The sequence below is a fragment of the Pseudophryne corroboree genome, chromosome 1 (assembly GCF_028390025.1).
Source record: "Pseudophryne corroboree isolate aPseCor3 chromosome 1, aPseCor3.hap2, whole genome shotgun sequence".
In the NCBI taxonomy this organism is placed as follows: domain Eukaryota; kingdom Metazoa; phylum Chordata; class Amphibia; order Anura; family Myobatrachidae; genus Pseudophryne; species Pseudophryne corroboree.
The window spans coordinates 40146883-40291061 of record NC_086444.1 but is presented as its reverse complement, the minus strand read 5'-3'; the positions used below and the strand labels follow the sequence as shown (position 1 = coordinate 40291061).

Here is a 144179-nt window from a genome sequence, read left to right as displayed (position 1 = left end):
ATGGTTCCCTAATGCACACTGAGTGAATAATATTCCTACATAATAGTCAGATAATACGGAGATCTTGGTTGCGTATATCTGCAGATATAGGGTTAAGCCCCCAAGCCGATCGACAAGGCCTCTCCGTCACTGGGGGTCCCTAATATTAGGTATGGGTCCGGGGTGGAATTCAACCCTCTATATGCTTTAGAGCACAGGTTTTCAAACTCGGTCCTCGGGACTCCACACGGTTCATGTTTTGCAGATCATCTGTAGATTTTTAAAATGTGACAGTTGGTGATACACAGTGCACCTGCTGGGTGACATGGAAAACGTGAACCGTGTGGGGTCCTGAGGACCGAGTTTGAGAACCACTGCTTTAGAGGATGGAGCAGCAGCAAAAGGCCACTCAAGCCTATACATCTGCCTACGATATAGGCAAAGGAGGGGGAATGCACCTGACTCAAGCGCAGTGGAGAATGATTTCCATGTTGTGCAAGGTTTTCCAACCCTTTAAACTTGCCACATGTGAAGTCAGTTCAGACACTGCCAGCCTAAGTCAGGTCATTCCCCTCATCAGGCTTTTGCAGAAGCAGCTGGAGAGATTGAAGGAGGAGCTAAAACGGAGCAATTCCGCTAGGCATGTGGGACTTGTGGCTGGAGCCCTTCATTCGCTTAACCAGGATTCACGGGTGGTCAATCTGTTGAAATCAGAGCACTACATTTTGGCCACCGTGCTCGATCCTAAGTTTAAAGCCTACATCGTATCTCTCTTTCCGGCAGACACAAGTCTGCAGATGTTCAAAGACCTGCTGGTGAGACAATTGTCAAGTCAAGCAGAACATGACCCGCCAGTAGCTCCTCCTTCATTTTCTACCGCCACTGGAGCTGCCAGGAAAAGGATAACATTTCCAAAACCACCCACTGGCAGGGCAGTCAGGAGCAAGTGCTGCATCTGGTCCGGACTGAAGGACCTGCCAATGATTACTGACATGTCTACTGTCACTGCATATACTTCTGTCACCATTGAAACAATGGTGGAGGATTATATGAGTGACAGCATCCAAGTAGGCATGTCAGACAGTCCGTACATATACTGGCAGGAAAAATAGGCAATTTGGAGGCCCTTGCACAAACTGGCTTTATTTTACCTAAGTTGCCCCCCCCCCCCCCCCCCCTCCAGTGTGTACTCAGAAAGAGTGTTTAGTTCAGCCGGTCACCTTGTCAGCGATCAGCGTAGGAGGTTACTTCCAGAAAATTTGGAGAAGATGATGTTCATCAAAATTAATTATAATAAATTCCTCCGAGGAGACATTTACCAGCAATTGCCTCCAGAAAGTACACAGGGACCTGTGATGGTGGATTCCAGTGGGGACGAATTAATACTCTGTGAGGAGGAGGATGTACACAGTGAAATGGGTGAGGAATCGGAGGATGAGGTGGACATCTTGCCTCTGTAGAGCCAGTTTGTGCAAGGAGAGATTGATTGCTTCTTTTTTGGTGGGGGCCCAAACCAACCAGTCATTTCAGCCACAGTCGTATGGCAGACCCTGTCGCTGAAATGATTGGTTTGTTAAAGTGTGCATGTCCTGTTTATACAACATAAGGGTGGGTGGAAGGGCCCAAGGACAATTCCATCTTGCACCTCTTTTTTTTAATTTATCTTTGCATCATGTGTTTGGGGACTATTTTTGGATGTGCCATCCTGTCTGACACTGCAGTGCCATTCCTAGATGAGCCAGGTGTTTGTGCCGCCCACTTGGGTCGCTTAGCTTAGTCATCCAGCGACCTCGGTGCAAATTTTAGGACTAAAAATAATATTGTGAGGTGTGAGGTGTTCAGAATAGACTGGAAATGAGTGGAAATTATGGTTATTGAGGTTAATAATACTATAGGATCAAAATGACCCCCAAATTCTATGATTTTAGCTGTTTTTGAGTTTTTTTTTTTAAATCACCCGAATCCAAAACCCGAAAGGGTGGTTTTGCCAAAACGTGTCCGAATCCAAAACACGACCGCGGACCCAAATCCAAAACCAAAACACAAAACACGAAAAATGCCCACTGCACATCTCTAAATTGGAAATACAGCCATTAGGAGATGCAAGACAGAAGACAACACAAAAGTATTAAAACAAAATATTGCGGAGGGGCGTGGCCTGGCTGCTGGATGTAGACGCTGTGACTTGCCTGAGCTCCTACCTGACGCCTGCTTAAACTATATATTCAGGGTCGCTGCTGCCACAGATACGACCTTATTGGACCCATACAACACGTCTGCCACGGGTGGAGCGGTCTGCGGAGCCGGCGGGGGCCTCCTGCTCCCGCGCGGGTTGCTGCCCACTCCATCCTCCAGAAGCCGGGGCCTTGAGTTTGTGTCAGATCCGGACTGGAAGCGGGGTGCTCGGCGCTTGCGGGCGCTACAGAGGCCATCACCCTCCCCCGGCTGCATCTCCGCTCATCCCCCTGCCTGACTGCAGCCTTCAGTGGGCTCCCCCGCGGCTGCGCTACCTGGAGCGGGAGACCGCTGTTCGGAGCGGACGCGTCTGCGGCGCCCCAGTGACCTGTGACCGGGAGGCCGGAAGCCGCGCGGCGGGTCCTCTTCTCCTTCACGGACGTGCGCTGGGATAGCGCCCGCAGCACGGCTCCGCCACTGCCACCAACGCTTGGATCCGCTCGGCTGGCCCCAGACATCACGGGCACCGAGGCCCTGCTACTGAAGGTGGCGGCGCCATCTTGGATAGGGGCTGCACGCCCACACTACAGAAACCAGGGCTGGGAGAACACAGAGCCATTATCCCTCACACTCCTCATGTGATTAGGGACCTGCATTGGACCTCTGGATACCCCACACTAAACAGGGCTCCTCATAGAGGCCTGCAACCTCCAGGTACACTCTAGAGACTCTCTGCCTACCTACATAGTGGCGGCCATTTCATTTTGCAATCTGTTGAGTACATGCTGTGCACAGAAAGCTGAAAGTACACACAGCTGCCTGGCTTGTGCTCTCTCACCCCAGCGTATTCACTGCACTTCCAGGGCTGCTGTAATACTTAGCTGCATTATTCTTGCTACTCCCTGTAGTGATTGCTGTTTATGTGCACCCTCTGATTGATATCACAGTCTACTTTGACCTCCCCACTGCAGCATTAATGCCTTGAATCTTGCCCTTGCTCCATGCCATGAACCCCTGATTCACCCGTACACAATGGGGATTGGTGGCTGATGACATAGCCCGGGACACTCGTAATGCAGCGGGGACTCAGCAAGCCAGATATAGAATGCTTTTGATCTAATTATGTGCCCTTCCCCTGTTTCACTGTATATTACTATGTTTCACGTATGCTGATGGGGAAAACTAAGAAAGGAGTGCAATCATCTGCGGCTAAGAAATCCGGTGACAAGTCCCTACAACCCAACTTGTTTCGCTACCTTCAACTGGACATAGAGAGTGAAGACACTCGTTTATCATCCTCTGTTTCGGGCACTCCTGCCGACACAGGAGAGATGGCGGGAGCTGACTCTTCTCCATTGGATAAGGGCCCTGAAGCTTCTATGGCCAATGTTCTGGCCTATTTGCGTGCACTTCCTACCCAAAAAGATCTGCCTACTAAACGAGACTTTTTAGATCAGGAACAAAAGATACATGACACGGTTAAATCTGAGATCTCCGTCCTACAGGCAGATATTTCCCAAATATCTCATCGAGTCTCAGATGTGGAAGACCATGTCGATGAAGTCTCTTCGTTCCAATGGAAACTCTGTGATACAGTTGCTCTTCAGGCTCAGGAACTGAAGGCACTGTGGCGCCGACAGGATGACCTTGACAATAGAGGCCGGAGAAATAACTTACGCATCAGGGCAGTGGATCCAGTAGCGGATCTTGCCACGGGCAAGCAGGACTTTTGCCCGAGGTGCCGCCTTCCAGAGTGCGCAGGGCGCCATCCGGAGGGCGCCGCACCAGGGCAAGATCCGCTGCTGCTGTGTGCCCCCCGCTGCCCGCTGCCCCCCTGCTGCCGCTGGCCGCTGCCCCCCGCTGCCGCTGTGAAGGGAAACTAGGCGCGTACGCGTCTAGTTTCCCTTCGTGGAGAGGACCTTTGCTGTGCGTTGCGCGATGACATCATCGTGCACCGCACATCAGTTCAGTCTGTACAGGGGGCGTAAATGACCACGCCCCCTGTATGAAGCCCCACCCCCTATTGCTGCCCGGGGCGCACAGAGCGCCAGAACCGGCCCTGAGTGGATCCCAAACTTTCTGGAATCACAGCGCCCTAGAGTATCAGCATTTTTTTCAAGGCACCCCAATTAAGTAGATTATGACTACCTGTCCTCCTTAGGGTCAGTTATGTGATTGTGTACAGTGGTGCTTTGATTGTCCACATGCTTTATGATTGGCAGCCACTAGCATTGGTTTTGCCTGTCACTTTGACCATAAATAATTTGATATGGTCCTGGACCACAAATCAAGAGGCACCCCTGCAAAAGCCTTGTGGCACCCCAGGGAGCCTAGGCACACAGTTTGGGAACCACTGCATCAGGGGCTTGACGGAAGATGTACAAGGTCCAGGTATAATGGACGCCCTCACTAAGATATTCAATGAGATCATGTATGCGACACCGGACAATACCATAATGTTTAATATGGCCCACAGAGCACTGCGGCCGAAAGGTCTTTCTTCTGAAGCTCCCAGAGACGTGATATGTCGGCTTCACTATTATCACATAAAGGAGGAGATACTTAGTAAAGCCCGCAAATTGGATTGTTTGGAGTTCAACAATAATGTGATCCAGATCTTCCCGGACCTGTCATGGTATACGCTCCAGCAACGTAAATCTCTCAAACCCCTGACAGAGGCTCTTAAAGAGAAGGGTATACGGTTCCGGTGGTGCTTCCCCTTCAATATTCAAGCCACCTTTGAGGGACGACAGGTTATCTTGCACACACCAGACGACTTGGACAATTTTTGCTCATCATTGTCTATACCTAAACCAGCCTTTAAAGGACTGGGTTCAATCTTATCATCGTTTTGACCCACCGACGCCTCTGGTCCCACGGCCAACCTGGACCCTGGCCAACAACAGAAAAAGGGGATCGACCCGGTCACCTCCGAACCATGGAGAAACCGGGACCTGATTCATGATATTTTATTTTTCTCCGACATGGACTTGCCAGATGAAGTCTAACACTGATCGGCACTGCTTGGTTCTTAGATGTCTGGTTGAGCCGATCCTGGAGTTCACTGCTAGGTCATTGCTCCTCCTATACTCCAGAGATTTTGCTTAATGATATTGCCTTTTCATGCTTGCACCCCTCCCCCCCTTTGATAATCTTGATGTTTGGGATTATTGCATTCCATGGCTTTCTATAAATTTATTATCATTTGTTCATATAGAGATATTTTTCCCCGCTGCGTATATTATAGTAAGGGGAGACTGTTTTCTATATACAGCTACAGTCAGATGATTTTTTTCTTGAGTCTCCTTAGTTAAGCACTGTTTTGTTGCTGTCCTGGGTTGTGTCATTACTACTGCTCCCCAGTTGGGTCAGGCTGCCTGCCTGTTTTGGCTCTTAAGTCGTGGGTATACCATCCCTACGGCTTAACGGCGGTGACATTGCCATTTTACAGGACGTATTATTGTTGTTATATGGTTATATGTTTTCTGTGTTGCTTTTTTTCCACATGTTCTTCTTTTTCTCGTTCTCTTTCCTTTCCTTTCTTCTCTTGGTTTCTCCGCTCATCATCATTGCGGCTTGACACACCCATTGCGGATGGACACTGTGCCCTCCCCGCATCCTCGGTAAGTCTGCGTTACCTTGCTTACTCTTTCTGGCAATCAAATTCAGCCTTTTGAATGCCCTCTGACCTTAGGCTATGTTCCTTCAACGTGAAGGGACTTAATATCCCCGAAAAGAGGTCCACTTTGCTACGGGAGTTGTGGGCAGAGCGCATAGACATTGCTTTCCTTCAAGAGATCCATTTTAAAAGCCAAGCCTCCCCTAAATTAGGTAATTATTATTAACCGCAGGTTTTTTGTAATAGTAACTCCGTCAATAAATCTTTAGGGGTCGCGATCCTATTGTCACGTCGGGTCCCGATTTCAGATATGTCCCACCTAATTCTGGAAGAAGGTCGATGCCAGATTGTTAAATGCACAATATATAACCAGGTTTATACTCTTGTGAATGTATATGTTCCCAATCAACGCCAGAGACAGTTCTTTACTAAAATACTGCAACAAATAGAACCCATTAAAGAAGGGCGTCTAATTATGGGGGGCGACTAATTGGTCCTTGGACCCTGGTGTAGACTGTTTTCCTCCCTTGACTAGACGGTCGACACGTGATCACCATCATGTGTGCCGCCTTCTTTGTGAGTTTCAGATGATGGATTTATGGAGAACTCAGCATCTGACGGGGAAAGACTACACTTTCTTTTCTTCTCACACCATGTATTCATGCCCTGACTACTTCTTAGTTGAGCATAGATCTCTACACTTGTTTCCCTCGAGCACTATCGGGCACATTACAAGGTCGGATCACGCTCCGGTGTACATCTCTGTTGCGCCTTCACCCCCCTCCCCACATCATGGTCATGGAGGTTTAACAGTTCATTGACCCAAGATCCTTGTTTGAAGGACATACTCACCTCCGCCTTCTCGGATTATATTGCGACAAATGACACCCCGGATGTTAGTGCAGTCACGATTTGGGAAGCACACAAATGTGTAATTCGGGGTAGATGTATACAGCTTGGCTCTCAACTTAAGAAGGAGCGAACGGCACGGAGGCTACAGCTCATTGAACGAATAGCGACTTTAGAGGCCTCGCACCAGTCCTCCCTTGATGAAGGGGTTTTTCTGGAGCTAACTGAAGCCCGTCAAGCCCTTAATACATTTCTATGGGATAAAACAAAACTGGGAATGACTAAGTGTCGACATAAATGTTATTTGTGGGGGAACAAACCGGGTACTATGCTCGCTAGGGCGTTAAGGGCCCAAAGGCTGCAGTCTTATGTTCACTCTATCAAGGAGCCGGGAGGCCGCGCTGCATATACATTGCCTCAGATTGCTCATTCCTTTCAAAATTATTATGAAGTTCTCTATAATCTTAGAAAGGATCAAACTCCTCAGGCCGCCTCTGATTTGAAGGTACTGATATAGGGGTATCTAGCGGAGGTTGATTTCCCAAGATTACATGCACCAGATCTCGATGCGTTGGATCAGCCCTTCACCATGTAAGAGCTGGAAACAGCCCTGGCGGCTACACCGGCTGGACGACTTCCCAGTCGGATATTATAAAACCTTTAAACAGTCCCTATTACCTCTTTTCTTGAAGGCATGCAATTCCATCTCTGCCGAGAAAGGCTTTTCTCCGTAGACCCTGGAAGCACATATAACTGTGATTCCAAAGGAGGGTAAGGACCACACCCAGTGCTCGAGCTACCGACCTATCTTCCTCCTGAATTGCGACATAAAACTTTTTGCTAAACTGCTTGCGGGTCGCTTGGGCCGCCTTCTCCCATCGGTGGTTCATGGGGACCAGGTGGGATTTATATTGGGATGTGAGGCTAAGGATAATACTTCCAAAGTTATAGATCTTATCCACTTTGTTCAAAGCGGGTCCTCTCATTTGGTCCTCTTGTCCACTGACGCGGAGAATGCCTTTGACAGGATAGATTGGCAGTTCATGGTGGGTTTGCTTGAGCACATGGGTCTGGGTCCGACCTGTCTTAGTCGTATATTGGCTCTTTATAAGTTACCATCAGCTAGGGTTCGTGTGAATGGTGCCCTCTCTGCCCCCTTTCTGATACGAAACGGAACGCAGCAAGGTTGCCGCCTGTCCCCGCTCATATTTGTTCTCTGCACGGAGGCACTCGCGAGAGTGATCCGGGCTAATCCGAACATTCATGGTGTATGGGCTGGAAAGCGGGAGCACAAACTGGCACTGTATGCGGTTGACCTTTTGGCTACTCTGACAGACCCAGTGACCTCCCTCCCAGCTCTTATGCAAGAATTCAATAGGTTTAACTTGCTTTCCAATTTCAAGGTGAATTACACTAAGTCTGTGGCCTTGAACATTTCAACGCCCTCGCGAGTACTTGAGGGAATTTGAGGTTCGTTCCCGTTTCAGTGGCATCCTACTCAGCTAAAGTATTTGGGAGTTCTCTTGACTAAAGACATTACTGATTTATATTGGGTAAATTTTCTTCCTTTACTCCATAAGACTACTGTGGATCTTCATAAATGGTCTGCACTTCGACTTACTTGGCTGAGGAGGATTAACACGGTGAAGATGACAATTCTCCCTAAAGTCTTGTACCTTCTGCAAACGTTGCCCATAACAGTGCCTACTTCCTTTTTCAATACTTTGCAGTCATCCAGGGCCGTAACTAGGTGTGTGCGAGGGGGGCCTCGCACACAGCGCAAAGCCCTGGGGAGCGCAGTCACGGCCCTGTATTAACGCTGTACGGAGCTCTGTGTACGGAGCATCAGAGCTCCGTACAGCTCTATTGGCGAGCCTCAGCTCCACTGTACAGAGCATCGGAGCGGGGAGGCAGAAGAGGCCAGGTCTGCTGCTGCTGCTGAAGGGGACATTAATCCCCCTTTGCAGCGGTGCTGAAGCTACGGCGAGCGGGCGGCGCAGCATGACAGGTCACATGCGCACCACTTCCTGGTTCATGAGAGCCGCGGCCGCAACCACGCCAGGCAGGATGCTCCCAGGACGCAGGAAGAGGAGCACTACGGGGCACGGGCAGCGGTGGGGTGATCTGGCGACATGCTGACAGGGAGGAGGACAGCACTCCGCAGCAGAGGACGAGGAGCCAGAAAAGTTTGGCAGCAATAGCATGTGCATCGCGCTATTAACTCCCCAAGCGCCCAACGCACCTGTCACCCCCAACGTGTCTGAGGAAAAGCCCCACAAGTAGCAGCACAGTCCTCCTGCTCTGTGGTAAGTGGGGGTCAGGGGCACCGCCACTTGCGAAATTCACCTCATTGTGCCCTCATGTGTGTGTGGATTTATTGTAGCTGAGTGCCAGACGTTTTTTCTCTGTGTGTGACTGTATATGTGTATGTATGTATGTATGTATATATATATATATATATATATATATATATATATAAAATCCGTAACGTGTAAAAAGGGGACGCAGTCTGCCGTAATGTGTAAAAAGGGGACGCAGTCTGCCGTAAAGTGTAAAAAGGGGACGCAGTCTGCCGTAATGTGTAAAAAGGGGACGCAGTCTGCCGTAATGTGTAAAAAGGGGACGCAGTCTGCCGTAATGTGTAAAAAGGGGACGCAGTCTGCCGTAATGTGTAAAAAGGGGACGCTTTCTGCCGTAATGCCTAGTTAGGGGACGCTGTCTGCCGTAATGCCTAGTTAGGGGACGCTGTCTGCCGTAATGTGTAAAAAGGGGACGCTGTCTGCTGTAATGTGTAAAAAGGGGACGCTTTCTGCCGTAATGCCTAGTTAGGGGACGCTGTCTGCCGTAATGTGTAAAAAGGGGACGCTGTCTGCCGTAATGTGTAAAAAGGGGACGCTGTCTGCTGTAATGTGTAAAAAGGGCACGCTCTCTGCCGTAATGTGTAAAAAGGGGCTCTGCGCTACTGTGCGGTGTAATTTGAATAATGGAGACTACTGTGCACCGTAGTATGAATTGGTATAATTTTGTGGCCACACCCTTTCCCCATGACGCCATGCCCCTAATTTTTTTGCGCGCGCCTACGGCGCGCACTGCCCATATTTTACATAAAGTGTGTGTGGGGGGGGGGGGCGCCAATGCCATTTCTTGCACACAGCGCTAAAATGCCTAGTTACGGCACTGCAGTCATCTGTTGGCCGTTTTATTTGGGGGCAGAGAGGGCACCGACTCCCAATTCACACTGACACGTACTCGTAAGGAAGGTGGCCTACAATTACCTCACTTATTAGTTACTATTATGCTGTGCACCTGTCCAGAGTCCTGGATATGTCTAGATCCCCCTATATTAAGCAGTGGCCGCTGATAGGTGAAACGTCCGTGGGGACTCCTTCACTTATTCTTCCCTGGCTTAAAAAAATTCCACGCATAAAACACCCCACCCTAGACCCGACCCTTAAGATATGGAAGAAATTTAGGTACTTAGATTCTTTCAGCCCGAGCCCCTCCTTACCGACGCCTTTATTGTTCAATCCAGACCTACCCGCGAATCCTCTCTCTCTGTCTCCGACATCAGTATGGGCTAAAGCTGGCATCTCTCGGTTGAGTCACCTGATCGGTCCGTCGGAATTCCATCCCTTCGCAGACTTGCAATGATCTTGTAGTCTACCGTCTAATTCTTTCTGGGCTTATCTACAAATTCGACATTATGTTGCTGCAACACCAGCTTGCGCGGTGGGATGGAGGCCGACGGTTTTCAAATCCTTGTGTCTCTCTGAAAATCTGCCGCGACACGTAATATCTTTGTTGTACAGACATTGCCTCGCGCGCACTCCCACTCGACCCCTGGCATTTGTAACAGCGTGGCATGAGGACTTGGGTAGGGAGTTGACCTCTGACCAATGGTCCCGCATTTTTCAGTTCACCTTTGCCAGTTCGCCTTCACTTCAAGTATTGGAGACTCAATACAAAGTGGAATTGAGATAGTATAGGTGCCCAGACCGAGTCCACCACATGTTTCCGAGTGTTCCGGATGTCTGCTGGAGGTGTGTGTGGCCGGTCTCGCGGCACTCCTTGCCATATTTGGTGGCGGTGCCCGGGACTGGCTTCATTCTGGCAACAGGTCCACTGTATTACCAGGCGTATCACGGGGTCCCTATACCAGAGACGCCTCAGTTTTGGCTACTTAACTTAATTGACATTCCTCTATCCCAGTTTAAAAATTCTCAATTACGACACTTAATGAATGCCGCCAGGGCGACCATTGAGTGCTTCTAGAGATCCCAGACACCAGAGGCGGAACTACAGCCAGTGCAATCAGTGCGTTGCACTGGGGCCCGCCACTGTCCAGGGGCCCAAAGCATGTAATGAGTCAAACTGACTCATTACATGCCGCTGTGTGCTGCAGGCAACCGCTGCCCGCAGCACACAGCTGCCCGGAGAGGAGAGTAGCGCAGTGGACACGGGGGGAAGGAGGAGGAGGGAGGTGGAGGAGGGAGCCACAGCAGCGCTTTGTTACTGGTGGAGGCGCTGCTGCTGCTGTCCCTCTGCTTCACTATCCCAGCATTCACAGCGGCGGAGAACAGCTTATGTGAAGGACTGGGACAGCAGCAGCAGTGCCTCCACCAATAACACAGCGCTGCTGCGGCTCCCTCCTCCACCTCCCTCCTCCTCCTTCTCTCCTGCCCGGGATCTCTGCCAGAAGAAGCTGCACCGAGGAGCGTGACTGCCAGCGGAGACAGTAAGTATAATTCTTTCTTTCTTTCTTTCTTTGCAAAAAGGGGGACTGTCTGCCGTAATGTGTAAAAAGGGGACGCTGTCCGCCGTAATGTGTAACGAGGGCATGCTGTCTGCCGTAATGTGTAAAAAGGGCACGCTGTCTGCCGTAATGTGTAACAAGGGCACGCTGTCTGCCGTTATGTGTAAAAAGGGGACGCTGTCTGCAGTTATGTGTAAAAAGGGGACGCTGTCTGCAGTTATTTGTAAAAAGTGCATGCTGTCTGCCGTAATGTGTAAAAAGTGCACACTGTCTGCCGCTATGTGTAAAAAGGGCATGCTGTCTGCCGTTATGTGTAAAAAGGGGACGCTGTCTGCCGTTATGTGTAAAAAGTGCACACTGTCTACCGCTATGTGTAACAAGGGCACGCTGTCTGCCGTTATGTGTAAAAATGGCACGCTGTCTGCCGCTATGTGTAAAAAGGGCATGCTGTCTGCCGTTTTGTGTAAAAAGGGGACGCTGTCTGCCGTTATGTGTAAAAAGTGCACGCTGTCTGCCGCTATGTGTAACAAGAGCACGCTGTCTGCCGTTATGTGTAAAAAGGGCACGCTGTCTGCCGTTATGTGTAAAAAGTGCATGCTGTCTGCCCAGAGCCGGCCCTAACCAATATGATGCCCTAGGCAAGATTTTGGCTGGTGCCCCCTAGCACCATCGCTAGTTCCGCCTCTGACCTTATTTTTCTACCCCCTGTAATTTAAATAAGAATAGTGTGCACACATTCGGCGCACAGCCCAAAAAGGTATGTGTTTTTGCTGGCAAGGGGCATGGCCACACAATAGTACCCCCAATTCAAATTATGCCTCACAGTACTGCAACTTTATTCACAATTTATAATGCGATAGTGTCCCTTCTTCAAATTACATCACACAGTAGTACCACTTTACCTTATATACGTTACTCCTCACAGTAGTGCCCCTCATTCACATAACATCATACTGAATTGCTCCTTATTCACATTACACCACACCATATTGCTCTTTATTCACATTAGACCACACAGTAGGGCCCTTTCTATACGTTATGCCACACAGTAGAGCACCTTATACACATAATGCCACACATTGGTAATGCATTTATACACATAATACCACACAGTAATGCCCCTTACACATATGACACACATTATTAATGTCCTTATAAACATAATGCACTTTACACATTATGCCAACCCTTATTAATGCCCTTATACACATAATTTCCCTTACACATATGCCACACACTGTTAATGCCCTTATACACATAATGACACACATAATGTCCCTTACACATATGCCGCACATTATTAATGCCCTTATACACATAATGTCCCTTACACATATGGTGTGAGTCATCTGGCAGCTCTGCTAACGTCGGGTGCCTATTTCTCTTACATCCTAGAGGATGCTGGAGTCCATATTAGTACCATGGGGTATAGACGGGTCCAATATGAGCCATTGGCACTTTAAGAGTTTAATCGTGTGGGCTGGCTCCTCCCTCTATGCCCCTCCTACCAGACTCAGTTTAGAAAATGTGCCCGGAGGAACCGGTCACAGGTAGGGGAGCTCTACAGAGCTTCTTTAGAAAAAGTTTAATTTTTTCTTTTCAGAGTTTTTTGTTTTACAGGGAGGCTGCTGGCGACAGCCTCCCTGCAGAGTGGGACTGAGGGGGGGGGGGGGGGGGAGCAGCGTCCGCCCTGCGGGGTCTTGAGCCACTGCTCCCGCTGACTGAACATTTGGCTTCAGATGGGTCTGATCGCGCCCCGCCGCAGGGGAACGTTCGCCCCGGCAGCCGGCCGCCACCCCCTCGGGAGCTTAAGAGGTGGCGAGTGAGTCACTGTCCCCCCTTGCAAGCAGGGGGACAGTGTGAAGCAGGCGGCCTAAGGGTAAGGAGCGCAGCGGTACTGCGGTGTGGCGCTGGGAGGGGCGCCCTGGGCCAGTGCCAAATCCTACACTGTCCACTGCAAGTCTGTCGGGGTCTGCGGATCCAGGCCAGCGCAACTCCTCCAGCCAGTATAATCTATCAGTGAGCGGTAAGACAGCGCCATTGAGGGGGCGGAGCTACTCAGAGCGGACCCTGCAGCGTTCAGCGCCATTTTCTCCTGCCTGCACTTTAATACAAGTGGAACCAGATCCCTCCAGAGCAATCTCCAGCTGTCTTTACGGTACACAAGGGGGTTGTAGAAGGGGGGGGGGGGGAGGCTTTGTACAGGCTGTGTCACCTATTAAGGGACACAGCCAGCGCTGGTAAGGGACTCCCTATACCTTTGATAGCGCTGTGTGTGGGTTAGCTCCAATCTCTACGTCTCTCTGCCATTCTTGGGGGGAAACTCTGTCTTCATAAAACCCTGTGTGTCTGTGGGGTGTTTGAGTGTGTGTGCAACATGTCTAGGGACACTGTTTCATATGCTGCAGAGGATTTGTCTTCCCAGGAAGACTCCATTCCATGTCATCAGAATTGCACTGTTTTAGCACAGATCCCAGCTAGAGAGCCAGAATGGTTAGTCTCTCTGAGGGGGACTATTTCTCGGATTTCTGATAGAATTGCTAGGACTGAGCATGCCACTCAAGTCCTCCAGTCCTCTATGGTTGTATGGTCTGATACTGCCTCCTCGGGGTCCCCTGCAGTACATTCTCACAAACGTGCACTTGCAATTATGCAGGATGACACGGATGCCTACTCTGATGCTGCAGACGGTGACTGGGATGTGTCTAGGGGTACAGCATCACTTGCTAAGGGGGTGCAGTTGATGATTGAGGCTGTTAGGGATGTTTTACACATTTCGGACACAGCTCCGGAACAGGTGGAGGAGGCCTTCTTCACAGATAAGAAGAAGCCCCCCCCCCCCCCTTTCCCGGCATCCAAAGAATTGAATGCTATCTTTGAAAAGGCATGGGAAACTCCGGAAAAGAAATTCCAGATTCCCAAGAGGGTCTTGGTGGCTTTTCCTTTCCCAGAGGAAGATAGGAAGAGATGGGAGTCCCCGCCGATAGTCAACGCCTCTGTCTCCAGGCTGTATAAACAGGTGGTATTACCGTTCCCAGGACCCGGCAGATCGCTACGCTAAAATCCATTTACACGGCTTCAGGGGCTATATTGCGGCCTACTATAGCCTGTGCTTGGATTGCTAAAGCTATTGCCAGGTGGTCAGTCACTCTGCAGGAGGAATCAACTACGCTGGACAAAGGTGACAATTTATTTTTACGTAATATTCAGGATTCTGCAGGGTTCCCAGTGGATTCCATGAAGGACTTGGGCTCCATGCCTGTGGGGATCTCCTCCATGTCCGTCTCGGCTCGCAGAGGTCTCTGGCTGCGCAACTGGTCTATGAATGCGGAATCCAGGAAGTGTGTGGAAGGCCTACCATACAAAGGTCAGGCTCTCTTTGGGTAGGCGCTGGATGCGTGCGGGTAAGTCTCCTTTTCTCCCCTCTGCTGCACCGGCTACAACGAAGCCCTTTTCATCTACCACGTCACAGTCCCTTAGGCCCGCGAGGCCTAGAAAGAATAAGCCTTCGAACACCTTCTTCAGAGGTGGTCGTGCCAAGGGAAAGAAACCCGCTCCCGCAGGTTCCCAGACCCAGAAGCCCGCTTCTGATACCCTTAAGTCCTCCGCATGGCGGTGGACAGCTAGGACTGGAGGAAGGTCAGGTGGGGGCAAGACTCCGGCAGTTCAGCCACGTCTGGGTGTCGTCGGGTCTGGACAACTGGGTTCTGGATATAGTGTCCAGAGGGTACAGACTGGTGTTTCAAGATCCCCCGCCTCACAATTTCTTCAAGTCAGGCTTGCCAGCGCTGCTGGCAGACAGGACAATTCTTCTGGAGGCCATCAGAAACTTGGTGGTGTCAGAGGTCATTGTTCCGGTCCCACTTCAGCAGCGGAACAAGGGTTATTATTCGAACCTTTTTGTGGTACCAAAACCGAATGGTTCGGTACAGCCTATTCTAAACTTAAAATCTTTGAACCTTTATCTCAAGGAGATCAAATTCAAGATGGAATCTCTGAGAGCTGTCATCTCAGGAGTGTCGGAGGGGGAGTGCCTGGTGTCCCTAGACATCAAGGATGCTTACTTCCACATTCCCATTTGGGCGCCGCATCAAACATATCTTAGGTTTGCGCTGATGGACGATCACTATCAGTTCCAGGCGCTGCCGTTTGGCCTCTCCACACCACCGAGGATCTTCAGCAAGGTGATGGCGGAGATGATGGTTCTCCTCCGCAAACAGGGGATGAACATAATTCCATATCTGGACGATCTCCTGATCAGGGCGTCTTCCAGGGAGAGGTTGTTGCGTTCCATCGCGCTCACGACACGGCTGCTCAGGAGGCGTGGTTGGATCCTAAACCTTCCAAAGTCTCATCTGGAGCCGACAAGGTGGCTGTATTTCCTGGGAATGATCCTCGACACGGAAGTGCAGAGGGTATTTCTCCCGGTGGAGAATGCGTTGGTGATTCAAGCAATGGTCCGGGAGGTCCTAAAGCATACCCGGGTATCGGCTCCTCAATGCATACGCCTTCTGGGGAAGATGGTTGCTGCCTACGAGGCTCTGCAGTACGGCAGGTTTCATGCTCGACCCTTTCAGCTGGACCTGTTGGACCAGTGGTCTGGCTCTCACCTACACATGCGCAAGAGGATACGCCTGTCTCCGAAAGCCAGGATTTCGCTCCTCTGGTGGCTGCATCTTCTGCACCTTCTGGAAGGGAGAAGGTTCAGAATTCAAGACTGGATCCTTTTAACCACAGGTGCAAGTCTAAGAGGTTGGGGAGCGGTCGCTCTGGGCGGATTAAGAATCACTTCTCCCAATAAACATCCTGAACAGGATCGGGCTGTTCAGGTGCAGTCGAACAATGTGACCACGGTGGCCTACATAAACCGACAAGGTGGAACGAAGAGCAGGGCTGCCATGTCAGAGGTGTCAAAAATCCTCATCTGGGCAGAAAGGCACGCGGCGGCGATGTCGGCAATCTTCATTCCGGGCGTAGACAACTGGGAAGCAGACTTCTTTAGCAGACACGATCTCCATCCAGGGGAGTGGGGCCTCCATCCGGAGGTGTTCGAGGAGGTAACCGGTTGGTGGGGGGTTCCCCACATAGACATGATGGCTTCACGCCTCAACAAGAAGCTACGGAGGTACTGTTCCAGGTCAAGAGACCCACAGGCAGTGGCGGTGGACGCACTGGTAACACCGTGGGTGTTCAAGTCAGTGTATGTGTCCCCTCCACTTCCTCTGATTCCAAAGGTTCTTCAGCTCGTAAGAAGAACAAAGGTTCTGGCAATCCTCATTGCTCCGGACTGGCCAAGGAGGGCTTGGTACGCGGATCTGCTGGATCTTCTGCTGGAAGATCCACGGCCTTTACCTCTTCGGGAGGATCTGCTTCTGCAGGGACTGTTCGCTTATCAAGACTTACCGTGGCTACGTTTGACGGCATGGCAGTTGAACACCAGATCTTAGCTCGGAAAGGTATCCCGAGTGAGGTCATCCCTACCCTGATACAGGCCAGGATGGGGGTAACATCTAAACATTACCATCGCATTTGGAAGAAATATGTTTCTTGGTGTGAGGCCAAGAAGTTTCCGGCGGTGGAGTTTCAACTTGGATGTTTTCTCCTTTTCCTGCAAGCAGGGGTGGATATGGGACTGAGACTGGGCTCCATCAAGGTCCAGATCTCTGCTTTGTCCATCTTCTTCCAGAAACAATTGGCTTTTCTTCCTGAGGTTCAGACCTTTTTGAAAGGGGTTCTGCACATTCAGCCTCCCTTTGTGGCGCCTACGGCTCCATGGGATCTTGATGTGGTGTTGCAGTTCCAGCAATCTGCTTGGTTTGAGCCTCTCAGGACAGAAAAAGATTGTCTCTTTGTTGGCGCACTTTGAAGAAGAAATAAAGAATTTTTACGTATACTATAAGTGTGTTACATTAAAATATAACTTTTATTATTACTAGCTTAAAAGGTTGCAATTGAAAAACATAAGTGTGAAATAATGTGTACAATTCGTGTGAATGAATTTGGTGATATAAACTAATAAAAGCTGATTCACTGTGTCTAAATTTTCTGCTCAATTTATTATATCATAAATATACAGTTGAAAAGTGATGAATATTACACAATGACTGTATGTAGGGTTGAATAGCATATACTTCTCACATAGATGGCAAGGTTAGGTATCAGAAACAAATATCTATAGGTGATGTAAGGATAAGTTGATGAGACTAGAGCATGTTTAATTTCTATTTCATATGTTGAAGGGCACACTAGGATAATCCCACGACCTCATGCACTAAATTCTCATTACTTCTTGCAAGATCTACATGTAATAATGTGATTATCTGAACCAATTGCTGCTGACAAATGACCCTATTGCACCAATGTTTAATTATTCATAAGCAATGAGACCGTAATTGGCTATCCAAGTCTGCTTAGTATTGGTTCTTAGGTAATAAATTGTTCCAACTTTTATGTGTAAGTTGGGTCACGTTAATTATGCAGGTTGGTCCTATGAGTGCCCTTCACATATCAGGTCACTATTTGTGAATGCAGATGCTTTTATTATAGGCGGCTGCCGCTGTTCTCCGCATTCAGACTCCCCATGAATACTGTAGGGGTTATTATGTCCGAAATGTGATCAAAGATCACAGTGGCTTTATTGCTTGCCACTTGATATGATTAGCTACTATGTCCCATCAATTATTGATGTTAAATATTAAAGGGATATATTCCCACTACACTCCTCATTGTGATAATTTTAACCATATAGATATAGATAAAAGTTTGAATCCTAAACAATTATCCTATCTCATAGTCTAATGTATATACAGCATAGTTGTTAATTACCACTGCACTTGTATTAATTAGTGGGACCCTGATGTGTAGGTTCTAAGTGCGGTTTCCGCATCTAATTATGCTGTCGGCCAAACTCGTAATATCCACTGAGTCTGCAGCAACTATAAATAGATTCCAATGAAAACCTATTTATTTTGTGCAAAAAAGGCACACTAATTAGTTGGATAAATGCATCTTCAATATAACAAGTTACGCACACCTGACAGATTCCTATAATAATACTGTTCTATACGTGCCGTTATTTAAGAATCAAAGTATCCCGCACCCAATGTGTACAGTAAGTATTTGAATATAACATTGTCCGTATCAGTAAAGCTGTACCACAATGATATTAAAGAGCAAAGGCTGTATTGGGTAGATTCCTGTATGGCACGTGTCTCAGAGATATTAATAGACGCACAGCAGCCGTGCAGAGTATTCTGACTTGTATAATTAATTATAGTACATTTTCAATCACTTTAATATTGTTCAATGGGCAGGACAAATTGGTTCATGCCTCACTAACGTATTGAATTGCAAGTCCTAAAACTACTTATGGTCCGCTATTACCAAATACCACATCAGCCGTATTAAATTTACTGATCCTCATATCTGACTATATACTGTCTGTGCAGTGGCTACGCTATTCTAGCATTTTCACAGTCCCTACATAACATTTTTCTATTTCTTCTATCTCTAATCTATCCACATTCTATTGTATTAAATAATTCAAGCATGTTTTTTCACTGTGATCAGTACGAGTGGGCTTGTCAGCACCGCTCTGAAACGCTGACGTGCACGTTTCGCAATTGCTTTGACAAGGCGAACCCGATTGTCCAATCCTGAATACTTTTAACAGAGCCTTCCACCTATCCCAGACCCCGATCTCTATCACATGGTCTACTAGCCGTCTCGGACTCCAGTGAACCGCACCATTCATGTAATAGTGGTCCTGGTGGAACGTATGATTAATCGTCCCAAATCACGTGACGGTACTGAGCCAATCCCGAGCCGATAATCACATACCGCTCACATTCTCATGTGAGCGTAATGCTATTCCATATAGATTAATAAACATCTACTCACACAAGGATAACTTCTATTAGTATTTCATAAGATAATAGTAATGGTATGTTTATTGCCTTTTATCTATATAAGGAATGAGAGGGGACTCATTCTGCCATTCCCTCCATTACATATATTAGTAATATCCAGATATGTATGTGTATATGTATATATGTATGAATACATATATATCATATGGATTTAAATGATGTTGGTCATTCATATTCATAGAAAAAAATAAGATTTTAAACCTACCGGCAAATCTTTTTCTCCTAGTCCGTAGAGGATGCTGGGGACTCCGTAAGGACCATGGGGATAGACGGGCTCTGCAGGAGACATGGGCACTAAGAAAGAACTTTAGGTATGGGTGTGCACTGGCTCCTCCCTCTATGCCCCTCCTCCAGACCGCAGTTAGAGAAACTGTGCCCAGAGGAAACAGACAGTACGAGGAAAGGATTTTTGTTAATCCAAGGGCAAGATTCATACCAGCCCACACCATTCACACCATATAACTTGGGATATACGAACCAGTTAACAGTATGAAACAACACAGCATCAGTCCGAGACTGAGGAAAACTGTAACATAACCCTTAAGTAAGCAAAAACTATATACAAGTCTTGCAGAAGTAGTCCGCACTTGGGACGGGCGCCCAGCATCCTCTACGGACTAGGAGAAAAAGATTTACCGGTAGGTTTAAAATCTTATTTTCTCTTACGTCCTAGAGGATGCTGGGGACTCCGTAAGGACCATGGGGATTACACCAAAGCTCCCAAACGGGTGGGAGAGTGCGGATGACTCTGCAGCACCGATTGAGCAAACATGAGGTCCTCCTCAGCCAGGGTATCAAACTTGTAAAAATTTGCAAAGGTGTTTGAACCCGACCAAGTAGCAGCTCGGCACAGCTGTAATGCCGAGACCCCTCGGGCAGCCGCCCAAGAAGAGCCCACCTTCCTGGTGGAATGGGCCTTTATCGATTTTGGTAACGGCAATCCAGCCGTAGAATGAGCCTGCTGAATCGTGTTACAGATCCAACAAGCAATAGTCTGCTTGGAAGCATGAGTGCCAACCTTGTTGGCTGCATACAGGACAAACAGTGCTTCTATTTTCCTGACCCTAGCCGTTCTGGCCATGTAAATCTTCAAAGCCCTGACCACATCAAGGGACTCGGAATCCTCCAAGTCTCGCGTAGCCACAGGCACCACAATAGGTTGGTTCATATGAAAAGATGAAACCACCTTAGGCAAGAATTAAGGACAGGTCCGCAATTCCGCTCTATCCATATCGAAAGCTAGATAGGGGCTTTTATGAGTCAAAGCCACCAATTCCGACACTCGCCTAGCCGAAGCCAAGGCTAACAACATGACCACTTTCCAAGTGAGGTATTTTAATTTCACCGTTTGAAGTGGTTCAAACCAGTGCGACTTAAGGAAACTCAACACCACGTTAAGGTCCCAAGGCGCCACCGGAGGTACAAAAGGAGGCTGGATATGCAGCACTCCCTTCACAAAAGTCTGTACTTCTGGGAGAGAAGCCAATTCCCTCTGAAAGAAAATGGATAGGGCCGAAATCTGAACCTTAATGGAGTCTAATTTTAGGTCCAAATTCACTCCAGTCTGTAGGAAGTGAAGGAAAAGGCCCAGATGGAATTCTTCCGTAGAAGCATTCCTGGCCTCACACCAAGAAACATACTTTCGCCATATACGGTGATAATGTTTAGCTGTCACGTCCTTCCTAGCCTTTATCAGAGTAGGAATGACCTCATCCGGAATGCCCTTTTCCGCTAGGATCCGGCGTTCAACCGCCATGCCGTCAAACGCAGCCGCGGTAAGTCTTGGAACAGACAGGGCCCCTGTTGTAACAGGTCCTGTCTCAGAGGAAGAGGCCACGGATCTTCCGTGAGCATTTCCTGCAGATCCGGATACCAGGCCCTTCGTGGCCATCTGGAACAATGAGAATTGTCTGTACTCCTCTTTTTCTTATTATTCTCAACACCTTGGGGATGAGAGGAAGAGCAGGAAACACACAGACCGACTGGAACACCCACGGTGTCACGAGGGCATCCACTGCCACCGCCTGAGGGTCTCTTGACCTGGCGCAATACCTCTGTAGTTTTTTGTTGAGGCGGGATGCCATCATGTCTATCTGAGGCAGTCCCCACTGACTTGCAATCTGTGCGAAGACTTCCTGATGAAGTCCCCACTCTCCTGGATGTAGATCGTGTCTGCTGAGGAAGTCTGCTTCCCAGTTGTCCACTCCCGGAATGAACACTGCTGACAGTGCGCTTACATGATTTTCCGCCCACCGAAGAATCCGGGTGGCTTCCGCCATTGCCACTCTGCTCCTTGTGCCGCCTTGGCAGTTTACATAGGCCACTGCGGTGATGTTGTCTCACTGAATCAGAACCGGAAGGTCGCGAAGCAAAGTCTCCGCTTGACGAAGGGCGTTGTATATGGCCCTCAGCTCCAGGACGTTGATGTGAATACAAGTCTCCTGGCTTGACCAAAGACCTTGGAAGTTTCCTCCCTGTGTGACTGCTCCCCAACCTCGGAGGCTCGCGTCCGTGGTTACTAGAATCCAGTCCTGAATGGCGAACCTGCGACCCTCTAGAAGGTGAGCACTTTGCAGCCACCACAGGAGAGACACCCTGGCCCTGTGGGACAGGGTGATCAACTGATGACTCTGTAGATGTGACCCTGACCATTTGTCCAATAGGTCCCATTGGAAGGTCCTCGCATGGAACCTGCCGAAGGGAATGGCCTCGTAAGATGCCACCATCTTTCCCAGGACTCGAGTGCAGTGACGCACTGACACCTGTTTTGGCTTCAATAGGTCCCTGACCAGAGTCATGAGTTCCTGGGCCTTTTCCATCGGAAGATAAACCCTTTTCTGGTTAGTATCCAGAATCATGCCTAAGAAGGTCAAACGAGTCGTAGGAACCAACTGTGACTTCGGGATATTGAGAATCCAGCCGTGTTGTTGTAACACCTTCAGTGAAAGTGACACGCTGTTCAACAACTGCTCTCGTGATCTTGCTTTTATGAGGAGATCGTCCAAGTACGGGATAATTGTGACACCCTGCTTGCGCAGGAGCACCATCATTTCCGCCATTACCTTGGTGAAAATTCTCTGGGCCATGGAAAGCCCAAACGGCAACGTCTGAAATTGGTAATGACAATCCTGTACCGCAAATCTCAGGTATGCCTGATGAGGTGGATATATGGGAATATGAAGGTATGCATCCTTTATGTCCAGGGATACCATAAAATCCCCCCCTTTTAGGCTGGCGATGACCGCTCTGAGCGATTCCATCTTGAACTTGAACCTTTTCAAGTATAGGTTTAAGGATTTTAAATTTAAAATGGGTCTGACCGAACCGTCCGGTTTCGGGACTACAAACAGGGTTGAGTAATACCCCCTCCCTTGTTGAAGCAGGGGAACTTTGACCACCACCTGTTGATGACACAATTTGTAAATTGCACTTAAAACTATCTCCCTCTCTAGGGGAGAAGCTGGTAGGGCCAATTTGAAAAACCGGCGAGGAGGCACCTCTTCGAATTCCAGCTTGTAACCCTGGGAAACAATTTCTATTGCCCAGGGATCCATCTGTGAGTGAACCCAGATGTGGCTGAAAAGTCGAAGACGTGCCCCCACTGGGGCGGACTCCCTCAGCGGAGCCCCAGCATCATGCAGTGGATTTTGTAGAGGCCGGGGAGGACTTCTGCTCTTGGGAACTAGCCATGGTTTGCAGCTTTTTTCCTCTGCCCTTACCTCTGGCAAGAAAGGACGACCCTCGTACTCTCTTGTTTTTATTTGACCGAATGGACTGCATTTGATAATGTGGCGCTTTCTTAGGCTGTGAAGGAATATAAGGCAAAAAATTTGATTTACCTGCCATAGCTGTGGAGACCAGGTCCGAGAGACCTTCTCCAAACAATTCCTCACCCCTGTAAGGTAAAACCTCCATATGCCTCTTTGAGTCGGCATCACCTGTCCATTGCCAGGTCCATAGGACTCGTCTAGCCGAAATCGACATAGCGTTGACTCTAGAACCCAGTAGGCCAATGTCTCTTTGAGCATCCCTCATATATAAGACAGCATCTTTAATATGACCCAGGGTCAATAAAATGGTATCCTTATCCAGGGTATCCAATTCCACCGATAAGGTATCTGTCCACGCTGCTACAGCGCTACAAACCCAAGCCGACGCTATCGCTGGTCTGAGTAAGTGTTAGGGTCTCCTGCCCTGTGCTGCCACGTCGTCATGGCAACTGGGAGACAAGTGCTAGCAGAGTAACCTGAGCGCAGCTGATACTCCGGTTCGGGTCTTTTGCTGTGCAGTGGTTACAGGCTCTGTGCACGATAGGGGATCCGGTGCTGGTTTTTGTGCTCACAGTCTGTGAGGTCTGAGTGGGGCGTGGACAGCACCTGCTTTATAAGGCCTCTTCTTAGGGTAAGCAGATGCTGCTGAATCTTTGTTGGTTAGTCAGTTCCTGAAAGTTAGCCAGTACTGTGTAGCTTTGTATTTGTTTGTTGCTTACTGCAAATAGGCCTGGGGATTTGGTATTACACTCTGCCAATCCAGACCTAGCAGTAAGACTGGAGTCAGTCGTTTAGCTTGCTGGGGTTCTGTTACTACTCTGTGAACTTAGCAAGTTTGCGGCTGTATTCTAAGACTTGCCTGTCTAATCCTGTCTCACTGTGCTAGGTGTCAGGGGTCAGTTTAGTGGCAGTAAACTGAACCTGTGCACTGCAAGTGAGAATTAGGATTGTGGAGACTCTCCTTGTGTCTATCATTCCATCTCTGACCAAGGAGTTTACTGCCACACCCGTTGGTAACCCTTTAGGGTTTTGCTGTTGCCCTTAGCAACAGCATTTCGGGTTCTCTACGTATTAAAACACAACATCTTGCTTTTCTCATCTGAGCATTACTAATACAAGGGAGACACCCAGTTCCTTAGCCTCTGGGCTTCTCTGTTCACTTTGTGTGTATTTTGTTACCCTATCACCTTCTGTGTACGTTATGTCATATTCCCCAGTCTGTCTGTGAGTCCATTTGTTTTGCATAACAGTTCAAACACCAGTACATTCCTGCAGGCACTGGTGTGCATAACATATTCAGCAGCCTAATACTCCTGTTGAAATTTTGTGGGAATATGGAGCATACCCCTCAAAATACGTTGCAACAGGTGGTCGATCAGGTGCAGGTCCTGACTCGACAATTTAATGATTTGTCCATTAAAATGCACACCTCCCAGGCTGCTGGCGGAGCTCCCGCAGCAGCAGCACCTGCAGGGGTTAAGGAGCCGAAAGTAAATCTCCCGGATCGTTTTTCTGGAGATCGCTCGCAGTTCTTTTGTTTCAAGGAGAGCTGCAAGCTATACTTCCGGCTTAGGCCTCAGTCTTCTGGGTCGGAGATTCAGCGGGTGGGCATAGTGATTTCCTTGCTACAAGGAGACCCACAGGTCTGGGCATATGGGTTGCAGCCTGACTGTCCGTCGCTTAATAAAAGTGTTGATGCTTTTTTTACGGCACTGGGCATGTTGTATGATGACTCTGACAAGACGGCCTCAGCCGAGGCTCAGATTTCGATCCTTAAGCAAGGGCGAAGGCCAGTTGAGGTTTACTGTACGGAGTTTCGGAGGTTGGCCCATGATACCCAGTGGAATGACCCAGCCCTGAGACACCAGTACCGAAGAGGTCTTTCTAACCAGATAAAGGACCAACTGGTACAATATCCCTTGCCTGATAGCTTGGATCAGCTCATGCAGTTATCCATCCGGGTGGATAGACGGCTGAGAGAGCGTAGGCTTGAAAGGGAGACTGAGATTTCCTTCCTTCCCAAGGGAACCTCAGACTCTGAGGAATTTTCCGAGGAGCCTATGCAGATTGGGGCTACCCGCCTCTCCTCGCGTGAGAAGACGCGGAGGAGACAGCAGGGGTTGTGTTTGTACTGTGGGAATAAAGGTCATGTGGTAGTATCATGCCCAGAAAAGCTGGAAAACTTCAGGGCCTGAGGGTGATGGGAAATATCCTGTCAGGCCAGAAGTCAGAATTTCCCAAGAAGACTTTTATCATTCCGGTGACCTTGAAGATCCTCGGTCAAACTATCAAGACTGAGGCCTTTGTGGACAGTGGGGCCGACGGGGTTTTTATGGACCGCCAATTCGCCCTGAAACACTCTGTTCCCTTAGTACCCTTGGCATCGGAAATTGAGATTTGTGGGTTAAACGGGGAACCATTATCCCATTGTAAAATTACCTCTTGCACTAGCCAGATTTCTTTGTTTATTGGAGCCACACACTCTGAAAAATTGTCCTTTTATGTGACTGTCTGTACTTTTGCCCCATTGGTGTTGGGGTTACCCTGGTTAAGGGCCCACAATCCTCAATTTGACTGGGTCTCTGGGGAGATTCTTAGTTGGGGTACTGATTGTTTCAGGAGTTGCTTGAGCCTTCCAGTCAGGCTCTCGCAGCTAAGTTTGCCAGGATTGCCAGGGTGTTATGCAGATTTTGCGGACGTGTTCTCCAAAAAAGTTGCAGAGGTACTACCTCCCCATCGCCCCTATGACTGTGCCATTGATTTGTTGCCAAATGCTAAGCTTCCCAAGAGCAGGTTGTACTCCCTGTCACGTCCTGAGACTCAGGCTATGGCAGAGTACATTCAGGAGAACTTGGCTAAGGGATTTATCAGACCTTCACAGTCTCCAGTTGGGTCGGGGTTCTTCTTCGTGGGTAAAAAGGACGGTTCGTTGCGACCCTGCATCGACTTCAGGGAATTGAACCGTATCACGATTAAAAACTCATACCCACTGCCTCTCATTTCGGTCTTGTTTGACCAGCTTCGTACTGCCACCATTTTTTCTAAGATTGACCTACGCGGTGCGTACAATCTAATCCGAATAAGAGAGGGGGATGAATGGAAGACTGCCTTTAATACCCACTCAGGGCATTATGAATATTTGGTGATGCCTTTTGTGCTCTGTAATGCCCCGGCAGTCTTCCAGGATTTCATGAATGATGTGCTCAGGGAATATTTGGACAGATTCTTAGTTGTATACTTAGATGACATCCTAATCTTCTCCCATTCCCTGGAGGAACATTGGAAGCATGTACGCTTAGTCCTCCAGAAACTCAGAGACCACCGGCTTGGGGCGAAGCTGGAGAAGTGCGAATTTGAAGTTCAGCAAATCGCATTTCTAGGATATATTATCTCCCCAGAAGGTTTCCAAATGGAGGGTTCCAAGGTACAGGCAGTCCTGGATTGGGTGCAGCCCACTAGTTTGAAGGCGCTTCAGCGTTTCCTGGGCTTTGCGAATTTTTATAGACGATTTATCGCTGGATTTTCGTCTATAGTGGCGCCCTTGGTGGCACTCACTAAGAATGGGGCGGATGTTGCTCACTGGTCTTGTGAGGCTAAAGCGGCTTTTGCCCGTCTCAAAAGGGCATTTGTTTCGGCCAAGGTGCTGCGACACCCAGATCCAGAGCGTCCTTTTGTGGTGGAGGTGGATGCCTCTGAGATGGGTATTGGGGCAGTGCTTTCTCAGATGGGAGTGTCTGATAATCGCCTTCATCCCTGTGCTTACTTTTCCCGTAAATTTTCGCCTGCCGAGATGAATTATGACGTGGGTAACCGGGAATTGTTGGCTATTAAGGATGCACTCGAGGAGTGGAGACACTGGCTTGAGGGGGCTAAGTTTGTGGTCTCAATTCTCACTGACCATAAGAATCTGGCATATTTAGAGTCAGCGAAGCGTCTCAATGCCAGGCAGGCACGATGGGCTTTGTTTTTTGCTCGCTTTAATTTTTTGATAACATATCGCCCTGGGTCAAAAAACATCAAGGCTGATGCGCTCTCGCAGAGTTTTGCTCCAATCCAGGAGACCACCGAGGAGCTGTTGCCCATTGTTTCCCCATCATGTATTAAAGTGGGCATTACCCAGGACCTCTTATCATTAGTCCTTAGAGCACAGGAGCAGGCTCCTCCAGACCTTCCGGTAGGTCTTTTGTTTGTGCCTCCTAGGTTAAGACAGCGAGTGTTCCTGGAATTCCATGCCAAGAAGTCGGCAGGTCACCCGGGTATTGCCAGAACTCGGGAGTTGCTATCTAGGGCGGTGTGGTGGCCCTCGGTGGCTAAGGATGTGGATCAGTGGGTTCGGGCATGTGACATCTGTGCCCGAAATAAGACTCCTAGAGGGGTTCCTGTTGGCCCATTACATCCACTCTCTATCCCATCTAAGCCATGGACCCACATTTCAATGGATTTGGACTTGCCCAAATCCTCGGGGATGACAGCCATCTGGGTTGTCGTTGACAGGTTTTCGAAGATGGCGCACTTCGTTCCACTGGTTGGGCTGCCATCGGCCAGACGCCTGTCTGAATTATTTATGCTGCATGTTGTGCGTCTCCACGGGTTGCCACTTGATGTGGTCTCTGACCGCGGATCCCAGTTTGTGGCCAAATTCTGGAGGGCATTTTGTTCCGATCTCCAGATTTCTGTCAGCTTGTCGTCAGGCTACCATCCGCAGTCTAATGGGCAGACTGAAAGGGTGAACCAGTCCTTGGAGCAGTTCCTCAGGTGTTATGTCTCCAAGTGTCAGACTGACTGGGTTGCTCATCTGTCCATGGCGGAGTTTGCCTATAACAACGCGGCTCACTCTGCTACAGGGATCTCTCCCTTCCTTTGTGTGTATGGGCATCATCCTAAGGCCAATTCTTTTGACCCCCTGGACTCCACGCCTGGTGGTTTCTCTGTGGTTTCGGTCCTTAGAGGTATTTGGCGGAAAGTGAAGAAAGCCCTTGTGTCTGTGTCATTAGTGACCAAAAGGGTTTTTGATAAGCGGAAAAGACCCTGCAGCTTCAAATTAGGAGACTTCGTCTGGTTGTCTACCAAGAATTTGAAGTTGAGACAGCCATCTCATAAGTTAGGCCCCCGGTTCATCGGCCCTTATAAGATCACCAGGGTTATCAATCCGGTGGCATTTCAGTTAGATCTGCCCCGTTCTTTGGGTATCAATAAAACATTTCATTGTTCCCTTTTAAAACGGGCGATTAGTAATCCTTCTTCCAGTGGAAGACCTTCCCCTCTTCTGATACGTGGCCAGAGGGAGTTTGTTGTTGAAAGGATTCTTGACTCCAAGGTGGTTCGGGGTCGGCTGTCATTTTTGGTGCACTGGAAGGGGTATGGCCCGGAGGAGCGGTCGTGGGTGCGCAGTTGTGATCTTCATGCCCCCAGACTGATACGCTCTTTCTTCTCGCAGTTCCCCGATAAACCCGGTGGTAGGGGTTCTTTGACCCCTCGTCAGGGGGGGGGTACTGTTAGGGTCTCCTGCCCTGTGCTGCCACGTCGTCATGGCAACCGGGAGACAAGTGCTAGCAGAGTAACCTGAGCGCAGCTGATACTCCGGTTCGGGTCTTTTGCTGTGCAGTGGTTACAGGCTCTGTGCACGGTAGGGGATCCGGTGCTGGTTTTTGTGCTCACAGTCTGTGAGGTCTGAGTGGGGCGTGGACAGCACCTGCTTTATAAGGCCTCTTCTTAGGGTAAGCAGATGCTGCTGAATCTTTGTTGGTTAGTCAGTTCCTGAAAGTTAGCCAGTACTGTGTAGCTTTGTATTTGTTTGTTGCTTACTGCAAATAGGCCTGGGGATTTGGTATTACACTCTGCCAATCCAGACCTAGCAGTAAGACTGGAGTCAGTCGTTTAGCTTGCTGGGGTTCTGTTACTACTCTGTGAACTTAGCAAGTTTGCGGCTGTATTCTAAGACTTGCCTGTCTAATCCTGTCTCACTGTGCTAGGTGTCAGGGGTCAGTTTAGTGGCAGTAAGCTGAACCTGTGCACTGCAAGTGAGAATTAGGATTGTGGAGACTCTCCTTGTGTCTATCATTCCATCTCTGACCAAGGAGTTTACTGCCACACCCGTTGGTAACCCTTTAGGGTTTTGCTGTTGCCCTTAGCAACAGCATTTCGGGTTCTCTACGTATTAAAACACAACATCTTGCTTTTCTCATCTGAGCATTACTAATACAAGGGAGACACCCAGTTCCTTAGCCTCTGGGCTTCTCTGTTCACTTTGTGTGTATTTTGTTACCCTATCACCTTCTGTGTACGTTATGTCATATTCCCCAGTCTGTCTGTGAGTCCATTTGTTTTGCATAACAGTTCAAACACCAGTACATTCCTGCAGGCACTGGTGTGCATAACAGTAAGGTACCAGAGTGCGTGTAAATGGACTTTAAGGTAGCCTCCTGCTTGCGATCAGCAGGATCCTTGAGGGTAGCCATATCTTGGGATGGCAGTGCTACCTTTTTGGATAAGCGTGCCAACGCTTTGTCTACCCTTGGGGAGGATTCCCACCGTATCCTGTCCTTAGCCGGGAAAGGATACGCCATAAGAATCCTTTTGGGAATCTGCAGTTTCTTGTCTGGAGATTCCCAAGCCTTTTCAAATAACTCGTTCAGCTCATGAGAAGGGGTAAAGGTTACCTCAGGTTTCTTTTCTTTATACATGTGTACCCTCGTGTCAGGGACAGGGGGTTCCTCTGTGATATGCAAAACATCCTTTATTGCAATATTCATATATTGAATACTTTCAGCCAATTTTGGCTGTAACTTTGCATCATCGTAGTCGAGACTGGAGTCAGAATCCGTGTCGGTATTAGTGTCTACTATTTGGGATAGTGGGCACTTTTGAGACCCCGAGGGTCCCTGCGACATAGGGGCAGGCAGGGCCTGACTCTCTGCATAATTCCTGGACTCAGCTTTGTCCAAACTTTTGTGCAATAAATTCACATTAGCACTTAAAACATTCCACATATCCACCCAGTCAGGTGTCGGTGTTGCCGACGGAGACACCACAGTCATTTGCTCCACCTCCTCACCAGGAAAGCCTTCCGCCTCAGACATGCCGACACACGCGTGCCGACACACCACACACTCAGGGAATCCTCTTATCTGAAGACAGTTCCCCCACAAGGCCCTTTGGAGAGACAGAGAGAGAGTATGCCAGCACACACCCAGCGCCAATGACCCAGGAAAAAACACACAATATGTTTACCCAGATAGCGCTGTTATGTATTTTGCGCCACATTATGTGCCCCCCCTTCTTTAAAATCCTCTTTCACCACAGTAAGCAGGGGAGAGTCCGGGGAGCTTCCTCTCAGCGGTGTGCTGTGGAGAAAATGGCGCTGGTGAGTGCTGAGGAACAAGCTCCGCCCCCTGAGTGGCGGGCTTCGGTCCCGCTGAAAATTTTCAAAACTGGCGGAGGATCTCTTATACACAGTGCCCAGGCTGTATAATACTTTTATTTGCCAGACTGGAGGTCCATATTGCTGCCCAGGGCGCCCCCCCTGTGCCCTGCACCCTTACAGTGACTGCCGTTTGTGTGTGCTGTGTGGGAGCAATGGCGCACAGCGCTACCGCTGTGCGTTACCTCAGTGAAGATCTGAAGTCTTCTGCCGCCTTTGAAGTCTTCTTTCTTCACATACTCACCCGGCTTCTACCTTCCGGCTCTGTGAGGACGGCGGCGCTGCTCTGGGACGAACGGCGAGGGTGAGATCTGCGTTCCGTACCCTCTGGAGCTAATGGTGTCCAGTAGCCTAAGAAACAGAGCCTGACATTAAAGTAGGTCGGTTTCTCTCCCCTCAGTCCCACGATGCAGGGAGTCTGTTGCCAGCAGGCTCCCTGAAAATAAAAAAACCTAACAAAATACTTTCTTTTCAGGAAAACTCGGGAGAGCTCCCTGTAATGCACCCAGTCTCCTCTGGGCACAGTAATAAAACTTAGGTCTGGAGGAGGGGCATAGAGGGAGGAGCCAGTGCACACCTATACCTAAAGTTCTTTCTTAGTGCCCATGTCTCCTGTGGAGCCCGTCTATCCCCATGGTCCTTACGGAGTCCCCAGCATCCTCTAGGACGTAAGAGAAAATGAATATTTGGTGTGATTTAACTTGAATATACTGAAACCGATGATTATATATTAATGCAGAAATGAGTGTGTATATATATATTGTGTAGAGTTGAATGATTAAATTAAAAAAATAAAAAATATTGGAGAGTGTATGATAAAGTGAATAAGATAAGAAAAATAAATAATAATAAAAAATATTGCTGACGGAAAGTGAGACAATACAGTATAAATGGTGAATTAAATTGATCTATCTGGTGATGATTATGACAAATGGTGTAATGCTAGGGGAGTAGTTCCATTGGTAACATTCCCTTGTTATATTGGGTGAAACGTGAACCTCAATAAGAACTATGAAAATTAAAATTATATAATCGATAATAAATTGTGAATTGTGTAAATACTCAGTAATAAAATGTGTAAAATAATAAGAGATAGGATGTACCAAAACCAATGTGAATAAAACTAAGTGAAAAAAAAAACAATTTAATGTGTAAAACTCATAATGGTGATCAAAATGTGTAAAATAAACCACAACCTAACCTCACCACATAAATTACGTGTTAACTTAAATGACTATTCTCCTAAATTGCTATACCCAACATATAGAAGATTATATATCTCCTCCTTTAGTCATGCGGTCATGATTATAGTATCTATTTGGAAATGAGGAAACCTGCTTATGGGAAAACCTCTCCATCCTATTTCAGTTCTGCCTCTTGGTTCACTAATAGAAATAATTGTTACTAATCCTATTTCTAAAAATGTGAGTTACTCAAAATATAAATGAATATAAATAAATATGTATTCTAAATATGGTTGAAAGGGATTCAAGGAGAAAAAGAAAAAATAAGAATTTACTCACCGGTAATTCTATTTCTCGTAGTCCGTAGTGGATGCTGGGAACTCCGTAAGGACCATGGGGAATAGACGGGCTCCGCAGGAGACTGGGCACTCTTAAAAGAAAGATTAGGTACTATATCTGGTGTGCACTGGCTCCTCCCTCTATGCCCCTCCTCCAGACCTCAGTTAAGGAAACTGTGCCCGGAAGAGCTGACATTACCAGGAAAGGATTTGGAATCCAGGGTAAGACTCTTACCAGCCACACCAATCACACTGTACAACTCGTGATAACCATACCCAGGGCTGTCTTTTCGTACGGGCTCAATGGGCTCTTGCCCAAGGGCCCCAGGAGTATAAGGGCCCCAGGCTGATAGCTGAGGGTCCCCTCTTTCCATGGGTACCAGATTTTTGAAAATCGGCCCTGGGGAACCGGAGATATCTGACTTGAAAGCAGTGTTCCCCATCCAAGCCTGTTAATTGCTCTTCCCAGCCAGATATCTCAGGTTCTGTCTGACTTAGAGTTTTTATGAGGGTATGCTCCGAAAGCTGGGACTCTCCACTTTTGGTGGATATTGGCAGCTTGTCTCTACTATGCCCAGAACCAGAGATATCAGCCTTCAAGGAGCTGGACCGTGCTCCAGCTCCACATGCCTAAAATGCAGTTTTATATTTTCGTTGGTGAATTGCTCTGGCTCCTGAGGTCTGATCCCTAAGTCCCCAGAACCGTCTGAAAGATGGAACTCTCCAGTTCCTTATACCATTGAAAGCTAAGAAATCTATTTTCAGGAACTTGAGATATCTGCAGTCAAGCAAGCTGCCCTCCCAACCAGAAAATGATGAATATTAAGCCCACTCCACCCCTCCCCTGCGTATTAAACCCTGCCCTACCACCCTGGAAGTCATGTACCAGGGCTTCTTCATTCAGCCCAATGCAGTTTATCCACATCTGTGCAGTAAAGGAGTAATTAGCAGAAATGACTGCCCCAGGTCCTACATGCTGAGCGGAAGATAGAACACCCCCTACCGCCTGCGGGACATCAAAGCTGCCACTGATAACACCCCCCACCCCTACGGCTGTCGGATGGGTAAGGGCCCCAGTGCATTGCTGTGCCCAGGGGCCTACACTGCTGTTAAGACGGCCCTGACCATACCCAGTTAACAGTATGAATAAACAACTGAGCCTCAGTAACCGATGGCTCATAACAATAACCCTTTAGTTAAGCAATAACTATATACATGTATTGCAGAGAGTCCGCACTTGGGACGGGCGCCCAGCATCCACTACGGACTACGAGAAATAGAATTACCGGTGAGTAAATTCTTATTTTCTCTGACGTCCTAGTGGATGCTGGGAACTCCGTAAGGACCATGGGGATTATACCAAAGCTCCCAAACGGGCGGGAGAGTGCGGATGACTCTGCAGCACCGAATGAGCAAAGGCAAGGTCCTCCTCAGCCAGGGTATCAAACTTGTAGAACTTAGCAAATGTGTTTGAACACGACCAAGTAGCAGCTCGGCAAAGCTGTAAAGCCGAGACCCCTCGGGCAGCCGCCCAAGAAGAGCCCACCTTCCTTGTGCAATGGGCTTTTACTGATTTAGGATGCGGCAATCCCGCCGCAGAATGAGCTTGCTGAATCGTGCTACAGATCCAGCGCGCAATAGTTTGCTTTGAAGCAGGAGCACCCAGCTTGTTGGGCGCATGCAGGATAAACAGCGAGTCAGTTTTCCTGACTCCAGCCGTCCTGGCAACATAGATTTTCAAAGCCCTGACTACATCTAGTAACTTGGAGTCCTCCAAGTCCCTAGTAGCCGCAGGCACCACAATAGGTTGGTTCAAATGAAACGCTGATACCGCCTTAGGAAGAAATTGGGGACGAGTCCTCAATTCTGCCCTGTCCATATGGAAGATCAGATAAGGGCTTTTACACGACAAAGCCGCCAATTCTGACACACGCCTAGCCAAAGCTAAGGCCAATAGCATGACCACTTTCCACGTGAGATATTTTAGCTCCACGGTCTTAAGTGGCTCAAACCAGTGGGATTTCAGGAAATCCAACACAATGTTAAGATCCCAAGGTGCCACTGGAGGCACAAAAGGGGGCTGAATATGCAGCACTCCCTTAACAAACGTCTGAACTTCAGGCAGTGAAGCCAGTTCTTTTTGAAAGAAAATAGATAGGGCCGAAATCTGGACCTTTATGGTTCCTAATTTTAGGCCCATAGTCACTCCTGACTGTAGGAAGTGCAGGAATCGACCCAGCTGGAATTCCTCAGTAGGGGCCTTCCTGGCCTCACACCAAGCAACATATTTTCGCCATATACGGTGATAATGCTGTGCTGTCACGTCTTTCCTAGCCTTTATCAGCGTAGGAATCACTTCATCTGGAATGCCCTTTTCCGTTAGGATCCGGCATTCAACCACCATGCCGTCAAACGCAGCCGCGGTAAGTCTTGGAACAGACAGGGCCCCTGCTGTAACAGGTCCTGTCTGAGAGGCAGAGGCCATGGGTCCTCTGAGATCATTTCTTGTAGTTCTGGGTACCAAGATCTTCTTGGCCAATCCGGAACGATGAGTATAGTTCTTACTCCTCTCTTTCTTACAATCCTCAGTACCTTGGGTATGAGAGGAAGAGGAGGGAACACATAAACCGACTGGTACACCCACGGTGTCACTAGTGCGTCCACAGCTATCGCCTGAGGGTCCCTTGACCTGGCGCAATATTTTTTTAGCTTTTTGTTGAGACGGGACGCCATCATGTCTACCTGTGGCCGTTCCCAACGATTTACAATCAGCGTGAAGACTTCTGGATGAAGTCCCCACTCTCCCGGGTGGAGGTCGTGCCTGCTGAGGAAGTCTGCTTCCCAGTTGTCCACTCCCGGAATGAACACTGCTGACAGTGCTAGCACGTGATTCTCCGCCCATCGAAGAATCCTTGTGGCTTCTGACTCAGCGCGTTGTAAATGGCCCTTAGTTCCAGAATATTTATGTGAAGGGAAGTCTCCTGACTTGACCACTGTCCCTGGAAGTTCCTTCCCTGAGTGACTGCCCCCCAACCTCGTAGGCTTGCATCCGTGGTCACCAGGACCCAGTCCTGTATGCCGAATCTGCGGCCCTCGAGAAGATGAGCACTCTGCAGCCACCACAGCAGAGACACCCTGGCCCTCGGGGACAGGGTGATCAGCCGATGCATCTGAAGATGCGATCCGGACCACTTGTCTAACAGATCCCACTGAAAGATCCTTGCATGGAACCTGCCGAAGGGAATTTCTTCGTAAGAAGCTACCATCTTTCCCAGGACTCGCGTGCAGTGATGCACCGACACCTGTTTTGGTTTCAGGAGGTCCCTGACCAGAGATGACAATTCCTGGGCCTTCTCCACCAGGAGAAACACCTTCTTCTGTTCTGTGTCCAGAATCATGCCCAAGAACAGCAGACGCGTCGCAGGAATCAGCTGCGACTTTGGGATATTCAGAATCCAGCCGTGCTGTTGCAGCACTTCCCGAGATAGTGCTACGTTGACTAACAACTGCTCCTTGGACCTCGCCTTTATAAGGAGATCGTCCAAGTACGGGATAATTATAACTCCCTTCTTCCGAAGGAGTATCATAATTTCGGCCATTACCTTGGTAAATACCCTCGGTGCCGTGGACAGACCAAACGGCAACGTCTGGAATTGGTAATGACAGTCCTGTACCACAAACCTGAGGTACTCCTGGTGAGGTGGGTAAATGGGGACATGCAGATAAGCGTCCTTGATGTCCAGCGACACCATAAAATCCCCCTCTTCCAGGCTTGCAATAACCGCCCTGAGCGATTCCATTTTGAACTTGTACTTCCTTACATAAGTGTTCAAGGATTCTAAATTTAGAATGGGTCTCAACGAACCGTCTGGTTTCGGTACCACAAACATTGAGGAATAGTAACCCCGTCCCTGTTGAAGGAGGGGAACCTTGATTATCACCTGCTGAAGGTACAGCTTGTGAATAGCCGCCAGCACTACCTCCCTTTCCCTGGGAGCCGCTGGCAAGGCTGATTTGAGGTAACGGCGAGGGGGAGTCGCCTCGAACTCCAGCATGAATCCCTGAGATACCACTTGTAGAACCCAGAGATCCACCTGTGAGCGAACCCACTGGTCGCTGAAGTTCCGGAGACGCGCCCCCACCGCACCTGGCTTCACCTGTGGAGCCCCAGCGTCATGCGGTGGACTTAGTGGAAGCAGGGGAGGATTTTTGTTCCTGGGAACTGGCTGTCTGGTGCAGCTTTTTTCCTCTACCCCTGCCTCTGGGCAGAAAGTATGCGCCTCTGACCCGCTTGCCTTTCTGAGGCCGAAAGGACTGTACTTGATAATACGGTGCTTTCTTAGGCTGTGAGGAAACCTGAGGTAAAAAAGTCGACTTCCCAGCTGTTGCTGTGGATACGAGGTCCGAGAGACCGTCCCCAAACAATTACTTTCTTTTCTAGTGAGCTCAGGAGAGCCCACTAGGTGCATCCAGCTCTGGCCGGGCACAGATTCTAACTGAGGTCTGGAGGAGGGGCATAGAGGGAGGAGCCAGTGCACACCAGATATAGTACCTAATCTTTCTTTTAAGAGTGCCAAGTCTCCTGCGGAGCCCGTCTATTCCCCATGGTCCTTACGGAGTTCCCAGCATCCACTAGGACGTCAGAGAAAATTGGGCTGATTCTGAAAAAAAAAAAAATATATATATATATATATATATATATATATATATATATATTAATTGTGGACATAATGACATCAATTCAGACCCGGATCCAAAGAAGATTGAGGAAAACCGACAATCCGAGTACCCATAAAGATTACACACAGTTAAGTCTTCCAAATATAATGAATATATATTCACAATAAAACAAATGCAGGTATGAATGAATGAATGAGAGATCCACTAAAAGATAAATAAATAATAAATAAATAAATAAATAAATAAATAAAATACAGAGTAAATACACTTTAGGAAGGAAGAAGATGATAGATTCATCTAGGGTCAAAAAAAAACTTTGGACAAAATTAATAATCTTTACAGAGATTGCACACAGATAAACTGATTGGACATGGTAAGTATGAATTCTTGGACGCTTGGTATTTGTATAGATGTTAAACAGAATTAATAATATCTACAGGATTACACACAGATGAATTATCAGGGCATGCTAAACAAAGATTCTTAAGCGCTTTGTATTTATATAAATTTTGTTATCCCTTCTCAAAAGAGAGGAAATAGTGAACATCTCAATTCGGAGAAGATACACAAATTGATATAGAATGCGAACTCTTTATGGAAGGTGGAGGATATCCTATGTATTTTTTGCTGAATAAATTGCAATTGTAGAGGAACTTCAACCTGAATGGCCATAGCAAAATTGATGTTACCATATGTTTACATTGACCAGAATATTTAGATTTCATGGATGTTCATAAGGGTAGTTGATCAATCCTATATGTACTGAAAACTCACTTCCACCTGTTGGAATACATTATGCCTAAACTATTGGAAGATCTGTAATTTTCTTACCTCCCAATGGACTTTTGCATCATTTCTAAGAACCAGAAAGATATGTTATAAATTTAGAATAATAAATACAAATTTGTAGCATATTTAGTAATGTTTAGATCCACAAGCAGATCACAAAAATGGTAGATAGCTAGTGCCTTCATTTAAACCCTTTGGGTGCAGGCTATCCATCAGGAATATCATTTTGCACACAAATCTGAGCAATTCCCCATCGATGTCACCGCCTCGGATCCATGTTTCGAAATGTTTCATACCAAATGCTTGCAGATCTTTAGCGAGACCATCATGATACCTTAGAAAATGGCGAGCTTAGAGACTATTTCGCGGTTAATGTGGAAAGTGACTGCAGCATAGCCACTATTTGGGAAGCCCATAAGGCGGTCATCAGAGGGTCTATTATACAATTTGCATCCCACCGTAAGAGAAGTCAGGAAAACCAAATTGCTTTATTAACAAATAACATTGCAAAATTGGATCAGGAACACAAACGCACACGCTCTAAAAAAAACTCTAGCCGAACTTTCTAAGGCACGCGACGGCCTACAATTACTTTTGGCGGAGAACGTCGAGCGCTCACTTCGATGGACTAACCAAACGTTTTATGATAAAAGTAATAAAGCACACACCTTGTTGGCCAATCGCTTGCGCGCCAAAAAGGCTAACCAATGCATCCACTCTATAAAACAGCCCTCAGATAATACCACTTACGATCCCAAAAAAATTAACAGTGTCTTTTTTGATTATTATAAGACACTCTATAATCTTGATCCCCCGACCGACCCTTTAGCACAAGCCGATCAGACACAACAATACCTAGACGCATGCGCTCTCCCTCGGTTAGACGAGGAGACTAATACTGCTCTCAATGCCGACATATCTGCTGAGGAAATTGAGGCTGCATTAAAAACCCAGAAACCCTCCAAAGCACCTGGCCCGGATGGCTATCCGATGGTGTACTATAAAACTTTCGCCCCTCAACTTATTCCTCATATGGTTTCTCTGTTTAACAAAATACTCCAGGGCACACTATTTCACCCGGACTCCACGACATCCCGTATTATAGTGATCCCAAAACCCGGAAAGGATCCCTCGTATTGCTCAAACTACAGACCCATATCTTTGATAAACACCGATCTCAAACTTTTTGCCAAAATACTGGCTTCACGCCTAAACGCTGTGCTGCCGTCACTAATAGACCCTGATCAAGTAGGATTTGTTCCCGGCCGTCAGGCCTCGGACAACACCAGACGTATTGTTAACTTGATTCACCAAATAAACACGACAAAAATACCAGCGATTGCTCTGGCTCTAGACGCCGAAAAGGCATTTGATCGCATCTCGTGGCCCTTTTTGTTTTCTACCTTGTCCGCATTCGGCTTCCATGGACACTTTATCACAGCAATAGCGTCTCTCTATTCTAACCCCTCATCAACGGTCCTGACCAATGGCCTGAGCTCACGTCGAATCAACTTGAAGAATGGTACTAGGCAGGGATGCCCTCTCTCACCCCTACTTTTCGCCCTATGCATTGAACCTCTTGCAGCCCGAATCAGACTTAATACGGATATTGGGGGCGTTACAGTGGGTCAGAATCCGTATAAAATATCATTGTTTGCTGACGACGTATTCTTGACTCTCACTAACCCTTTGATATCCCTCCCTAACTTACAAAGAGAACTACTTTTATATGGTTCCCTCTCTGGCTACAAAATAAACCACACCAAATCCGAGGCTCTTACATTTAACGTTCCACCACATACCCATAGGATCTTAACGTCTTCTTTCCCCTTTATTTGGAGACCCTCGGCTATTAAATACCTTGGCATATTTATTACTAAATCCTACACCAGCCTTTTTCAAGCTAATTATGTTCCCATAATTAAAACTCTCACACAAGACCTAGATAAATGGAACCGTTTATTCACTTCATGGATCGGAAGGATCAATGCCCTAAAAATGAATCTCCTCCCCCGTCTTCTTTACCTGTTTCAGACCATCCCAATAATGGTGCCCCGAGTGACTCTGGCGTCCTTGCAATCACAGTGCAACAAATTTGTTTGGGCTCAGCGTAAATCTCGACTAAGACGAGCTATGTTGACAAAGAGTGCCACCTCAGGAGGTTTGGGATACCCTGACCTTCAGGCTTATTTTAACGCATGTCACCTTAACCATATAGTGTCCTGGCACTCCCCCATAGGGATCAGAAAATGGGTAGATATCGAAAATTCACTATATCAGGGTGTCCCCCTTGACTCTCTTACCTGGCTCCCCAGGTCCTGCAGACCAGCCTCGGCCTACTCAGTCCCCACGGTTAACTTCACACTCAGACTGTGGGATAAACTCCGCAGCACCCACAAACTATCTTCATACCCCTCACCCTTATCACCCATCTGGGGTCACCCCGCCTTTCCCCCAGGGTGCGTGCAAAGAATAGCGGCCCCATGGCAATCTCAGGGTATCACGAGATTCTTACATGTTAAAGGCCTCTCAGCACCGTCCACTTTTGGAGAAATTCAAGAACGCTTTGGTATTCCATCCTCGTGTCAATACCAATATATCCAAATTCTCAGCTTCCTCAAGTCTCAGCTTAAAACCACCCCACTAAAAACACCCACCTCCTATGAGCATATGTGCTTACGTTCAATCGGCAAAAAGGGGAATATCTCTACAATATACAACTCAATCTTGGCACCAGACCCCCCAATCCGAGAACCCCACGAAATGGCCTGGGAATCAGATCTCTCCCATCCGTTGGAAGACGATCAATGGGAGGAAATTAAAATGCATATAGCTAAGGCTTCTATCTGTGTAGCACTTAAGGAAACATGTTATAAGGTCTACACTAGGTGGTATCTGGTCCCCTCCAGGCTTCACGCCATTTTCCCCATAACATCAAATCTGTGCTGGAGACACTGTGGAGAGGAGGGAACTTTTTTTCACATATGGTGGACTTGCCCCTCTATCCGTCCCTTCTGGAACACGGTCGGAGCACTTATTGCTCAAACCTGCGGGCATACCTTTGACCTCTCTCCTGACATTGCTTTGCTCCACACCCCCATACCGTCAATACCCAAATCCCAAGACAAGCTAATCATGCAACTTTGCATGGCGGCTAAAGCACTGATAGCTAAATACTGGAAAGACCATAAGCCACCCTCCAAGGCTGTACTGATGAATAAGATTAATCACATAGCCAATATGGAATACATTACAAGCCTAAGGAATAACATTGTGGCACAGTTCCACAACACCTGGTCTCCTTGGTACCTCGCCCGCTCTCTAGTGATGCCCGGACTCTGCTAATTCTGCTAATCCTGTTAATTTTCCTAATACTGATAATACTGCTAATATTAATAATATAGCTAATACTGCTACTATCACTAGCATTACTTTCTCCTCTAGCCCACTGATTGTCCCTCCTTATGGTATCAAACCAGAAGAATATCCCCAATCTCTTGCTTTCTTATAGGGAACCTTCTTAATCTTCCTCCTTTAATACCGCCCACTCTCTTGCTTCTCTACTCCCTTCCCCCTCCTCCTCTTTCTTGCTTCTATCCTCTATAGAATTACACTCAGTCTAGATATAGAATTGATTCGATAAATAAAAAATAAAATTGAGAATTGTTTAGGCTTACGAATGGACTTTTATATGACACATTTTGATGATACCGATTTGTTTTTATCGCCATAGAAATGTCTCTATTTAGACGGTATGTTATGTACACAACCTGTAACCAAGTTTATGCCCTCAACCTGTACAACCTAACTATTGTTCATGTTATGGACACTGTTCATTCTCAATAAAAAAAAATTCTAACTTTAAAAAAGAAAATGGCTAGCAATTGGGGTAAGAGATTTGAATTTAGCTTTATCCTGCCTTGCGTTTCTTATAGTACCCACATGCTCGAGCAGTCTCACCTTAAGTTGTCTTATAGTTTTGCCTATGTATATCTTATTACAGGGGCATATTATTTGGTAAACTACCCCTGATGTGGTGCAGTCGATATAACTCTCTATATCCCACTTCCTGCCGTAGGCATCCTTGTAGTTAGTTCTGGTCGTCATGAATTGACACGCTTTGCATTGTCTGCAGCAGAAAGAGCCTTTCTTGCGATGTAATGGTCTTTTTAAAGATGGTAAATGGCTCCTCACTAAGATGTGTTTTATTGGTGGCCAGTGGGAACACTGTGCTATACTTGCCAAAGATGCGCTGCTCCTCTTGTTCCACGGCGCTGCGGGTGTGCTGCGGCTTCGCTCCTCTTCTCTGACGGCCGGGAGTGTTCCTCTGATGACGGCTGGGTGTGGTGGGTCGGAGGGTCGTCAGCATGGTTCATCGCTGATACATACACAATGAACAATGCCACCCATTGTATATGTCGGTATCGTTCAAATTGACTTGCATGTATCAGCGATGATAGACCAATGGTGAACGAGCGTGGGGCCGTTCATCGTTAATCGTTGGTATATACACACTGCACGATATGAACGAGTTCTCGTTCATTAATGAACGAGAACGTTCATATCGTGCAGTATTATCTTTCAGTGTGTAGGGCCCATTACTCTTCCATTGTTCTTCCCTCTTTCACACAACCTAGTTATGAGGCACCAAATGCCTGTAATTTATCCAAGTGGCGACTGTTATATTCCTAGTTATATAGATACACTTTCATTTAGACTGTTTGTACGCAGAATATTTTATAATTATGGTACATCATGTTATTTACATGAACATTGCTTGGTGCGGCTGGAGGGGGGTAGGGAAGGCAGGTTGGGATTGGAGGGGTGGAACTCCAGGAATCGATGAAGCATGAGGTGGCAACCCTACTCACGCTCCTTCAACATACCATCTGGCTGGCTGAATTTGTAGCAGTTTCTGTCCTCTTCAGCCTGGTCCTGTGTAGCTCCGCCCCTCGGCGCCACTGAATTCCCCCCCTTTTCGGCCAGAGCCCAGGACACTGACGGACACTGCAGGGGGGTAGGGGGAAGCTTTAAGATGCCGGCGACGCTGCCTGTCAAACGGCAGTGGGCCCAGGCGCAGCAGCGGGGATGCAGAGCAGAGAGAGCGCCTCTCCAGTCATGCGCCTACCTGCTTTGCATCCCTTTGCTGAGCGGGTAGCGCCGGGCCTGGGGGTGGCCGTGGCTATGTGCAGCGTCTGGAGGGAAGGCTCCTGGGCAGTTTCGGCCATGGCAGGAGATGGGATTGCAGCGCAACAGGAAATATAGAGAGGGATGAGAGGGGAATGACAGCACCATCGTGGGGGAGTAGGGACAGCTACTTTCTGTAAAGGGAATGCTTACACCTCTCCTATATATTTGGCCAGATCTGTTTGTATATGACTGTGACTCCGCCCAGCATTGTGACTCCGCCCAGCGTTATACACACAGTCACTCTGGGCTAATATATAGGAGATATCCCTGCAGTAGTCTTTGCCAGGTCTCCTTACACTTCCATCAAGCACACACACCATTCTTCCTGCCCGGGGAGGTGACACACGCTGCTGCCCATCTCACAGGGGGCACATGTCACACGGATCCACCATCCGGTGTACACTCATGTAGGCATTGTACGTGCTGTTTGACCCCGGCTCACCCACCCCTTCCCCGCGTACAGGCATTATTTTCACCTACAGCCGTTCACTGTCTGGGCTCCCCGCACCATTTCCTGCTATAGTGCCCAATCCCGCTTCCCAGCACCGTTCTTCAGTTACCCGGCGGCGGGTACAGCGGGGAAAGCACAGCTGTGCACACTCTCTGCCGTCAGCATCCAGAAGGGTGTGCGGGTGCGGAGAGGAGACACTTCTGGCAGCAGTGTCAGCAGCAGCACGCGGTCTCTCTCACTCAGTGCTGCTGCTCAGCCGCTGCAGCGGAATTACGGGAGTGGACCCGGCGCTGCCAGCGGTGGGCAGCTTCGCAAATGTGCGGGAGCAGGTATACGGGTGGCGATCGCCCTTTCCGCCCCCCTTTAAATCCACCAATGGGACATCCAAACAGAGATAGCAGAGAGACAGTTGGATACACGAGTAAGGAGAACAGGTGAGAGGTCAGGGGAGGAAATGTAGATTTGAGTGTCATCAGCATAGAGGTGATATTATAAGTCAAAAGAGGACGTATAGAGAGAGAAAAGGAGAGGACCAAGAACAGAGCCTTGGGGGACACCTACAGTTAGTGGAAGTGGGGGGAGGTGGAGTCATGAGAGGAGACGGAGAAGGAACGGTCAGAGAGGTAGGAGGACAACCAGGAGGGTCAGTATCACGCAGACCAATGGCATGAAGGATTTGCAGAAGGAGAGGGTGGTCCACAGTGTCAAAAGCAGCAGAGAGGTCAAGGAGAATAAGCAGAGAGTAGTGGCCTTTGGATTTGTCAGCATGGAGGCCATTGCAGACTTTCATGATGGCAGTTTCAGTAGAGTGGAGAGTAGGGAAGCCAAACTTTAATGAGTCAAGCAGGCAGTGGGAGTAAAGAAAGGCAGTAAGGTGATTGTAGACAATACGCTCAAGGAGTTTGGAGGCAAAAAGAGAGAGATGGGCCGATAGTTGGACATAGTGTTAGGATCGAGGGTAGGTGGATACTGTGTCATGCAGAGCCCTCCTGTGTCATGCAGAACCCTCCTGTGTCATGCAGAGCCCTCCTCATGTATCATGCAGAGACCTTTTATGTCATGCAGAGCCCTCCTCATGTCTCATGCAGAGACCTTTTATGTCATGCAGAGCCCTCCTGTGTCATGCAGAGCCCTCCTCATGTATCATGCAGAGACCTTTTATGTCATGCAGAGCCCTCCTGTGTCATGCAGAGCCCTCCTCATGTCTCATGCAGAGACCTTTTATGTAATGCAGAACCCTCCTGTGTCATGCAGAGCCCTCCTCATGTATCATGCAGAGACCTTTTATGTCATGAAGAGCCCTCATGTATCATGCAGATGCCTCCTGAATCATGCAGAGCCCTCCTGTGTCATGCAGAGCAGTTCTCCTGTGTCATGCAGAGCACTCCTCCTGTGTCATGAAGAGCCCTCCTCCTGTGTCATACAGAGCCTTCCTCCTGTATCATACAGAGCAGTCCTTCTGTATTATGCAGAGCTCTCCTCTGTCATGCAGGGCAGTTCTCCTGTGTCATGCAGAGTCCTCCTCCTGAGTTATACCGAGCAGTCCTTCTGTATCATGCACAGCGCTCCTGTGACATGTAAAGCCCTTCTCCTGTGTCATGCAGAGCAGTGCTGTGTCATGCAGAGCCCTCTTCCTGTGTCATGCAGAGACCTCCTGTGTCATGCAGAGCCCGCCTCCTGTAACATGCACAGCCATCCTTTATTATGCAGAGGAAACCTCCTGTGTCATGCAGAGCCCTCCTCCTTTGTCATGCAGAGCCCTCCTCCTGTGTCATGGAGAGCCTTCTTCCCGTGTCATGCAGAGCCCTCTTCCTGTGTCATGCAGAGTCCTCCTCCTGTGACATGCAGAGCCCTCCTGTGTCATGCAGAGCCCTCCTCCTGTGTCATGCAGAGCCCTCCTCCTGTGTCATGCAGAGCCCTCCTGTGTCATGCAGAGCCCTCCTCCTGTGTCATACAGAGCAGTCCTTCTGTATTATGCAGAGCGCTCCTGTGTCATGCAGGGCAGTTCTCCTGTGTCATGCAGAGCCCTCTGTGTCATGCAGAGTCCTCCTCCTGAGTTATACAGAACAGTCCTTCTAAAGTAGAAACTGAAAAACTAGTAGCAAAGGAAAGCAAAGCGAATCCCAAAAAATTCTTTAAATACATTAATAGCAAGAGATTAAAAAAGGAGAGTATAGGCCCTTTGAAAGACAAGTTGGGAGTCTTAAGCAAAAATGATAATGACATAGCGGACACACTAAATGAGTTTTTCTCAACAGTATTCACTAGAGAGGACCCAATTCAGGGACTGACACACAATCTCAATAATGACAATATCACACTGATAGGTACTTATTTAAGCGAGGAAGTAGTCTGTGACCGATTAAAACATTTAAAGATTAATAAATCACCAGGGCCCGATGGTATTCATCCAAGGGTTCTAATGGAGCTTCACTCTGAACTGGCAAAACCGCTATCTTTGATCTTTGAGGATTCAGTTATATCAGGTATGGTTCCCAAAGACTGGCGTATAGCGGAAGTAGTGCCTATATTCAAAAAGGGAAGTAAAGCAGAACCAGGTAATTATAGACCAGTTAGTCTTACATCTATAGTGGGGAAAGTATTGGAAGGTATTCTAAGAGATAGTATTCAGAAGTTCCTTGAAACCAATAAGGTCATTAAAAGGAATCAACATGGGTTTATGAAGGACAGATCCTGTCAAACCAACTTACTTGGCTTTTATGAAACAGTAAGCGCAAACCTAGATCAGGGTAAAGACGTGGATGTAATCTTTTTAGACTTTGCCAAAGCGTTCGATACTGTACCACACATGAGACTTATATACAAGCTACAAGAATCAGGGCTAGGAAGCACAATATGCACTTGGGTCAAAAACTGGTTAGATAATAGGAAGCAGCGCGTTGTGGTTAATGGATCTTTTTCAACTTGGACTGAAGTGCTAAGTGGTGTGCCGCAAGGCTCAGTATTAGGACCGCTATTGTTCAATATTTTCATTAACGACCTAACAGAAGGTCTAGAGAGCATGGTGTCAATTTTTGCAGATGATACCAAATTGTGTAAGGCTATAAATACAGAGGAGGATGCCGAGTCTCTTCAGAACGACTTAGTTAAATTAGAAGCATGGGCAGCCAAATGGAGAATGCGCTTCAACACAGACAAGTGTAAGGTAATGCACTGTGGTAACAAGAACAAAAATTACACCTACCTACTAAATGGGGTAAAATTAGGGGATTCTGTACTGGAAAAGGACTTAGGTGTCCTCATAGATAGCAAGCTAAGCAGTAGTACCCAAAGTAGGACTGCAGCAAAGAAGGCTAATAAGATATTAGCATGCATAAAACGGGGTATTGATGCTAGGGACGAGAGTATTATACTCCCGTTATATAAATCACTAGTGAGGCCACACCTTGAATACTGTGTACAGTTCTGGGCACCGTACTACAAAAAGGATATCCTGGAGCTTGAAAAGGTACAGAGGAGGGCGACCAAACTAATTAAGGGCATGGAGACGATGGAATACAAGGAAAGGCTTGAAAGACTAGGCATGTTTACATTGGAAAAGCGGAGACTAAGAGGGGATATGATCAACATCTACAAATATATAAGGGGACAATACACAGAGCTTGCTCGGGACCTGTTTTTGGTTAGATCAACACAGAGGACTCGTGGACACTCGCTCAGGTTAGAGGAAAGGAGATTCCGCACAATACGGCGTAAAGGCTTTTTCACGGTAAGGACAATACGTGTTTGGAATTCCCTGCCCGAGGGAGTTGTAATGGCGGAATCTGTCAACACCTTTAAGAATGGGTTAGATAAATTCCTATTGGATAAGGATATCCAGGGGTATGGTGCATAGTCATGCATTATAGTTACTATAAATAGGGATAAAATGCAACGGCTGACAGCAGCTTCAGTCAGAAATTTTAGTCAAATCATCATGCATAGGACACCACAAATAGGTTGAACTCGATGGACAATTGTCTTTTTTCAACCTCAGATACTATGTTACTATGTATGTTACTATGTATGTATTATGCACAGCGCTCCTGTGACATGCAGAGCCCTTCTCCTGAGTTATACAGAACAGTCCTTCTGCATCACACAAAGATCTCCTGTGACATGAAGAGCAGTTCTCTTGTGTCATGCAGAACCCTCCTGTATCATGCAGAGCCCCCCCTCCTGTGTCATGCAGAGCCCTCCTGTCATACAGAGCAGTCCTCCTTTGTTATGCAGAGCCCTATTCCTGTCATGCAGAGCCATCTTCCTGTGTCATGCAGAACACTCCTTCTGTGTCATGCAGAGCACTCCTCCGTTGACATGCAGAGCCCTCCTCCTGTGACATGCACAGCCCTCTTCCTGTGTCATGCAGAGCACTCCTGTCATGCAGAGCCCTCTTCCTGTGTCATGCAGAGCCCTCCTCTCCTGTGTCATGCAGAGCCCTCCTCCTGTGACATGCAGAGCACTGTTGTGTCATGCAAAGCCCTCTTCCTGTGTCATTCAGAACCCTCCTGTGTCATGCAGAGCACTCCTGCGTCATGCAGAGCCCTCTACCTGTGTCATGCAGAGCCCTCCTCCTGTGACATGCACAGCCCTCTTCCTGTGTCATGCAGAGCACTCCTGTCATGCAGAGCCCACTTCCTGTGTCATGCAGAGCCCTCCTCTCCTGTGTCATGCAGAGCCCTCCTCCTGTGACATGCAGAGCACTGTTGTGTCATGCAAAGCCCTCTTCCTGTGTCATTCAGAACCCTCCTGTGTCATGCAGAGCACTCCTGCGTCATGCAGAGCCCTCTACCTGTGTCATGCAGAGCCCTCCTCCTGTGACATGCACAGCCCTCTTCCTGTGTCATGCAGAGCACTCCTGTCATGCAGAGCCCTCTTCCTGTGTCATGCAGAGCCCTCCTCTCCTGTGTCATGCAGAGCCCTCCTCCTGTGACATGCAGAGCACTGTTGTGTCATGCAAAGCCCTCTTCCTGTGTCATTCAGAACCCTCCTGTGTCATGCAGAGCCCTCCTCCTGTAACATGCACAGCCATCCTGTGTCATGCAGAGCCCTCCTCCTGTGTCATACAGAGCCCTCATCCTGTTTCTGCATAGCACTGCTCCTGTATTATGCAGCATTAGATGATGCAGGGGATTGTGCAGAGCCCTCCTCTCCTGTGTCATGCAGAGCCCTCCTCCTGTGACATGCAGAGCTCTGCTGTGTTATGCAGAGCCCTCTTCCTGTGTCATTCAAAACCCTCCTGTGTCATGCAGAGCCCTCCTCCTGTAACATGCACAGCCATCCTGTGTCATGCAGAGCCCTCCTCCTGTTTCTGCAGAGCACTGCTCCTGTATCATGCAGCCAGGGCCGTAACTACGTGTGTGCCAAGTGGGCTTGGCACACAGCGCAGTTGCCCTTAGGGCGCACGGCCAGCGGCATGTAATGAGTCAAATTGACTCATTACATGCCGCCTCTGCTGTGTGCGCCGTGCGCCGCGCTGGAGGGAGAAGAGACCAGCGCCGGGCAGCGGACAAGGAGGAGGAGGGAGGGGGAGCAGGGAGCCGCAGCAGCGCTATTTCATTGGTAGTAAGCGCCGCTGCAGCATCCCCCTCTCCTTCTGTATTGGCTGCCCGGCGCTGCTATGGATGCTGGGATGCGGTTCCTTCATCCCAGCATCCATAGCAGCGCCGGGCAGCCAATACGGAAGGAGAGGGGGATGCTGCAGCGGCGCTTACTACCAATGAAATAGCGCTGCTGCGGCTCCCTGCTCCCCCTCCCTCCTCTTCCTTCTCACCTCACTGCCTGCACCGAGAGGGAGATGCCAGCACGAGGAGCCTGTCAGCAGGGAGAAGGTAAGTATATCCCTCTCTCTCTCTCTCAGGGGGACACCGTCTGCCGCAATGTGTAAAAAGGGGGCCTGGCTGCCGCAATGTGTAAAAAGGGGTCCTGGCTGCCGCAATGTGTAAAAAGGGGTCCTGGCTGCCGCAATGTGTAAAAAGGGGTCCTGGCTGCCGCAATGTGTAATAAGGGGTCCTGGCTGCCGCAATGTGTAAAAAGGGGGCCTGGCTGCCGCAATGTGTAAAAAGGGGGACTGGCTGCCGCAATGTGTAAAAAGGGGGCCTGGCTGCCGCAATGTGTAAAAAGGGGGACTGGCTGCCGCAATGTGTAAAAAGGGGTCCTGGCTGCCGCAATGTGTAAAAAGGGGGCCTGGCTGCCGCAATGTGTAAAATGGGGTCCTGTCTGCTGTAATGTGTAAAAAGGGGGACGCTGTCTGCTGTAATGTATAAAAGGGGCTCTACCTGGTGTAGTGGCGCTACTGTGCAGCGTAATTTGAATAATGTAGACTACTGTGCACCATAGTATGAATTGCTATTATTTTGTGGCCACGCCCCTTCCCCGTGAAGCCACGCCCCTATACATTTTTCACGCGCCTGCGGCGCGCACTGCCCCTATCTTACATGGAGGGGGGGGCGCAACTGTCGTTTCTTGCACACAGCGCTAAAATGCCTAGTTACGGCACTGCATGCAGCATTAGATGATGCTGGAGATTGTGCAGAGCCCTCCTCTCCTGTGTCATGGAGAGCCCTCCTCCTGTGACATGCAGAGCACTGCTGTGTCATGCAGAGCCCTCTTCCTGTGTCATTCAAAACCCTCCTGTGTCATGCAGAGCCCTCCTCCTGTAATATGCACAGCCATCCTGTGTCATGCAGAGCCCTCCTCCTGTGACATGCAGAGCACTGCTGTGTCATGCAGAGACCTCCTGTGTCATGCAGAGCCCGCCTCCTGTAACATGCAGAGCCCTCCTCCTGTTTCTGCAGAGCGCTGCTCCTGTATCATGCAGAGCCCTCCTCCTGTTTCTGCAGAGCGCTGCTCCTGTATCGTGCAGAGCCCTCCTCCTGTTTCTGCAGAGCGCTGCTCCTGTATCATGCAGATGATGCAGGGGATTGGTCCTCTCTGCCAGCATCAGGTTGTCATGGTTACAGAGCCGGCCACTCCCCCCATCTTCCCCAAGTACCACCACGTGACCCTGTCCTGTCACCCCGCAGTGACGTCACCCCTCCTCCGCTGTCAGTGAGGCGGCTCCTGCTCCGCTCTGCCCGGGGACCCCGGAGACATCGGCGGCCACCATGGTGAGTCCGCGGCCAGAGTACAGGGATAGGGCGCCTCCTCTCCTGGGTTATCCCATGCTACGGCCATGTTACCGGAGATCTGTCCGGGAGGAGCTGTGACCCCCGGGGCAGCCTCAATGTCACCACCGTGCGCTGTGCGGCACCTGCTCCGGCTGCTGCTGCGTCACCCCAGCTGTCACTCAGCCTGTGCCATGGGGATCACCCTGCTGCTGCCTGTGCCAGGCTGATACTACCACCACTGCTGCTGCCTGTGCCAGGCTGATACTACCACCACTGCTGCTGCCTGTGCCATGCTGATACCACCATTGCTGCTGCCTGTGCCATGCTGATACCACCATTGCTGCTGCCTGTGCCAGGCTGATACCACCACTGGTGCTGCCTGTGCCATGCTGATACCACACCACTGCTGCTGCCTGTGCCAGGCTGATACTACTGCTGCTGCCTGTGCCATGCTGATACCACACCACTGCTGCTGCTTGTGCCATGCTGATACCACACCACTGCTGCTGCCTGTACTATGCTGATACCACTGCTGCTGCTGCCTGTGCCATGCTGATACCACTGCTGCCTGTGCCATGCTGATACCACTGCTGCTGCTTGTGCCATGCTGATACCACTGCTGCCTGTGCCATGCTGATACCACTGCTGCTGCTGCCTGTGCCATGCTGATACCACTGCTGCCTGTGCCAGGCTGATACCACTGCTGCTGCTGTCTGTGCCATGCTGATACCACTGCTGATGCCTGTGCCATGGGGATAAGAGGGGGCACACTGCTGTCTGTGCCATAGGGATAGGAGGGGGCATATTGCTGTATGTACCATGTGGATAGGAGGGGAGCACACTGCTGTCTGTGCCATGGGGATAGGAGGAGGCCACAGTGCTGTCTATGCCATGGGGATAGGAGGGGAGCACACTGCTGTCTGTGCCATGGGGATAGGAGAGGGCCACAGTGCTGTCTATGCCCAGGGCCGGCAACAGAAATTTTGGGGCCCGGTACACCGATATCTCTGTGGGCCCCCTCCAGGCCACTACTGTCACTACCACTAATGTCACTACCATGTAGAGAAGTTCTATTCCAAGTGCAGATAGTGCTAGCCGTGTGCTCAGCAGTAGTGCAGTATATTTTTATTACACTGCATATTGTATAAAACAGATAATGGGGCAGATGTATTAACCTGGAGAAGGCATAAGGAAGTGATAAACCAGTGATATGTGCAAGGTGATAATGCACCAGCCAATCAGATCCTAACTGTTAATTTACATAATGGAGCTGATTGGCTGGTGCCTTTATCACCTTGCACATATCACTGGTTTATCACTTCCTTATGCCTTCTATAGGTTAATACATCTGCCCCTATATTTGCTATGCAATGTAATAAAAATATGCTGCACTACGACTGAGCACCCAGAACAGTGGGCCCAAAATCTGCACCTTTGTACACACAGGGATATCGAGACAGGTGACCTGGTGGCATGGGGCGGTGGGGGGTCCCCAAGGCCGTTTCTAGACAATATTGCTCGCAGTGAGAGCAATATAAATGCCCCCCGCAGAGTGAGGTCATGCTGCAAAAAGGGGGTGTGGATTAACTGCTAGGGGCATAGCCAAAAAAGTATTTGAGAATTACTTTAATGGAGGACAGTATGGGTGAACTGGGGGCACAGGTAATGTAGTTAGCAGAAATCCCTCTACTGTGTGCTAAAGAGCCACACAGCCCAACAAGGAGAATGCAATAGAATATAAATTTAACAAGTGGGCGCAAAGGACCTACATGAATAAAATCCTCAAGATAAGGGATATCAGACACAGTTCTTAAATCTTCAGAGCCACCGAATGATCAGTCAGATGGTATTCCTGAAGTGTCGCAGTCAGTGTTCTCAAATTCCCAATGCACCCCGTAAATCAATTGGATAATGATCTTTCTCTCAATAAAAAAGAAGAATGGATCATGGTGCAGATAGAATTTTTAGGGACAAACACGTTTAATAGACACAGGACACTCACAATTTTCATAAAATTAAAAGCATGTAACCAATCAAATGGTACAGTAGGAGATGTGGATCTCTGTCATCATCACGTTACCCTCCCAGAATGGTATTATGGATACCACTGGCGGTTCCGGATAGCACACCAGATGGAACAGGCTTTCGGTCAGAAGTCAGGGCCACATCCACAGCAACAAAGCTGCCCCGTGTTTGTCCCTAAAAATTCTATCTGCACCATGATCCATTCTTCTTTTTTATTGAGAGAAAGATCATTATCCAATTGATTTACGGGGTGCATTGGGAATTTGAGAACACTGACTGCGACACTTCAGGAATACCATCTGACTGATCATTCGGTGGCTCTGAAGATTTAAGAACTGTGTCTGATATCCCTTATCTTAAGGATTTTATTCATGTAGGTCCTTTGCGCCCACTTGTTAAATTTATATTCTATTGCATTGTTTCTGGAATTTAATGAGGATTCCTTTATTTATCAAGCAGGCGGCATTGTTAGGTAGCGCATCTGTTTAACACATTTGTTTCAACAAGGAGAATGGAAAGTAATGCCCAAATATAACAGGAGGTCTCACCCAGGGGTCACTGAGGCTGCAGTGTCCAGGTGATGTCTCCACTGCTGCTTTCCAGCTGGCCAAGGATGCTGAAAGGTCCCTGGAGAGTGTCTGGGACGCCATAGAACCGCACAGGCAGAGTGTTGCAGCGTGAAGCATTTCCAGGCACACAGCAGGAGGGTGCTGGGGAAGCTGTATGCTCCAAGCAGAGGGGAATGCTCCGGTGACACAGGCAGGATGAGGTCTGGAGTCAGAAACCAGTGGTGGGGAGCAGCAGCCAGCAAGTCATGGTCAGCGTGATAACTCCCCACCAAACTGTAGACAGACGCTCCAGGAAGCTGCGGCTGTCACCCGGGAGCAGAGAGGGGAAGTAACAGCACGTGTTGGCAGGGGCGTGGCAGGGGGCCCTAAAGTAATGATTGACAGCTGTTAGTTGCCCAGCAACTAACTTTCCCTCACAGAATAGGGTCAGGGGCGCCCAGTGCGATTGCGGCAGGCAGGCGGCCAGGCGCGATCCATATACATTTTAATACATTTATTGCATTGCACTGCCTCTAAATCCACGCAGCCGCCACACTGCCGCAGTCATGGTTACCCCAGAACCTTGGGGCCCCTTACAACGTTGGGGCCCGGTACGGGTGTCCCCTTGGACCCCCCCTGTCGCCGGGCATGTCTATGCCATGGGGATAAGAGGGGGGCACACCGCTGTCTGTGCCGTGGGGATAAGAAGTGGGCACACTGCTGCTGTCTGTGCCATGGGGATATGAAGGGGGCACACCACTGTCTGTGCCATGGGGATATGAAGGGGGCACACTGCTGTCTATACCATGGGGATAGGAGGAGGGGGGGCACACTGAGGTCTGTACCATGGGGATAGGAGGGGGGGGGGGCACACTGCTGTCTGTGCCATGGGGATAGGAGGGGGCACATTGAGGTCTGTACCATGGGGATAGGAGGGGGGCACACTGCTTCTGTGCCATGGGATAGGAGGGGGGCACACTGCTCCTGTGCCATGGAATAGGAGGGGGCACACTGCTTCTGTGCCATGGGGATAGGAGGGGGGCACATTGCTGTCTGTACCATGTGGATAGGAGGGGGCACACTGCTGTCTGTGCCATGGGGATAGGAGGGGGCACACTGCTGTCTGTGTCATGGTGATAGGAGAGGGGCACACTGCTGCCTATGCCATGGGGATAGGAGGGGGCACACTGCTGTCTGTGCCATGGGGATAGGAGGGGGGCACACTGCTGTCTGTGCCATGGGGATAGGAGGGGAGCACACTGCTGCTGTCTGTCGGTGCCATGGGGATTGGAGGGGGCACACTGCTGTCTGTCTGTGGGGATAGGAGGGGGGCACACTGCTGTCTGTACTGTGGGGATAGGAGGGGGGCACAATGCTGTCTGTCTGTACTGTGGGGATAGGAGGGGGGCACACTGCTGTTTGTCTGTACTTTGGGGATAGGAGGGGGGCACACTGCTGTCTCTACTGTGGGCATAAGAGGGGGGCACACTGCTGTCTGTCTGTACTGTGGGGATAGGAGGGGGCACACTGCTGCTGTCTGTACTGTGGGGATAGGAGGGGGGCACACTGCTGTCTGTACTGTGGGGATTGGAGGGGGGCACACTGCTGTCTGTACTGTGGGGATAGGAGGGGGGCACACTGCTGTCTGTACTGTGGGGATAGGAGGGGGAACACTGCTGTCTGTCTGTACTGTGGGGATAGGAGGGGGAACACAGCTGTCTGTCTGTACTGTGGGGATAGATTGGGGGCACACTGCTGTCTGTACTGTGAGGATAGGAGGGGGGCACACTGCTGTCTGTCTGTACTGTGGGGATAGGAGGGGGCACACTGCTGTCTGTCTGTACTGTGGGGATAGAAGGGGGGCACACTGCTGCTGTCTGTACTGTGGGGATAGGAGGGGGAACACTGATGTCTGTGCCATGGGGATAAGAGGGGGGCACACTGCTGTCTGTACTGTGGGCATAAGAGGGGGGCACACTGCTGTCTGTCTGTACTGTGGGGATAAGAGGGGGGCACACTGCTGTCTGTACTGTGGGGATAGGAGGGGGCACACTGCTGTCTGTCTGTACTGTGGGGATAAGAGGGGGGCACACTGCTGTCTGTACTGTGGGGATAGGAGGGGGCACACTGCTGTCTGTACTGTGGGGATAGGAGGGGGTACACTGCTGTCTGTACTGTGGGGATAGGAGGGGGGCACATTGCTGTCTGTCTGTGCCATGGGGATAGGAGGGGGGCACACTGCTGTCTGTCGGTGCCATGGGGATTGGAGGGGGCACACTGCTGTCTGTCTGTACTGTGGGGATAGGAGGGGGCACACTGCTGTCTGTCTGTACTGTGGGGATAGGAGGGGGGCACATTGCTGTCTGTCTGTGCCATGGGGATTGGAGGGGGCACACTGCTGTCTGTCTGTACTGTGGGGATTGGAGGGGGCACACTGCTGTCTGTACTGTGGGGATAGGAGGGGGGCACACTGCTGCTGTCTGTACTGTGGGAATAGGAGGGGGGCACACTGCTGTCTGTACTGTGGGGATTGGAGGGGGGCACACTGCTGTCTGTACTGTGGGGATAGGAGGGGGCACTCTGCTTTCTGTCTGTACGGATAGGAGGGGGCACACTGCTGCTGTCTGTACTGTGGGGATAGGAGGGGGGCACACTGCTGTCTGTCTGTACTGTGGGGATAGGAGGGGGCACACTGCTGCTGTCTGTTCTATGGGGATAGGAGGGGGGCACACTGCTGTCTGTCTGTACTGTGGGGATAGGAGGGGGCACACTGCTGCTGTCTGTACTGTGGGGATAGGAGGGGGGCACACTGCTGTCTGTACTGTGAGGATAGGAGGGGGGCACACTGCTGTCTGTCTGTACTGTGGGGATAGGAGGGGGCACACTGCTGTCTGTCTGTACTGTGGGGATAGAAGGGGGGCACACTGCTGCTGTCTGTACTGTGGGGATAGGAGGGGGGCACACTGCTGTCTCTACTGTGGGCATAAGAGGGGGGCACACTGCTGTCTGTCTGTACTGTGGGGATAGAAGGGGGGCACACTGCTGCTGTCTGTACTGTGGGGATAGGAGGGGGGCACACTGCTGTCTCTACTGTGGGCATAAGAGGGGGGCACACTGCTGTCTGTCTGTACTGTGGGGATAGGAGGGGGCACACTGCTGCTGTCTGTACTGTGGGGATAGGAGGGGGGCACACTGCTGTCTGTCTGTGCCGTGGGGATAGGAGGGGGGCACACTGCTGTCTGTCTGTACTGTGGGGATAGGAGGGGGCACACTGCTGTCTGTCTGTACTGTGGGGATAGGACGGGGGCACGCTGCTGTCGGTAGCATTGGGATAGGAGGGGAACACACTGCTGTCTGTGCCATGGGGATTGGAGGGGGCACACTGCTGTCTGTACCATGGGGACTGGAGGGGGCACACTGCTGTCTGTGCCATGGGGACTGGAGGGGGCACACTGCTGTTTGTGCCATGGGGATAGGAGGGGGGCACATTGATGTCTGTGCCATGGGTATAAGAGGGTGTCACACTGCTGTCTGTACTGTGGGGATAGGAGGGGGCACACTGCTGTCTGTACTATGGGTATAAGAGGGGGGCACACTGCTGCTGTCTGTACTGTGGGGATTGGAGGGGGAACACTGCTGTCTGTACTATGGGTATAAGAGGGGGGCACACTGCTGTCTGTACTGTGGGTATAGGAGGGGGGCACACTGCTGTCTGTCTGTACTGTGGGGATAGGAGGGGGGCACACTGCTGTCTGCCTGTACTGTGGGGATAGGAGGGGGCACACTGCTGTCTGTCTGTACTGTGGGGATAGGAGGAGGCACACTGCTGTCTGTACTGTGGGGATAGGAGGGGGGCACACTGCTGTCTGTCTGTACTGTGGGGATAGGAGGGGGGCACACTGCTGTCTGTCTGTGCCGTGGGGATAGGAGGGGGGCACACTGCTGTCTGTACTGTGGGGATTGGAGGGGGGCACACTGCTGTCTGTACTGTGGGGATAGGAGGGGGGCACACTGCTGTCTGTACTGTGGGGATAGGAGGGGGGCACACTGCTGTCTGTACTGTGGGGATAGGAGGGGGGCACATTGCTGTCTGTCTGTGCCATGGGGATAGGAGGGGGGCACACTGCTGTCTGTCGGTGCCATGGGGATTGGAGGGGGCACACTGCTGTCTGTCTGTACTGTGGGGATTGGAGGGGGCACACTGCTGTCTGTACCATGGGGATAGGAGGGGGGCACACTGCTGTCTGTACTGTGGGGATAGGAGGGGAGCACACTGCTGCTGTCTGTACTGTGGGGATAGGAGGGGGGCACACTGCTGTCTGTACCGTGGGTATAGGAGGGGGGCACACTGCTGTCTGTACCGTGGGGATAGGAGGGGGGCACACTGCTGTCTGTACTGTGGGGATAGGAGGGGGGCACACTGCTGTCTGTACTGTGGGGATAGGAGGGGGGCACACTGCTGCTGTCTGTACTGTGGGGATAGGAGGGGGGCACACTGCTGTCTGTACTGTGGGTATAGGAGGGGGGCACACTGCTGTCTGTACCGTGGGGATAGGAGGGGGGCACACTGCTGTCTGTACTGTGGGGATAGGAGGGGGGCACACTGCTGCTGTCTGTACTGTGGGGATAGGAGGGGGCACACTGCTGTCTGTACTGTGGGGATAGGAGGGGGGCACACTGCTGTCTGTACTGTGGGGATTGGAGGGGGGCACACTGCTGTCTGTACTGTGGGGATAGGAGGGGGCACACTGCTGTTTGTCTGTACTATGGGTATAAGAGGGGGGCACACTGCTGTTTGTCTGTACTATGGGTATAAGAGAGGGGCACACTGCTGCTGTCTGTACTATGGGTATAAGAGAGGGGCACACTGCTGCTGTCTGTACTATGGGTATAAGAGGGGGGCACACTGCTGTCTGTCTGTACTGTGGGGATAGGAGGGGGCACACTGCTGCTGTCTGTACTGTGGGGATAGGAGGGGGCACACTGCTGTCTGTACCATGGGGATAGGAGGGGGGCACACTGCTGTCTGTACTGTGGGGATAGGAGGGGGGCACACTGCTGCTGTCTGTACTGTGGGGATAGGAGGGGGAACACTGCTGTCTGTATTATGGGTATAAGAGGGGGGCACACTGCTGTCTGTACTGTGGGGATAGGAGGGGGCACACTGCTGTCTGTCTGTACTGTGGGGATAGGAGGGGGCACACTGCTGTCTGTCTGTACTGTGGGGATAGGAGGGGGCACACTGCTGTCTGTCTGTACTGTGGGGATAGGACGGGGGCACGCTGCTGTCGGTAGCATTGGGATAGGAGGGGAACACACTGCTGTCTGTGCCATGGGGATTGGAGGGGGCACACTGCTGTCTGTACCATGGGGACTGGAGGGGGCACACTGCTGTCTGTGCCATGGGGACTGGAGGGGGCACACTGCTGTTTGTGCCATGGGGATAGGAGGGGGGCACATTGATGTCTGTGCCATGGGTATAAGAGGGGGGCACACTGCTGTCTGTACTGTGGGGATAGGAGGGGGCACACTGCTGTCTGTACTATGGGTATAAGAGGGGGGCACACTGCTGCTGTCTGTACTGTGGGGATTGGAGGGGGAACACTGCTGTCTGTACTATGGGTATAAGAGGGGGGCACACTGCTGTCTGTACTGTGGGTATAGGAGGGGGGGACACTGCTGTCTGTCTGTACTGTGGGTATAAGAGGGGGGCACACTGCTGCTGTCTGTGCCATGAAGATTGGAGGGACCACACTGCTCTCTGTATGACTGTACCATGGTGATAGGAGGGGGGCACACTGCTGCCGGCTGTCTGTGCCATTGGGGGGATGGGTATAATTGTATAGTGTGTACACTGTACCAGGGTCTGGTGGGCGGTCTAAACTCATCATATCCCAAAGTACAGTATGGGATCCCGATGGTCCGGTGAAAATCCTGCTGTATCCCGTTTGTGAGTACTGGGGTTGGGGAATAGGGATAAGGTTAGGGTTATGCTGCAGAGAAGGGGTGGGGTTAGGGTTATGCTGCGGAGAAGGGGTATGTTGCGGAGAAGGGGTGGGGTTAGGGTTATGCTGCAGAGAAGGGGTGGGGTTAGAGTTATGCTGCGGAGAAGGGGTGGGGTTAGGGTTATGTTGCAGAGAAGGGGTGGGGTTAGGGTTATGCTGCAGAGAAGGGGTGGGGTTAGGGTTATGCTGTGGAGAAGGGGTGGGGTTAGGTTTATGCTGCGGAGAAGGTAGTAGGGGTGGGGTTAGGCTGCAGAGAAGGGGTGGGGTTAGGTCTATGCTGTGGAGAAGGGGCTGGGTTAGGCTTATGCTGTGGAGAAGGGGTGGGGTTAGGGTCATGCTGCGGAGAGGGTAGTAGGGGTGGGGTTAGTGTTAGGCTGCCGGAGGTTACGGTTAGGGTCAGGCTGTGGGAGGGGTGGGTTAGGAGTAGGGTTAGGGTTGGAATACTTACCCGGATCTGTTGGCATGGCGCTGTCGGGATCCTGTCTGCCGGTATTTCGCACCCATCCTGTACAGAGACGTACTGTATATCCTGAGGGGATTTGGAGTAAAGGGATTGTTGGGAAGTAAGCGGTTATTGGGCAGTGTGTTCGGTGCATATCAGGCGGTTTTGGGAACATTTTGGTCAGTCTGAACTGGTCTAGTCATTATCATGGTTGGGCAAAATCTTATAGTGTGCACCCAGCATAACTCTCTCTGCACATGTTACATCTGTCCCCCCCGCCGTGTATAATGGCTCTGCCCGGTGCACGGTTTCTGGCTCTCTTTTGTTTTGCTCCCAACTCAGAACCAGCCCCATAATGTTACATGACAGTGTTGCTGCACTAGATGTCTGTACTTACAGTGACCTCTGGGGAGGTGATGCTGGTACAATACAATGGGTGGCGGGCTTTCATGTAGTGACCACCAGGTGGTGCTGTCGGGTATTGCACAATGACCTCAGGTGAGGTGGTAGGCATGAGGGATGTCGGCACAGTGACCTCCGGTAAGGTGGTGAGGGATGTCGGCATAGTGGCCTCATCTGAAGTCATGCAGGTGGAGGGTGTTGGCTAGTGACCTCCGAAGTGGTTCAGATGATGAGTCTCAGCACAGTGGCCTCAGGTGAGGCACTGCTGGTGATGGGTGTCGGCACTGTGGCCTCAGGTGAGGTGCTGCTGGTGATGGTTGTCGGCACTGTGGCCTCAGGTGAGGTTCTGCTGGTGATGGGTGTCGGCACTGTGGCCTCAGGTAAGGCGCTGCTGGTGATGGGTGTCAGCACTGTGACCTCAGGCGATGGGTGTCGGCACTGTGACCTCAGCTGTGCTGGTGATGGATGTCAGCACTATGACCTCATGTGATGGGTGTCAGCACTGTGACCTCAGGTGATGGGAGTCGGCACTGTGACCTCAGCTGTGCTAGTGATGGGTGTGGCAGTTTAATTTATTGCTGGAAAAAAACATAAGAATGTGATGTGGTGACTGGAGTAAGATGTAGTGTGTGCTGGTACACATAAGAATGTGATGTGGTGACTGGAGTAAGATGTAGTGTGTGCTGGTACACATAAGAATGTGATTTGGTGACTGGAGTAAGATGTAGTGTGTGCTGGTACACATAAGAATGTGATGTGGTGACTGGAGTAAGATGTAGTGTGTGCTGGTACACATAAGAATGTGACGTGGTGACTGGAGTAAGATGTAGTGTGTGCTGGTACACATAAGAATGTGATGTGGTGACTGGAGTAAGATGTAGTGTGTGCTGGTACACATAAGAATGTGATGTGGTGACTGGAGTAAGATGTAGTGTGTGCTGGTACACATAAGAATGTGATGTGGTGACTGGAGTGAAATGTAGTGTGTGCTGGTACACATAAGAATGTGATGTGGTGACTGGAGTAAGATGTAGTGTGTGCTGGTACACATAAGAATGTGATGTGGTGACTGGAGTGAAATGTAGTGTGTGCTGGTACACATAAGAATGTGACGTGGTGACTGGAGTAAGATGTAGTGTGTGCTGGTACACATAAGAATGTGATGTGGTGACTGGAGTAAGATGTAGTGTGTGCTGGTACACATAAGAATGTGACGTGGTGACTGGAGTAAGATGTAGTGTGTGCTGGTACACATAAGAATGTGATGTGGTGACTGGAGTGAAATGTAGTGTGTGCTGGTACACATAAGAATGTGATGTGGTGACTGGAGTGAAATGTAGTGTGTGCTGGTACACATAAGAATGTGACGTGGTGACTGGAGTAAGATGTAGTGTGTGCTGGTACACATAAGAATGTGATGTGGTGACTGGAGTGAGATGTAGTGTGTGCTGGTACACATAAGAATGTGATGTGGTGACTGGAGTGAGATGTAGTGTGTGCTGGTACACATAAGAATGTGATGTGGTGACTGAAGTGACTGGAGTGAGATGTAGTGTGTGCTGGTACACATAAGAATGTGATGTGATGACTGGAGTAAGATGTAGTGTGTGCTGGTACACATAAGAATGTGATGTGATGACTGGAGTAAGATGTAGTGTGTGCTGGTACACATAAGAATGTGACGTGGTGACTGGAGTAAGATGTAGTGTGTGCTGGTACGCATAAGAATGTGATGTGGTGACTGGAGTAAGATGTAGTGTGTGCTGGTAGAGATAAGAATGTGACGTGGTGACTGGAGTAAGATGTAGTGTGTGCTGGTACACATAAGAATGTGACATGGTGACTGGAGTAAGATGTAGTGTGTGCTGGTACACATAAGAATGTGATGTGGTGACTGGAGTGAGATGTAGTGTGTGCTGGTACACATAAGAATGTGATGTGGTGACTGGAGTGAGATGTAGTGTGTGCTGGTACACATAAGAATGTGATGTGGTGACTGGAGTAAGATGTAGTGTGTGCTGGTACACATAAGAATGTGATGTGGTGACTGGAGTGAGATGTAGTGTGTGCTGGTACACATAAGAATGTGATGACTGGAGTAAGATGTAGTGTGTGCTGGTACACATAAGAATGTGATGTGGTGACTGGAGTAAGATGTAGTGTGTGCTGGTACACATAAGAATGTGATGTGGTGACTGGAGTGAAATGTAGTGTGTGCTGGTACACATAAGAATGTGATGTGGTGACTGGAGTGAGATGTAGTGTGTGCTGGTACACATAAGAATGTGATGTGGTGACTGGAGTGAGATGTAGTGTGCGCTGGTACACGTAAGAATGTGATGTGGTGACTGGAGTGAGATGTAGTGTGTGCTGGTACACATAAGAATGTGATGTGGTGACTGGAGTGAGATGTAGTGTGTGCTGGTACACATAAGAATGTGACGTGGTGACTGGAGTAAGATGTAGTGTGTGCTGGTACACATAAGAATGTGATGACTGGAGTAAGATGTAGTGTGTGCTGGTACACATAAGAATGTGATGTGGTGACTGGAGTGAAATGTAGTGTGTGCTGGTACACATAAGAATGTGATGTGGTGACTGGAGTGAGATGTAGTGTGTGCTGGTACACATAAGAATGTGATGTGGTGACTGGAGTGAGATGTAGTGTGTGCTGGTACACATAAGAATGTGACGTGGTGACTGGAGTAAGATGTAGTGTGTGCTGGTACACATAAGAATGTGATGTGGTGACTGGAGTGAGATGTAGTGTGTGCTGGTACACATAAGAATGTGATGTGGTGACTGGAGTGAGATGTAGTGTGTGCTGGTACACATAAGAATGTGATGTGGTGACTGGAGTGAGATGTAGTGTGTGCTGGTACACATAAGAATGTGATGTGGTGACTGGAGTGAGATGTAGTGTGTGCTGGTACACATAAGAATGTGATGTGGTGACTGAAGTGACTGGAGTGAGATGTAGTGTGTGCTGGTACACATAAGAATGTGATGTGATGACTGGAGTAAGATGTAGTGTGTGCTGGTACACATAAGAATGTGACGTGGTGACTGGAGTAAGATGTAGTGTGTGCTGGTACACATAAGGATGTGATGTGGTGACTGGAGTAAGATGTAGTGTGTGCTGGTAGAGATAAGAATGTGACGTGGTGACTGGAGTAAGATGTAGTGTGTGCTGGTACACATAAGAATGTGACATGGTGACTGGAGTAAGATGTAGTGTGTGCTGGTACACATAAGAATGTGATGTGGTGACTGGAGTGAGATGTAGTGTGTGCTGGTACACATAAGAATGTGATGTGGTGACTGGAGTGAGATGTAGTGTGTGCTGGTACACATAAGAATGTGATGTGGTGACTGGAGTAAGATGTAGTGTGTGTGGTGACTGGAGTAAGATGTAGTGTGTGCTGGTACACATAAGAATGTGATGACTGGAGTAAGATGTAGTGTGTGCTGGTACACATAAGAATGTGACGTGGTGACTGGAGTAAGATGTAGTGTGTGCTGGTACACATAAGAATGTGACGTGGTGACTGGAGTAAGATGTAGTGTGTGCTGGTACACATAAGAATGTGATGTGGTGACTGGAGTGAGATGTAGTGTGTGCTGGTAGAGATAAGAATGTGACGTGGTGACTGGAGTAAGATGTAGTGTGTGCTGGTACACATAAGAATGTGATGTGGTGACTGGAGTAAGATGTAGTGTGTGCTGGTACACATAAGAATGTTATGTGGTGACTGGAGTGAGATGTAGTGTGTGCTGGTACACATAAGAATGTGATGTGGTGACTGGAGTGAGATGTAGTGTGTGCTGGTACACATAAGAATGTAATGTGGTGACTGGAGTAAGATGTAGTGTGTGCTGGTACACATAAGAATGTTATGTGGTGACTGGAGTAAGATGTAGTGTGTGCTGGTAGAGATAAGAATGTGACGTGGTGACTGGAGTAAGATGTAGTGTGTGCTGGTACACATAAGAATGTGATGTGGTGACTGGAGTGAAATGTAGTGTGTGCTGGTACACATAAGAATGTGATGTGGTGACTGGAGTGAGATGTAGTGTGTGCTGGTACACATAAGAATGTGACGTGGTGACTGGAGTAAGATGTAGTGTGTGCTGGTACACATAAGAATGTGATGTGGTGACTGGAGTAAGATGTAGTGTGTGCTGGTAGAGATAAGAATGTGACGTGGTGACTGGAGTAAGATGTAGTGTGTGCTGGTACACATAAGAATGTGACATGGTGACTGGAGTAAGATGTAGTGTGTGCTGGTACACATAAGAATGTGACGTGGTGACTGGAGTAAGATGTAGTGTGTGCTGGTACACATAAGAATGTGACGTGGTGACTGGAGTAAGATGTAGTGTGTGCTGGTACACATAAGAATGTGACGTGGTGACTGGAGTAAGATGTAGTGTGTGCTGGTACACATAAGAATGTGATGTGGTGACTGGAGTAAGATGTAGTGTGTGCTGGTACACATAAGAATGTGACGTGGTGACTGGAGTAAGATGTAGTGTGTGCTGGTATACATAAGAATGTGACGTGGTGACTGGAGTAAGATGTAGTGTGTGCTGGTATACATAAGAATGTGATGTGGTGACTGGAGTAAGATGTAGTGTGTGCTGGTACACATAAGAATGTGATGTGGTGACTGGAGTAAGATGTAGTGTGTGCTGGTAGACACGTTGCTCCCTGGCAGTGCTGGGTCCTGGCCATTTGCACTCGTCTGCTCTGTGTATCGGGTTAAGGGCGGCATTTAATAATGCAAATACACTGGATCTTCAGCTGGCCAATAGCCCTGATGAAAGTGTGTGTGTGTGTGTGTGTGTGTGTGTGTGTGTGTGTGTGTGCCCGTATACAGTTAGCCACAAATTGCGTAGTGGAAAATCATGGGTCACATTAAAGCGGGCATCCTGGGTTATCTCTCCAAGCGCGCTACCCTGACTTGTGCAGTTCAATTGTAATTTGCGGGCGTTGCGCCAGTGTTGTACGCTAATTCTGCAGTATGGGTCCTAGAAGAAATGCATGAAATACAGGGAGAAATCACTCAGAACTCCCCAAAAAGAGCCATTATGGAGGCAGTTAATGGCCATAAGCAAATTGTTGATAATTACCTTTATAAATAATGGTGAATGTCAGACAGCAGGGGGGGGGGGGGGGAGATTAGTAATAAATGATTTGCCGATTTAAAAAACATCTGAGATTGTCCAGCACAAGAGATTGTCTCTTGCTGGACACAACATGGAGTTTGTGTTGTCTCTTTGGAATGGCCTTCTTACCTGAGAGCTTCAGAGATATTCTGTACGTTCTGTTCTTCTTCTTCTCTGTGTGCTTACGTTGTTGTTTTTCTCCACATAGGTGAACTTCACAGTAGACCAGATCCGGGCGATCATGGACAGGAAGTCCAACATTAGAAACATGTCCGTGATTGCTCATGTTGACCATGGCAAATCCACTCTAACTGATTCCTTGGTATGCAAAGCTGGTATTATTGCCTCTGCCAGAGCGGGCGAAACGCGCTTCACAGACACACGCAAGGATGAACAAGAGCGCTGCATTACCATTAAATCCACGTAAGTTCCACTGGCCTTCCTCATAATAAGAGTAGCTTGGGTCCAGTGTAAGTCACAAGTTTTTTTATTATACCACTGGATGGGGATCCGTTCAGCATACTGGCATTTAGGAATGTCGACAGTTGGAATACCAACACTGGTCACAAGACCGACAGCCAGCGGTGGAATCCTGACTACCAGCATGCCGAACCCGGAATGTAAGTATGCTGGGGAGCGTTAGGGTTAGGCTATGGAGAGGGGAAGGGGGTAGGTTTAGGTGGCGGGGGTAGGCACCACTGGGAAGGGTTAGGCTGTGGAGAGGGGAAGTGGGTAGGTTTAGGCGGCGGGGGTAGGCAACACTGGGGCTAGGCTGTGGAGAGTGGAAGGGGGTAGGTTTAGGCGGCGGGGGTAGGCACCACTGGGGAGGGTTAGGCTGTGGAGAGGGGAAGGGGGTAGGTTTAGGCGGCGGGGGTAGGCACCACTGGGGAGCGTTAGGCTGTGGAGAGGGGAAGGGGGTAGGTTAAGGCGGTAGGGGTAGGCACCACTGGGGAGGGTTAGGCTGTGGAGAGGGGAAGGGGGTAGGTTTAGGCGGCAGGGGGTAGGCACCACTGGGGAGGGTTAGGCTGTGGAGGGGGGAAGGGGTTAGGTTTAGGCGGCGGGGGGTAGGCACCACTGGGGAGGGCTAGGCTGTGGAGAGGGGAAGGGGGTAGGTTTAGGCGGCGGGGGTAGGCAACAGTGGGGAGGGTTAGGCTGTGGAGAGGGGAAGGGGGTAGGTTTAGGCGGCGGGGGTAGGCACCACTGGGGCTAGGCTGTGGAGAGTGGAAGGGGGTAGGTTTAGGCAGCAGGCGTAGGCACCACTGGGGAGGGTTAGGCTGTGGAGAGTGGAAGTGGGTAGGCTTAGGCGGCGGGGGTAGGCACCACTGGGGCTAGGCTGTGGAGAGTGGAAGGGGGTAGGTTTAGGCAGTGGGGGTAGGCACCACTGGGGAGGGTTAGGCTGTGGAGAGGGGAAGGAGGTAGGTTTAGGCGGCGGGGGGTAGGCACCACTGGGGAGGGTTAGGCTGTGGAGAGGGGAAGGGAATAGGTTTAGGCGGTGGGGGTAGGCACCACTGGGGCTAGTCTGTGGAGAGTGGAAGGGGGTAGGTTTAGGCAGCGGGGGTAGGCACCACTGGGGAGGGTTAGGCTGTGGAGAGGGGAAGGGGGTAGGCACCACTGGGGAGGGTTAGGCTGTGGAGAGGGGAAGGGGGTAGGTTTACGCAGCGGGGGTAGGCACCACTGGGGAGGGTTAGGCTGTGGACAGGGGAAGGGGGTAGGTTTAGGCAGCGGGGGTAGGCACCACTGGGGAGGGTTAGGCTGTGGAGAGGGGAAGGGGGTAGGTTTAGGCGGCGGGGGTAGGCACCACTGTGGAGGGTTAGGCTGTGGAGAGGGGAAGGGGGTAGGTTTAGGAGGCGGGGGTAGGGTTAGGCACCATTGGAGAGGGTTAGGCTGCAGGAAAGGAGGATTAGGGTCATGGGGGTAGAGGGGAATTGTTAGAACACTTACCAACAAGATGTCAGGATATTGCATTTCAGGATGACGCTGTCGGTATTCTGACTGCTGGCATCACAAGCGCCAAGATCCCGATACCATCCCCTCTGGATGTGCTGTTTTCCTATTCAGGCTATCTATCCCATTAAGTACATTTGTTGTATACTTGTCGTCATGTCAATGTGTTGGCTTTTTTTATTACAGTTTTGCCCACTTGTATGTACAGTATATAGGTGCCACACAGAAAAAAAAAAGAAAAATGCACTAAGAATACTGATAATCTAAATAATTCTAATAAACTATACAATTTAACAAGGAGTAAAATTAAGGTTCTTAGCACAATTTGGGCCAAAAAATGTGGGCCCACCTACATTGTCACGGTGACCTCATCAAGTGGGTCCCTAACATCCCTAATACTGACATATTATATACATTTATCGAGGACTTACCTATCATATTGTCCATTCTAATATGTAGACAGTAAATACAAGGACTCGTACCAATTAAAAACACCTACGGGCAGATGGGTGGGGTGCTAGCCCAGGTAAAAGGAGTCTCCACCTCCAAGTGTGCATACATACACAGTTTCAGAGTAAAGGGGGAGGAGGGGGGGGGGGGGGGGAGCTGTAGTACACATCCTAAATTTAATTCTAAAGTTCTACCTTGCTGAGACTTCTAGTTCCACACAGAAAAAAAGAAAATGCAGGGTTGCACGCTCTGAGCGCTAAGATGAAAATCTAAAAAAATAAACAAATTTTACAATTTAACATGGAGTAAAATTAAGGTTCTTGGCACAATTTTGTCCAAAAATTTGGGCCACCTAGCACGTCACGGTGACATATATAGGGTGCGTCTGCGGTGATGTGTTTTACGCTGGTTGCCTGATATAAGATTATTTATATAACCCATTGCTCAGACTATGACAAGATGCAGACTAGAATCTCTTTCGCAACTAATGGTCCGTAAACTGCAGAGTCAGGGTGCTCGTCATCCCCTCCCCACCCCAGTGCCGCAGCTAGGAGATTCAGTGTCTCCGGCTCTCTCTAGGAGGAATAGATTTCATCCCCACTCCCTTTTTGTTTTTAAGCTCCTGTCTGGAATAGAAATGAGTTGAAGTCAATGAGTGCAGATTATTTTAGTCTCTGCTCTCCTCTACATAGCAATTTCACAACCGGTGTTTTCTGTAGATGTGTTCCAGCAGGCTGGCCAATCACTTACTGCTGAGACCTGTGGACGAAGCGTCCAAATGTGCTGTATAAGGGAAAATAATAATTTAATACCTGGCGTGCCCCCCCACCGGACCTCTTTCCCCATCCATCTGTCCCAGCTACATCAAAGAACCATTTGGCTCCACTGTTTATAACATAATGGGATTATCTGCCCATATTCTGAGTCATATGCATCTACATGACTACACAGCCCCTAGCCGTCCCTCCGTGAAAGCAGCCATCGCCACTAGCAACGGCAGTTACACCTATGCTATGCTACCGGCAGCAGTTACGGCTGAAATAGGCGTCCACTCTGCACACGCACCAGTCAGAATATTTAGTAAGTCTGGCCACCCAGTAACGCCCAGTTACTGGACGCAGAAAAAAAGGCTGAGACCCGTGCGACTCATAATCGCCGCTACTGAAAGATGGGTGTGCAGCCCCGCAGTGTATGCACGGTTTACTGACATTTGCCGGATACGGATGCATACTAACAAAGTCAGGCCCTTAGGAAACTGTACATATAGGGCCTGCTTCAAGTCGCAATCAGTGTGGATCACGTAGCTATCAGTACTGCGCATGGGCCAAAGGAAGAAATCGCCTTCTGCACCAGATCAGGTGTATGTACTTGTACTGGGTTCCGAATGATCCGTCTGTTGCCAGAGCCATCTAGCTGTATAGGCACGCTGGGCAGCTGCCCAGGGCCACATGATTCTGGGGGCCTTTAAGCAGGGCCGGACTGGTGCCTCCTTAGCTTCTTGGGAGGCAGGTAGAGTATGCTGCTCAGCCTCTCTGCCTGTGAATTACACACAATCAGAGCAGCCAGGCAGTATTCTCCTGATGCTGATGTCTCCTGATGCTTACCAATTGTCCGCCCGATATTTTGTGCTTGACGTCACAAGTGGACGGCACTCAACTGTCATGTCAGTCACTGGCGGCCCCTGCAGCAAGTGTGCGGACGTTTGGCAAACTGCCTGTACACACAGCACGATGCACCTATATGTTTGCAGATATACTGTATCGCCCGTAGGCTGCGCTGCAGGACCAATGTGATATGCCTGTGAATGACGTCGTATATCAGAGGTACACAGCCGCCCACAGGTTCGTGATATATAGGCTATTCACTTGAAATATTGGCCAAGTGTGTACCCAGTATTAAAGCCTCCTAATAAATGTGCACCAGCAGTCCAAGGACTATAAGGAAGAGGCGGTCAGGAACATAGAGGTCATTCACTTACACCTCTCACATCATGTACACACCCAAGCTATGGGGGGAAGCACATTCTGTACAAAATTCTAAATGGATAAACCAAGCCGATATCTTACGACAGTCTGTATTTATATTGCAGGGCCATCTCCCTGTACTATGAGCTCCTGGACAACGACCTGGCTTTCATCAAGCAGTGCAAGGACGGCTCTGGGTTCCTCATAAACTTGATCGATTCCCCCGGCCACGTAGACTTCTCTTCCGAGGTGACGGCCGCGCTCCGTGTTACAGATGGCGCACTGGTAGTTGTTGATTGTGTATCTGGTAAGTTCAGCAGTTCGGTGTATAAATACTAATAGTGTTGGTCTTCTCTTAAGCCGTAGGCCTACCCTCTTCTAGTAACGCATGCCGGGTCACCTCAGTCCCTCCAGTGCCGGCGCAGGGTTCTCCCCTGCTGCTGTGTCCCCTTGCCGTTGCGTCAGTAAGAGCAGCTGGCGTGCCACCCTGCTTAGAACGTGTATGTCCGTCTCAGGACATACCATTGTAAGTTATTATATAGATGCTGCTTATATGCAGTCCTCAATCACACCATATTAAACATTGTGCATTGATTATATGCAGAAAAAAGATTGCAAAACAGAGGGCTCGATTCTGAGATGGGAGCAAAGCAGAACAATACTTGGTATTCTAGTAGGGATGTAAAGTCTGGTTCCGGTATGAATGGTCGACCATGTTATGGTCGACAGTCATTAGGTCGACCACTATTGGTCGACACATGAAAGGTCGACATATGAAAAGGTCGACGTGAGTTTTTTAACTTTTTTTGGTGTCGTTTTTTGCGTAAAGTGACTGGGAACCCCAATTAGTGCACCGCGTCCCCTCGCATGGCTCGCTTCGCTCGCCATGCTTCGGGCATGGTGCCTTCGCTCCGCTACCGCTTCTCTCGGCACACTTTACCGTTCCAATCGTAGTCCACGTGGATCGTAAAGTATGGAAAAGTTCCCCAAAAGAAAAAAAAGTAAAAAAACTCACGTCGACCTTTTCACGTGTCGACCATTTTCATGTGTCGACCATGTGTCCATGTCGACCATGTCAACCAATAGTGGTCGACCTAATGACTGTCGACCATAACATGGTCGACCATGTGAACGGATACCGTAAAGTCTGTGCAGGAATGGATTAGAATGGTAATTGTTTGTCTCTATGTATTTATATAGATAGCAATACAGCCGTATGTTGGTATTCTAACTATTTAGCAATACACAATAGATACTATGGACCTAATTCAAGGTTGATTGCAAAAACAAAATAGTCCTCTAATGGACAAAACCATGTGCACTGCAGGTGGGGCAGATGTAACATGTGCAGAGAGAGTTAGATTTGGGTTGGTTATATTGTTTCTGTGCAGGGTAAATACTGTCTGCTTTATTTTTACACCGCAATTTAGATTTCAGTTTGAACTCACCACACCCAAATCTAACTCTCTTTGCACATATTACATCTGCCCCACCTGCAGAGCACATGGTTTTGCCCATTAGAGGAAGATTTTGCTTTTTGCGATCAACCTTGAATTAGGCTCTATATAATTCTCATAGTGTACAGTAGTAGTGGGGGAAAGAAACAGTAATTATAGCACCAGTCACAGCGAAAATGTGATCAGTTGTTCTCTTATTAAAGTTCACTCTCGAGAATTATATTATGTCCCAATTATGGAAGAGAAAAACACTGGCTGTATTTTTCCAAACACCCATTAGAAAAAGCTATTTAACAACATAATCTCCATAGACTGTCTCAATGCTGTGCAGTATTTTGAAATAACGCACATGCTGTAGCAAGTTTTGAAGCTTTGTTGATACAGTTGCATCATATTAAACAATAAACAGTGTCTGTTGATAGTGAGACCAGGGGGTATATTCAATTAGCAGTGATAACGGACTTTTCACGTGAAACGCAATTACAGCCTATTCAATTATCCTGGAAAATTTATCGGTGATCATTTTTTCACTAATTTCACTTCACCTTCTCTGAAGCAGGTGAAAAGTTGGGAAAAGTCACTATTTTAAAGTAAAAATGTTTGGATATGGTACAGAACTCCTGGGACACCCCCCTTAATAACTAATTAGGCACGTTGAAGTTTTTAATTATTTTTAATTGGCCAATAATGACATGTCATTTTTGGGGTGAAAAAGTAAAAAGTGATGGAAATTGGGGTTCAAGGTATGGGACAGGTATATTGGGGTGCTTTATGAGTGGTACAGGTGTTTTTTAGGCTTGCAGATGGGAGTAATCGGTCTGTTTCCACTTTTTTTTTAAAGTACCCTAAAATGAACCAAATATATACTTATACCCATTTTCATGTACCCCAAATTTAATGAGAGCATTTATTTTGCTCAAAAAAAACTTGCTTTCTATCATTTTTTTGCATTTAAAAAAAATGCATATAACAGCCATTTCACATAATTTAAGTCCCCAAAAACTCTCTAATGTGATCTCTAACACACTTCTCTTCTGTTTTCCTATGTTAGTTTAGCATTTTTTGGGGTACAGGCTGATTTCCCCATTTTCACCTGCACTTTTCACTGCAAGAATTTTCACGTGAAACCCGGTCGGAATTGAATAGGTCGAAAAACGGAGCGTTTTCGCGGCAATTTTCGGCCGATTGCCGTGAAAAATTTTCGGGCGAAAAATTGCAGTGAATTTGCGGATAATTGAATACCCTAGCAGGAATGCAAATATTGTCCCTGTAATAGGGGAATTCAGTTTATGCCAGACCAGATGAGGTTATCAGAATGGAAAGAGAAAGGAGATCAGAAATCAGGATTTTGGTACTTACCGATAAATCCCTTTCTCCGATTCCACAGGGGCCACTGGAGTGCAGATACAATGGGGATATAGTAGGCAGTAACTGGGAGCTGGCACTTTAAATTTATAACCATGTGACTAGCTCCTCCCCTACTATGTCCCCCCTCCAAGCCAGTCTAGTTAAAACTGTGCCCGAGGAGAGCTGGAAAAGACCAATGTTTAAGTAGAGGAGGATCGCTAAGCCAACTAAACAGGATAACACCAAGGAAACCTGGAAACATAGTGAAAGCGTATCATGAACAATACGCGCAGTCACACAGTGACCTGCAAACAGACAAGTGAAGTAGTAAGAAATAGCGCTGGGTGGGCGTCCAGTGGCCCCTGTGGAATCGGAGAAAGGGATTTATCGGTAAGTACCAAAATCCTGATTTCTCCTTCATCCACTAGGGGCCACTGGAGTGCAGATACAATGGGGACGTCCCAGAGCTCCCAAGACGGGCAGGAGAGCGCTGAGAGTCCTGCAAAACCGCTCGGCCAAACGCTGACACAGAGGCCGCAAAAGTGTCAAATCCGTAAAACGTGACAAACGTAAGATAGCCCGACCAAGCGGCATCGTGTCATGAAGTAGTCACGGAAACCCCGCGGGTGGCCGCCCACGAAGGTCCCACAGAGCGCGTAGAGTGCGCCGAAATGGAAGACAGAGGCTCTCGAGCAACCGCCAAATAAGCCTGTCTGATGGTCAAACGTATCCAACTGGCCAACGTCTGCTGGGGCCCCGGCCATCCAGGACGGAAGCATCGTACAGAACAAAGAAGAAATCAGACTGTCAAACAGCCGAAGTCCTCCGTACAGAGAGTCGGAGCGCCCTGACAACTTCTAAAGGTCACGAATCCGGTGAATCCACCGAGAGGGCCGAAAACACAAGTGGCAGATTTGTGCGAAAAGCAGACAGAACACCTGGAGGAAACGACAGCCGAGTATGAAGCCCAGCCCATCCTTATGGAATATCCGGCAAGAAGGCCGACAGAGAGAGAGAGAGAGAGACCCAAGCTTCAACACCCAGCTGGCCCAAGTCAGATCCAGAAGAAGGACCACCTTCCAGGTGAGATAATACATCTCCACCGACTCGGAAAAACAAATAACCGAGACTGCAGAAAAGTGAGAACCCGTATGAGGTCCACTGGTGCCGCTGGAGGGTGAAAGGGAGGCTGCAGTTAGTGTACTCCCTGCAAAAAAGTCTGCACTTCCGGCAGCCAGGCTAATTTCCTCTGGAAGAAAAACCGAAAGAGCAGGGACCTGAAACTCAGGTAAAACTAGTTGAAGCGCAGCCGAGAAAACCACTCGGAGAATGGCTAAATGAAAAAATAAAAAGAATAATAAAAAGAAATAAATAAAAAATCTTCTGAAGTCCCAAGAGTGAACCAGCTCCCTTGGGCACTAAACTAAGACTAGCTTGGATGGGGGACATAGTAGGGGAGGAGCTAGTCACATGGTTATAAATTTAAAGTGCCAGCTCCCAGCTACTGCCTACTATATCCCCATTGTATCTGCACTCCAGTGGCCCCTAGTGGATGAAGGAGAAATGAAATGAGCTATACCACGTCTGCTTTTACTCATCTGTATTACAGTACATTGAATGAGCAATGAGAGTGTAGCATGATCAAATTTTGCTGTATAGTAGTGGCACGCTTCTGCTGTCCAAGAGGGAGGACTCTGTTGCTTAAAATCAGAGATTGCAGAGTACCTCCTATGGCAGGCATTCCCAACCACGGTCCTCAAGGCACACTAACCGTGCAGGTTTTAGTGATATCCAGGCTTCAGCACAGGTGACTTAATTAGTAGCTGTTATTTTGATTTAACCATCTGTGCTGCAGCCTGGATATCCCTAAAACCTGCACTGTTGGTGTGCCTTGAGGACCGTGGTTGGGAATGCCTGTCCTATGGTATGGATGAGAGCGTGTTCATAGAAAAAGTACAGAGTAGACCACTGAGCCGGTGATATGTCCTTACCGCAGCAGCCAATGGTTCTGTATTCTGTGTAATAAAGGACAAGGCTACACTCCCAACAAATGATCATTATTCAAAAGACAGCTTATATGACTTTTTATTAATGCAACCAGAGATCCAGATAGACATCATAAAAACCAGTGGCCCCTTCCTCCGTGCAATATGATGGGAATATTGTCTGCAAATAAGCAGAGGTACCGCGTTGTTTTTAATTTAGTTAATTAACAAATGACCTAATTCACTGATGGACGCAATGTCGATCTACGCAGTGGAGCAATTTTTGTAATGTATATACCCAGCAGCAGTAAGGCCCAGATTTATCAAGCCTTGTAGACTGATAAATTGCATGGTGATAAAGTACCAACCAATTAGCTCAGAACTGTCATTTTTAAAGTCCGCCTGTAACATGACAATTAGCAGCTGATTGGTTGGCACTTTATAACCGTGAAATGTATCACTCTCCAAGGCTTGATAAATCTGGGCCACAATCTGTATAATACATCCCATACCAGCTCACTTGTTTTAATCTCTTTTTATAATTGGAGCGGTTGCATCGTCCTTCCACCAGCCCTAAGCCGCCACCTCCTTTTATTTCTACCGGTGTTTAAGGTGTTTGTGTTCAGACGGAGACCGTCTTGCGGCAAGCCATCGCCGAACGGATCAAACCAGTCCTCATGATGAACAAGATGGACCGAGCGCTGCTGGAGCTGCAGCTGGAACCTGAGGAGTTGTACCTGACCTTCCAACGCATAGTGGAGAACGTCAATGTCATCATCTCTACGTACGGAGAGGGGGAATTCGGCCCCATGGGCAATATTATGGTAATGTCAATCGGTGCTCTGGTTGGCTGCTCATTTAGAAAATTGGAATACGTAGATTCCGGCCGCACTCCATCAACCACATTCCTTGTGTACCCACAGATTGACCCGGTAATTGGCACAGTCGGCTTTGGCTCTGGTCTGCACGGCTGGGCTTTCACCTTGAAGCAGTTTGCAGAGATGTATGTTGCCAAGTTTTCTGGCAAGGGCGATAAATCTCAGCTTACCCCGGCCGAGCGAGCGAAGAAGGTGGAGGACATGATGAAGAAATTGTGGGGAGACAAGTACGTAGTCACATAGAGGGGGGAGGGGTGTATTTCTGACATATTGCTATTGACTCTTGAAAGACGCCAACAGCAAATATTCCACCAGACTCAGTATAAAGTAAAATTGTGCCACACTTGTAGCTAGAACCATGAAGAGTTGCTACACCGTTCCACTTGTTCTTTGTCGCTAATTCCGCAGAGCACTAAGTATTGTGATCACTTGTATATTTAGGTATTTTGATCCAGCCGCCGGCAAATTTAGCAAATCTGCGACCAGCGCTGACGGGAAGAAGTTGCCGCGTACGTTCAGCCAGCTGATCCTGGACCCCATCTTTAAGGTATAGGACACATTTAATGCCGCCTTAAGCGGAGCGGGTTGTTTAGATCATAATCAGTGTGGTACTGAGACCATGCACCGGCATTGCAGGTGTTTGACGCCATTATGAACTTCAAGAAGGAGGAAACTGCCAAACTGATTGAGAAGCTGGACATCAAGCTGGATGCAGAAGACCGAGAGAAGGAAGGAAAGCAACTCCTCAAGGTACCGTGTCCTGGTCTGGAGCAGAATGGGAATTGGTCAGAATGTGCAAGTAGAAATCTGTATCCTTCCTTTTCCTGTAGATTAATATAAGGGGACATTACTTTGGGGCTAAGAATAAAACTCTCCTCCTCTTACTATCATAACCCCTCCCACTGCCAGGTAGAGCTTGCTTTATAGTGTCCTCTGATACAGAAGTGGACGTGGTTTTGTATGCAAATAATCTGGATGGAGGCTCTGTGATGGGGAACGTGTGTGTCTCATGAAATTGTGGTCTGGGTCTCTTCACCTTTGTTAGGATTGGGTTTTGTAGTAGTGTGCTTCGTTAGGAATTGTACCTCAATAGGCGAGTGTGCATTAGTAGTTTGGGAGCATGTGTAGTAGTGTGCCTTATTAGGAGCGGGTGCATAGTAGTGTTCCTCGTTAGGAGCGGGTGCGTAGTAGTGTTCCTCGTTAGGAGCGGGTGCGTAGTAGTGTTCCTCGTGAGGAGCGGGTGCGTAGTAGTGTTCCTCATTAGGAGTGGGTGCGTAGTAGTGTGCCTCATTAGGAGTGGGTGCGTAATATTGTGCATCATTAGGAGCAGGTGTGTAATGGTGTGCCTCGTTAAGAGCGGGTGTGTAGTAATGTGCCTCGTTAGGAGCAGGTGTGTAGTAATGTGCCTCATTAGGAGCAGGTGTGTAGTAATGTGCCTCGTTAGGAGCAGGTGTGTAGTAATGTGCCTCGTTAGGAGCAGGTGTGTAGTAATGTGCCTCGTTAGGAACAGGTGTGTAGTAATGTGCCTCGCTAGGAGCAGGTGTGTAGTAGTGTGCTCATTAGGAGTGGGTGCGTAATAGTGTGCCTCGTTAGGAGCGGGTGCGTAATAGTGTGCATTATTAGGATCGGGTGCGTAATAGTGTGCATCATTAGGAGCGGGTGCGTAATAGTGTGCATCATTAGGAGCAGGTGTGTAATAGTATGCATCATTAGGAGCAGGTGTGTAATAGTATGCATCATTAGGAGCAGGTGTGTAATGGTGTGCATCATTAGGAGCAAGTGTGTAATAGTATGCATCATTAGGAGCAGGTGTGTAATAGTATGCATCATTAGGAGCGGGTGCGTACTAGTGTGCATCATTAGGAGCAGGTGTATAATGGTGTGCCTCATTAGGAGCGGGTGCATAATAGTGTGCATCATTAGGAGCAGGTGTGTAATAGTATGCATCATTAGGAGCAGGTGCGTAATAGTATGCATCATTAGTAGTGGGTGCGTACTAGTGTGCATCATTAGGAGCAGGTGTGTAATAGTATGCATCATTAGGAGCAGGTGTGTAATAGCGTGCATCATTAGGAGCAGGTGTGTAATAGCGTGCATCATTAGGAGCAGGTGTGTAATAGTGTGCATCATTAAGAGCAGGTGTGTAATAGTATGCATCATTAGGAGCGGGTGTGTAATAGTGTGCATCATTAGGAGCAGGTGTGTAATAGTATGCATCATTAGGAGCAGGTGTGCAATAGTATGCATCATTAGGAGCACGTGTGTAATGGTGTGCCTCATTAGGAACGGGTGCGTAATAGTGTGCATCATTAGGAGCAGGTGTGTAATAGTATGCATCATTAGGAGCAGGTGTGTAATGGTGTGCCTCATTAGGAGCAAGTGTGCAATAGTGTGCATCATTAGGAGCAGGTGTGTAATGGTGTGCCTCATTAGGAACAATTGTGTAATAGTATGCATCATTAGGAGCAGGTGTGTAATGGTGTGCCTCATTAGGAGTGGGTGCGTAATAGTGTGCATCATTGGGAGCAGGTGTGTAATAGTATGCATCATTAGGAGCAGGTGTGTAATGGTTGTAATGGTGTGCATCATTAGGAGCAGGTGTGTAATGGTGTGCCTCATTAGGAGCAGGTGTGTAATAGTATGCATCATTAGGAGCAGGTGTGTAATGGTGTGCCTCATTAGGAGCAGGTGTGTAATGGTGTGCATCATTAGGAGCGGGTGCGTAATAGTATGGATCATTAGGAGCAGGTGTGTAATAGTATGCATCATTAGGAGCAGGTGTGTAATAGTATGCATCATTAGGAGCAGGTGTGTAATGGTGTGCCTCATTAGGAGTAGGTGTGTAATAGTATGCATCATTAGGAGCAGGTGTGTAATAGTATGCATCATTAGGAGCAGGTGTGTAATAGTATGCATCATTAGGAGCAGGTGTGTAATGGTGTGCCTCATTAGGAGCAGGTGTGTAATAGTATGCATCATTAGGAGCAGGTGTGTAATGGTGTGCCTCATTAGGAGCAGGTGTGTAATGGTGTGCATCATTAGGAGCGGGTGCGTAATAGTATGGATCATTAGGAGCAGGTGTGTAATAGTATGCATCATTAGGAGCAGGTGTGTAATAGTATGCATCATTAGGAGCAGGTGTGTAATGGTGTGCCTCATTAGGAGTAGGTGTGTAATAGTATGCATCATTAGGAGCAGGTGTGTAATAGTATGCATCATTAGGAGCAGGTGTGTAATAGTATGCATCATTAGGAGCAGGTGTGTAATGGTGTGCCTCATTAGGAGCAGGTGTGTAATAGTATGCATCATTAGGAGCAGGTGTGTAATGGTGTGCCTCATTAGGAGCAGGTGTGTAATGGTGTGCATCATTAGGAGCGGGTGCGTAATAGTATGGATCATTAGGAGCAGGTGTGTAATAGTATGCATCATTAGGAGCAGGTGTGTAATAGTATGCATCATTAGGAGCAGGTGTGTAATGGTGTGCCTCATTAGGAGTAGGTGTGTAATAGTATGCATCATTAGGAGCAGGTGTGTAATAGTATGCATCATTAGGAGCAGGTGTGTAATAGTATGCATCATTAGGAGCAGGTGTGTAATGGTGTGCCTCATTAGGAGCAGGTGTGTAATGGTGTGCCTCATTAGGAGTAGGTGTGTAATAGTATGCATCATTAGGAGCAGGTGTGTAATAGTATGCATCATTAGGAGCAGGTGTGTAATAGTATGCATCATTAGGAGCAGGTGTGTAATGGTGTGCCTCATTAGGAGCAGGTGTGTAATAGTATGCATCATTAGGAGCAGGTGTGTAATGGTTGTAATGGTGTGCATCATTAGGAGCAGGTGTGTAATGGTGTGCCTCATTAGGAGCAGGTGTGTAATAGTATGCATCATTAGGAGCAGGTGTGTAGTAGTATGCATCATTAGGAGCAGGTGTGTAATGGTGTGCCTCATTAGGAGCAGGTGTGTAATAGTATGCATCATTAGGAGCAGGTGTGTAATGGTTGTAATGGTGTGCATCATTAGGAGCAGGTGTGTAATGGTGTGCCTCATTAGGAGTAGGTGTGTAATAGTATGCATCATTAGGAGCAGGTGTGTAATAGTATGCATCATTAGGAGCAGGTGTGTAATAGTATGCATCATTAGGAGCAGGTGTGTAATGGTGTGCCTCATTAGGAGCAGGTGTGTAATAGTATGCATCATTAGGAGCAGGTGTGTAATGGTGTGCCTCATTAGGAGCAGGTGTGTAATGGTGTGCATCATTAGGAGCGGGTGCGTAATAGTATGGATCATTAGGAGCAGGTGTGTAATAGTATGCATCATTAGGAGCAGGTGTGTAATAGTATGCATCATTAGGAGCAGGTGTGTAATGGTGTGCCTCATTAGGAGTAGGTGTGTAATAGTATGCATCATTAGGAGCAGGTGTGTAATAGTATGCATCATTAGGAGCAGGTGTGTAATAGTATGCATCATTAGGAGCAGGTGTGTAATGGTGTGCCTCATTAGGAGCAGGTGTGTAATAGTATGCATCATTAGGAGCAGGTGTGTAATGGTGTGCCTCATTAGGAGCAGGTGTGTAATGGTGTGCATCATTAGGAGCGGGTGCGTAATAGTATGGATCATTAGGAGCAGGTGTGTAATAGTATGCATCATTAGGAGCAGGTGTGTAATAGTATGCATCATTAGGAGCAGGTGTGTAATGGTGTGCCTCATTAGGAGTAGGTGTGTAATAGTATGCATCATTAGGAGCAGGTGTGTAATAGTATGCATCATTAGGAGCAGGTGTGTAATAGTATGCATCATTAGGAGCAGGTGTGTAATGGTGTGCCTCATTAGGAGCAGGTGTGTAATAGTATGCATCATTAGGAGCAGGTGTGTAATGGTGTGCCTCATTAGGAGCGGGTGCATAATAGTGTGCATCATTAGGAGCAGGTGTGTAATAGTATGCATCATTAGGAGCAGGTGTGTAATAGTATGCATCATTAGGAGCAGGTGTGTAATGGTGTGCCTCATTAGGAGTAGGTGTGTAATAGTATGCATCATTAGGAGCAGGTGTGTAATAGTATGCATCATTAGGAGCAGGTGTGTAATAGTATGCATCATTAGGAGCAGGTGTGTAATGGTGTGCCTCGTTAGGAGCGGGTGTGTAGTAGTAATTTGTTATGTAAATCAGTAAGGGGAGGAGAATTTCAGGACTCCATGCAGTGTGTGGAGCTGAGAGCGTGTAACGCACAGGCGTGATGCGCTTAGCTTGCGGTCAGCCGGACTCTGTGTAGTGCAGGGGAGCGCTGCCTCTGCTGTGCGTGTCCTTGCTCTCCGTTCTTCTTCCTTGGATAACCGTTCTCTTTCAGTCTTCCTCCAGCCGTTGTTTAGAGGTGCAGTCAGGATCAGCAGCTCCCATGTCACACTAATAACCCCCTTATTCCGGGTGGATTATATGTAACGTGTCATTTCTCCATCTCTGTTTTTTCCTCATCTAGGAAGGCAGCAGTACTAAGACTTAGTGGCAGGCAGGATGCCATTTTATTTCAGGCTCTTACATATGTCATCAGTGGACCCCCAGGCGTAAGCAGACGTGCCCCCGGTATTCAGGATCTCATAACTGACAAAGGTGTGACCATATTCGACAAGTGGGGTACAGTGCAATCAGGGCTATATTCTCACTCGTTATCAGAAAATGAATTGGACTGTCATGGTCATATGTACAAACCATCCCCAACATTGCTGCTATCTCGGCTAATTAATTATTAAAAATGTGTCCTTTTTGCAATACAGCAGCATTACACATCACTGTAACATATGCCAGAAGCTTCTCATATGATGCTACAGAATGTTTACCGGTCTCTAAGCCACAGTAATTACTACATATACACAGATAACAGTGACATCACAGAGAATACAACCTAGACATTTTCCTAGAACCAGTGACATCACTGAGAATGCAGCCTGACAGTACTCCTAGAACCAGTGACATCACTGAGAGTGCAGCCTATCAATTCTCCTAGAACTAGCGACATCACTGAGAATGCAGCTGATCAGTTCTCCTAGAACCAGTGACATCACTGAGAGTGCAGTTGATCAGTTCTCCTATAACCAGTGACATCACTGAGAGTGCAGCTGATCAGTTCTCCTAGAACCAGTGACATGACAGAGTGCAGCTGATCAGTTCTCCTATAACTAGTGACATCACTGTGGGTGCAGCTAATACTAATCAGTTCTCCTATAACCATTGACATGACTGAGAGTGCAGCTGATCAGTTCTCCTATAACCAGTGACCTTGCTGAGAGTGCAACTGATCAGTTCTCCTACAACCAGTGACATCACTCAGAGTGCAGCCTATCCGTTTTCCTACAACCAGTAACATCACTGAGTGCAGCCTATCAGTTCTCCTAGAACCAGTGACATCACTGAGAATGCAGCCTGTCAGTACTCCTAGAACCAGTGACATCACTGAGAATGCAGCCTGTCAGTACTCCTAGAACCAGTGACATCACTGAGAGTGCAGCCTATCAATGCTCCTAGAACTAGTGACATCACTGAGAGTGCAGCCTATCTGTTCTCCTAGAACCAGTGACATCACTAAGAATGCAGCCTGTCGGTTTTCCTAGAACCAGTGACATCACTGAGAGTGCAGCCTATTAATTCTCCTAGAATTAGTGACATCACTGAGAGTGCAGCTGATCAGTTCTCCTACAGCCAGTGACATCACTGAGAGTGCAGCTGATCCGTTCTCCTATAACCAGTGACATCTTTGAGTTTGCAGTTGATCAGTTGTCCTATAACCAGTGACATCACTGAGAGTGCAGCTGATCAGTTCTCCTATAACTAGTGACACCATGGAGAGTGCAGCCTATTCGTTCTCCTAGAACCAGTGACATCACTGAGAGTGCAGCCTATCAATTCTCCTAGAATTAGTGACATCACTGAGAGTGCAGCTGATCAGTTCTCCTAGAACCAGTGACATCACTGAGAATGCAGCCTGTCGGTTTTCCTAGAACCAGTGACATCACTGAGAGTGCAGCCTATTAATTCTCCTAGAATTAGTGACATCACTGAGAGTGCAGCTGATCAGTTCTCCTACAGCCAGTGACATCACTGAGAGTGCAGCTGATCCGTTCTCCTATAACCAGTGACATCTTTGAGTTTGCAGTTGATCAGTTGTCCTATAACCAGTGACATCACTGAGAGTGCAGCTGATCAGTTCTCCTATAACTAGTGACACCATGGAGAGTGCAGCCTATCCGTTCTCCTAGAACCAGTGACATCACTGAGAGTGCAGCCTATCAATTCTCCTAGAATTAGTGACATCACTGAGAGTGCAGCTGATCAGTTCTCCTAGAACCAGTGACATCACTGAGAGTGCAGTTGATCAGTTCCCCTATAACCAGTGACATCACTGAGAGTGCAGCTGATCAGTTCTCCTATAACTAGTGACACCACGGAGAGTGCAGCCTGTCCGTTCTCCTAGAACCAGAGACATCACTGAAAATGCAGCCTGTCAGTTTTCCTAGAACCAGTGACATCACTGAGAGTGCAGCCTATCAATTCTCCTAGAACTAGTTACATCACTGAGAATGCAGCTGATCAGTTCTCCTAGAACCAGTGACATCACTGAGAGTGCAGTTGATCAGTTCTCCTATAACCAGTGACATCACTGAGAGTGCAAGCTGATCAGTTCTCCTAGAACCAGTGACATGACTGAGAGTGCAGCTGATCAGTTCTCCTATAACTAGTGACATCACTGTGGGTGCAGCGAATACTAATCAGTTCTCCTATAACCATTGACATGACTGAGAGTGCAGCTGATCAGTTCTCCTATAACCAGTGACCTTGCTGAGAGTGCAACTGATCAGTTCTCCTACAACCAGTGACATCACTCAGAGTGCAGCCTATCCGTTTTCCTACAACCAGTAACATCACTGAGAGTGCAGCTGATCAGTACTCCTACAACCAGTGACATCACTGAGAGTGCAGCTGATCAGTTCTCCTATAACTAGTGACACCACGGAGAGTGCAGCCTGTCCGTTCTCCTAGAACCAGAGACATCACTGAAAATGCAGCCTGTCAGTTTTCCTAGAACCAGTGACATCACTGAGAGTGCAGCCTATCAATTCTCCTAGAACTAGTTACATCACTGAGAATGCAGCTGATCAGTTCTCCTAGAACCAGTGACATCACTGAGAGTGCAGTTGATCAGTTCTCCTATAACCAGTGACATCACTGAGAGTGCAAGCTGATCAGTTCTCCTAGAACCAGTGACATGACTGAGAGTGCAGCTGATCAGTTCTCCTATAACTAGTGACATCACTGTGGGTGCAGCTAATACTAATCAGTTCTCCTATAACCATTGACATGACTGAGAGTGCAGCTGATCAGTTCTCCTATAACCAGTGACCTTGCTGAGAGTGCAACTGATCAGTTCTCCTACAACCAGTGACATCACTGAGAGTGCAGCCTATCCGTTTTCCTACAACCAGTAACATCACTGAGAGTGCAGCTGATCAGTACTCCTACAACCAGTGACATCACTGAGAGTGCAGCTGATCAGTTCTCCTACAACCAGTGACATCACTGGGAGTGCAGCTGATCAGTTCTCCTACAACCAGTGACATCACTGGGAGTGCAGCTGATCAGTTCTCTTATAACCAGTGACATTGCAGCTGATCAGTTCTCCTACAGCCAGTGACATCACTGAGAGTGCAGCTGATCAGTTCTCCTATGACATGTGGCAGTGCTGAAATTGCAGCATAAAAAGGAAACCGTGATATGACATGGGTGCTTTCTGCCTCGGTGATGTCCCTGGTTCCTAGTGTTAATAATCCAGGCCTGAGTAATACGGTCATCCAGGCCTGAGTAATACGGTCATGTACAGTATCTGAGGCTAAGTTTACAAGCAGCCGGTATACGATGTGTGAAATTCTCTCTGAGAGAAGAGGACGTTGTAGCAGAAACTGGTGAGAATATGGCCCCCAGGAGCAGCGCATATGGGGTGTTTATTACCACGGGGATGACAGAATTTGTGTCTGGCACGCTCCAATAAGTTACACGGTGCTGGTTGTGGGAGAGGAGCAGATTTGGTGCACCAGTGAGGGGAAGGGCAGAGGTGTAGTTCCCATAGGACATTATTTGTTGGAACTGTGAGTGTGAAGCAAATTCCACTGCCTCTGAGGCACAATCATGGTGTTAGCTCTTCTTCCGAAAAACCTGTCCTGGGTATAGTAATACAGATGTGCCCTCATACACCTTTGCTCTAGGCGTGCCAAATAGCCACTCCTGGCGCGCCAGGTCCTTTCAACTTGGCCGCAGTGTCCTCCTTTGTGTCTTAAATGCACTGATAACATCTGCAAGCATATACTGACCACTGGGGCGTGCGCTGCTTGTACATCTGTGTGCGACTAAGCCACAATTCTATGGAACAAAGGTGCAGATACAAGCAGCCTCCTCTGTTCCTCCCACTGTGCTCCGTTATGCTCTGTCTGTGACTTTATAGGTTGTACCAATTCCTTAGTACAAAAGTTGCAACCTAGCATCGAGCGGCTTTGATGCTACAAAAATGCAATTTTTCATTACACTACCTGTGCTGGATCGTCTTGCGCCATGTGTGCACATATAGGCGCTAGGTCGGATTTTCCAAACCCGTCATCAAGACACCCTGACAGTCCACGTATTAAGGCTATCCATGCTTGTGCACAGATGGTATACTCAAACTGACTGAGGTACTAATGAAGTCACCTGTGCTTAAGCATGGATATCCTTAAAACCTGGACTGCTAAGGTGCCTTAAGGACTGAGTTTGGGAACCTCTGCAGTAGGACACAGCTGTACTGGAAAAATCAACATTATTTCATGGTAACAGCCTTACTTATTCTTCATAAGACTGTGCCATAACACGGTCTCGCACGGGTGATCTGGGTTATAGGTCAGTGGTCTGTCGGGTACACGGTGCCAGCTGAGGTAGTGTGCAGGTCATGTTTCTCCTACATCCTATGCACCTGGATGCTGAAGATTGCTACCGCTGATATCTTTCTCCCTTGGTCATGCAGCGCTTGGTACTTGGCACGTGTCATCCTGTCTTCCTGTCCTGCAGGCTGTCATGCGACGCTGGCTGCCGGCTGGAGATGCCCTGTTGCAGATGATCACAATTCACCTGCCCTCCCCTGTGACGGCACAGAAGTACCGCTGTGAACTCCTGTACGAGGGGCCGCCCGATGACGAGGCTGCTATAGGTAAGATCATCAACACTGGCAGGTCTGGAGTATGTCAGAGACTGAACGGTTAGGTTAAAGTGGTTGTCACTCCCCATCCCCCCCTTCTATGCCATTTATTTATTAACAGTTTCTTCTATAGCGCAGCAAATTCTGTTGCGCTTTACAACTGGACACAATTAGAAGACAAAACTGGGTAAAAACAAACAGGCATAGAGGTAGGAGGGCCCTGCTCGCAAGCTTACAGTCTGTGGGATGTGGAGGGTTCCAAATGTTGGTCATTGTCCAGAAGTGTACAAGCATCTATGATGAAGCATTAGGAGCACATGGGTTCAAGTGATAGGGTGCAGAATCTCCTAACCTCTCGGTCTCTAGTACACAGGTCAGGAAAGCCTTGCAATACATACTAGATAGTACACTGTAATCTATGTTGGCAGGAGATTCCGCTAAGTAAGGACCTAACATCACGTGTGATTATTTCTGGAGATATCCTGGAATTTGAATAAAACCATTTAATCTTCATATCACCGTAGGTATGAAAACCTGTGACCCTAAAGGGCCATTAATGATGTACATCTCTAAGATGGTGCCCACCACCGATAAGGGACGTTTCTACGCCTTCGGTCGCGTCTTCTCCGGGGTTGTATCCACAGGACAGAAAGTGCGTATCATGGGCCCCAACTATACGCCGGGGAAGAAGGAAGATTTGTATCTGAAACCTATACAGAGGTACGTCCGTCAGCTGAGAACAAGAGGATTGTAGCAACAGGAGAATGTTTTCTGTGCGTCTCTCCCATCCGCTATCTGGGGACAGAGATTTACTAAAGAGGTCACCCTCAGGAGACAGGACCTGTGCAAGGAAAAGGTGTAGGGTTCCCCTGCGTAACCAGTGCCTCATGTCCTGCAGGAGTGAGACAGGGTTTTAAATGTCTGAATATTCCACCCCCCATCTGCAGACAAGGGCGGTCTGTTTCGGCTTGCAAGTCCAGCAGTGGAGTCCAAAATGGCCCAATCTAGTCCCTCTTTCTCCTCATAAAGGTCTTTCTATCTACTGCCTTAATTAAACCTCTTCCCTGTCCTCATATTATTAGCCCCACTAATATGTGTAAGAGATTTGGAAGAAGGTCCCGTCTCCATCAGCTGTTTCCAAACACATTTGTCCAGAGAACCATTGGCGGGGTGACTATCTCTGTACATGACCCATGCCTGTCTCTACTCGCAGGACAATCCTGATGATGGGCCGTTACGTTGAGCCCATCGAAGACGTTCCTTGCGGCAACATCGTGGGCCTTGTTGGCGTTGACCAGTTCTTGGTGAAGACCGGCACGATCACCACCTTCGAACACGCCCATAACATGCGGGTGATGAAGTTCAGCGTCAGCCCCGTCGTACGGGTGGCCGTGGAGGCAAAGAACCCTGCAGACCTCCCGAAGCTGGTGGAAGGCCTGAAACGCCTGGCCAAGTCTGACCCCATGGTTCAGGTACGATGAGCCGCTCACCACTTCTGTGTAACATTTTAGCAGGGATGCCCGTCTGGACCAGCCGTCCTAGTAATACAATAACTTTCTCTATCGGTTCTAATAAACAATAAATACATTATAAATTGCGTTTATTTGCATGTTGTCGCTCGTCATCAGTAATCTACTGCGCAAGTTCTAAGAGTGATTAATTATGGTTCCATAGACTGGGAATGATGAGCACAAATTGCACACAGAAGATACGGCTGCCAGGGCTGCAGGGAGGGGTGTGCGAGCAGTGTCATCATCCAGAGTACAGGGCCCTGGGGCGGCACCATCGCGATGGACTTGGAGCCTGATTCATACCCGATCACTGCTGTGCGTTTTCCACAGCGGTCGATCAGGTACTAACTGCGCATGCTTAAGCATCGCAATGCGCATGCGCGTTGGACAACACCGGTCAGCGACGGGATGGTGCGAAAAATCCGATCACACGGGCATTCGCAAGGTGATATACAGGAGGAAGCCATTTGTGGGTGGTAACTGACCGTTTATTAGGGGTGTCCGGAAAAACGCAGGCGTGTCCAAGCGTTTTGAGGAAGGGTGTGTGACGTCAGCTCCGGGCCCGATCAGCCTCTTCTCATCGCACTGGAGGAGTAAGTCCTGGGCTGCGCACACACCGCACACAGTGGATTTTTGCAGCTCGGCGTACACATTGGATTACACACTTGCACGGCGAATTTATACTCCCCCTGGAGGCGGCGACTATCTGAACGCAGGACAGCAAAGTTTGCAGCCCAGCGATCAGATCTGAATCACCTCCGTAATTCATTAAGAGTAAATCTGTAAGTCTGGTTATGCGCAGCCTCTATATGTGATGCACTCAGCTAGCACCTCCGCTTGCTTTCATTGTCACAAAGTACGATATTAGTATTCCGAGTTATTCTGGTTGTAGCAGGCAGCATGTCCTTCCAGTTGTCCCCGCTTCTGATGTTGGCCTTTATAAACTCAGCAACAATGGATAATGTGTTTTTTTTTTTTTAAATCTATTTAGTGTATCATTGAAGAATCTGGAGAGCACATCATTGCTGGCGCTGGGGAGCTGCACTTAGAAATCTGCCTTAAAGATCTTGAAGAAGATCATGCATGTATTCCTATCAAGGTATGAGCGCCCTCTTACCGCTTTGTCTGCCTGTTATTACCCAGTATGTATTCTCATCAAGGTATGAGCGCCCTCTTACCGCTTTGTCAGCCTGTTATTACCCAGTATGTATTCTCATCAAGGTATGAGCGCCCTCTTACCGCTTTGACTGCCTGTTATTACCCAGTATGTATTCCCATCAAGGTATGAGCACCCTCTTACCACTTTGACTGCCTGTTATTACCCAGTATGTATTCCCGTCAAGGTATGAGCGCCCTCTTACCGCTTTGTCTGCCTGTTATTACCCAGTATGTATTCCCGTCAAGGTATGAGCGCCCTCTTACCGCTTTGTCTGCCTGTTATTACCCAGTATGTATTCCCATCAAGGAATGAGCACCCTCTTACCACTTTGACTGCCTGTTATTACCCAGTATGTATTCCCATAAGGTATGAGCACCCTCTTACCGCTTTGAATGCCTGTTATTACCCAGTATGTATTCCCATCAAGGTATGAGCGCCCTCTTACCGCTTTGTCAGCCTGTTATTATGGTTGAGAAGGAATGTGTGAAAGGGAAGCCGCACTGGTTTGAATAATAATGAAATGTATGATGGTTGTCCTCTGAAAAAAACGACTATTTTATCTGGAATGAATTCCTTAATTAGGTAGCCCACATTTGGTGACATAATGACTGTCTATATAGTGCGTATTGGGTAACCGTCAGTGGTGCTCCCCTGAGTCTGTATACCTGAAGTTAAGGACAAAGAAGAAGAACAAAAGACTCTTTTTGGGAAGCACTCATATTAAAGAGGACTTGATATATTCAAATACAGTTGACTGATAAAACTATCAATTTTATTATGTACTTTTAAAATAGCGGAGTTCCATCAGTAATAATATATTAAAATGTGAAAATATAAAGACTATAAATTACACAATTATTAGTCAAATAAAGTATTTGACTAATAATTGTGTAATTTATAGTCTTTATATTTTCGCAGTTTGGCTTACCGCTTTGTCAGCCTGTTATTACCCAGTATGTAATCCTGTCAAGGTATGAGCGCCCTCTTACCGCTTTGTCAGTCTGTTATTACCCAATATGTATTCCCGTCAAGGTATGAGCGCCCTCTTACCGCTTTGTCAGCCTGTTATTACCCCGTATGTATTCCTGTCAAGGTATGAGCGCCCTCTTACCGCTTTGTCAGCCTGTTATTACCCAGTATGTATTCCCGTCAAGGTATGAGCGCCCTCTTACCGCTTTGTCAGCCTGTTATTACCCCGTATGTATTCCTGTCAAGGTATGAGCGCCCTCTTACCGCTTTGTCAGCCTGTTATTACCCAGTATGTATTCCTGTCAAGGTATGAGCGCCCTCTTACCGCTTTGTCAGCCTGTTATTACCCCGTATGTATTCCTGTCAAGGTATGAGCACCCTCTTACCGCTTTGTCAGTCTGTTATTACCCAGTATGTATTCCCGTCAAGGTATGAGCGCCCTCTTACCGCTTTGTCTGCCTGTTATTACCCAGTATGTATTCTCATCACGGTATGAGCTCCCTCTTATTTGTATTTTGTTCTTCACATTGTTACTTTATCAGATGAGTGTAATGTGTAGTTGGCTGCAGTGTGTTACTTTATCAGATGAGTGTAATGTGCAGTTTGGCTGCAGCGTGTTACTTTATCAGATGAGCGTAATGTGCAGTTTGGCTGCAGCATGTTACTTTATCAGATTAGTGTAATGTGCAGTTGGCTGCAGTGTGTTACGTTATCAGATGAGCGTAATGTGGTTTGGCTGCAGCGTCTTACGTTATCAGATGAGTGTAATGTGCAGTTTGGCTGCAGCGTGTTACTTTATCAGATGAGTGTAATGTGCAGTTGGCTGCAGCGTGTTACGTTATCAGATGAGCGTAATGTGCAGTTGGCTGCAGCGTGTTACTTTATCAGATGAGCGTAATGTGCAGTTGGCTGCAGCATGTTACTTTATCAGATGAGTGTAATGTGCAGTTTGGCTGCAGCGTGTTACTTTATCAGATTAGTGTAATGTGCAGTTGGCTGCAGTGTGTTACGTTATCAGATGAGCGTAATGTGGTTTGGCTGCAGCGTGTTACGTTATCAGATGAGTGTAATGTGTAGTTTGGCTGCAGCGTGTTACATTATCAGATGAGTGTAATGTGCAGTTGGCTGCAGCGTGTTACGTTATCAGATGAGCGTAATGTGCAGTTGGCTGCAGCGTGTTACTTTATCAGATGAGCGTAATGTGCAGTTGGCTGCAGCATGTTACTTTATCAGATGAGTGTAATGTGCAGTTGGCTGCAGCGTGTTACTTTATCAGATGAGTGTAATGTGCAGTTTGGCTGCAGCGTGTTACTTTATCAGATGAGCGTAATGTGCAGTTTGGCTGCAGCATGTTACTTTATCAGATTAGTGTAATGTGCAGTTGGCTGCAGTGTGTTACGTTATCAGATGAGCGTAATGTGGTTTGGCTGCAGTGTGTTACGTTATCAGATGAGCGTAATGTGGTTTGGCTGCAGCGTGTTACATTATCAGATGAGTGTAATGTGTAGTTTGGCTGCAGCGTGTTACATTATCAGATGAGCGTAATGTGCAGTTGGCTGCAGCGTGTTACTTTATCAGATGAGTGTAATGTGCAGTTTGGCTGCAGCGTGTTACTTTATCAGATGAGCGTAATGTGCAGTTGGCTGCAGCGTGTTACTTTATCAGATGAGTGTAATGTGTAGTTTGGCTGCAGCGTGTTACATTATCAGAGGAGCGTAATGTGCATTTGGCTGCAGCGTGTTACTTTATCAGGTGAGTGTAATGTGCAGTTGGCTGCAGCATGTTACTTTATCAGGTGAGTGTAATGTGCAGTTGGCTGCAGCGTCTTACGTTATCAGATGAGTGTAATGTGCAGTTGGCTGCAGTGTGTTACTTTATCAGATGAGCGGAATGTGCAGTTTGGCTGCAGCGTGTTACGTTATCAGATGAGTGTAATGTGTAGTTGGCTGCAGCGTCTTACATTATCAGATGAGTGTAATGTGCAGTTGGCTGCAGCGTCTTACGTTATCAGGTGAGTGTAATGTGTAGTTTGGCTGCAGCGTGTTACTTTATCAGATGAGCGGAATGTGCAGTTTGGCTGCAGCGTGTTACATTATCAGATGAGTGTAATGTGTAGTTGGCTGCAGCGTCTTACGTTATCAGGTGAGTGTAATGTGTAGTTTGGCTGCAGCGTGTTACTTTATCAGATGAGCGGAATGTGCAGTTTAGCTGCAGCGTGTTACTTTATCAGATGAGTGTAATGTGCAGTTTGGCTGCAGCGTGTTACTTTATCAGATGAGTGTAATGTGCAGTTTGGCTGCAGCGTGTTACTTTATCAGATGAGCGGAATGTGCAGTTTGGCTGCAGCGTGTTACGTTATCAGATGAGTGTAATGTGTAGTTGGCTGCAGCGTCTTACATTATCAGATGAGTGTAATGTGCAGTTGGCTGCAGCGTCTTACGTTATCAGGTGAGTGTAATGTGTAGTTTGGCTGCAGCGTGTTACTTTATCAGATGAGCGGAATGTGCAGTTTGGCTGCAGCGTGTTACATTATCAGATGAGTGTAATGTGTAGTTGGCTGCAGCGTCTTACGTTATCAGGTGAGTGTAATGTGTAGTTTGGCTGCAGCGTGTTACTTTATCAGATGAGCGGAATGTGCAGTTTAGCTGCAGCGTGTTACTTTATCAGATGAGTGTAATGTGCAGTTTGGCTGCAGCGTGTTACTTTATCAGATGAGTGTAATGTGCAGTTTGGCTGCAGCGTGTTACTTTATCAGATGAGTGTAATGTGCAGTTGGCTGCAGCATGTTACTTTATCAGATGAGTGTAATGTGCAGTTTGGCTGCAGCGTGTTACTTTATCAGATGAGTGTAATGTGTAGTTTGGCTGCAGCATGTTACTTTATCAGATGAGTGTAATGTGCAGTTTGGCTGCAGCGTCTTACGTTATCAGATGAGTGTAATGTGCAGTTTGGCTGCAGCGTGTTACGTTATCAGATGAGTGTAATGTTCAGTTGGCTGCAGCGTGTTACTTTATCAGATGAGTGTAATGTGCAGTTGGCTGCAGTGTGTTACATTATCAGATGAGCGTAATGTGCATTTGGCTGCAGTGTGTTACTTTATCAGAGGAGCGTAATGTGCAGTTTGGCTGCAGCATGTTACTTTATCAGATGAGTGTAATGTGCAGTTGGCTGCAGCGTCTTACGTTATCAGATGAGCGGAATGTGCAGTTTGGCTGCAGTGTGTTACTTTATCAGATGAGTGTAATGTGCAGTTGGCTGCAGCGTGTTACTTTATCAGGTGAGTGTAATGTGTAGTTTGGCTGCAGCGTCTTACGTTATCAGATGAGCGTAATGTGCAGTTTGGCTGCAGCATGTTACTTTATCAGATGAGTGTAATGTGCAGTTGGCTGCAGTGTGTTACATTATCAGATGATTGTAATGTGTAGTTGGTTGCAGCGTCTTACGTTATCAGATGAGTGTAATGTGTAGTTGGCTGCAGAGTGTTACTTTATCAGATGAGTGTAATGTGCAGTTGGCTGCAGCGTGTTACTTTATCAGGTGAGTGTAATGTGTAGTTTGGCTGCAGCGTCTTACGTTATCAAATGAGTGTAATGTGTAGTTGGTTGCAGCGTGTTACTTTATCAGATGATTGTAATGTGCAGTTGGCTGCAGCGTCTTACGTTATCAGATGAGTGTAATGTGTAGTTTGGTGGCAGCATGTTACTTTATCAGATGAGTGTAATGTGCAGTTGGTTGCAGTGTGTTACTTTATCAGATGATTGTAATGTGTAGTTGGTTGCAGCGTGTTACGTTATCAGATGATTGTAATGTGTAGTTGGTTGCAGCGTGTTACGTTATCAGATGAGCGTAATGTGCAGTTGGCTGCAGCGTGTTACTTTATCAGATGAGCGTAATGTGCAGTTGGCTGCAGCATGTTACTTTATCAGATGAGTGTAATGTGCAGTTGGCTGCAGCATGTTACTTTATCAGATGAGTGTAATGTGCAGTTGGCTGCAGCGTGTTACTTTATCAGATGAGCGTAATGTGCATTTGGCTGCAGCGTGTTACTTTATCAGAGGAGCGTAATGTGCAGTTTGGCTGCAGCATGTTACTTTATCAGATGAGTGTAATGTGCAGTTGGCTGCAGCGTCTTACGTTATCAGATGAGCGGTATGTGGTTTGGCTGCAGCGTGTTACTTTATCAGATGAGTGTAATGTGTAGTTGGCTGCAGCGTGTTACTTTATCAGATGAGTGTAATGTGTAGTTGGCTGCAGTGTGTTACATTATCAGATGAGTGTAATGTGTAGTTTGGCTGCAGCGTGTTACTTTATCAGATGAGTGTAATGTGTAGCTTGGCTGCAGCGTGTTACTTTATCAGGTGAGTGTAATGTGTAGTTTGGCTGCAGAGTGTTACTTTATCAGATGAGCGGAATGTGCAGTTTGGCTGCAGCGTGTTACGTTATCAGATGAGTGTAATGTGCAGTTGGCTGCAGTGTGTTACTTTATCAGATGAGTGTAATGTGCAGTTGGCTGCAGTGTGTTACTTTATCAGATGAGTGTAATGTGCAGTTGGCTGCAGTGTGTTACTTTATCAGATGAGTGTAATGTGCAGTTGGCTGCAGCGTGTTACTTTATCAGATGAGTGTAATGTGCAGTTTGGTTGCAGCGTGTTACTTTATCAGATGAGTGTAATGTTAGCTTGGCTGCAGCGTGTTACTTTATCAGATGAGCGGAATGTGCAGTTTGGCTGCAGCGTGTTACTTTATCAGATGAGTGTAATGTGTAGTTGGCTGCAGCGTGTTACTTTATCAGATGAGCGGAATGTGCAGTTTGGCTGCAGCGTGTTACTTTATCAGATGAGCGGAATGTGCAGTTTGGCTGCAGCGTGTTACGTTATCAGATGAGTGTAATGTGCAGTTGGCTGCAGTGTGTAATGTGCAGTTGGCTGCAGCGTGTTACTTTATCAGATGAGTGTAATGTGTAGTTTGGCTGCAGCGTGTTACTTTATCAGATGAGTGTAATGTGCAGTTTGGCTGCAGTGTGTTATATTATCAGATGAGTGTAATGTGCAGTTGGCTGCAGCGTGTTACTTTATCAGATGAGTGTAATGTGTAGTTGGCTGCAGTGTGTTATATTATCAGATGAGTGTAATGTGTAGTTTGGCTGCAGCGTGTTACTTTATCAGATGAGCGGAATGTGCAGTTTGGCTGCAGCGTGTTACTTTATCAGATGAGTGTAATGTGTAGTTGGCTGCAGCGTGTTACTTTATCAGATGAGCGGAATGTGCAGTTTGGCTGCAGCGTGTTACTTTATCAGATGAGCGGAATGTGCAGTTTGGCTGCAGCGTGTTACTTTATCAGATGAGTGTAATGTGTAGTTGGCTGCAGCGTGTTACTTTATCAGATGAGTGTAATGTGCAGTTTGGCTGCAGCGTGTTACGTTATCAGATGATTGTAATGTGCAGTTGGCTGCAGTGTGTAATGTGCAGTTGGCTGCAGCGTGTTACTTTATCAGATGAGTGTAATGTGTAGTTTGGCTGCAGCGTGTTACTTTATCAGATGAGTGTAATGTGCAGTTTGGCTGCAGCGTGTTACGTTATCAGATGAGTGTAATGTGCAGTTGGCTGCAGTGTGTTACTTTATCAGATGAGTGTAATGTGTAGTTGGTTGCAGCGTGTTACGTTATCAGATGAGTGTAATGTGCAGTTGGTTGCAGCGTGTTACGTTATCAGATGAGCGTAATGTGTAGTTTGGTTGCAGCGTGTTACTTTGTTACTTTATCAGATGAGTGTAATGTGCAGTTTGGCTGCAGCGTGTTACGTTATCAGATGAGTGTAATGTGCAGTTGGCTGCAGTGTGTTACTTTATCAGATGAGTGTAATGTGTAGTTGGTTGCAGCGTGTTACTTTATCAGATGAGCGGAATGTGCAGTTTGGCTGCAGCGTGTTACTTTATCAGATGAGTGTAATGTGCAGTTGGCTGCAGCGTGTTACGTTATCAGATGAGTGCAATGTGCAGTTGGCTGCAGCATGTTACTTTATCAGATGAGCGTAATGTGCATTTGGCTGCAGCGTGTTACTTTATCAGATGAGCGTAATGTGCAGTTTGGCTGCAGCACGTTACTTTATCAGATGAGTGTAATGTGCAGTTGGCTGCAGCGTCTTACGTTATCAGATGAGCGGAATGTGCAGTTTGGCTGCAGCATGTTACTTTATCAGATGAGTGGAATGTGCAGTTTGGCTGCAGCATGTTACTTTATCAGATGAGTGGAATGTGCAGTTGGCTGCAGCGTGTTACTTTATCAGATGAGCGGAATGTGCAGTTTGGCTGCAGCGTGTTACTTTATCAGATGAGCGGAATGTGCAGTTTGGCTGCAGCGTGTTACTTTATCAGATGAGTGTAATGTGTAGTTGGCTGCAGCGTGTTTCTTTATCAGATGAGTGTAATGTGCAGTTTGGCTGCAGCGTGTTACGTTATCAGATGATTGTAGTGTGCAGTTGGTTGCAGCGTGTTACTTTATCAGATGAGCGTAATGTGCAGTTGGCTGCAGCATGTTACTTTATCAGATGAGTGTAATGTGTAGTTGGCTGCAGTGTGTTATATTATCAGATGAGTGTAATGTGCAGTTGGCTGCAGCGTGTTACTTTATCAGATGAGCGTAATGTGCATTTGGCTGCAGCGTGTTACTTTATCAGATGAGCGTAATGTGCAGTTTGGCTGCAGCATGTTACTTTATCAGATGAGTGTAATGTGTAGTTTGGCTGCAGTGTGTTACTTTATCAGATGAGTGTAATGTGTAGTTGGCTGCAGCGTCTTACGTTATCAGATGAGTGTAATGTGTAGTTTGGCTGCAGCGTGTTACTTTATCAGATTAGTGTAATGTGCAGTTGGCTGCAGTGTGTTACTTTATCAGATGAGTGTAATGTGTAGTTTGGCTGCAGTGTGTTACTTTATCAGATGAGTGTAATGTGTAGTTGGCTGCAGCATGTTACTTTATCAGATGAGTGTAATGTGTAGTTGGCTGCAGCATGTTACTTTATCAGATGAGTGTAATGTGTAGTTGGCTGCAGCGTGTTACGTTATCAGATGAGTGTAATGTGTAGTTGGTTGCAGCGTGTTACGTTATCAGATGAGTGTAATGTGCAGTTGGTTGCAGCGTGTTACGTTATCAGATGAGCGTAATGTGTAGTTTGGTTGCAGCGTGTTACTTTATCAGATGAGTGTAATGTGCAGTTGGCTGCAGCGTGTTACTTTATCAGATGAGTGTAATGTGCAGTTTGGCTGCAGCATGTTACTTTATCAGATGAGTGTAATGTGTAGTTGGCTGCAGCATGTTACTTTATCAGATGAGTGTAATGTGTAGTTGGCTGCAGCGTGTTACTTTATCAGATGAGTGAAATGTGCAGTTGGCTGCAGCGTCTTACGTTATCAGATGAGTGTAATGTGTAGTTGGTTGCAGCGTGTTACTTTATCAGATGATTGTAATGTGCAGTTGGTTGCAGCGTGTTACTTTATCAGAGGAGCGTAATGTGCAGTTGGCTGCAGCGTGTTACTTTATCTGATGAGTGTAATGTGCAGTTGGCTGCAGCGTGTTACTTTATCAGATGATTGTAATGTGCAGTTGGCTGCAGCGTGTTACTTTATCAGATGAGTGTAATGTGCAGTTGGCTGCAGCGTGTACGTGTTTTATATCACTAATCAGATTTTTGTGTTTCCCGCAGAAATCCGATCCTGTTGTATCCTACAGGGAGACGGTGAGTGAGGAGTCCGACCAGCTTTGCCTCTCCAAATCGCCCAACAAGCACAACCGCCTGTACATGAAAGCCCGTCCCTTCCCCGACGGCCTGGCGGAAGACATTGACAAAGGAGACGTCAGTTCCCGGCAGGAGCTGAAGCAGCGTGCCCGTTACCTGGCAGAAAAGTACGAATGGGACGTGGCGGAGGCCAGGAAAATCTGGTGCTTCGGCCCTGATGGGACAGGACCCAACATCTTAGTGGACGTCACGAAAGGTGTCCAATACCTCAATGAGATCAAGGACAGCGTTGTTGCTGGATTCCAGTGGGCCACCAAAGAGGCAAGTTCTTTACCTGTGTCAGCCATTCCAATGTTACTGATGCCCATAACTGCGCAATAAGCTGGAGTAGGACAGGCGCGGGGAAAAGATAATCGCTCTCACTTGTAGAACTCGGACAGTCACCATGTGTACATGCCTGTACTGACTGCTGTTGTAGTTATTTTCCTGCTGCAGCGCCTTAATTGGTGTGTACTGTACTGAATAGCGGTGAAATTCTGGATTTCCATGTCTCTGTGCAGGGAGTTTTGTGTGAAGAGAACATGAGAGGCGCCAGATTTGACATCCACGACGTCACCCTACATGCGGACGCAATTCATCGTGGCGGTGGACAGATCATCCCCACAGCCAGGAGAGTGCTGTATGCCGCGGCCCTCACCGCCCAGCCCCGACTGATGGAGCCCATCTACCTCGTGGAGATTCAAGTAAGCGCCAGTATTTGCTCTCCTCCTCCGCTTACGTATGAACATACTGGGAGACTGCTTTCCCCACGGCCATTCTCAGGAATCTGGTGCTGCGTGATCATTTCCTGGTTATATGGGAGGTGAGGCAAAGTGTCCGGCTACAGCACCACCCCTTTAACTTTGCACCGCCGTAGATGTGCGCAGTACACATTGCCCATACATCACGCCAGAACTTACAATCCAACATCACATGTAATTAAACTACCCCAAAGCAGTTTGTGGACAAACAATGAGATGAGATGTAGTGCTGCCCATACACGCAGCAGGTTAGATAGATGGTTCGGTCCTATCACCAGTTCATGGTAAGTACAGGCAGGACTTCTAGTGGACTGGGGATGGCTGCAAGCAGCGTGCATGACCATCAGCAAGTTTGGACCCCAAGTGGTCTAGTCGCAAGTTCCAAGAGCTGAATGCCTGGATCCATCTAATGAGGTCACCTGCCATCCAGCCTAATTGAACACAGATGACATTGCTTGAAGCTCAAGGTTTTGCCCATGTATGGATGCATACCTTATGGCCGAGTATCCCAAACTCCGCCTTTACAGTCCATGTTTTAAGGCTTTCCATGATTGAGCACAAGTAAGTTAGGGCCTTAGTAAATTTGTTTTAACTATCTGGACTCAGATATGGATATCCTTTAAAGCAGGCATGTCTAAACTGCGGCCCTCCAGCTGTTGTGAAACTACATATCCCAGCATGCCCTGACACAGTTTTGCTGTCAGAGAATGCTAAAGCTGTGTCAGGGCATGCTGGGATGTGTAGTTTCTCAACAGCTGGTGGGCCGCAGTTTGGACATGCCTGCTTTAAAGCCTGGACTGTCATGATTGAGTTTGGGAAACTCTGCCTTATATCCTTTAGTAGGTTCTCCAACTCGGTCCTGAGAACCTTAAACAGTTCATGTTTTCCAGGTCTCCTCACAAATTCACCAGTCAAATAATTAGCTCCACCTGTGGATCTTTTAAAATGTATCAGTGAGTAATGAGTACACCTGTGCTCCTGCTAAGTGACCTGGGAAATGTGTCCATGAGTACACCTCTTAGGTGACTTGGGAATGTAGTCATGCGTAATGAGTACACCTGTGCACCTTCCAGGTGATCTGGAAATGTGTCCGTAATGAGTACACCTGTGCACCTGCTAGGTGACCTGGGAAAAGTGTCCCTGAGTAATGAGTACACCTATGCACCTGCCAGATGACCAGTAAATGTTTCCATAATGACTACACCTGTGCACCTGCTTAAGTGACCTGGGAAATGTGTCCATGAGTCATGAGTACACCTGTGCACCTGCTAGGTGATCTTGGAAATGTGTTCATGAGTATTGAATACATCTGTACACCTGCTAAGTGACCTGGGAAATGTGTTCATGAGTAATGAATACACCTGTGAGGTGACCTGGGAAATGTGTTCATGAGTAATGAATACACCTCTGCACCTGGTAGGTGACCTGGGAAATGTGTCCATGAATAATGAATACACCTCTGCACCTGGTAGGTGACCTGGGAAATGTGTCCCTGAGTAACGAGTACACCTGTTAAGTGACCTGGGAAATGTGTGCTGTTTGGGGTCCTGAGAACCGAGTTTGAGAGCCACCGGCTTATGGTAACTTGACTTCTGTAATGGACCTGTAGCTTTGATCTATTGTACTGGCAGCTGATTTACTATTTATTTTCTATATAAATTGATGTCAATGTACCCAGAAGCTGACGTCTGTGTCCGTCTATCTGCACAGTGCCCGGAGCAGGTGGTTGGGGGGATCTATGGTGTGCTGAACAGGAAGCGTGGACACGTCTTTGAGGAATCTCAAATTGCCGGAACACCCATATTTGTAGTGAAAGCCTATCTTCCCGTCAACGAATCCTTTGGTATGTTCTCCCAGAGCCAGGCTCGCTTTATATCACCTCCCTGTACTCACTGTATAACACTGACTTCATGTGGACGTTCCGAAGATTACTAGTAAAACATTGTATCTGCTCTATACTGCATGGGGAGATACAGGGGCTAATTCTGAGTCCGACGCAGCTGCTTCCAGGTTTATTGGCGGTCGCCCGTCTGCACTTTATGCACATGCCTCCCTTCCCTGGTGGGGATAAGGTGATTAGGTCGATCACTATTGGTAGACAGTCATTAGGTCGACCACTATTGGTCGACATGGTCACTAGGTTAACATGAAAAAGGTCAACACGAGTTTTTTTTTTAAAATTCTTATTTTTTTTACTTTTTCATACTTTACAATCGACGTGGACTACGATTGGGAATAGTAACCTGCCTGAAGCATGGCGAGCGAAGCGCCATGCACTAATTGAGGTTCCCTGTCACTTTACGAAGAAAACGACACCAAAAAAACTCATGTCGACCTAATGACCCATATCCCATTGGTGTACACCCATGCTTCTGAGACGCCCACTGTCTGTAGATACTGTAATAGCGCCTGGTACATCCTTGAGACGCCAGCATTTGTTGCATCAGCCCTACGACAAGTGCAGTTTCTTCATGGCTTCCATGTCAGCGGTTCAGCATCTCTGTATGTAACCGCTGTCACTGGCACATACCTTGTCCATAAGACAGACCATCACTGTGTGTCCGCTAAAGCCACTTCCCAGTCACCGGCCAGTGATGCCCGGAACATTTCCAACACATTTCTGAGCCTGTGCGCCTTAATCACCACTCCGGACGCATGCACAGAAGTAAACAATTGCTCCACTGCATCCAACATACAGACATGTCCTCCACCCCATGAGGGGTTTACACTTTCTTTATTGCATTTGCTTTTATTTACATATTTAAACTAAGCAGCATCAGTGTAATTATATCAGAGCAGGCCATTGGTAGTGCAGTAGTAGGAACCGCTGGCTTCATCACAGGAGCCTAAATACCTGTTGTTGTTTTTTTGTCGGTTTTTGATGCACGCAAATCGACCCAGGTTTCTGCTACGTGTGAACTTACCGGGTCCGCCACCCCTGCTCGGTAGCAGGGTTATTCCCGGGCCCGCCGCCCCTGCTCGGTAGCAGGGTTATTCCCGGGCTCGCCGCCCCTGCTCGGCAGCAGGTTTATTCCCGGGCCCGCCACCCCTGCTCGGTAGCAGGGTTATTCCCGGGCCCGCCACCCCTGCTCGGTAGCAGGGTTATTCCTGGGTCTGACCTAGATTGCCTATAGTGTGAATGGCATAACCCAAGTTGCGCCTAAAAGGTGTGGATTGGTGGGCATAGTGGCACTTGGAGATGACCTCTATAAGCGTCCACTGCCTGATGGAAGACTGGGGCCTGGTGTGAACGTGACGAGCTGGGAATAATCCCGGACAAATCACCATGTGTAGAAGGGGGTCTCGGGTTAATACCAGGGTTGAAGCTGTGAAATACCCAGCTGATATACATGAAAGGGGTATAATTCTCCCATAATAGGCCTACCTCCACTATGCAGCAGGCAAGCATGTGGATATCTCAGAAAGCTTATGAGTTGCTGGTGAGCCGGTAGTTATCATTGGTAAAATAGGATTTTAATTACCTACTGGTAAATCCTTTGTTCGTAGGGGATACTAGGAGCCTTGGGCACTTTAAGAATTTGATAGAGGGAGTAGCTAGCACACACTATGCCCCTCCTACCAGACTCAGTCCAGAAAACTGTGCCCAAGGAGATGGACATACTTTGAGAGAAGGATAGATAAGGAAAGTGGTGAGATTATGAACCAGCACACACACAACAATAGGAAAGCCATGCTAACCAAACTTGAAACCAGGAACAGCAACAGCTGAACCAACCAGCATACTTAACCAAGTAACAGTGCAGGAAGAACGAAGCACCGGGTGGGCACCCAGTATCCCCTACGATTTACCGGTTGGTAATTAAAATCCTATTTTCTCTTACGTCCTTGAGGATACTGAGAATCCATTTAGTACCATGAAGTACTAAAGCCCCGAAACCGGGTGGGAGATTGGTCAATCGGTTCTGCAGGAACCTCAGCAAACTGAAGGTCCTCGGAGGCCAAAGTATTGAAATTGTAGCAAACGTGTTCGACCCTGACCAAGTAGCTGGTCGGCAGAGCTGTAAAGCCGCAACACTCCAGGCAGCCGCCCAAGAAGAACCCACCGACCTAGTAGAGTGGGCCTGTACAGATTTTGAAACCGGCAATCCTGCCGTGAAATAAGCATGCTGAATAGTGAGCCTGATCCAGCAGGACACCCAATTTTATTGGGATCCTGGAGAACGAACAGCGAGTCCGATTTCCTGTAACGAGCTGTTCTCTTTACATACACCTTCAAAGCCCTGACAACATCCAAAGACTTTGAAGTAGCAGAGGTGTCCGTAACAGCCGGAACCTCAATAGGTTGGTTGATGTGAAATGCGGCCACTACTTTAGGAAGAAATTACGAGTTCTGAGTTCTGCTATGTCCTCATGGAAAATTAAATAGGGACTCTTGTGAGGCAACGCCCCCTAGCTCCGACGCACGTTTTGCTGAAGCCAAGGCCAACAGTGTGACGGTCTTCCATGTAAGGTACTTTACGTCAACCTCCGGTAACGGTTCAAACCAGTCCGATTGGAGGAACTGCAGCACCAAATTGAGATCCCAAGGTGCCGTGGGAGGCACAAAGGGAGGTTGGATGTGCAGAACACCTTTCAAGAACGTCTGAAGCTCAGGGAGAGAAGCCAATTGTTTCTGAAAGTAAATAGACAAGGCTGAAATCTGGACTTTAATGGAACCTAGGCGAAGGCCCACATCCACTACAGACTGCAGAAAAAAGCAGGAGACGTCCCAGATGAAATTCCACTGCAGAATATTGTTTGCTCTCACACCATGAGACCTACTTCTTCCATATACCGTGGTAATGTTTAGACTTTACCCCCTATCTGGCTTGGATCATAGTCGGGATGACCTTGTCCGGAATCCCTCTGCTGGCTGGAATCAGCCGTTCAACTTCCATGCCATTAAACATAGCCGTGGTAAGTCTTGATAGACTAACGGGCCCTGTTGCAGAAGATCCTCGCGAAGAGGTAGAGGCCACAGATCTTTGATCAGCATCTCAAGAAGATCCACGTACCAGGCCCTTCGAGGCCAGTCTGGAGCAATGAGGATTGCTTGACCCCTTTCCCTTTTTTATTCTTTTCAGAATTCTTGGGACCAGAGGAAGTGGAGGAAACACGTACAACAGCTGGTAAACCCAGGGATTTGTCAGTGTCTACTGCTACTGATTGTGGGTCTCTCGACCTGGAACAATACTGCTTGAGCTTCTTGTTGCGTTGAGAGGCCATCATGTCGATTTGTGGATATCCCCACCAACGTATCAACCACAGGAACACCTCCGGGTGGAGGCCCCACTCCCCTGGATGTAGGTAGTGTCTGCTGAAGAAGTCTACTTCCCAGTTGTCTACTCCCGGAATGTCAAAGTCAGAAAAATATCTCTACACATGCTGCCATATTTGCACCTCACGCTGGTCCGCGCTGCGCATGCGTACGCTCTCCCGTGAAGGCGCATACCCGCAATAGCGTGCACCCGCGGGCGCACGGTATGCGTATTTACGGTAGAGTTTATGTAGTCGTAGCGTGCGACTCATTCGTTACACATTTTCATAATTAATGTAGTTTATAGATCATGATCCCTTTAATGGTTTCTGGAAGTTTAGTTAACATAGAACGTCCCTGAACGGAGGAATCCCTCTTTGTATGGTACGAAGGGTCTAACAGGAATCATATAGCAGTGTTTGGTACCCATCGGAAGAGTATTTAATTAACAATATTCCGGTGTTGGTTTGGAGCGTATTAATCGCTCGTGCGGATAGTTATGGACATAAGAAGTTTATGTCCATTTCTATTATTTACTCATACTCAGGTATGCGGCGGGAAACCCAGTTTCCCACCCACCTGAGCTGTTGGAAATCGTCACAGCCCACCTGTATGAATCAACCTATGACCTTTTGTTATGATGCGAAGCCGAATTCCTGTGTTCAATGGACGACAAGATTGTAGGGACCATTGGATTGCATTGTGTGTGGGGCATAAATAGGCAGGCCGACCACATCCAGCGCTCACTCTTCAACGGTTCTCATTGCTGAAAATCGGGTGCTGGATGTCCAGGCGCATGCGATCGTTTCCCCTTGTGCGTAAGTTTTCTCTCCGTAATCATTGTCTTACTGTGAGCCAATTTCTCTCATCTCTCTCTCCATTTCTCTCTCTCCCTTCTCTTTTCTCTCACTTCTCCCCTAGACTAGTATTGTATTGTATTAGATAGTAGTGTATTTTGGTTAGGAAGTCTCTGTTATATTGTAGTGTATCATTTGTACTGTTATTCTTTTTACAAGTATATTAGATATAATACAGTTAATAGGCTTTGGACCCTAAACCAGTATCTGAGTATTTTCTATAGTTTTAAGTGTTCACTTGAGCGTCGGTGACGCTCAAGCAGCTTTGTAGTTAGTTAGGTTACACAAAGTTGCACAATCACCCTGTATTCACATTAAGGTATTCTGTGTATTTCATTGATAAAAGTTTTATACATAAAGGTATAGCGTTGTGAGCGTCTGCGCCGCTGGTGATCTCCTCGTGGTCTCGAGCGTACGCTACGCCATAGCGAATCATTACTCTAGACATAACCAATAACGTGCTGTCCTGTGATCACTGGGCCGTGAGCGAACGTGACGCTTGAGCGTCTCGCCTACGGCTGAGCGATCGTTACGCAACTAGCGTACCCTTACGGTATTTCTTAAGTAAACAGCGTACAGTGTTCTTAGACTTCATTAAGGGTTGTTCATACGACAAAAGAATTTAGTATTGTCAATTGGGGACTCGTCCTGTCCTTCTCATATCTGCACTAGGTAGATCAGCAGACATTATCCATCAGCAAAGGGCGGGATCATATTCCTTGCAGTGCTGATTGGATAAGCGTCTGTTTCACTTAGATAAAGAGTGCTGAAGGAATCCGGGAACCGGAAGTAAGAACAAAACGCTTGTGTCTTTTAAAACTGTTTATTTTTCTTCTGTCTTGCGTATACACGCACGCATACATATATATCTACATTTCTTTTTCAATTTCGTATATCACTATTCCTGTTTGCCAATTCTTATAGTTGATAGAAAGTGCAAAAAGAGATTTGCTGTTATTTCATAGTAGAGGTAATAGTTAAAGTATAGACCAACACACGGCTTGTCTGGGAGATAAGGCAGCCAGTGTGGTGTGCGGTAGATGATCAGGGATCATCTACATTGATAAAAGTAGAAATTGTGTTACGGTGGATCTTTGTTTTGCGTACACGTGTCTCTAACAAAGACTAGCGTACGCAATCCAAAGGCAGACGCACGCAGCGTACATTACGCAACGTAGCGTCCGGTTACGCCCACGTAGCTCAAGTCACGAAAAATTGGATTTTAGCGCAAAGCGATAATTAACGCAAAGGCGATAAATAACGCGACGCGGTAAATAACGCAAATCTATTTTTGAAAAAAAAAAAAAAAAAAATCTGAAATTTAGTTTAACAGATCCTGCTCCTAATTGGTAACACAGCTGGGCTGAAGAAAATTTCTGCGCAGAAATAGATATAGAAACAAAGTGTATATGTGTTGAGTGATTGTGTTTTTTTTGTATCACATAAGTTTATATAACTTAGAGGTTGAACCAAAAGGAAAGTCGGGTACTCGTCAAGGAACATACGTGTAAGTGACATATACGGTGGCTAGGGAGGCATCCCTGGTTAAATAATATTTGAGCATTAGAGTATAGCGGACCATAAGGTAACAAGACCAGGAGGTCACAAGGTAACAAGACCAGGAGGTCGTAAGGTACAAAGAGGTCCGCTATAAAGGTACAAGAGGCACAACGCCTGGGGTGTTGGTGCAGAACCCATATAGGCCATACAAGCTCATGCTGAAGGAATTCGCAGCCGAAATTTTCGATTCCATTGATCTTTCAGTACATGACAAGTAGTGCTTATGTACTGAACGATTGTACCGCACGTAATTGTGTGCAGTAGTTAGTAATCTGACCTAATACCATTAGAGTAAAGTGGTCACAAACGCTATTTGTACATTCTGACGTGATTTGCGTAATTTTTTATTTTTGGAAGGGAAGTTCGCTGGTCACTCAGGAACTATCTAACAACCCCACCTTTACTGGAAAGAGTAAGTGTCCTGCGGGTAACCCTCATATGTTCCAGTAAACCGAAGGTTCCATAGGGGCCCTGTATCGAGTACGCCAGCACCATATCGGTGTGATCAGGTCGTATTGGTCGAGGTGGGCGAGTGAGTGGGGTACTCGGTAAACCGCCACCGCCGGCCTATTGTGAATAATTTGGTTTGCTGTAAGGGTTCGCTGAAGACCGTGATATAAAGATCACAGGAGTAGTAAGCAACACCTGCAGATTATGGGGGCCAATTGTTCAGGTAGGGGGCGATCAACCTCGGTTCGGGTTGATTCAGAGAACCGACCAGTAGGGTCGGCAAGGTACATCATGTGTGAAAAATACGGAAGTCACACAGAGGTTTTATGTGATGAATGGGAGAGAATGACTGTACAAGACAGGGACAAATTCCCAAGAATAGGTAGCTTCAGCACAGAAGTGTTACAAAATTTAAGGAGGAGGATATGTCTCATAAAATCAACAAAGAGACGAATCCAGCATCATGATTATTTACAGTTATGGCACCAGGAAGGTGAGATACAGAGAGGTTTGGCTCTGGCGGCGGGGGCTGGTCCTAACAGAAAATTGATTGCAACAGCCCCGCCACCACCATATATAGCAGGAGAGAAGTTGATTGCGGAGAGAAACGCACTGGGTTGTAAAACACAAACACTTAGTAACCCTGTAAATGTTAATGATGTTAACCAAGTAACTCATGCAATTATTAACCCGTGCAAGTTGTACCCTGTTTTGAACCTTCCCCAGGAGTGTGATCAAGAAGACGATTCGGCAACAATTTCAGCTCTCTCTCTCGCAGCCACTATAGCAGAGACCACAGTAGGCACAGCAACACCTACGAGATTAGCGAAGGCCCCTAGCGGAGGGATAGGTGAGGTCGTGTCAACGGGTAAGTACGGCACCATGCATTACACTGAAACAATTTCACCACAAGCTGTAGAATCTACACAGAATGAAGTTGTTAGAGTTAATCCAGTTAAGGTGATAGTAGTTCCCAATGGGAAAACGGATGCATCAGGAGCCACACCCGTTAGGAACATTGCCATGTATTGCCCGTTTACTAGAATGGAATTGAGGACTATCGTGTCTGAATTCCCAGACCCCAGAAAAGATTTGGTGGCAAGCCAAAAATACATCAGGGATCTAGGAAACACTTTAGAGCCCAATAATAAGGATTGGCAGATAGTGCTAAGAGCTTGCTTACCTTCCAATGTCGACTCAGTTCAATTCTTGGCTGATTGTGGACTAGACAAAGATATACCACTTACCGATGTATACGACAAGGATAATGTAAAAAGGATAAATTTGCAGCTAAAAGAGTATTTCCCAGCCGTTGCTAAATGGAATAAAATATTTTCCATTAAGCAAAAGGAGTCCGAAACGGCAACAGAATATTTTCACCGGGCACTATTAGAAATGGCAAAATACACTGGTATAGAAGACATTAGGACCAACCCAAACCATCAAGAAGTAGCAGTATCTGTACTGATGTATGGTTTAAAGGAAACATTAAAGGCTAGGGTACAGACCACGCAACCATGTTGGCGAGGTCTGTCAGTGTCCACCTTGAGAGAGGCTGCTATTGATCACGACAGAAACATCACCAGGCACAGAGAGTCGCAAAGTGATAAGTTAATGTCAGTAAGTATACAGGCGCTGACCACAAAGCAGCCTGCGTATGTACCATCGAATCCTGTAAGTAAGTCAACTGTAATAACTTGTTATTCCTGTAACAGACCGGGACACTATGCACGAGAATGTAGAGTAAGAAATGTACCAAAATCATACCAACCCCCTAGACAACGACACAACACAAGACATTGGGATCAGGATCCACAGAGGCGGAGTTATGAGCCACATACAGGGGAAACAAAAAGATACCCCCCGAACAGAGATTGGCATGCCTCTGGTAGTTCCCAGCTAACCCCCTCACAAGTAGTCGCTGCCAGCGGGATTCAGGGAGGTCAGCATACCCACTAGGGGTGTGGCCATACCTGTAATCTGCAGCCAGTAAAATTGATTGCCAGTCTTGGAAGTGAACCAGAGATCGCAATCAATGTAGCTGGTAAAACTTTAAACTTTCTTGTAGACACAGGGGCGGCCAAGTCAGTGATAAATTCGACAGTGGGCATGAGAACCACTGGTAGGACAATTCCAGCCATGGGAGTAACAGGAGTAGTCCAGCACTACCCTGTTAGCAAACCAGCCGAGATTACAATAGGGCCTTTGCATACCAAGCATTCCTTTTTGCTGGCTGCATCTGCACCAACTAATCTCCTGGGTAGAGACTTACTATGTAAAATGGGTTGCGTCATTTATTGTACTCCTGAAGGTGTATTCTTGGACATTCCTGAGAATCACGCTCAGGAGGTACGAGACATGTTAGACTCCCCATCAAAATTAATGTCACATTCCATTATGACAAATAGGAATCCATCCCAAGTAGAAGAGATGACATCTCAGATACCAGAGTCACTTTGGACAAAAGATGGACAGGACACTGGATTAATGGCAAACGTAGCTCCAGTAGTTGTACAAGTAAAAGATGGTAGGATAGCTCCAAAAATCCCACAGTATCCTCTGAAGCCAGAGGTGGAGTTAGGAGTTTTCCCAATAATAGAGCGCTTGCTGCAACAGGGCATTCTGGTAAGAACGTCCAGCACAGCCAATAGTCCCATCTTCCCTGTTAAAAAGAGTGGGGGGAGGGGTTACAGGTTAGTGCAGGATCTAAGGGGGATTAACAAAATAGTTGAGAGTCAGTTCCCCGTAGTGCCTAATCCAGCTGTCATCCTAATGCAAATTCCTCCCACTGCCAAATTTTTCACTGTTATTGACCTCTGCTCCGCTTTCTTTTCGGTACCTCTGCATCCTGACAGCCAATATTTGTTTGCATTCACATACAGAGGAGTCCAATACACATGGACTCGGTTACCCCAAGGTTTCATAGATAGTCCAAGTATATTTTCTCAGGCTTTGCATGATTGTTTACAGTCTTTCCAACCAGAGAGTGGATCAGTATTGATACAGAACGTGGACGATTTACTGCTGTGTTCAGATTCACTGGAAGCCTCTCTGAAGGATACGAAACAGCTCCTGTTTCATCTTTCAGACACAGGTCACAAGGTTTCCAAAGACAAGTTGCAATTATGCCAAACTAAGGTAAAATATTTGGGACACTGTCTAACACAAGGACTGAGACACCTGACCGCTGATAGAATCCAAGCCATTAGAGACATGACACTGCCACAAACCCAGCAACAGATCAGGACGTTTTTAGGAATGTGTGGGTATTGCCGTAATTGGATCCCAGGGTTTTCCATATTGGCGTTACCTCTGCAGGAAATGGTCTCCTCAAACAAACCTGATAGGATCTCGCATACAGACGAATCCGAAACAGCATTTGAGAGACTCAAACAGTGCCTAACGCAGGCACCAGCACTAGGTATGCCAGACTATGGGAAACCCTTTGAACTATACGGAACAGAAAGTGCTGGTTGCGCAGCAGGTGTACTAACCCAAAAACACGGTGACGCCAGCAGGCCAGTTGCATACTACAGCGCTCAGCTAGATACGGTAGCGCGGTCCCTCCCCACATGCTTGCGAAGCGTTGCTGCGATAGCATTGCTAGTGACAAAAAGCGAAGATGTCGTGCTAGGCCACAACCTCACAATCCATACACCACATGCGGTATCTGCCTTATTAAATTCTGCCCAAACCAGACACGTCTCATCAGCAAGGTTTACAAGATGGGAATTGGCACTAATGGCCCCAGTAAACATCACCATAAGGAGATGCAGCGCATTAAATCCTGCAACATTTCTCCCAGGTGTGCCTGGTCAGACACAAAGGGTGGAAGGTGAGAGTGATGGGGAAGGAGGATTTAATACAAAGGAAGATACACATGATTGTATGGAATATTTGACCCAAAATTTTACCGCAAGGCCTGACATCAGTGACAATCCACTGGAAGATGCAGAACTCACGTTCTACACTGACGGTAGTTGTCATAGACAGTCAGACTCGGGAGACTTGTGTACTGGATACGCAGTCGTAGATGACCAAGACACCATAGAAGCGGAACCGCTAGGTCCACCTCACTCAGCCCAGGTTGCTGAACTGGTCGCCCTAACCAGAGCATGTGAATTGGCTAAGGGTAAGTCAGCCAATATCTACACCGATTCTAGATACGCCTTCGGGGTAGTACATGATTTCGGAGCCCTATGGCGCCTCAGAAATTTCATGACGGCAGCTGGTACACCGATAGCGCATGCAGCTTATATAAAAAGGCTTCTAACAGCGATACAGGAACCCGACAGAGTGGCTGTTATCAAATGTAAAGCACACACATATAGTCAAGACCCAGTGTCACTTGGTAACAGCCGAGCAGACGAAGCAGCTAAGCTTGCAGCTGCTACCCCCATACAGACAGACACCACACAACTGATGGTATTTAATACCATCAACACACAAAAGTTGTGTGAGATGCAGAATTTGTGTTCCACACAGGAAAGAGCAGTCTGGAAGGCAAAGGGATATGGCCAGGAGTCCTCAGGGCTCTGGACGGATGGACATGGTAAACCAGTGGCCCCCAGAGCATATCTTCCATGTCTGGCTGAAGCAGCTCACGGGCTGACTCATCTAGGCAAGGAGGGGATGTGCAAATTGGTAAGAGCATACTGGTGCGCCCCAGGATTCTCCTCTCATGCGAGTAAAAGAGCAATGTCATGCCTTACCTGTCTGAGAAAGAATATTGGAAAGGCAATACCTACAGAACCATCCCATATCCCACCTGCCGGCGGCCCTTTTCAGGTAATACAAATTGACTTCATTCAATTACCCCCATGTCGAAATTTGAAATATGTACTTGTCTGTATAGATGTTTTCTCGAATTGGGTCGAAGCTTTTCCAGCAGCCACAAATACCGCTATGTTTACAGCTAAGAAAATTGTGCAGGAATTTGTATGTAGATATGGTATCCCTAGAATCATTGAAAGTGATAGGGGTACCCATTTTACCGGTGATGTCTTTCAAGGAATGTGTAAGTTGATGGGAATTGATAGCAAGCTGCACACTCCGTACCGTCCACAGGCGAGTGCGAAGGTCGAAAGAGTGAACAGCACTATTAAAAATAAATTGAGTAAAGTAATGGCAGAGACAGGATTGACGTGGCCAGAAGCTTTACCCATTGTTTTGTATAGCATCAGAACCACTCCCAGGTCCCCTCTTAATCTGTCCCCTTTTGAAATCTTGTTTGGTCGACAACCGCATGTCATGATTAACCCTCAGGATGATTTGAAATGTAACAATGAAGTAACTGTAAAGTACTTGATTAACATGAGTAAACAGTTGAGGAATCAAAATGATAATCTGAAGTTGGTGATTCCTGATTTACCAGGTAGTAATTGTCATGACATTGAACCTGGGGATTATGTAATGATACGAAATTTTCTACGCTCAGGTTGTCTTATTGATAGATGGGAAGGACCATACCAGGTCTTATTGACTAGCACCACAGCATTGAAGGTTGCTGAGAGAGAGACTTGGGTCCATTCATCCCACTGCAAAAAGGTTGCTGATCCAGAGAAGTCCCGTGATAAGGAACAGACGGTAGAGGTTGTATCACTGGAGTGTCTGTTCCAGGAGGACTGAGGCGGCACCTGAGCCTTGAAGACCGAAAGCAGTTGTCGACTCCCCTCTCCCTTTTATTGTTTTTCTCCACTTCCCACCCCCTCTCCCTTGAAATTTCTTTTTCCCCCTTCTCATACTTCTCCATTTCCTCCTCAAAGATGGACTTGCCCCAAGAGACTGTGATCCGGATTTTCCTGTTGACCATGATGTTGACCAGAGCAGTCTGTTCCGGCGAGAGTACCATAGAGGTCGAAAGAGGTTCTGGAATGGGTTCTGATTATGATGATGGAGGCGTAGTTTTCCAAGATCAACCAAACCAACAAGCAAAGGCGAGTATCAGAAAACGATCCGATAGAAGAAATTGCGATGGATTGTTAGCTGAAGAAAACTGTATCTGTAGGCTTTGTGACAATTTGATTGAAGATGGATGCATAAAGAAATGCCAATCCAGTTTTAATATCCATATGGACCGGCATCCATTGAGTGACTATCACTCCTTAGTGGGTAATGTATTAAACCAAACAGATTGTTGGGTATGCTCTCAAGTACCTCAGGGTCATAGCAAATCAGGGCTAGTACCATTTCCTTTAACGTTAGGGGAGGTACTTGAGCTAAGTGGTGGGAGACCGGTGGACCGGAGGTTTAACATCTCCAGCCCTCCTAGTTTGAAGCTCCACCAATACCATGTGGATAGGTCCCTCTTATGTTTTAATATCTCCAATCCCCGTAAACCGGGAAATTGGGAAGTGTCATGGAGCAACCTTACCATGACCTTTTCACACAGAGCAGATAGAATGCCTACAGATACAGAGCTTGTACGCCACATAGCCAGTAGAGGAAAATCTTTCCGGTATCGATATACCTTAGGAAATAGGATTACTAGAGTTGGAGAGGTATCACCAGGATACTGTGCACATATCGTACAAACTGATACGTGCATTAAGCAGATGGAAGAATTAGGGTCAGGAGAGTTCACCTGGAAGGTGTGTAACATGGTAATGTCCTTCTCCGTCCCATATGTCCTCCCCGATGATGCATATTTCATATGCGGGAGAAAGGCGTACAAGTGGCTTGCCCCAAACTCTGAAGGATTGTGTTATATTGGAAAAGTATTGCCTGAAGTGATGACTGTAACACATGACAAAATGAAGGACATACACCGTGGTGCCCAAGCTCCTTATACTCACACCCATTACGAGCACCGAGTTAAAAGACAACTGTCAGAAAGGTTAGAGCATCCGGCCTCTGATCTTATCCATGAATCCACCGGGATTCAGGTTCTGGTAGCGTTAGATTTCACTCGCACCGCTCGAGGAGTGATGAATTATAGATATATTTCCGCACTCGCCAATTTGTTAGATAATATCACTGAAATGTATGATGACACGTTTAGATACACTGGAAGAGAACTTCAAGCCTACAAAACAGAACTAGTTCAGCATAGGATGGTTCTTAATTATCTTACAGCAGTAACAGGCGGATATTGTGTTACATTGGCAACACAGTACGGCGTAAAGTGTTGCACGTATATCACAAATAGCACCGAGGATCCGGTAGAGGTCATAGACCAAAAGATGGACGATATTCTCCAATTGAAGTGGGAATTTCGCCGAAAACACAATCTCACCCTTGCTGCTGTAGGTAATGAGCTGACTGGTTGGGTGTCATGGTTGAACCCGCGAAATTGGTTCTCCGGTTTAGGAGACTGGGCTCAAGGAGTCATAATGGATGTTGGAAAGTTTCTACTATGTATCTTGGGTGTTGTTATATCCATTGGATTGATATTTAGATGCGGGCAGGCTTTAATGAGGTGCAAACAAAGTACAAAAGTGATGAGCTTGAGGAGTGAGGAAACCGTAATTAACCTGGATTTGATTTATGACCCAATGATAGAAACCAGGATGTGATGAAAATGCGATTATACGGTCCGTTTCTTTCACCTGTTTTTCTGCTTTTCTCCAAGATAACAAGACCCCCTTGGACGAGGAAGTTGACGAGACGCTATACAGACAACGGATGGACCAAAGAAAGAGTTTTGACCACTTGAGAAATGGACACTTGATGAACTTTGCCATGGATCCCCAGTTTCCCTAGTATTTTTAAACTCACGCTAGCCCAACATTCTTTGTAAATCTGATGGCACTGACAAAGCTTGTTGCTCATGCCTAAGGAGCAAAACAGCGCAAAGAAGACGACTTTCAACTGATACCGAACAAAACTTCGACGACAGATGTACATTTACCTGACATAGAATATCATTGCATTTTCCATAAGTGTTCTTCATCTTCATCTCTACAACCCTCAGGTAATAACACACATAGTATAGGGAATACAGGCACAGATATCAACAATCACATATTCCCCCATTCATGTATCATCAACTAAAATGTGCTCCCCATTTTGTTCAAAAAAAAAATCCGAAAAGAGCTCGGTAAAGTTTGACAGCCCATCCACAGACCTGTACCACAGGATAAGAAGGAATTCAAATGTATACTTCGCAATACCTCGAAGCTTGATTTACAACACGTACGGCACGATGATACATGACCCCCCCAAACATGGACTCATACACACATGCTTCTGCTATCTCACTAGGTCATACCCTCTTCACACCTACTCCTCTCTCCTCCCCTACCCAACCATGGAAATGAATTAACCCCTGACATATATTTTTCTCCTTTTGAAATGTTTTAGAAGGTGGCAGTTATTATTGACTGCCAAAGGGTGGACTGTCAAAGTCAGAAAAATATCTCTATACATGCTGCCATATTTGCACCTCACGCTGGTCCGCGCTGCGCATGCGTACGCTCTCCCGTGAAGGCGCATACCCGCAATAGCGTGCACCCGCGGGCGCACGGTATGCGTATTTACGGTAGAGTTTATGTAGTCGTAGCGTGCGACTCATTCGTTACACATTTTCATAATTAATGTAGTTTATAGATCATGATCCCTTTAATGGTTTCTGAAAGTTTAGTTAACATAGAACGTCCCTGAACGGAGGAATCCCTCTTTGTATGGTACGAAGGGTCTAACAGGAATCATATAGCAGTGTTTGGTACCCATCGGAAGAGTATTTAATTAACAATATTCCGGTGTTGGTTTGGAGCGTATTAATCGCTCGTGCGGATAGTTATGGACATAAGAAGTTTATGTCCATTTCTATTATTTACTCATACTCAGGTATGCGGCGGGAAACCCAGTTTCCCACCCACCTGAGCTGTTGGAAATCGTCACAGCCCACCTGTATGAATCAACCTATGACCTTTTGTTATGATGCGAAGCCGAATTCCTGTGTCCAATGGACGACAAGATTGTAGGGACCATTGGATTGCATTGTGTGTGGGGCATAAATAGGCAGGCCGACCACATCCAGCGCTCACTCTTCAACGGTTCTCATTGCTGAAAATCGGGTGCTGGATGTCCAGGCGCATGCGATCGTTTCCCCTTGTGCGTAAGTTTTCTCTCCGTAATCATTGTCTTACTGTGAGCCAATTTCTCTCATCTCTCTCTCCATTTCTCTCTCTCCCTTCTCTTTTCTCTCACTTCTCCCCTAGACTAGTATTGTATTGTATTAGATAGTAGTGTATTTTGATTAGGAAGTCTCTGTTATATTGTAGTGTATCATTTGTACTGTTATTCTTTTTACAAGTATATTAGATATAATACAGTTAATAGGCTTTGGACCCTAAACCAGTATCTGTGTATTTTCTATAGTGTTAAGTGTTCACTTGAGCGTCGGTGACGCTCAAGCAGCTTTGTAGTTAGTTAGGTTACACAAAGTTGCACAATCACCCTGTATTCACATTAAGGTATTCTGTGTATTTCATTGATAAAAGTTTTATACATAAAGGTATAGCGTTGTGAGCGTCTGCGCCGCTGGTGATCTCCTCGTGGTCTCGAGCGTACGCTACGCCATAGCGAATCATTACTCTAGACATAACCAATAACGTGCTGTCCTGTGATCACTGGGCCGTGAGCGAACGTGACGCTTGAGCGTCTCGCCTACGGCTGAGCGATCGTTACGCAACTAGCGTACCCTTACGGTATTTCTTAAGTAAACAGCGTACAGTGTTCTTAGACTTCATTAAGGGTTGTTCATACGACAAAAGAATTTAGTATTGTCAGGAATGAAGACCGCCGACAACGCCACGGCATGTTTTTCCACCCAGAGGAGAATTCTTGACACCTCTGACATTGCTGCTCTGCTTTTCGTTCCGCCTTGTCGGTTTATGTACGTTACCGCCGTAACATTGTCTGACTGGACTTGAATGGCCTGATTCCGAAGTAGAGATGAGGCCTGCAGAAGGGCGTTGTAGATCCTGAGTTCCAAGATGTTTATTGGGAGGACGACTTCCCGACTTGACCATCTTCCTTGAAATTGCACCCCCTGGGTGACTGCTCCCCAACTTCTGAGGCTTGCATCTGTGGTTAGTAGAATCCAATTCTGAATCTTGAACCTCCGACCCTCGACTATGTGAGAAGTCTGTAGCCACCACAGAAGGGAGATCCTGGCTCTTGGCGACAGACAGATCCTCTGGTGCATGTGAAAATGCGATCCGAACCATTTGTCCAACAGATCCAGCTGGAAGGGCCTTGCATGAAACCTTCCGTAGCACCTCGTAAGAGGCCACCATTTCCCCCAGAAGTCGAATGCACAGATGCACCGCGGTCCGGGTCGGTTTCAGGACAGCCTGAACCATCGTCTGGATAACCATAGCCTTCTCCAAGGGAAGGAACACTCTCTGAGACTGTGTCCAGTATCATTCCCAATAAAAGGAAGCCTCTACGTTGGTTCCAGGTGAGATTTTGGAAAGTTCAGAATCCACCCGTGATCCAGGAGTAGTCTGGTTGAGCGGCCAATGCTGTCCAGCAACCGCTCCCTGGACGGTGCCTTTATCAGAAGATCGTCCAGGTACGGAATTACGTTCACTCCCTGTTTGCGGAGTAGAAACATAATCTCTGCCATCACTTTGGTGAACACTCGTGGTGCCGTGGAGAGACCAAATGGCATGGCCTGGAACCTGTAGTGACAGTCCTGCAGTGCAAACTGTATATAAGTCTGATGAGGCAGCTAGATCGGAATTTGAATCCATGATATTCAGAGACGTCAGGAATTCCCCCTCCTCCAGACCAGAGATCTCCATCTTGAATTTGAACACTCGTAAGTATGGGTTCAACGACTTGAGGTTCAAAATCGGTCTTACTGAACGGTCCGGTTTCGGAACTACAAACAAGCTGGCATAGTGTCCCTTGTTTTGTAGATGAGGTGTAACTGGAACAATGACCCGAGTCTGTACCAGTTTTTGAATGGCGTCCTGTAAAGTTATACTTCCCTCTTGTGAAACTGGTAAGCCTGATTTGAAGAATCTGTGAGGTGGGAGCTCCTGGAACTCCAGTCTGTAGCCCTGGGAAATAAGATCTATGACCCAGGGATCCTGGCACTATGTTGTCCAGATGTGACTGAAGAATTTTAGCCAGGCTCCTACCTCCAGGCATCGCGGTCCACCATCATGCTGAAGGTTTTGAGGAAGCAGAGCTTGAGCTCTGTTCCTGCAAACCGGCAGTTGCAGGTTTGCGTGGTTTACCTCTAGCGCCTCTGGCTTTGCCCTTAAACTTGTCAGTCCGAAAGGACTGTAGATTAGGTCCTGAGTAGGCCTTCCTGGCTGGGTGAGCTGCAGACGGAAGATACGTAGACTTACCCACAGTAGCTTTGGAGATCCATTTGTCTAGTTCATCTCCAAATACGGCCTCTCCTGTGAAGGGTAGGTCTTCCACACCTTTTCTGGAGTTAGCGTCAGCTGTCCACTGGTGTAGCCATAAGCCTCTGCGTGCTGACACTGCCATAGCAGTGGCGCGTGCATTAAGCAAGCCTATTTCTTTTATGGCTTCTACCATAAAGTTTGCAGAGTCCTGTATATGCTGCCGGAGCAAAATAATCTCCCCTTGAGGCAAGGTATCTAACCCCTCAATTAGGTTATCCGACCATTTAGCAATGGCTTTAGTGATCCACGCACATGCTATAGTGGGTCACTGGGCCACCCCCGCAGCTGTATACAAAGATTTGAGTGTAGTATCAATTTTGCGATCAGCGCCACGTCTTTTAGGGAGGCTGCACCTGGAACAGGCAATACAATCTTTCGTAAGAGCCTGGAGACCAATAAAACCACTACTGGTGGATTTTACCATTTTTTCCTATCCTCAGAAGGAAAAGATGATAGCAACCGTTTAGGGATTTGAAATTTCTTATCTGGATTAACCCACGGTTCTTCAAACAGGGTATATAGTTCCTTTGACACAGGAAAAGTGGCTGAGGATTTCTTTTTTATATTAAAATAATATTCCTCAGTGTCCTCTGTCACCTTATCAGGGATATCCAGAACTTCTCTGATAGCCTCTATTCCCTGTGACAGAGTAGTCTCCCCCACCTCTGAGTCCACCTCCCCCTCCTCCATGTCTGACCCTTCATTGTCAGAGTCAGACTGCAGGATATGGGCCAAAGTATGTTTTTGCGGACAAATGGCAGGGGACTGAGACGCTGGTTTGGGTACTGAGTCTCTTTTCATAAACTCAGACTTCGATTTGTCTTAAGTAATGCGTCTCTTTCTCATTGCGAGACAATTTAGTAGAAATATTGGTGATCATTCCCTTAATGGCATCCAGCAAAGCTGGTCATGCCCCGCTAGCCTTGGAAGGTACACTGCACTGAGTACACAGTAGTGAACCCCCTGGAGAAGAGGAACACTGTGCCTTACATGAAACACACTCTTTGTCTGACATACAGTGACAGCACACACACACACACACAGGAAGAGGTTAAATGCACAATTAACCCACAAAGAGCCCTTCCAGGGAGACACAGAGTTAGTATGGAGCCAGCACACAGCGACCATACCGCTAATGCCAAGCTTAGCCGGGTCATAGACTAAGTACCCAGATTGGGGACTTAGTACACTAATAATCGGTACCCCCCTGCTATGACCCCCTGGTACAGCTGAGGTAATCTGGAGTCTCTCCGAAGGAGCTGCGCATCCCTGTCAGTCAGCGTCTGTGTCCACGGCAGAGGGAAAATGGCGCTGGTGAGCTGCTGGATCCACTCATAGCGAAGCCCCGCTCCTTCAATTGTGCGCGGTCTTCCCGCTCTTTTTTATACTGGCTGAGGTAATTTTGTGCCTAAAATGGAGTCAGCACCCTTTTAAGTCTGTAATGCCAGTCTGGGTACTGTGTACACATATAGTGTACTGAGACTCAGTTCGCCCCATGTAGAAACTGCGTCTCCGTACCCTCATGCGGCCATAATGGTCGGCGACCTGCTAGCCGGGACGCCGGCTTAGTACTCACCATTCTTCTTTCTTCTGGCTCTGTTAGGGGTGTCGGCGTGCTGCAGGAATGTACGCTCGCCGTGGTGGGGCTTGCGAATAGTTCCCTCAGGAGCTAGTGTCCTGTCAGCGGGGAACGGGGCCATTAACCCTTCAAGAGGCTGCCCCCCCCCCCCCCCCCCATGGTACTAAATGGATTCCCAGTATCCCCAATGATGTAAGAGAAATCTTGAATGCCATATTGCTACTTGTTTGTGGCAAGGAGGTGGCCACCGGGCGGGTATAGGAAAGGAAAAGTGAGGCTTGGCAACGAAAATAGGATTTTGGTACTTACCAGGTAAATCCTTTTCTTTGAATCCACAGGGGGCACTGGAGTACTCTTGGGATATGGACAGCCTCCGCAGGAACAGGGCACTGAATATTCAAATTCAGTAACACTCCTTCCCTCCATACTCCCAGAGTACCTCAGTGTTTTTTACTGAGCCGAGCAGGAGCGATACAGAGGTTGACAATGGAGAATTACCTATAACATAACGGACAACCATAAAGTTGACACATAACGTAACGGACAACGAAACAGTTGACACCATAACCGATAGAACTAGAAAATTTTAACCAGTCGGTGAAAATGTGTTACCATAAGATCCCCTGAGCTTACTACAAACCAGGTAAAACTGCTCTAGGTGGGCGTCCAGTGCCCTCTATGGATTCAAAGAAAAGGATTTACCTGGTAAGTACCAAAATCCTATTTTCTTTTTCATCCACTAGGGGTCACTGGAGTACTCTTGGGACGTACCAAAGCTTTCCCCGTGGGCGGGAGAGCTGTTTGACACCTGTAACACCAGGCGGCCAAAGCTAGATGCTGATGCCGCAAAAGGTATCAAACTTGTAAAAGCGCACAAACGTGTGCACGGAAGACCATGTAGCCGCACGGCAAAACTGCGTCGTAGGAGCTCCACGACCAGCTGCCCATGAAGTTCCCACAGAACGCGTGGAATGAGCTGTTAATGATATATGCGGCTGTAACCTAGCATTAAGGAACACCTGACGTATAGTCAGTGTTATCCATCTGGATAAGGTCTGCTTAGAAGCTGGCCAACCCATCTTGGCAGCAGCATAGAGAACAAACAACGTATCAGGCTGTAGACGTTCGGGATACATAAACGCGTAATGCGCGTACCACATCCAGAGTTCCAGAATGTGCTGTTAACACAGGAACTACTATTGGTTGATTGATGTGAAAAGATGACACTACCTGTGGTAAGAAAGCGGGATTCGTCCGAAGTTCCGCTCCGTCATCATGAAACACCAAATACGGTGGCTTGCATGACAAGGAACCTAAATCTGAAACACGCCTTGCCGAAGCTAAGGCTAGAAGAAAAATTGTTTTCCAAGTGAGAAACTTTATATCCACTTGCTGGAAGGGTTCAAAAATATGAAGACTGTAAGAAATCTAAAACCAGATTCAAGTCCCATGGCGCTGTAGGTGGAATGAATGGAGGCTGTACTCTGAGGACACCTTGTAGAAAAGAGTGTACCGACGGCAAAAGAGCCAATCGTCTTTGAAAATAAATTGACAACGCAGATACCTGCACCGTCAGTGTAGATAAATGCTGTCCTCCATCTAACCCCGTCCGTAGAAATAACAAAAGATGGGATAACTTGAAAGATGATGTCGGAAACTTCCGAGCTTCACACCAACCTATATAGGCACGCCAAATTCTGTAATAATGAGCTGCCGTAACCGGCTTCCTAGCTCGTAACATGGTTGGTATAACCGATACTGTAATGCCCTCTCTTCTTAAGAGGGCGGTCTCAACAGCCACCCCGTCAAACACAGCCGCGCTAAATCGGGGTAAAAGAACGGACCCTGTTGGAACAGGTCTGGACGTAGTAGGAGCAGCCAAGAATAGACCGCGGAGATCCGAGAACCAAGCTCTCCGAGACCAATGAGGCACCACCAGTATGACTGTGACGGACTCTCTTTTGATCCGTTTTAGCAACCGAGAGAGCAGCGGAAACGGTGGAACCAGATACACGAGGCTGCACGGCCACGCATTGTGAGAGCATCCACCGCCACAGCCCTTGGATCTCTCGTTCTGGACACATACTGGGGCGTTTGGTAATTGTGGCGAGATGCCATCAGGTCCACCCGAGGGTAACCCCACCTGTGGACCAACATTTGAAACACCACAGGATTTAATGCCCAGTCTCCTGGATGAAAATCCCGACGGGTGAGATAATCCGCCTCCCAGTTGTCCACTCCCGGAATGAACCCTGCCGACAATATCACCTGGTGGTATTCTGGCCAATTGAGGATTCGAGCTACTTCCCGCATTGCCATGCGGCTTCTCGTTCCTCCTTGGTAGTTGATGTATGCGACTGCCGTCGCGTTGTCTGACTGCACTTGGACAGTCTGAGAGGGAAGCATGTGTACTCGTAGTGCATTGTAAATTGCGCAGAGTTCCAGGACCGTTATAGACAGCAATCTGTCGTGATCCGCCCAGAGACCCTGTCGTTGAACCACAGCTCCCCAACCTCTGAGACTCACGTTCGCCGTTAGAATTATTCAATTCCAGCCGCCGCCTGCGGTTAAATTGTGTACCTTGAGCCCCAGAGTAGAGACACCCTCGCCCTTGGCGACAACCTCACCCTGTGGGGAATCTGCAGATGCGAGGCCGACCACTGTGCGAGCACATGCTGTTGAAATGGACGCGAGTGAAATCTTCCGAACTGAAGCGCTTCGAAAGCCACCACCATTGTTCCTAATAGGCGAATACACAAATGTACCGAAAGTGTGCGTGGCTTGAGCACTAATTGTACCAGATGTGAACAATCTGTACTTTCTGATGTAGTAGGTAAAGTCTTGATTTACCGTATCGATAATCATACCTAGGAATTGAAGTCGTTGAGACGGAATTAGATGCGATTTCTTGAAGTTGACACTCCAACCGTGGTGTACGTTAGCAGCGCAAGTTGGAGGAGCATCTGTGGAGACAGAGCTTTTATGAGCAGATCGTCTAAGTACGGAACGATTGTCACTGCCAGGGATCTGAGATGGGCTATCAGCACAGACATCACTTTGGTGAATACCCGAGGCGCTGACGAGAGGCCAAACGGTAGAGCCTGCTAATGGTTGAGGCGTATTGAAAAACGCAAGAACCTCTGATGAGGTGACCAAACCGGAATGTGTAAGTACGCATCCTGGAGATCAAGCGCAATCATGCAATCTTGTGGCTACAAATCTGCAATTACTGACCGCAGAAATTCCATCTTCAATCAGTGGTAAGTGACTTACTGATTGAGACTGTGACGGAGCCCTCCGGCTTCGGTACCCCAAACAGACGGGAATAATAACCCTGACCTTGTTGGTGTACCAGGGCTGGAATTAAAAACTGCTGAATCCAGCAGAGACTGAATGGCAATCTGCCAAAACGCCTTCTTGTCGTCCGACAGAGGCAGGCCTGTTTTGAAAAAGCGCAGTGGCGGGAGACAGCTTTCTTTTAACACTAAATTGCGGATACATCCATCAGTGGATGTCCGGAATCCCGGCAAATGTAACGTCTGACGGCGCGCTCCCACAATTGGAAATCCGAGATGGCCTGGGAGCCCGCAAGCCACTGGCTTGGTGGTGACTTTAGCTGTTTCTCTACCACAGCCTTGAAAGGACTGAAGTCTAAAGGCTTTGAACGCCAGACCAGAGTCGTGGCTGTTTCTCTACCACAGCCTTGAAAGGACTGAAGTCTAAAGGCTTTGAACGCCGGACCAGAGTATTACCGTCTTGGTACCGGTGGAGGCAATAGCAGGTAACTAGACTCTCCCCCTCCCCCCCCCCCTTGGCCTGAGAAATGCATTTGTCCCATTTAGGACCAAACAACTTCTGTGCCACCGGTCTTTTGACCTCCGACTCCGCTTGCCAAGAACGCAGCTAGAGTACTTGTCGTGCTGTAACGAACGACGATGAAAAGCGAGAAGCGAGCTAACAGCCGGCAGCCGAAGCTGTACATAGATACTCAGCAGCTTCTCAGATTTGATTAACGATAAGTATAACGTGATCGTCATTGTTCCCATACAAAGAGCGCCTTAGTGACCCAAATCTATCTTACGTCTGAAGGGTCTTTATAAGGTCTGACACAGACGAATCCACCAATGGCGGATTCTCCAATGTAGATGTCACTGTGTGGAAACGGGTAAGTAGAAGGTAGAGAACCGGTTATTCGGTTAGTTTGCGTTTCTACCAACATCTTATTAAGATATCCTAAATAAGAACCCCATTGGAGATCTGTCGTTTAGTAAATACGACTGATTATATGTTAGAGGCTCCTTAGTCTCTTAACTTCAGAGACTGACGCACTGGTCATTATCAATGTGTCAAAACTGCACTATCTGACTGCTGGTCTAATGTGCCCTCCTCACCCTTATTTAGCGCCGTGAGGTTTGGCATAGAATTGTCAGACTGCAACATAGCAGAAACGGTTAAATTATAAGACCAATTAAATTAATACCTGTTACCCAAAGTGAAGTTGGACCTTTGCAACGGCTGAGACTCCTCCGTTAGATTTGGCGGTCTCATCCGAGACTCCGATCTTGCCGCTCGTGTCGAGCGGCGGCCACGTAACAGAGGAATGACACCGGGTTCCGGAGTGGAAACCTACAAAACATACTGAACATGTGGTAGATTCATGTACAGACATTGCAGTGAAACTTCATTTTAGTCTTTGCTGGTGCCGTACTCATAATGCAGACAGACAACACAATAAACAAAGACAGACACTTCCACGACTCAGTAAAATCGTTACTAAGGTGTGTAATATATATATATATATATATATATATATATATATATATATGGCCGCAGTGCAGTGCACGTGGCCAGTACTATATGAAACCTGATAGGAAATTCCCCCTTACACCCCTGCGCCTCCGGTGGAGTAGAGATGTAGTACAGGAACGGTCTGGAATCAGAGGAAAACACAGGAACATGTTAACAAAGGCCCACATTCCATGCTTACAGTTAGAATCACAGGGCATGTTACAATACATGACTCTATAACCTGTACCTGACATTGCCTTTAATATAGGCTTAACAGCCTATTAATATAACCCATGCCGCATATTACAACCCATGCAGCATAATATACCCCATGCAGCATAATATTATGCAATATGGCAGGCAGCCATGCAGCCCATGTTTTCCTTGCAGCTGCGCTGCCTGTGTGCAGACCTCCCCCCCTCCCCCTGTGCTCCGTGTAGCGCTGTGTGTAGCCGGACCTGTCCGGAGCGGCCGGGAGTAGCGGCGGGTGCGGGCGGTGGTTACAACACGGACCCCACACAGTGGGGCGGCAGCGTGCGCTGACCGCCCCGTCCCCCCAGCATACCTTGTCTCCTGTAGGGAGGGCTGCGACGGGGCTTCTATCTGTAAGCTCCGTCCAGCTCTCGCAGGTCAGTGAGTGAGCTGCGTGTGGCTGTGAGGGTGCTCTTTGTGAGGACCGACACGCCATGCGCTGCTCCGTGCAGCGGCACCATCCCGGACCCATGTTTTTAGTAGAAACTGGGAAGGGATGTGTCTTAAGTTGTAAAAATAAAAATAAAAAATTCACTAAGTGTGGGAGCCCCCCAACACCAGCCCTGTTGCTCCGACGAGCACAGAAAAAACACTGAGGTACTCTGGGAGTATGGAGGGGAGGAGTGTTACTGAATTTGAATATTCAGTGCCCTGTTCCTGCGGAGGCCGTCCATATCCCAAGAGTACTCCAGTGACCCCTAGTGGATGAAAAAGAAATACTAGAGCACGCAGGAGACGTGTCAGTGACTTCACAGGGTGACTGCGTCTTAAGTTCCCAAATGTAGAAGTGTACTGACTGGCCTCATCAGGTTTATTAGCAAAACAAAAAAGCACAGTAATAGGCAAAATCATGTGCACTGCAGGTGGGGCAGATGTAACATGTGCCGAGAGAGTTAGATTTGGGTGGGGTGAGTTCAAACTGAAATTTAATTTGCATTGTAAAAATAAAGCAGCCAGTATTTACCCTGCACAGAAAAAATATAACCCACCCAAATCTAATCTCTGCACATGTTACATCTGCCCCACCTGCAGTGCAGCATGGTTTTGCCCAATTGCTAACAACTCTGAATACCCGCCAGAACCAGTATTATGCTGCCTGATTGTCTTATCCGATTCTATTCTCACGGTCTCTCCCCCTTTGACAGGTTTCACTGCTGATCTCAGGTCTAACACCGGGGGGCAGGCTTTCCCACAGTGTGTGTTTGACCACTGGCAGATCCTACCTGGTGACCCAACGGAAGCCACAACCCGCCCGGCCCAGGTGGTCGTAGAAACCCGGAAACGTAAAGGCCTCAAGGAAGGAATCCCGCTCCTGGATAACTTCTTGGATAAATTGTAACCAGCGCCATCCACTAGGTCTCACGTATCATTACACAGCACTGGGGGCGTTTCTCTCGGCTGATCTGACGCCTCACGCTAACTTTACCCAGGAGAAAAAAAAAAAGTAAAATAAATAAATAAAATATATAAAATGATTCCTGTGTAGTTAATTGTGACATTCACCTAGTTGCCTTTCAGAGCTGTGTCATTCAACATCCCTTGTTTTTTGGATCCTTGTATAGAATTAGAGGCACTTCCTGTTGGGTAAAGGGAAACGGCTACTTTCATGCTGACCGTGTTTTAAACACATTTCTTTATATTAAACTGCCCTTTTCCCCTGTGCTCGGGATAGTATTATTCTGGGCGCTGCTACATAGGAGATGGTCCATTAGATGGTCAGCGCATGTGCTACAGATGTATACTCACAGACCTATCCTCAATACACCATAAGGTGTGTAATGCCCGGCACAAGGGGTGTGGCGTCTTTTGCTTTAAATTGTGTCTTATTCGCATTGCAGATGCAGCCAGACATCACTCACCGTGTACCAGAGACGATGAGCTGCAACTCTTACCACACAGGAATTCGTTTAAACACATACAAAGTTGCAGATAAATCACAGCGGAACTTAGTGGAAGGAAAAGCTGCAGCATCGTAGCGCTTTGTACACATATACAGACTTGGGCACACATCAGATTGATCAGTGCAACTTAGTAGTTTTTTTCAATGCAGTTGGTTTATTTAAGCGAATAAGACGCATATTTTGAGCGAGACACCTGGCGCAGAAACAGGCGTTTTGGTGTGACTGAATGCACATGTATGAGCATACGTCTGTACATAGTTGTCTGTATGTTGGGAACATAGGCCAGTAGGTGCCACTGACATATGACCAGATCAATCAGTGCCACTGACTTTTTTTCTTTTTCATCCACTAGGAGTCACTGGAGTACTCTTGGGATATGGACGATGCTTTAGCAGGGACAGACACATTTAAATATTTAAATGTTAAACAACTGAGACATCTTGGGAGTATGGAGGTGAGGGAGGGTTTATGTGTCTTCGAGACGGGAAGACACGTTCCTGAGTCTGTCAGGACTTTTGTTTTCATTTTGATTTTTTTACTTTTTCTTCCACAGTCCCTTCCCAGCTTACTAAGAAGCGTGGGTCCGGGACTGTGTGTGCTGCTGTAGCAGCAAGGCTTGTCGGCGCTTATGAGAGAAGCACCGCCATAGACCTTATCAGCAAATGCTGACTCAGCCATGGCTGCGGGAGCAGGACGGAGCTTACAGAGAAACCCCGTCATTGCCTCCAGATCCCGGCAGGTGCGGTGAGTAACATGAGGCCGGTCAGCTCACGCTGCCGCCGCTCCATGTGTGTGTGTAGTTACTATGGGGGGATTACAGGCGCTGCACACAACAACTCTCCCCTCCAACGCTGCTGTGGATATGCAGGGAGCCCCTGCACACTCTCCCTATATGCTATTATAACATGGATGCGGTAGCCAGCTCCCGGCGGCCACCGCTCCACTATGCCACGAAGCTAACTTCAACACGCGGCGGTCAGACCCTGCTGCCGCCGCTCCACTAAGCACAACACGCGGCGGTCAGACCCTGCTGCCGCTGTTCCGGAGCTTCAGGGCTCACTGGGGATACACGCGATGGACAGCTCCCGCTGCTAGATGATTGGACCCGTGTTATTGGGGGGGAGGGGAGTCAGCTCCGGGTGTGATTAGAAAGTACACAGCGGACAGTTTTCACTGCCGCCGCTGTGCACCGTCACTGCTCCCCAGCGCTCATTTGTCGGGCCGCCCGCTACCTCTATTGACGGCCGCCATCACTCAAACCCGGCTCTCATCTGCGACTCTCCTGCGGCGGTCAGCTCCCGCTGTCGCCGCTCACACTGGCAGATCACTACTGTCTGCAGCCGCTTACTGGAGGATGTGTGGGAGGATTTTCTTACTGTGCAGCAAATATGTCCGTCCGTCCCCCCACTCGGTAATACCGTCTCAGCAGCCACAACGCACAGTCTAGAACTGTCTATGTATAGTTAATTCGTCATCTGTTGTCTCATAGTTATCGGTTTACAATGAGGTTGTAATAAATCCAGATAGACGCTTTTCTGTGCAAAGCCATTTGTTTTACTAACCTTTCCCAAACTGACTGCGACATTTCGTCACCAGTGACCTCTCTTTAGTTATAAAAGTTAACTATTCCAATCCCAGCGCTAACAATGCATTATGACCTTTTGCAGCGTCAGCTAAGCGCCCTGCTAAAGGCCATTTATACTGCAGCGGAAGTGTTGTTTACACTTGCTTTAGTTGGGGTTTGGGTTAACATGCCTGTAGTTGTATAGACCACACAGCTCAAGTTAGGCTCACAACAGGGCCGTTCTTCAGACCACTTTTACTTCTAAACGATGACATTTGTGAATCGCCTGAGTCTTTGGCCTACGGTATCTATAGTTGTTGGCCAAGTAAGTACTCGTTATTTTTGACACCAAGGCTTAATCGAAAAATAGTACCGTTGCCTTATGTTGGCGATATGTTATTAGGCCTTCTTAGGACAAATTAGGTTCTCAGGCTACTGGCAGAAAGTGTTTTCCTACAGTTGCACGGGCAAGTTCCTAAAAGGAAATACGCTGGTCCAGCGTTAACATTTTTGACAATTCAACTGTACACTGTAGACGTGGTGGAGGACGTGTTTTTCACACTAACTGTCGTCAAAACACAAAGCCAGCTAACAAGCCAGTGGCATGGCGGCTTTCCAGCCTACAGTATCTCTGATCTTCTATTGTGAGAGCATGTATTCAGACGTTCCATTTGACGTTGTTGCAGACATGCACAGAATGGGATTCCGCAATTTTGTATTCAAAGACTACACAATACAGTGTCGTAGATTGCTATTCAGTCTCTCGTACACTCAGCATTGTTAATTCATCCGGTACACAAGTTCAGGTATTTTATACCAATCTTTGAGTAGTGCCTATGCCGGACGGCTCCGTCACACCGATATGGAACTTAACAAGGCTCAATCACGATATACTTTCTACAGATTCGAGATGGAATCGCTGCAGTCAGACTGTGGGTTTTAACCACAGGAATTCAGAATTTCACTACATTTCAAGACTGCATTCTTACACGCACAGGTTGTACTTTTGGGTTGCAGTAAAACAACACCATTATCACTCAGGCACTGCCACTTAGTCTCTCATCTGTGCCTCCGGTATCACAGAAGTGATGTCTGTGGAAAGGGATGTCTGTGCTAATGGTTCATCTCAGATCCATGGAGGTGATAATAGTTCGTACTCACACAACCTACTCACGACGTTTTCTCAACACATGCTCTTTCAGCATGCCTTACGGCCGTTCAATGTCCTCTTTTAGCAAGATTTTCCCTGTCAGCGGTAAAATCAGAGTAGTCATCATTTGGTACTGCTCTACCCGCGGCCAATCTCTGTGCGCTTGTGCATTCGACTATTAGGAAAGATAGTAGCATCTTCCATGCAATCCAGTCGGAATATTCCTCTCACGGCCTTTTCAGCTTAGTCTGCTCGCACAGTGGTCGGCCTCTCATCTACAGATTCATCAGAAGGGCCATTGGATCCAGGGCCCAGAGTATCGCTACTCGAGTGGCTCCAAATACAAATTTTCACTGCGAGGAAAAGATTCGTAGTCTGGGATTGGATAGTTCTAACGACTGACGCAATTCTCAACTGGGGGTAGCTATAGTCCAACATGGTCCGCTTCAAAGTCTGGGGCCAGACCAGAAAAGATTACGGTCAAGGTCCTGGAACGCAGGCCTGTTTACAAGGTTATGCACAGGCAGTTCACTTCTTACAGTCTCACACTGTTCATGTTCGGTCAAAACAAAGAAGGACTCTAAGTCCCATGGCCACGCAAGACATTTTCTCTATTCCTACATTAAGTTGAGCATCACCAGGTGATGTTATCGGCAGTGTTCATTCCAGGAGTGGACTCCTAGGAAACAGACTAGCGCAGTCGTCCGCATTTTCACCAAATGGAACGGTCTGTACATCTACAAGTGTTCCAGATCTTAGTCCAGGAGTAAGGTTACCCACAACAGGATCTGCTGGCATCTCGCCAAATTCAGCAGACACTCAGTGTCAGTTTCCTTACCACGCATTAGCGCGGCAGTGTTTCACGGAGTGCCCATTGAATCCGCTCTTTTACAAAAACGTAAGGGCATTCCACAGTCGGTTATACCAACCCTATTACATGCTCTTTATCACCGAATTGGGCGAGCTTAGGTTGGTTGGGGTAAAGCTCGGAAGTTTCCGTCATCTTTTTAAATTTATTCCGTCTGGGCTATGTTTACAGATGGGGTTACATGAAGGACTAGGTTTAGCGACACTAAAGGGCAGGTTTCTATTTGGTTGATTTTCTTTCAGCGCCGCTTGGCTCGGTTGGCAACAGTGCATACGTGTCTGCAAGGTGTCCTTACAGTCTGTTCTCCATTTATACCATCTACATGGGACTTCAATCGACTTTTAGTTTTTGTAGTCCTCATTTTTGAACTCTTACAACAAAGGGGCTGTTAAGTTTCTTGATTACGCACCAGTTTCTTCGAGCCTTAATTTGGCAGGGTGTGTTTTAAATTGGGTGCATTGTCATACAAACCACCGTATCTGGTGTTTAAAGATTACAAAGCAGAACTTCAGAAGAATTCTGTTCTTCTACCAGAGGTAGTATCCTCTTTTCATATAAATTTATCAATCGTTGTTCCTGTTTCTCAGGAGGTTCAGGAACTCCAGCTACTGTGAATGTGGTTCGTGTGCTTCACATTTATGTAGCCGGATATCAACAGTACATAAAACAAATACATTGTTTGATCTCTATAATGCACTGAACGTAGGTTGGCCAGCTTCCAGTCGGAGGGTGGCTAGCTGAATTCAGCAGACCATTCGTCAGGCTTACTTTCATACTAGTTTACAACCGCCTCCATTGATCATGGACGGCAGGTGGTAAACATGGTTGTCAGTGCACACGTTGGTGCGCTTTTACAAGTTCATACTTTTACGGCATCAGCATCTCGCTTTGGCCGTCTACTATTACAGGTGACAACCAGCTCTCCCACCCAAGGGGGAAACTTTGGTACGTCCCAAGAGTACTCCAGTGACCCCTAGTGGATGAAAAAAAAAATAAGATTTTTCTTACCGGTAAATCTATTTCTCGTAGTCCGTAGTGGATGCTGGGGACTCCGTAAGGACCATGGGGAATAGACGGGCTCCACAGGAGACATGGGCACTTTAAGAAAGAATTTAGATTCTGGTGTGCTCTGGCTCCTCCCTCTATGTCCCTCCTCCAGACCTCAGTTAGAGAAACTGTGCCCGGAAGAGCTGACAGTACAAGTAGAGGATTTTGGTAATCCAGGGCAAGATTCATACCAGCCACACCAATCTCACCGTATAACTTGAGATAAACATACCCAGTCAACAGTATGAACAACAACAGAGCAACAGGTCAACCCTGATGCAACCATAACATAACCCTTATTTAAGCAATAACTATATACAAGCATTGCAGAAGAAGTCCGCACTTGGGACGGGCGCCCAGCATCCACTACGGACTACGAGAAATAGATTTACCGGTAAGTAAAAATAGGATTTTGGTACTTACCAGGTAAATCCTTTTCTTTGAATCCATAGGGGGCACTGGAGTACTCTTGGGATATGGACGGTTTCCGTAGGAACAAGGCACTGAATATTAAAATTTAGAACTCTCCTCCCCTCCATATCCCAGAGTACCTCAGTGTTTTTTACTGAGCCGAACAGGAGCGAGAGAGGTTGACAATGGAGAATTACATATAACAGAACGAACAACAATAAAGTTGACACATAACGTGACTGACAACTAAACAGTTGGCACAATAACCGATAGAACTTGAAACTTGAACCAGTCGGTGAGAATGTGTTACCATACGATTCCCTGAACTTACCGCAAACTAAGTAAAACTGCTCTGGGTGGGCGTCCAGTGCCCCCTATGGATTCAAAGAAAAGGATTTACCTGGTAAGTACCAAAATCCTATTTTCTTTTTCATCCACTAGGGGTCACTGGAGTACTCTTGGGACGTACCAAAGCTTCCCCCGTGGGCGGGAGAGCAGTTTGGCACCTGTAACACTAGGCGGCCAAAGCTAGATGCTGATGCCGCAAACGTATCAAACTTGTAAAAGCGCACAAACGTGTGCACTGATGACCAGGTAGCCGCACGGCAAAGCTGCGTCGTAGAAGCCCCACGACCAGCTGCCCATGAAGTTCCCACAGAACGTGTGGAATGAGCTGTTACTGATGTAGGCGGCTGTAACCTAGCATGAAGGTAAGCCTGACGTATGGTCAGTTTAATCCATCTGGATAAGGTCTGCTTAGAAGCTGGCCAACCCATCTTGGCAGCATCATACAGAACAAACAACGTATCCGTCTTACGAACTGTAGACGTTCGGGACACATAAACGCGTAATGCGCGTACCACATCCAAGGTTCCAGAATTTCCTGTCAACACAGGAACTACTATTGGTTGATTGATGTGAAAGGATGACACTACCTTTGGTAGGAAAGCGGGGTTCGTCCGAAGTTCCGCTCTGTCATCATGAAACACCAAATACGGTGGCTTGCATGACAAGGCACCCAAATCGGAAACACGCCTTGCCGAAGCCAAGGCTAGTAGGAAAATTGTTTTCCAAGTGAGAAACTTAATATCCACTTGGTGTAAGGGTTCAAAATATGACGACTGTAAGAAATCTAAAACCAGATTCAAGTCCCATGGCACTGTAGGTGGAATGAATGGAGGCTGTACTCTGAGGACACCTTGCAGAAAAGTGTGTACAGACGGCAATAGAGCCAATCGTCTTTGAAAGTAAATTGACAAAGCAGATACCTGCACCTTTAGTGTAGATAAACGCAGTCCTCCATCTAACCCCGTCTGTAGAAATAACAAAAGACGGGATAACTTGAAAGATGATGTCGGAAACTTCCGATCCTCACACCAACCTATATAGGCACGCCAAATTCTGTAATAATGAGCTGCCGTAACTGGCTTCCTAGCACGTAACATGGTTGGTATAACCGATTCTGGAATGCCCTCTCTCCTTAAGAGGGCGGTCTCAACAGCCACCCCGTGAAACGCAGCCGCGCTAAATCGAGGTAAAGGAATGGACCCTGTTGTCACAGGTCCGGACGAAGTGGGAGCGGCCAAGGCTCGTCTGCGAGTAGTCCTCGGAGATCCGAGAACCAAGCTCTCCGAGGCCAATGAGGCGCCACTAGCATGACTGTGACAGACTCTCTTTTGATCCGTTTTAGCAACAGAGGGAGCAGCGGAAACGGTGGAAACAGGTACATGAGGTTGTACGGCCACGCGACGGTGAGAGCATCCACCGCCACTGCCTTTGGATCTCGCGTTCTGGACACATACTGGGGCGTTTGGTGATTGTGGCGAGATGCCATCAGGTCCACTTGAGGGTAACCCCACCTCTGGGCCAACATGTGAAACACTTCTGGATGTAATGCCCATTCTCCTGGATGAAAATACCGACGGCTGAGCCCAGTTGTCCACTCCCGGAATGAACACTGCCGACAACATCACTTGGTGACGCTCGGCCCAATTGAGGATTCGAGCTACTTCTCGCATTGCCATGCGGCTTCTCGTTCCTCCTTGTTTGTTGATGTATGCGACCACAGTCGCATTGTCCGACTGCACCTGGACAGGCTGAGACCGAAGAATGTGCACTGCTTGTCGTAGCGCATTGTAAATTGCCCGGAGTTCCAGGACATTTATAGACAGCAATCTTTCGTGAGCCGCCCAGAGACCCTGGAGCTGACAATTTTGAACTACAGCTCCCCAACCTCTGAGACTCGCGTCCGTCATTAGAATTATTTAATTCCAGGCGCCGAACCGTTTCCCTGCGGTCAGATTGTGTACATTGAGCCACCAGAGTAGAGATACCCTGGCCCGTGGCGACAACCTCACTCTGTGGTGAATCTGCAGATGCGAGCCCGACCACTGTGCGAGCACATCCAGTTGAAAAGGACGTGAGTGAAGTCTCCCGAACTGAAGCGATTCGAAAGCCGCCACCATTGTGCCTAAGAGGCGAATGTACAAATGTACCGAGACTGTGCGTGGCTTGAGCACCAATCGAACCAGATGACGAATGATCTGTACTTTCTGTTCTGGTAGGTAAATTCTTTGATTTACCGTATCGAGAATCATACCTAGGAATTGCAGTCGTTGACACGGAATCAGATCTGATTTCTTGAAGTTGACAATCCAACCGTGCTGAAATAGGACATCGTACGTTAGCAACGCATGTTGGAGGAGCATCTGTTGAGACGGAGCTTTGATGAGCAGATCGTCCAAGTACGGAACTATTATCACTCCCAGGGATCTGAGATGAGCTATCATCACAGACATCACTTTGGTGAATACCCGAGGCGCTGACGAGAGGCCAAACGGTAGAGCCTGAAACTGGTAATGGTTCTGCCGGATTGCAAACCGCAAGAACCTCTGATGAGGTGGCCAAATCGGAATGTGTAAATACGCATCTTTGAGATCCAGCGCAATCATGAATTCCTGTGGCTCTAAACCTGCAATTACCGACCGCAGAGATTCCATCTTGAATCTGTAGTAAGTGACGTACTGATTGAGGCCCTTTAAGTTCAATATTGGCCTGACCGAGCCATCCGGCTTTGGTACCACAAACAGACTGGAATAATAACCCTGCCCCTGTTGGTGTACAGGGACCGGAATCAAAACTGCTGACTCCAGCAGAGACTGAATGGCAAGTTGCAGAACCGCCCGTTTGTCGTCCGACATAGGCAGTCCTGTCTTGAAAAACCGCAGTGGCGGGAGACAGTCGAACTCTATTTTGTAACCTTTGAGCACTAAATTGCGGATCCACCCATCTGTGGACGTCTGGAACCACGCCAAATGGAACGTCTGAAGGCGTGCTCCCACAACTGGAGATCCAAGATGGGCTGGGAGTCCGTCATGCCACTGGCTTGTCGGTGACCTTAGCGTCTTGACGACTGGCGTTGGTTTGTTGGAAACCACGCCCTCGACCTCGTCTACCGGCCGTGGCTGGTCCCCTACCACGGCCTCGAAAGGGCTGAGGCCGAAAGGATTTGAACGCCGGGCCCGAGTATTTCCGCCTAAGCGCCGTTGGAGGCAATGGTAAGAAAACAGACTTACCACCCGTGGCCTCAGCAATCAATTTGTCCAATTCAGGACCAAACAACTTCTCGCCACCGTAAGGTAACGCCTCTATACCTCTTTTGACCTCCGCTTGCCAAGAGCGCAGCCAGAGTGCTCGTCGTGCTGCAACTAGCGACGATGAAAGGCGAGAAGTGAGCTGACAGACGTCAGTAGAAGCTGTACATAGATAATCAGCAGCTTCCCAGATTTGATCAGCGAGAAGTATAAGGTGATCGTCATGTAGGGCAGACTTGAGTTCTGTTATCCATACCATGAGCGCCTTAGTTACCCAAATGCCAACCAACCCAGGTCTAAGCAACACTCCTGCTGCTATATACATGGATTTTAGCATAGCTTCAATTTTACGGTCTGAAGGGTCTTTAAGCGTAGTAGCCGTTGGTACTGGTATGGTTAATTTCTTTTGGTAAATCATAAGACAAACTAAATTTATCCCTACTACCCAAAATGGACTTAGACTGTTGGCAAGGCTGAGACCCCTCCGGTAGTCCTAGCGGTCTCACCCTAGACTCAGATCTTGCCGCTTCCCGCTCCTGTCGAGCGGCGGCCAATTCTGATTGCAATCCAGCCATGACATCTGCTAGCATAGCCCATGGAGGGTCCGGGGATGAAACCGGCTTAGACAGCGGAGCAGAGATTGTATTCGTAGCTGAATCCACAAAACATACTGCGCATGTGGTAGAACCATCCGGTAACACACTGTCACAGACATGGCAGTGCTTTTTTGGTTTTGCCGGTGCCTTACTCATTATGCAGACAGACAATACAACATACAAAGACAGAGAACCTGCACGACTCAGTAAATAGTACTAAGGTGTCTCTCTCTCTCTCTCTCTATATATATATATATATATATATATATTTCTCTGACGTCCTAGTGGATGCTGGGGACTCCGTAAGGACCATGGAATAGACGGGCTCCGCAGGAGACTGGGCACTCTAAAAGAAAGATTAGGTACTATCTGGTGTGCACTGGCTCCTCCCTCTATGCCCCTCCTCCAGACCTCAGTTAGAATCTGTGCCCGGCCAGAGCTGGATGCACCTAGTGGGCTCTCCTGAGCCTGCTAGTAAAGAAAGTAATGTCAGGTTTTTTATTTTCAGTGAGATCTGCTGGCAACAGACTCAGTGCTACGTGGGACCGAGGGGAGAGAAGCAAACGTACCTGTTCACAGCTAGGTTGCGCTTCTTAGGCTACTGGACACCATTAGCTCCAGAGGGTTCGAACACAGGCAAAGGTCCTCGGTCGTCCGTTCCCGGAGCCGCGCCGCCGTCCCCCTCGCAGAGCCAGAAGATCAGAAGTTAGTGATGAAATCGGCGGCTGAAGACTCCTGTCTTCATTAAGGTAGCGCACAGCACCGCAGCTGTGCGCCATTGCTCCCACTGCACACCACACACTCCGGTCACTGTAGGGTGCAGGGCGCTGGGCACCAATAAGAATACCTTTGGCATAAAAAAGACACATAATACAGTCTGTGGCTGTATATGTGTAAAACCCCCGACATTTTTTAGTCAGAAACAGCGGGACAGAAGCCCGCCGCTGAGGGGGCGTGGCCTTCTTCCTCAGCACACCAGCGCCATTTCTCTTCACAGCTCCGCTGGAAGGACGCTCCCCAGGCTCTCCCCTGCAGTCTCCTGGCACTAAGAGGGTAAAAAGAGAGGGGGGGGCACATAAATTTAGGCAAAAGGTGTATTGATACAGCAGCTATTGGGAAAAATTTACTTCTGGTAGTGTGTATCCCTGTGTATATAGCGCTGTGGTGTGTGCTGGCATACTCTTTCTCTGTCTCCCCATAGACCTTGTGGGGTCCTGTCCTCAGTCAGAGCATTCCCTGTGTGTGTGCTGTGTGTCGGTACGGCTGTGTCGACATGTTTGATGAGGAGGGTTACGTGGAGGCGGAGCAAGTGCAGATAAATGTGGTGTCGCCCCCGTCGGTGCCGACACCTGATTGGATGGTTATGTGGAAGGTCTTAAACAACCCGGGCCTGCCCAGGCGCCTCAGAGGCCGTCAGCGTCTCAAAAACGCCCACTATCTCAGTTGGTTGACACAGATGTCGACACGGAGTCCGACTCTAGCGTCGACGAGGATGAGGCACTATTACAGGCCAAAATGACTAAGGCCATCCGATACATGATTATTGCAATTAAAAATGTATTACACATTTCAGAGGCTGACCCTGTCCCTGACAAGAGGGTAAATATGTTTGGGGAGAAAAAGCAGCCAGTGACTTTTCCCCCGTCACATGAATTAAATGAGTTATGTGAATGAGCGTGGTCTTCCCCTGATAAGAAAGTGGTGATTCCCAAGAGAATACTAATGGCGTACCCTTTCCCGCCAACGGATAGGTTACGCTGGGAATCCTCCCCTAGGGTTGACAAGGCCCTGACGCGCTTATCTAAAAGAGTGGCCCTGCCGTCTCAGGATACGGCCGCCCTAAAGGAACCTGCGGATAGGAAGCAGGAAGGTATCTTGAAGTCTGTGTATACACACTCTGGTACTCTACTGAGACCGGCTATTGCTTCAGCTTGGATGTGCAGTGCTGTTGCAGCATGGACAGATACTCTGTCAGAGGGGTTGGATACCCTGGACAGGGATACCATATTAAAGATGTCGTCTTATATATGCGGGATGCCCAGAGGGACATTTGCCTGCTGGGCTTTCGAATAAATGCAATGTCCATTTCTGCCAGGAGGTTCTTATGGACTCGGCAATGGACAGGGGATGCCGACTCTAAAAAACACATGGAGGTTTTGCCTTATAAGGGTGAGGAATTGTTTGGGGACGGTCTCTTGAACCTCGTATCCACAGCGACAGCTGGAAAGTCGACTTTCTTGCCACAGGTTTCCTCACAGCCTAAGAAAGCACCGTATTACCAAATGCAGTCCTTTCGTTCTCAAAAAAAGCAAGAGAGTCAGAGGTGCATCCTTTCTTGCCAGAGGCAGGGGTAGAGGAAAGAAGCTGCACCATGCAGCCAGTTCTCAGGAACAAAAGTCCTCCCCTGCTTCCACTAAGTCCACCGCATGACGCTGGGGCTCCACAGGCGGAGCCAGGAGCGGTGAGGGCGCGTCTCCGAATTTTCTGCAACCAGTGGGTTCGCTCACAAGTGGATCCTTGCGCTATACAAATTGTATCTCAGGGATACAAGCTGGAATTCGAAGTGACGCCCCCTCACCGTTGCCTAAAATCCGCCTTGCCAGCTTCTCCCACGGGGAGGGAGATAGTCCTGACGGCTATTCACAAGCTGTACCTCCAGCAAGTGATAATAATGGTACCCCCCCCTTCAGCAGGGAAGGGGTTACTATTCCACACTGTTTGTGGTACCGAAACCGGACGGTTCGGTAAGACCCATTCTAAATTTAAAATCGTTGAACATTTACATGAAAAAGTTCAAGTTCAAAATGGAATCGCTCAGAGCGGTCATTGCCAGCCTGGAAGAGGGGGATTTTATGGTATCTCTGGACATCAAGGATGCGTACTTGCATGTCCCCATTTATCCGCCTCACCAGGAGTACCTCAGGTTTGTGGTACAGGACTGTCATTACCAATTCCAGACGTTGCCGTTTGGTCTATCCACGGCACCGAGAGTCTTTACCAAGGTAATGGCGGAGATGATGGTACCTCTCCGGAAGCAAGGAGTTACAGTTATACCGTACTTGGACGATCTCCTCATAAAGGCGAGGTCCAGAGAGCAGTTGTTGGTCAGCGTAGCGCACTCTCAGGAAGTGTTGCTACGGCACGGCTGGATTCTGAATATTCCAAAGTCGCAGCTGATTCCTACGACGCGTCTGCCCTTCCTGGGCATGATTCTGGACACAGAACAGAAGAAGGTATTTCTCCCGGAGGAGAAGGCTCAGGAGTTAGTGACCATGGTCAGGGATCTCCTGAAACCAAAGCAGGTGTCGGTGCATCACTGCACGCGAGTCCTGGGAAAGATGGTAGCGTCATACGAAGCCATTCCTTTCGGCAGGTTCCATGCCAGGATTTTTCAGTGGGATCTGTTGGACAAGTGGTCCGGATCGCATCTTCAGATGCATCGACTGATCGCCCTGTCCCCGAGGGCCAGGGTGTCTCTTCTGTGGTGGCTGCAGAGTGCTTATCTTCTCGAGGGCCGCAGGTTCGGCATACAGGACTGGGTCCTGGTGACCACGGATGCAAGCCTCCGCGGATGGGGGGCAGTCACTCAGGGAAGAAACTTCCAGGGGCTGTGGTCAAGTCAGGAGACTCGTCTGCACATAAACATACTGGAATTAAGGGCCATATACAACGCCCTGAGTCAAGCGGAGCCCCTGCTTCGAGTCCAACCAGTGCTGATTCAGTCAGACAACATCACGGCAGTCGCCCATGTAAACCGACAGGGCGGCACAAGAAGCAGGGTGGCGATGGCGGAAGCCACAAGGATTCTTCATTGGGCGGAGAATCACGTACAAGCACTGTCAGCAGTGTTCATTCCGGGAGTGGACATCTGGGAAGCAGACTTCGTCAGCAGGCACGACCTCCACCCGGGAGAGTGGGGACTTCATCAAGAAGTCTTCGAGCAGGTAGTTCCGGTGGGCGGGCCATCCAGCATGGCTGCTTTTAACATGGGCTCCGGCCTGCAGGCTAAGAATCACTAGCCATCCTCCTGCATTAAATCACACACTCTCTTGAAAAGGGTATCCAGCCTTCCCCTGATCTGGGGGGAACTCAAAACTACCCTGGAAGAGTGGATTCAAGACTATATGTCCCCGGAATCCGGCCCTCAAAAAGACGGCCTGCATGACCGCCGGTGGCCTGACTGGCGCGAAATGTGATGCCCCGTGTCTGGCTGTCCCGGCCCCTATTGCTGGCTCTCCGACCGCTACTTACCCGCCACTCCTTGTTGCAGAAGACCGGGCGCTGTGTTCGAGCAAACCCAGAGAGAGACTGACGGAGGACGGGAGTCTTCCGCTGCCCTGAGACTGCCTGTTGGTGCGGCGGCTGACGCGTGGGGTTCCCGCGATTGCCCGTGACGGGAGTCCCTGACGGCGGTGACTGGTGGCGGACTGACCCCTGCACCCACCCCAACTTGCTGACGGATTGGAGATCGGACCTGAGGCGGAGGAGAGGCGGACGGCTTCCGCAGCTGAGGGCGGGCCTGCGACGGCGGAGGACTCGGGGAGACGCCGGCTACACCTAAGACCGAAGGACGTTTGCGCAACCAGGTGGCTTGAGGAGGTGAGCGGCGTCCGTCCCTGAAACCCAGCCCGGTGATTCGGCTTCCAGGGCTTTCCCTGATGCACCCGCTGGCCTCATCCATCATCCTGCGAGAGCGCTGAGCCTTCTGGAGCCACTGTCTGTGCCTCAGTGAGCAGACATTGGAGCTGGCAGATCCATCCCTGCCTAGAAATACAAAAACCGCCTTCCCGACTGCACCTGAGGCCAGGGAATGAGTGCCTAACTCGGTGAAGAGGTGAGCAGCGTTTGTGCCTGAGACCCCAAGAGAGGTGTCCGTTATTGCCCCTCTGCTGCCTTTTCCCCCCTTACTGCCAAGCCCAGTGACTCTGATTCCTGGGGACTCACCTGTTGGGTTTGACCTGAGGGGATTGGATTGTGAAGTGGAGACCGCTACAGGGGTCTACATGTCTGCCTGAGACCGCTGAACTCTGCAGGTGGGACTGTGTCTCCGTGTCACTGGTTGCATCTGACCCTACTTGGCACCTTTGAACTTTTATATTTTATATTTTATTTTTTTTTACTTTCCTTTTCTTCCTTCCCTTGACCCTGCACACGTCCACTTTCTTCCTTCCCTTGACCCTGCACACGTCCACTTATTATTATTATTGTTTGTGACCCCATTTGTTTATTAAGCTGCTTCTTCTCACCTTAAACATTATTAGTACTGCTTGCTCTGCCTGACGAGGCTTAATCACACAGTTGCTTGGGTTAAGATTGAGTTAAATTATTTCTTAAGCTGTGCTGCCACCTAGTGAACACTAGCAGTTGTGCAGTAATATTTACCTGGCTCGAATTCTCTGTGGCTGTTTGCACGCTGATGAGCCCCTTATCTTGAGTAACCCGTTTTTTTTTTCCTTTTTTTTATGTTTTGTGCTGTTCAACCTAGGGTTAATCTCACATGACTATTTATGGTTGATCCTCCGTTACCGGGTACTGCTTAGAGTTTGATTTCCATCATATGGATTTGCGTCGTCATGAGTATGGCGTGCCTTACTATGTTTAGTATGTAACTTGATGTTCTAGTCTTTGTTATTTTTCGCTGGGTAGTTCTGACATATCTTCCAACTTGAGCTCTTACGTGAGGTGTTTTATTATCATATACCACTGTGTGTTCGCATCAAGGCCTGCTACCCTTTCTGTTTAGTGGCCTGACAACCGGGTGATGGACAAATTTGTCCATAAAACTCCAGCGGTTAGACCTTCTCAATCCTCAGTGAATACAAGAATGAGTAAAAATAAAAACAACGCAGGGAAACCTAACCCCCCCTCTCCCCCGGGTGTGGACAGCCCTCGGGCTCGGCCTCAGGAAGCCGAGGCTCTTCCTGACCAACCCTCTTTATTACATATGGCACAGGAGATATCGCGACTCCTTATGCCTCAAATTGACAAGAAACTTGAAAATATACCGTTAATTGACAAAAGATTAGAGCAGATACAAACACTACTTGATTCCACACTTACAAAGATTGATCAGAACACCTCACGGATAAACTCCTTAGAGCAAAGGGTTAGTGACGGGGAGGATCAGGTGCATACCCTCCAGAGATCCACTGCTTCACAAGAGTCATCTGTTGCTGCTCTGCAGGCAAAGATAGATGACCTTGAGAACAGAGATAGGAGATCAAATTTGCGCTTCGTGGGCATCCTCGAATCAATCAGGTACGGACAATTGGCTGATTTTATACTGCATGACTTGTTCTCAGCTCTAGATATCTCAGACCCCCCATTTCTGAAGCATATTGAAAGAGCGCATAGAATTGGTCCCATTCGCCCAGATGTTGAAGTGAGGCCACGGCCTGTCATTGCAAAATTCCTAGATTTCCGCATGAAGGAACATGTTTTGCGCTCATACCGGAAAATCCCGCAATTGCTATTGAATGGTAAACGTATTTTACTCTTTCAGGACTTCTCTGCCTCTGTTGCGCAGAAGAGGAGAGAGTTTTCTGAAGTGTGCAGGGTACTCCACGAAAGCAATACTAAATTTGCGTTGATGTATCCAGCTAAATTGAGGATACATGACAATGGCCGCACGCTACTATTTGCTGATCCTGTTACTGCCAAATCCCATGTCACAAATATGTTGAACCCTGGGAACCCGTAACTCAAGTATTAGCTACTACTTTACAATATATTTACTGACTTGGGTGGGCTTACCCTAAACAGCTGGGAGACTATGAGTCCCGTACCACACCAATCAGCTTACTCTTCAATGCAGTATTTATCATAGTTGTGGTCCTCGACTGCGCTGCAAAAGTACAGTTGTAGTGGTATTCCCTGCCCTATATACTGAGTTGGTTTAATGTACATATGAATGAGGCCTTAGGTCTCAGAATCTGCTGCTCAGCTTAATGTAATATTACTTTACAGTTATTACTGATGTGTTCCTCGCCAGTGTTACCGGAAGGTTTAGCACTTGCGCTGTTAATAGTTTGGTTTGGAAAATGTGAAAATGGTTATGTGAAGCAATATGTGTGTTTTTTGTTTTTCTTTTTGTTTTGCCCGTGCCGTGCCTCCCTCACCAGATCCGTTAACGAGCTCTATGGTTCACTGTGGTTCAGATTGTCCCTCCCCGCTCGCTGGGACAGGGGAGGGCAACTGTGTGATGTAGTGTCCCTTCTGACTTGCCATCCTCGGGTGGGTGTAGGTTAACAGACTCATGACTGCCTTCGATACAAGAGCCTCATCCTCGGATGATTCTTTTAAAATTCTGTCCTGGAACGTGGGCGGCCTCAACTCCCCGATTAAACGATTATATTCCTCCAAGAGACTCACTGGATGTCGGGCACCTCCTCTGCTCTTCGGGCACCTTGGTTAGATGTCTGTATATCCGCTGACAATACACGGAAGACCAGGGGGGTTGCGATCCTATTTAGTAAGAATTTACAATACATTATTCTGAACTCTATCATTGACCCACAGGGGCGCTATTTAATTTTGGATGTGGAAATTTGGGGTACTAAATATACATTAGTGAAAGTCTACGCACCCAATGTCGAAACTGCTGCCTTCCTCCAGGAGTTGAGTTCTCAGTTGTTACAACGCGACAATTTTCAGCTTGTCCTGGGGGGTGACTGGAACACCGTAGATGATCCTACTGTTGATAAATCTCCTGTCCCACGCACTTCTCACTCTTCTTTTTGGTCTCACCTTCAGACTTTACTGGTCTCCCTCCAGCTCACTGACGTTTGGCGTCTCCTAAACCCCTCCGACAAATCATTCACCTTTTTCTCTGGGGTTCATCGATCCTGGTCCAGGATTGACTCGATTTTAGTTGCGGATTCTCTTGTCACGCAAGTCGCGCATGCTGATATCCACAACATTTTGATTTCAGACCACGCTCCGGTGACATTGATGCTAAAGAGAACTCTTCAGTCAGGGGGCTCCAGACACTGGAGGTTTCCGAGTTATCTTTATAATTGCGATGACTTCTGGAAATTCTTGATAACTAATTGGGCTAACTTCTTAGACGATAACCTTGAACACTGGGATCGCCCGAATATTCTCTAGGGTGCAGCGAAGGCTGTCCTTCGAGGTCAGATTATTGAGTATGTCCATAGATTGAAAAAGAAAACCCTGGCGACTTATACTGCACTACATTCAGAGTTAGATGCTGCGTTGCAGAACCACCATACCCTACAAACTGAGGAATCTTTGCGGCTCTATTTACAGGCAAAACAACTACTGAATGACCACTTGCTAACGCAGGCAAAGCGGGACGTGGTGTATTCTTCTCACAAGTATTACCAATGGGGCAACAAGTCTGGTCGACTTTTGGCTAGTATGGCTAGGAAGAAATCTGCTAGAAAATTCATAACGGCTGTTAAACATCGAGTTTCGGGGCAGATCCTTACCTCTTCCCCTGCTATAGTGAAACATTTTGAATCTTATTTTGCCGACTTATATTCAGATCTCCCTTTTAATGAATGTGCTCATACCGCACTTGTACCTGATTCAGCTTTGCCCCCTATAACGAGTACGCAGTCGGATTTTCTGGTGAGTGCAATTACCGAGGAGGAGCTTACCTCGGCAATGTCCAAACTCCACCTGCACAAATCCCCGGGCCCGGATGGCCTCTCCAATGAATTTTATAAAATCCTCCAGTCTCATATCACTCCGACGCTGCTAGAACTGTTTAACGGCCTGCTGCATCACCGTACCCCTTTTCATCATTTCACAACAGCCCATACCATTATGATCCCCAAACCTGCTCAGGATCCTCAATTGGTGACTTCATACAGGCCCATTACGTTGTTAAATACCGACATAAAATTATTTACTAAGATTTTGGCGGATCGACTGCAAACTATTCTCCCCCATGCTCTAACTACTCATCAACTTGGCTTCGTTCGCAATACACATTCGGTAAAAGGAATTCGGGCTGCTGTTGCTGCAGTCATAGCCTCCGCACATTCGTCCCACTCCAGGAATATACTCCTCAGCCTAGACACTACTAAGGCTTTTGATACAGTACTTTGGCCCCACCTATTTAGGGTCTTGGAACGTAGACTTTTCCACCAAGACTTTGTTAATATTATTCGTTACTTATATGACTCTCCTTCCACTACCCTCTTACTGAATGGTTATACCAGTGATCCAGTGGTTATGCATCGGGGCACACGACAAGGTTGTCCCTTGTCACCCTTGTTGTTCAATTTGGCCATAGATCCCCTCCATCGTTTGCTATTGACTGACACTCAGTTTCATGGCATCCAGATAGGTCGCAGGGAGCTAAAGCTTACGGCATTTGCTGATGATTTACTGCTGTATGTTTCGGACCCGGGGACTTCCCTGACTCATATATTCAATTACAGGCATATGGACATATTTCTGGCTTCAATGTTAACTGGTCGAAGTCGGTGGCATTACGACTGGGGAGTGGTGCGTTTTTGAGAAACGGGGTGGAGGGTTTACCACTGACATGGAGCTCAGATCAACTCACCTATCTGGGGATTCAAATATCGAGACAACCGGAGCGACTTTACAACCTAAACTTTACCTCGGCCATCAGAAAGATTGAGGCAGAACTTGACTCCTGGAAACCTCTGCCTTTATCGTACATGGGAAGAGCGAACTTGATAAAGATGATATCATTCCCTAGTCTGATGTAC

At 47.9% G+C, this 144179-nt stretch overlaps 1 protein-coding gene across 2 annotated transcripts; it reads left to right on the top strand.

The window, feature by feature from the left end:
• The first annotated feature begins 50041 nt into the window (after window positions 1-50041).
• Window positions 50042-124817, top strand: LOC135054959 (elongation factor 2-like). Of its 2 annotated transcripts, XM_063958466.1 has the most exons (15): window positions 50044-50234; window positions 65034-65248; window positions 69309-69490; window positions 74585-74796; window positions 74896-75077; window positions 75292-75397; window positions 75487-75600; window positions 84932-85070; window positions 85583-85778; window positions 86272-86530; window positions 87561-87668; window positions 96398-96751; window positions 96991-97173; window positions 98941-99073; window positions 124488-124817. In XM_063958466.1, the coding sequence occupies exons 1-15, from the start codon at window positions 50232-50234 to the stop codon at window positions 124679-124681; spliced, it is 2580 nt and encodes an 859-aa protein (XP_063814536.1). In that variant the 5' UTR covers window positions 50044-50231; the 3' UTR covers window positions 124682-124817. The 2 variants fall into 2 exon arrangements, with proteins under 2 accessions (XP_063814545.1, XP_063814536.1); XM_063958475.1 differs by lacking the exon at window positions 98941-99073 and having other exon boundaries at window positions 50042-50234.
• The last annotated feature ends 19362 nt before the right edge of the window (window positions 124818-144179 follow it).

Bases quoted from the DNA above. Each gene is read 5' to 3' on its own strand.
- LOC135054959 (XM_063958466.1), top strand. The intron at 69,491-74,584 runs GTAAGTTCAGCA...CCGGTGTTTAAG, and splicing joins AGTTGTTGATTGTGTATCTG to GTGTTTGTGTTCAGACGGAG. The intron at 75,398-75,486 runs GTATAGGACACA...CCGGCATTGCAG, and splicing joins TCCTGGACCCCATCTTTAAG to GTGTTTGACGCCATTATGAA.